The following is a 144,179-nucleotide window of genomic DNA, read 5'->3' as shown; positions in this document are numbered from 1 at the left end:
TAAACATCATGGGAAGTGTAATTATCCCATAGAAGTCATATTTATTTAATTGTTCCCCTACTCATAATTCCTGGGGTCTTCAGTATGTGTAAGCTAGTAGTGAGGTTAAGGGCTAGATTTACTAAGCTGCGGGTTTGAAAAAGTGGGGATGTTGCCTATAGCAACCAATCAGATTCTAGCTGTCATTTTGTAGAAGGTACCAAATAAATGAAAGCTAGAATCTGATTGGTTGCTATAGGCAACATCCCCACTTTTTCAAACCCGCAGCTTAGTAAATCTAGCCCCAAGTGTAAAATAGATTACATTGAGAAATCTATTTCACATAGGTGGACATTGGCGGCGAAATATGACCCCTAGTGGTCTGATGTGTTCACTACATCTCTTGGATGTCTTTATTGTTAGCATGTTGGGCATTTATAATATGGTTAAGTCTGCATGTGTGCAGAGGGCTGCAGTCACAAGCTACAGGTCACACAATGTGAAGTTGGTTCAGTGAACAGTTGCAGAATGACATCTCCAGGCTACATAATTGAAGCTGCCTAAAATAGTATATAAAGTAATGTACATAAAAACATGTGAATACTATAAGCACAAACAGTAGCTCTGTATATACAGTCATGGATAAAAAAAGTTTTAAAAATGACACAAATATTATGTTTCACAAAGTCTGCAAGGAAATAAATCAGTTTAGGTGCTGCATTTAAAATAGAGTGTAGAGGTAAAAGTCTGGATAGAGGGAGAGCTCTGTTGATGAATACGGGTCTAGGTCAGCTCTGCTCTAACAGACAATACACTGCAAGATACGTCCAATACATATGTGGAACATAAAGTCACGCACAGAAAACAAAAAAATCAATTAATGTCACATGTTATAGTTATTAATGACAAAACATTAAAACAAATACATTTTCCATTCAATAAAATACATTTAATAGAATGTTATTAAATGTCTACTGGACATAAAATACGTTGTTAAAGTTGCTCCTGATTGCAAATACATGTTCTAGCTGTACACACAGCCGTCATCACCAGTAATCAGCACTTACACCTGACCTGTAGCTGGTGCAAGTGATAAGACAGAAAAACATGTACCTTTGAGATGCCCAAAGCTGATTGCACTCAAGCTTGGCACGCCCTTACTGTACATTGACTATGTTCATACGCCCATATTACTCCCCGATCCGTCCCTGTTATTGCAGTCTGTAGTGGAAGTTGAATTGGATGTTACTGCGCTCTCTGGCGTATGGTTTGTTTCTGGGAATGTGCAGAACGATTTTACGCAAAATACAGAACGTATTGGCATTTATGTTCCTTAATGAATCAGGCTCTTTGTGTCTGTCTCATAAAGTAATATCTGACATTCATCACACAGTAAGGTATTTTCAGGTTTGTATCTAACTTGGTTATAAATTCATTCATAACTAAATTAAATATTTGTCTATCTCACTAATTGCCCCAAGTGTGAGGAGGCCCCAAAGGTCTCTCTTTAACCACTACCACAAACTGCCCCCGTTGGAGAGGTGAGCCACACCAAAATCATCATCATCACTCCACATATCACTGGTCACCTTCCCCGTCCTATAGTCCTTGATATGTACAAACCCCACCACAGAGCAGAATGATTTGACACCATTGTTTCAAAGCTCTAAAGGTACCTATGTAGCAATATATGATAATCAGATAATACAGTGCTCCAGATGTGACTGGACTCTCTCCACTGATGGTCAAACAGAGGTTTATTGAGTTTGCTGGGACTTGCAGTTCAAAAACATGGACCATTCCTGATACAAAGTAACTAATTGAAGACAGTGAGAACAGTCTTGCACCTTCCTTAAATACTGACATACCTCAGCAGGCTAGTAACCAGGTTCTTTACTTTCAGTGACACAGGAGGCTCTGGTTTGAATCCTCTGTCTGGATTCATTTTAGGAAATTGAATGTTGCAACAGGCTGATTGGAGGCATTGAGACCGCTATCATCTCTATGAGCAGAGAACCAGGAGATTAGCCCTCTGAGCCAGCTTAAGCTTATATAAGTGACTGACCTCAGTGTCATAATTCATCCTGGTGCACCAGGCAAGGTAGTTAAAAGAAGTCTGTCTTGGGGTTCAAACCAGAGGCTCCTCCATTAACTGTGAACAGAGAACCTGGACACGAATCTACAGAGCCAGATGGTTTGCTAGATATGGTGGGGGATTATACTCAATGCCATCCAGCCTGGAGCAACATCCAAGATACTAACAGAATGCTGTCTGGGTGAACATAAACCAGGACTTCAACATCTCTGTTAGTAGAGCACATGGGTACTAGTCCAGTGACCCAGCACAGTATCTTTAGGAGGTAAGACTTTTCTAAATGTCACTAAGCATGTGCAATGTCCTAAGTACTAAAATAATACCTGTCTGCAGATTCAAACCTAGGACTCTACCATCACTGGCAGTGGCTTGCTGGACCAGCTCATGTACATTTCTAAATTTCACAAACCAGCCTGGAGCAACATTTATGGTAGTAAGAGAGAACACAACTGGGGATTCAAGTAACAAGCTCCACTATCACAGCCAAATTGATACCTGGCTTCTAGACATCTCCATCATAGCCAGGTGAGTACTGGGCTTCTAGACATCTCCATCATAGCCAGGTGAGTACTGGGCTTCCAGACAGCTAAGCTAGTTTTTGCAATCAGTGTTTCTGGATATTTTTCTCAATGTTATCAACCAGCCTGGTGCAACATTCAAAAATGAAACCTGCCTTAGGACTCAAACAAAAAACTCTTTCATTGCTGTTAGTAGAGCACCAACCTACTAATCCACTAAACCTGCTTGTTTGTTATGTTAGTACAGAATCTTTTCTCAATGCCATCAATGAGCCGAGTTTCTCAATGTCATCACAGACTAGTGCAACATCCAAGATACTAAAAGGAAGTTTACCTGCAAAATCAAACCAGAGCCTCTACTACTGCCTGTGTATTCAAACCTGGACAGAGTTATCTTACTCCTTTCTGCTACTGAGCCAGTAGCTCTCCAATCCCCAGCAGAGATATGGCTGTCTCAGGCACGGTTCACTGAGTTGAATTATGGAGAACAAGGGTGCCCCAATTATACAGGACCAGCCGGTACAATGAGAGACAAATTCAACACCTTGAACTCTTCATTATGTTCTTTAAACAATTAATGAACAATTTTTGCAGTGTTGCAGGGCACATAATCCTGCTGAAAGAGGCCACTGCCGTCAGGGAATACCGTTTCCATGAAGGTCTGTACTTGGTCTGCAACAATGTTTAGGTAGGTGGTACATGTCAAAGTAACATCCACATGAATGTCATGACCCAAGGTTTCCCAGTAGAAGCCCAGAGTACCATTTTGCCTCCACTGGTTTGCCTTCTTCCCATAGTGCATCCTGGTGCCATCTCTTCCCCAGGTAAACAACGCAAACACACATGGCGTTCACATTATGTAAAAGTTTGCATTCCAAATGCCGATATTCCTGCGTTCCACTGCAGAAGTAAAAGCCTGTAAATACAGAGCCAGGTAGCGGGCGGCTGCTGCGCCCCCATGGGCTTGCGCCCTGGGCGATGGCACCGCCCGCACATGCCTAGTTCTGGCTCTGGTCCTGATTATCCAGGATCTTGTCCCGGCATGAAGGACAGCTGGGACGTATTTCCACTCCTCACATTACATACATGATGTGTGAACCAGTAAGTGGTGCACTCTGTATATAAGGGAGGATGGGAAGGAGATGTAGGTGGTTGGAGGGAAGTGCAAGCTATGCCATCCATGGTGCTGGCCACTCCCACACACAGTGGCCATACCCACACATCACTGGCCACACCCACACATCACTGGCCCCACCGCCGGTGGGTCGGCACTTCTCACAATAGGCCCTTTAGAATTTTCAGCCCCAGGCCCCATGTGGTCCTTAATCTGGCCTTGCCCGGGACATTTAAGACATGAGGACCATATGATGTAATATGACTATAATTTTAGACAAATGCAGAGGCAATATTGTCTGCACCACTGTTAGATGCACAAGCTCCGCCTGCATGAGTAGTACAGTGTGAAGCAGGACATACCTCCATACTGTCCTTGCAGTCAGGCCAAATCCTATCTAAGCGAGACAGACACCCAAATTCGGGACTGCTCCACCCCTAATAGCTTTAGGGGTCCCTGTGGGGAGCCCTAATAGCCCTATTAGCAAATAGCCCTCCTTATCCCCAAACTTAGCTCCACATTCAATTAATAGCCTCCAAACCACCTCAGCATTAAATTAATGTTCCCATAACAACCACCTTAAAATAATAGGTCCCACTATTAAATTTAAAACCCCATCATCAGACCATAAATAAATTAATAACACCTATTATTAGATTATTAGCTCCCACCCACATTACAGTAAGACAACCGCACCCCAGCAATAAATTAATAGCATTTACATTTAACAAATATACTTATTTCCCACAATCATCCCTCACATAAAAAATTTCATATTTACATTTAATAAATCACCCTCCTTAGGCTAGGTACACACTGAAGAATTTTCTGACCAACGTGTTATCTCCAACGATTGTACCTACGACTGAAGGTCCGATCAGTCTGGTGATTCATACGTACACACTGACACGATTTACCTTCAGATCTGTGCTCTTCATCTGGTCCTCTAGTCTTCAGAGAATGACAGCACAATATTCATTCATTCATTATTGTTACATTGTCACACTGATTAAAACCTCCTTGTTATAACTATCCACATGTTCTAAAGAATTTCGTTGTCTTCTGTGACTCTAAAACGAAATATTCTGTCTCAGAATGAACAAATGAATTATTCGTTCTACAGCACTCTCTACATTTATTCACCAGTACATTAATTGCTATCATCGGCTGAAAAGAACGCGACTCTGTAAACTCTATGGATATCGTGAGCATGACTGCATACACACTACATGATCGTTAGGTGATTGGTCGGAAAATATTAAACAGTACGACCAACCAAATGAGCCGACAATCGACACTTTGGAACGCCTTTCGACTATCGTGTCGGAGGATGGCGAATTTTAGCCCAGGGGATATGACTCGACTCAGCAGCCTCCATTGGATGGCACTTCTCACAATAGGCCCTTTATAATTGTCAGCCCCAGGTCCATGTGGCCCTTAATCTGGCCATCGGGAAGACAAGCAAAGTGAAAGTTGCAGTAGCCAATTAAGACGGTTATGAGCGCATGAATTACATTTTTTTGCAGTGTATTGTGTGATTATATATATATATATATATATATATATATATATATATATATATATATATGTGTGAATTCTGAGGAAGTCTATTAGATTTGTGTAAAAGATTGAGTTGGAGGTGACATGAGAACTTCCAAGAGGAAATGTCAGAAAGATAGTCCATAACATGGACCAACACAGAAGGTGAGAGATCCTGAGAGGATAGATAAATACAGGCATCATCCACATACGTGTGATACTGATATCCAGAGGAGCGTGTTAGTTTTCCAAGATAATTGGCGTAGATGGAGAAGAGCAGATGACCTAGGACTTAGCCGGAGAAGAGGCAGATAAATGAAGACTGAACCATTTGATAAGAATCAGGATAGGACAGTGTCCTAAAGACCTAGAGGATGTAGAGTGTTTTATGAGAAGTGAATGGTCAATAGTGTCAAATGGGGCAGAAAGGTCCTTTAGATGGAGCAGTGATCAAACCATTGACCACGGCAGTGTAGTCTCTGTGGAGTGTTGGGAATAACAACATGACTGAAGAAGATCCAATAGGGTAACAGGGTGTGGGAGGAAAAGAAGCATGAGAATCGAGTGTAGACAAACCTCTCAAGAAGTTGGAAGGGGCAGTTGAGGGATCATATTTTAATCTTAGAGAAAGTTTGGTTCAGGATTATTTTTTTTTCGGAATAGGAATCATAACCACAGTGTAGAGGGAGAGATTACAGATATTAGGTGAAGCTGGGACAAACACAGAAGACAGCAATCTACTGATGTGTGGTTTGGGGGCTATAAGGTTGAGTGGACAGGAGGGGGCAAAAAAGAAAAGTTAGAGACGTCATCCTCACTTTTGGAATCAAATGAAGAGAAGGTACCAGGGGGTACATAACAGGAATTGAGCAGGCTGTTGATTAGGGAAGGAGGTAGCGGATCTCATCAGTCTTCTCCTTGAAGTAGGAAGCCAGATCTTGGACAATGATTGTATGTGTACTGGAGGTTTTGTGTTTGGAGGATATATGGGCAAACGTTTTATGTTTAGCCTGAATTTATTATTTTATGGTTACCTCTATATTTAAAACTCAGGGCGGTTTTATCACTCGGCACAGTAGGGGGCGCCAGAGGCTTAGAGGTGGCTCTTTTTCTCTATGGTGCACTTGTGTGTTTAACTAATGTATTGTTACACTCTATTCTGTTCTGCAACACTACGTAATAATTACATCCTGTACATTGGCCTCTAGGTGCATTATTTTTGGCACATTTTCAAGAGCTAAATTAAAATATAATAACGTATATAGTAACTTTTAAAATTGACATTTAAAGATATATACCAGCAACTCTTCCTATGTATTTATCTTTGTGTCATTTTAATGGTCCTACACTCATTGGTCACAAAGGTTCCTGCTGATCCCTACACTGCGGCACTGGTGAGCTCCCACCTGCAATTATCCGATACTATATATATGGGCAGCACAGTGGCCTAGTGGTTAGCACTTCTTCCCTACAGCACTGGGGTCATGAGTTCAATTCCCAACCATGCCCTTATCTGTGTGGAGTTTGTATGTTCTCCCTGTGTTTGCATGGGTTTCCTCCAGGTGCTCTGGTTTCCTCCCACACTCCAAAAACATACTGCTAGGTTAATTGGCTGCTATCAAAAATTGACCCTAGTCTCTGTCTATCTCCCTCTTTGTCTTTCTGTGTGTGTGTCTATATTAGGGAATTAGACTGTAAGCTCCAATGGGGCAGGAACAGATGTGAATGAGTTCTCTGTACAGCGCTGCAGAATTAGTGGCGCTATATAAATAAATGATGATGATGATATAGTGAGGCTGTTGCGTACACTGATACAACAATACAAGTACCGCCCCCCCCCCCCCCCAAAATAAAATCTAGCTTGTGCCTCGCTATCTATTACTTTTAAAAGGTGGTAAAAACCATCCCAAAGACTATAATTAAATGAAAAATTAAACAAAATGAATATATACATATCTCTATAATGCCCCCTGAATTGTGCTGAGAATATTGACTCATTCACATCAGTCCCTGCCCCACTGGAGTTAGTGGTACAGATTTCCTGCACACCAGGGTCCAAATTTTCATAAGCCAATTAACCTACCAGTATGTTTTTGTACCGTTGGATTAAGTTTGGAGCACATGGAGGAATTCTACGCAGACACGAGGAGAACATACAAACTGCACACAGATAGTAGAACATACAAACTGCACACAGATAGTGTCCTGGTTGGAATGGAACCCCTGACCCCAGCACAATGAGACAGCAATGCTAACCACTGTGCAAACATGAAATCTACTGTGCTTATGTGGTGAACACAGCACTTATGTAGAGTTGACCAACAGCAATTGATGCATTTTAATTCAATTTCTTACCATCTATCCTGATTCTCTGGGCTACTGATGTCTATATTCATTAAACGGGCACATTTGCCATACAAGTGTACATCGTAAGTAAAGATGACATGATGGGAGTTGTAGTGCTTCCATGGTCCGCAGACACTGTATCACGTGTGATATGTGTAGATACACAGGAAGCAGAAGGTCTCTGTAAATTATATTACACTTCAGCCCTACTATAACTAATCTGCATGTACTGTAGGACGTGAGCTTACACTGTACTCAGCGCTGTACAGACACCAGCAGTTTACCTGCTCCTGCACCGTACATTGTATGACCACCAGACACAGACAAAGTTGCAGTGAGGCGCCCTCCTAGCTCTTCCCATCAGACAACAACTGACTGTCACTTACTAGAATGTCCCAATCTCTGACGTTATCTCTCCAGTAACTGTAAAAAAAAAATGTAAAGTGTGATAATGTCTCCAAAACATTACAGAATGTGGAAATCTGCATTGCCAGTAACGAAAGAAACAAAACACACAGAAGGCGCCAGAGATTATCAGAGAAGTGACCTTCTGTGTGACCCCGTGGCTGGGATCTGCCCATAAATACAGCTCTGTCCCAGCAGGTGGAACATCCTCCGAGTCTGATCTCACCTGGTGACCACAGACACACAGACAATGAAAGGCTCCGCTCTCTGCGCGCTCCTCATCCTCTCCGCACTCTGCCAGAGGAGCCTCAGCGCTTCCATCAGGGGGGTAAGTCACTGTCTGTACCCTGCGGATACCTCTCAGTGTTTATGTTGTATTAGAGCTCTTTGTTATACCTCCTAACCTGCTTTGGACAGACAGATCCCTGTTTAGACCCAAATTTACCCATCTCTCTGTCCAAATCATTTTCCTTTTGGGACTCATGTATAGATCTGAATGGACAAAATCCTCTTTTGACTCCCAAAAGTGTTAATTTGACTCTTACATTTATAATATCACCCACCCTGTATATTATGTCATGTTTTAGCAACTTGTGTCTGTAGGAGTCTTTGGAAATTACAATATGTCTCTAAATGTCTTTGGTGGTTCAGAACTGTGTCTGTTACTGCGGGAGGAAAGTGCATTGTTTTATAACTGTCTTACGTGTCCCTAGTTCATGTTTATATATGTCACATAGTATGTTATTTACTATAGGGGTGTTTATATACACAGTGCAGTGTCAGCAATGTATCTATGTATGGAGTAAATATTATAACCGTTTCCTTTTCTTCCCTTGCAGAATGAAATGATGAATTATGCAGATTATCTCCCCCAGACTCAGATGGAGGAATATAATGTACAGGTGAGGAGCAGTTATTGCACATTATAAACTAAACCAATAATCTGTGAATGTTCGTATTATTATGTTATCTACAGCGATGGAGGAATCTGATCTTCGTTGTAATATGGAGAGTAAATCTCACTGTGTTACTTCTGTTTCGTGTGACTTTGTGTTTGTTCAAGTACAAATGTTTGTTCGTATTTGCAGATGAAGACATAAATAAATATAGATAATGTCATATGTATAAATACATTACATGGGAAAGTCATATGTCAAATGGGACGATAGTAATGTCAATTATACTGTAAATTGTTTGGACTTTTCAACCCAGTTTGTGCTGTGTGCAATCACTTTCATGCACTGATCTATGTGTGGAGAGGAGACACGAGCTGGGTTACATACACAACATCTGGGAAGCCGAATACTTCTGATCTAAAATATATACACATAAGAGTGCCAAGGCTGTTGCCAGGGGCTGTCTAGGCTGGGGGGGTGGGGGGGGGGCAGGGGGCTTTCCTTTAAAATGTTCCTAATAGGCTCCTGTGCTGAGTCTCGCCCCTTGGGCTAAAATTTGCCAGACGGTCCCTGGTTGTTGCCCTTTGTGCTACAGAGATTTCAGCTTTGTTGACATTCTGCAAGGAAGAATGTTCTTTGCTGGGGCATATGTAAGAGAAACATTTTTTTTTTATGTCATCATTAGATCTCTGTGGAGGTAACTAGCTAACACACGCCCAACCCCTGTTCCTCCCAAACTCCCCCCACAAACGTGCAGAATCGGACAAAGCTCCGTCTACATTTGGTGAACCCCCACCCATCTCGCAGCCTGCGAATAGGAATGTCCCGCCAAAATCGGGATCGTTGGGAGGCGTGTGTCATCTCAAATGATGAGCAAACTCAAGGGTTCTAGCAGCTAAAGCTTTGCCTCCAGACCTAGACACGCCCCCCCCGCAATGACATCATGTCTCGTCCACAATGACATCACATGTACTGAATCCTGGATAAATGAATTAACCTGCGATTCTAGCACATTGCCGATGTTCTGTGACTTGCCGGGCAAATTGAAAACGGCAATGTGTTTAAGGGCAAGCGTATTAGCCTAAGTCGTCCTGATCCCCGAACCAGGCGTTGCATATGTTTTACAGTAAGACCCTAATCTTCCACCATGAGGGTACCATTATCTAGGATAGAGATACCCCCAATTGCCCTCATTGTGTAGGAGATTTCCTACGAGACACAGCTGAGACACAGAACGGGGGGGTACCCCCCACCCACCTGCAAAGATAACTCTGGGTGAAATTCTTACGTTTGTTATCTCTACATTATTTAAACACTTGTTGTCCTATCCCAGATATCTGCAATGTCACAAAGTATTAAAACAAATTATGTTTTCTTTGGGGCTTTTTTGGATGTTTTCCATGGAAAAGAAGATCCTAGCTATGTTTCACCATAGAGTAGAGATGGAGAAAGTTTATTGTCCACAGGAATCCACTTTTACCTTATCTTCATTGAGGGAACATTTATTAACGTTGTGATATCCTCTTTTTCTAGGAGTCTCCTGCCCGGATCAAGCGACATTCAGTCCTCTCCGTCTGCACTTACTGCTGTAATTGTTGTGGCAACAAGGGATGCGGATACTGCTGCCGGACCTAGGTTCTCCGCAGAACGCTAAATTCACAATGTTATTATTATCCATATCCTCTTTTATGGATAAATGAGGACAACCTTGGATTCTACACGAACAGGGAACGTGTCACTTGTACCTCACATAACCTGAACACTTTAGACAAAACTCCGGTTGTCTAAAGATTGCCTGAACCTTCTGGCACAAAAGGGGTTAATAATGTATATTATTTTCCGTAAGAACCCCCCTCCCGTCGGCTCTGTGCTCTTCCACTATTCACCCAGCTCAGTATTAATAAATATTGCTGCTCTGCTTTTAACCTTTAGTCACCTCTATAACTGGCTCTTTCTTTGTAATTACAGACTATTAAAGGTCGTAGGAAAAAAAATGATGGTCCCATTAGTTCTTTGAGGAGCTAACTAGCTAATCCATGCCCGCCAAGTTAATGTGGGTTGGATATCTGACATAGCTGATGGATATTCCTATGTCATTATCATGCAATGTGTAATATAGTTGTTATACCCTGATTTAAAATGTGTTAAATATATGAAGTTATTTATTATGTATTTTTGAACAATTTAAACGTGTAACTTAAATTTGTCACATTTAATAAACTGGTGTCAATTTTTACTCTGTCTTGTTGTCAAGTGTATGGTATGTGCTTTAGAGGAAGACCAAAACGTAAGGTCCAACGTCCAAGGTTTGCTATTCCTCAGTGTAGGATCTGAGTGGTGTTGCCCCAACATTGTGCTCCTAAACCGTGTATGGTCATGAGTCCAGTGTTGGCATTGTATGGTCAGGATAAGCTTCTGTTTGGACTACCAGCCAACTTGAAGGTCGGGGTGTCTTGATCTGTAGATCAGAGACTATGGGGTTACTGAGCTTCCCAACACACTAAAGAGCATAATTCAACATGCTGGAATAAAAGTCTTTCTATCACAGTGCCCCATTGGTGCAACACCCAGCAGGTTCCAAGAAGTGGGGTTTTAGGAGGTGGTGCCACATCATTGTGTCCCTCAGTGGGAACCAATGTGTGATGCCCCAAAATGAGATTCAGGGTGTGGGGCTCCTTAGTGGAGTCGAAAGTGTGGAGCCCCATCACTGTTCTGTACATTGGGGTCCAAGGTGTGGTGTTCCTCAGTATACAACCGAGTGGGATCCAAGGTGTGGTGCCTCATCATTGTGACCGTCAGTTGGATCCAATATGTGAATGCCCAATTTGTGTGCCCTTCAGTGGAGTCTAGGGCATAGGGCCCCATCATTGTGCCTCTCAATGAGAGCCAAAGTATTAGGGCTTATTATTGTGCCCTTCAGTGAAATTCAAGGTACGGGGTCTCGTCAGTGTGCCCTTTAGTGGGATCCAATGTATGATGCCCCATCATTGTACCCTTATGTGGGGTCCAAAAGTGAGGTACCTCATCACTGTGCCCCTCATTGAGCTTAAAGGTGTGATGCTCCTTGGTGAGGTCCAATGTATGGTGCCCATCATTGTTCTTCACATTGGGGTACAAGGTGTAGTGTTCCTCAGTAGACAACCGAGTGGACCCAAGGTGTGGTGCCCATCATTGTTCCATACAGTGCGGTCCCACATGTGCTAATCCTCCTAAGCAGAATCCAAGTGGTGGGTCCTCATTACTGAGCCCTTCTGTGTGATCCAAGGAGTGGGGCCCCATGACTGTGCCTCTCAATGAAATCCAAGGTCTAATGACATATTATCATATATTTTTATAATGTCACCAATTACGCACGGCTGTACAGAGAATATTTGTCATTCACATCTGTCCCTGCCTCATTGTCTCAGCCACTTTGGCATGTTGATTACCATCTTCTTCTGTACATCCTTCACTCCATTTGTCTTCATGGCACAGTTCTTTCATGGTTCAATTCCTACCTATCCAACTGTTCCTTCAATGTCTCTGCCTCTGCCACGTTCTCCCATTCCCACTATCTTATGGACTCTATAAGACTCTGTTCGCAACCTTCTGCTTTCTTACTATGCAGGCCTTTGCTTGGTGACCTACGTGGCTCAGATGGCCTCTAAGAAAACCTCTACACTGATGATACCCAAACCTACCTCTCCTACCCTGAATTCTGCGTCAAGACTGATCTTCCACCCTCAACACTACGCATCCACCACAAATCATTACACTGGCTCCCATATCCTGGAGAATCCAATTCAAATTACTTACCTACAAAGGACTCAACACCAGCTCTTCATACATCTAAAACTTCATCTTGAAACACTCTCCCTTATACCCTCATAGTACCTCGTCTCCTCATTGATAGCCACCTCTCACTCCTGGCTACATGCAATCTCCTGGGCTGCTGCCCACATATATAAATCTCTACCACACCTGATTGGACTCGCCCCAAGACTTATATTTGAATGTTATACATACATGTACTTTACAAAGAGTTGTACATTGTACATGGCCCCATAGTTACATTACCCCCTTAAGAGCAACATGATCAGCGTCGGCGAGGTCAGTGACGTCGGCGTCTTCTGTCTTCGGGATTGATTAAAGTCGCTTCAGTCAAGAGTCGTTATGGATCCTCATCATGGAAGCAGCCAGCCGGACTCCAGCTTTCGTGGCAAGTGTTGTCGGTGTACTCAGCACTGTTCTTCCGTACCCCACCTACCCTACTCGCACAGGTACACCCTGACACCTACCCTGCTCCCACCTATACTACTCACACTGGTACACCCTCACACCTATCCTACTCCACGTATACTACTCGCACTGGTACACACTCACACCTATCCTACTCCACGTATACTACTCGCACTGGTACACACTCACACCTACCCTACTCCACGTATACTACTCGCACTGGTACACACTCACACCTATCCTACTTCCACCTATACTACTCACACTGGTGCACTCTCACACCTACCATACTTCCACCTACCCTACTCCCACTGGTACACCCTCACACCTACCCTACTCCCACCTATACTACTCACACTGGTACACCCTGGCTGCTGTTCCCAGAGTCAAAATCACTGCTCTTGTCTTGGAACCTGCTCTGCCTGTTTCCTACAAAATTGTAAATGCTTTCACAATCAGGTTTGTCCTATGCTTTGATTTATTTTGTTTGCTTTACATGCTTACACTTTCTGTGCTGCTATAATAATAATAATAATAATAATAATAATAATTATAATAACAATCATAACAATATGGGGAAGACTTATATAAAATTGAATTAGAGTATCTTTAAAAGTCATCACCATCCAAATTCGTTTTTCATAAAGCAAAATTTATATTTTTTATTTTTAAAATTGGTCTTTACTGGAATCATTTTGTAGAGACAAGTTATGAAGACCTGTACTGTCATTAGTCTGCCGTGCACTAGACTGAGGAAAACTAATTTCTGATTGCTTCTTACATTGTGTTAGTAAATTACTACATATACAGTATGTGTAAACCTGCCAGTATACAATCACCCCCAGCATTCCCAGCCTGGATCTTACATCTGTTCCATTCCTGCACCTTCTTTGTCAACTTTATCTGTCTTGTTTTATGTATGACTTGATATACCCACTTACAAATAAACAATGATGATGATAAATTCTGCCCCTAGGCAGCCTTATCTGTGGGCATTATTATCTATTCATTATCTGTCATGGAGCGCTGTCCCGGTCACCAAGCCACATTGTCCACTTCTCTGCCGGTGGGACAGGGACCAAGTCCAATGTCTTCCTGCTTTTGGCAGGTACACAAAGCAACAAGGTTCACGGAAACATAAGTTCCAAGCACTGCACAATCCCAGAGGAGTTTAAGAATATCTATAAACTACTCTTTGAAACATATACATTGTATTCATAATACAGAGTATAAAAACAGGAGAGAGGGGGGATGCCAGGAAGGATAAACCAACCTTTATTAACAACATACTAATAAAGGTCTTCATCCCTCTGTGTATGGTTGTAAAACATTATTTTACATTATCATGAGATTCTGTTACTGCAGTGAGCTTGTTACTGGAGAGCTGTGTGCAAAACACATTGACAATATGTTGGGAGTATTGTTAATAGGGATCCTGAGCCATAGGATGGTTATATTAATGTTGTGGGCTTTATAAAGGAATTACCTTTATCTTGTACCAGTGAAGCACAGGGAAAGAGCTTAAGTTGCAGATATTGTAGATATTCATGGTGTCAATTGGCTGTGTGGTTACCTAATTGCTGTGTACATGTCCTTTAGAAGTGATTACAGTGTGCTAATACTTGGATAAGTTACGTTTGTCTAGAGCAAACGGAATAAAAAAAAAATACTCTATCTTTGCCAAGCTTACTTGTGAAGCAATATAAGTAAAGCTTTCACCTATTTATTAGGATAGCTAGTTTGTAGCTATATAAGTATATCAATTATATTGCTATATTTGGATGTGCTCCGATTATTTGTATGTATTGTTTTTAGCTGCCCCCCATGCCGTACGCATTAGCTGGTCTATACGTTTGTGTGTTAAAAAACATCCAAGCAGTCAGTAGAAATACTTGGATTTTTTGTAAAAAAAAGAAAATGTATTTTATTGGCCATGTAGGATAATGATACAAGCACCTCTGCAGACCTCCAATTACAAATTACATTATAGTGTATTAGAGAGCCAGGAGAACTGCATGGAAACAGGAGTCTGCAGACCCATTAAATCCGTAGGCTGGGAGCAGTGAAATGAGCAGTATAGGGGAGTTGTGGCTAACAGGGCATCCCGTGGGCCACCGTCTATCCGCTGAGCCTTCACCTGCGGATTTTTTTAAACTTGAGTATTGTACAGAAAAAAAAATGTTCTCCAAGCATTTGTCTATGAGAGGGTCTAGTAACTAACCTGCCTGATATTTTAGTGTGTGAATTGGACAGAGCACCGTCTGATCAACTTTCTCCCTAGCAGAGAGACAGATGTCTCCCCAATATAATTCTGGTGATGGCTGGAGATTAACCTCTTCCTCTATGTTGATAACATCCTGTTAGATCATTTCTTAGCCACGGATTAAGCTCAAGTGTATCCTTTGAGTGGAGCATACCATAAAATAAGACACGGATAGTGTTACTATCCAAAAATAAGGTTACAAAATGGTGCAGCGTCTCAAGCAGTGCTGGCTCTCACCAATAACGTTTCCATGATGTTCACATGTACAGTTTAGAGGAGAGAGGAGAAAGTGGGGACATTGTAGCATAGCTGCCGATTGTCCCAACAATACCAAGTTTTAGATATACATTTGCCTCTAGATTGTTTTATCCCTGCTAATGCTTTTAATAATGACGAGATACATTTCTGTTTTTATACGTGTAGTTCCCAGTATCCACTCTTATTCTGTAGATACAGTATGGACAGCTGCTCAGTACCACTTCTCTTCTTGTGGGTGTAACACTCTATCAGTCCTCATTCCTCATCTATAGACTTATGCACAGTGCCACCTAACTTGATCTGTATGCTGCTAATTCCCAGTATCTGTATGAGCCTGGTTATCATACTTGCCTACTCTCCCGTGATGTCCAGGAGACTTCCGAATTTTGGTGAATCCTCCTAGTCTCCCGGCAGCTTTGGCCACCCTCCGGGATCCCGCTTCACTTTAGTCTGAAGTGGGTGCGGACGCCTTGATGCTGCTATTTGATGCCCCGCCCCCCATTGTGGGGTGGTGCAAAGCACGTCAGTGCGCCGCAGGTGGAGCCGCGATTGGGCAAATCGTGTCATCACACCCCCTCACCTGCCCCTTGCGGTCTACTAAAGGGGAGGTCCAAAATTGATACTGGTCATGTGACTGACCAGAGTGGGAGGGGTTTGGAATCCACCCCTCTCCTAAACAAAAAGTCTAGACCTGCCCTTGCTAGACTAATTAGTCTTTATGAACTATCTGACTGGTTGCTATGGGTTACAGTACATCACCGCTCTCTGAACAGTTATATTGAATAAGCTTCTCTATGTTCTTCAAACTACTATCCCCAGTTACAGTAAAAGGAATTAAATGATTTATGTGCACAAAGAATATTTATTATTTCTAAACCTCTGGATGAAGAACACGCAGAGGACTAAGGATTTCATTTTGTCTTGAGATGATCCTTCCATAATGCAACTGGAGTTCAAGCTGACGCTACATCACCTGCTGGTTCAGAGACGTTTTACCTGGCAGTTCCCAGCCCAGAGGTCACACACTGTTACCGTAATCCCTGGCGCCACAGGACTATCCATCCTTATCTCTCCCCATCAGCTGTTCTGTTTATTTATCTTCTTTAACCAGCAAAATCATTCCCAAAATGTTCAAATGTTTTGCAACCATAGTACATGATAGATAAAGAGAATAGATGTAATAGACCCTGTAAGCGGAGAAAAGGAAAAGACAGCTTAAAATGCGCCACAACTAGATACAACTGGAAATATCTAAACTAAAAATGTGTCCGTCCTTTCAATGAACATTAATAAAGTGTGCACCAGAAATAAGAATTCTGAAAATAATTACTTTGAAAACCTGTTTCATTGGTTAGAACAAAAAGTACAATAAAAAAATTAAAAATAAACAGTCAGAAATATTGTTTTGGAGTTAAATATCAATATTCATCTAGGAGGAAACTTTCCAGCCTTTTCCTATAAACCGAACCCTTTGACCACCACTTTCTCCTAATATTATGTCAGACATTTGTTTTATCTTTTTAGTTATTGTGTGCTTTATACACATAAAAAGCAATTGTATTCCTCTGCTGAATCCCTCTGTATGTCTACACTGGTTGCCTGTTTTCTACTGAATCCAATATAAAATACTTTTACTAACCTACAAGGCCATCAACAAAGCTGCACCAACATAGATCTCCTCTCTTGTCTCAAAATATCTCCCAAATCGGCAACTCTGTTCTGCGTCTCTCATCCACACTCATTACATCCTCCCATTCCCGGTTACAGGACTTTTTTTTCGGGCTGCACCCACTCTATGGAATTCTCTCCCTCGCACAATAAGACTCTCCTCTGGTCTGCAAGCTTTCAAGCGTTCTCTGAAAACCTACCTCTTCAGACAAGCTTATACTATTCCTCAACAACCCTCTTAACCTCACCCTATTACCACCCGTTACACAAGACAAATACCCCCTGACCAACACAGGATCATTTAGCTTATGAGTCACTTTTACCTTCGCAGCCTGGCTGGGCCGAAATGCAAAATGTAGACTTAGCCTCATGTGTCAAACTCCCATTGTCCCATAGATTATCCCCAATTGTAAAGCGTCACAGAATATGTTGGCGCTATATAAATAAATGATGATGATGGTGATTGTTTGAGCACATGTTCCTTAAAACAACAATGGTGCTCATTACACATAATCTTTCGGACAGTAGGGAGGAAGGGAAAAATGACAGGGGAAGCTTCCGTATCAGTTTAATAGATGATTCCAATAACCCATAATTTAAATGACCACCGAACCCCAACATTTAAATGTTTAGATATGAACCAGAAAGGTAAAATATACTGTTTAGTGATGACCTGAATTTCAGCTGCAGGTCTGTTAAAAAGTAAAGTATCACATCCCCCTAATCCATTACATGCAATTATAAACCCTCCTACACCTTTAGGGCAGTTGGTTGCAGATAAAAAATTTGATACTGCAGTCATTTGAGCTGCTGTGACGTCACTGTCCCCGCCCCTGCGTATAAATTCACCAATCCACACAGTCGGCAAAACTGTCAGTCCCTCTGCGTTTGTTCTGTTACAAAGAAAGCAGAAGTGTAACAGTGATTACATATTTTGTAATATTAAATGTATATTATTAGTTCAGTAGAACATAGACCATGATGTATAATTGCTTTTTAAGCAGATTTGTTTATAAACCATGAAACCTATGACAAATGTGCACAATAAATATTTCACCAAGGCCTCCATATTTAAACAAACTTTATTTAATTCACCAAGCAAGTACCTGTCTTCCATTAATAATATATGCAAATGCCTTCTTTACATGTTTTAGCAATAACTTTCTTTAAGCAGACTTTCTTTAAATACAAAACCCAAATAAAAGGTTTTAGTGGTACCATTCAGGTGGTGCAAAAAGCTGAAAAGTGCATTTCTGCAAAGCAAGTCTGCCAGGTTGTGAGTCATTATCTGCCTGTTCTCTGTTGAAGCAGTACTACCTCCTATCATGACAACCTGTTCCGGAATAAAAGAGTGTATTGTGTACTTAGTTAAGCATTAACACCCCAGTTATTAAATACACAACTAAAATTGGTTGGAACCTTAATTTGGGCAACGCCATTTTGCTTGAAACATTTGAATAAATATTGTCCGTGATTTCTAAAAACATAAAAATACTTCAAGGCCATTTATGAAGCGGTTTTCCATATTTCCTATGGTCTAAGATAATTTCCTCCAAGCGTAAAAAAACAAACAACCTGTGTTTAGAAACAGTCAGAAGTTGTCTGTAGAGTATATAAATATTGTTGCAAGTTTTCTATAGGGCAGTGTCAATGAGTATCAATTAGGAATGTAAAATGTGGTGCTGATCTAAAACTAAACATTATGAAATACAACAAAATGACATAATGTAGTACTAACAAATATTTGTGATGTTTCATAAAACTGTGCAAGTCAAACTTTGTAGTCATAATAATCTGTACAACTATCAGAACATATGTTGCAAACAGGCTCGGATGTCTGGTGATGTCACAGAAGGGGGTGGGGCCGAGTGACAAACAGGTGAACCTCACTTAAATGCACATCGGGTTTAAATGTTATAGTTCATTCATATATATATATAAATGCTCTATTAAAGCTTGATGAATACAAAGTAACAAGTAACAATCTATTAACCATGGCCAGTCTCAGTCTGCCAATTGCTACTTCTAGTGTTCTGTGTGTACCTCTCCATAAAAATCAATTAACTCTCCTTGATATGGTGAGATGTCTGTTACGTTTAGCAAGTGCCAGAACGCAACCCAATCTTAGCGTACCACGGACGCCATTAGTACTCAACCTAATCTATATCAAAGCCTTTGTATTGCCGAACTTCATAATACCTTGAAATGACTAAAGCTGGGTAGACACAAAAGGTTTGTCAGACGATTATTGTGACAATCACACGCTAAACGACTGTTAGGTCCGATATCGCGTTAGTGTGTACGCTCCCACGATCATTTTTTAACGCGCCAAAGCACATCGTATCGTTCCAGTTGATTTTATAACCAGACTAAAAATCTCTATAGACGATGGAACAATGTCGGGCAAATCCTGCAGTGTGTACGCACTCAGGACCAGCATTGTAGGCAGATCTCCATAGAGTTTACAGAGTCACAATCTTTTCAGCTGATGGTTATGACAGATGAAGAGTACAGATCTGAAGATAAGCCATATAACATTGTGTGAGAGTGTACACAGGAATCGGCTGCTGATCGGGACTTTCAGTCGTTGCTAAAATCATTAAAGAAATTGCATTTTCTTTAGTGTGTACCCAGCTTAAGGGTTACATGTATCAAACCGTCTAAAAAGATTATAGCTATCATCTAATTAGTATATTCTAGGAAACGATAGCTAGAATCTGATTGGTTGCTATGGGCAACGCCTCCACTTTTCCTCTTTATAACGTGTGTTACGTTTATACCTATTTAAACTTGGCAAAATGAGTACCTGTGAGCTGTGCTGAAAGAAGCAGTTTAGGAGCAAGTATTTTTTATATGTTCCTTCACTACGTGATTATCTTACACTCTGCTTGCTGCCTCTCTGAAATGTTCTGACCCCCTTGGTAGTTTGGGACACCGAAAATGTATCTCAGTATCTTCTCTGTGCTTGACTTCAGGCTGTGGGAAGGAATTATGCGGATTGCCAGGGCCGTAACTAGGTTGTGTGAGACAGGGGCGACCGCCCAGGGCGCAACGCTGAAGGAGGGCGCAGTTTAGGAATATTTTAGGTCCATTTGATTAAAATTGAGGGCTAGGGGGGGCGGCGTTTGTCTTTCTAATATAATCCTTTTATTGCCACAAAAAGAGAAACTGCAGGGTTAAGACCGAACAGAATTTCTACCAGTGAAAACCCCAAATAAGAAGTAAAATGTCCCTTATACCACTAATTATCAATGATGACACTGCAGCACTCAAACAATAGCTGAATTACTTAATAACCAGCCTCAGACATCAATGGATTGTAATACTGCTCCCCACTTCAGGTAAAGGATGGGGGTCCTGTTTTATCTACATGGGTTGGGCAGGTTATATGGAGGGGAACTTGTTTTGTGGTCCTTTAAGAGATATGAGGAGAGCTGTTTACAGTCCAATACCCCGTTGATTAACCTCAACAACATAACATCATCATCATCATCATTTATTTATATAGCGCCACTAATTCCGCAGCGCTGTACAGAGAACTCACTCATATCAGTCCCTGCCCCATAGGAGCTTACAGTCTAAAGTCCCTAACACACACACAGACACAGACACACACACACACACACACACACACAGTCTAGGGTCAATTTTGATAGCAGTCAATTAACCTACCAGTATGTTTTTGGAGTGTGGGAGGAAACCGGAGCACCCGGAGGTAACCCACGCAAACACGGAGAGAACATACAAACTACTCACAGATAAGGCCATGGTTGGGAATTGAACTCATGACCCCAGTGCTGTAAGGCAGAAGTGCTAACCACTGAGCCACCGTGCTGCCCAGAGGTTTCCTGGGTGCAGAGAATCCCCCCCTCCTCTTACTCAATGAGTTGGGCTGAAGTCCAGAAGGACCAGGCTCCCGCGAGCCGGCCACACTCAGACCCAGGGGCGCCAGAGACGCCCAGGGCAGTCACTGACCTCACTCGTTAGTAACAAGGGGTGGAGGTTAGAGAGAGGAAGCATACAAGCTTCTAGTGGGTCTGTGACAACACATTAGCTATCACTAGATTGCTATCAGCACAGGGCAGCGATAACAGGGAGTTCACCCTGTACAATGTTGTTTCACTGTCATGAAAGTAAATACTTCCAGCGTCTTAGCTACTGCCACCAGCACTACATAAAATCTGTACAGAATATTCAGCGTAAGACACTTATATAACATTACTCATACAGATATTATTTTAGCCAGTCGAGCTGGTTAGATTGTTAGCTGTTAAAACATTTTTTTTTTCCCCAGGACATGTTATCATTTATAACATTGTAGACACCGGACAATAAATTATTGCCGTTTTGCTACTTAAAGGATTACTCTTTAAAAGGTCTTCTAAATCCCTTATGTCCCCTTTGTGTTTGTCTAATGTAAATAGAGATGAATGTATAAAAAGACTTTACCTACTTTGCATGATGATGTTATTAGATGCGCTTGCACAGCTCACACTTCAGTAGAGTTGCCATTGTTTAATTTCTCTTACCAATAATCCTTTTATCTTTGCACACAGCTCTCTCTTATTGAGTGATAATCATCTCACACTACAATAGTTTGGGGATTTTGGGAGAAGGGACTGAAAATATGACTAGGAACAAGCATAGGAGTAGCAGACATAACTCTCTGAGTTTACTTAGAGGTGTAATATAAAACGATGACTAAGACATATATTCCTCTATGCTGTGTACCATAAAGCCATTTTCAGGCTTAAGACCCATTACATACAAGTAACAGTCACAATAATATGTAAAAGGTATCAGAACTAAAGCCATTCAATGTTGACCACTGGTAATCATCACTGTGTTACATTGTCTTTCTGCTTTGTATACATAAATGGGCACTTATATTGGCATGCAGCTGGTCCCATCTATAATATGGGATATACTGAGCGCTGGCTTATTCCTTCTCTAGTTCTGTTTCAAAATATTGCAAAATGTTGTCTTAGCACCTGTCCATCAAGCCTATTTAAGGCTCGTTTGGGTGTGACTCACAATCCAGACATTGCTAGATCATCATCTATCATCCACTTATTTATATAGCGCCACTAATTCCGCAACGTTGTACAGAGAACTCACTCACATCAGTCTCTGCCCCATTGGAGCTTACAATCTAAATCGCCTTACAAACATACACACACACACAGACCAAGAGAGACTAGGGTCAATTTAATAGCAGCCAATTAACCTACCAGTATGTTTTTTTGAGTGTGGGAGGAAACCCACGCAAACACGGGGAGAACATACAAACTCCACACAAATAAGGTCATGGTCGGGAATCGAACTCATGACCCCAGTACTGTGAGGCAGAAGTGCTAACCAATTAAACTCCTATACCTGGGAGGTGAGTTCATCTGATTTTAACTGCCTTTTAATGGTGTTTGAAGCATATAGATCACTGTAGGACCTGCATAGAATGAGGAACCCTTGATGCTGGGATGCAGGCTTAAATGTTTTGATCAAAATATGAAACAATACTTCCCGTTTTCATTTTGCTAGATACACACAGATATGCAGTGTTAAGTAGAAGCACTGACAACAACTGTCTTTTTGTTTTATATCACTGTTACATAACTAATATCTCAGTGACGGCAGCGAGCACCTTTCCCACATATTCCTGTCAGCAGCGTTCATCCTCACTTCTCCGTTGGCGGTAATCTCACACAGGTCCCTGCATTAAAAGGCCCAGCACCCTTGTTACTATATACCACACCCCTGCTTCTCTTTCTCAATGCAGAGCTGCTGAAAATTCTTTGGGTGCCCCAGCCAGTACCTCTCCTCCTCTGCCACGGCCAGCACGGTGGCGTAGTGGTTAGCACTTCTGCCTCACAGCCACTGGGGTCATGAGTTCGATTCCCGACCATGGCCTTATCTGTGTGGAGTTTGTATGTTCTCCCCGTTTTTGCGTGGGTTTCGTCCGGGTGCTCCTGTTTCCTCCCACACTCCAAAAACATACTGGTAGGTTAATTGGCTGCTTTCAAAATTGACCCTAGTGTCTCCCTCTCTGTCTGTGTGTCTATAGTAGGGAATGTTACCCAAAGGGAATGCCCCAATGTGGCAGGGACTGATGTGAATGAGTGCTCTGTACAGCGCTGCGGAATTATTGGCGCTATATAAATTGATGATGATGATGCCATTGCAGCCACACCAGCGGTTTTTTTCGTATACTAATATTTACCACATAATCTTGATACACGAGAGACAAAAATAAATTCAAATGCAGGCGTGTCACACTATAAGCTTGGGAAACGCTGTTGTAGTATATTTGTATATGTTATAGAACATATCAATCTCTATTTATTAATAACCACTTGATTGCTCTGTATCTCACCACAGTTAAAATTATTATGTAAAATGCAGGACCCATTTTTAGGCCAAGCAGGTTATATGGGCACGTACTACAGAGATTTTAAAGTTCCCTTTAAAACACTGACATTTATACAAGGAAACATATCAACCAAACTTTTAAATATGTCGCCCAACGTGTAAAGGTTGGAGGAATGTATAAAGCATTTTTGATCATACAAAAAATTGTAACAAATAAAAAGATACAACCCTCAATGTGTCTTTAAAGAATATTAAAAAAAACATGTTATTAAATAATAGACTTGTGTACGTGAAAGTAATTTAACAAATACATTTCTCTATTACATAAACGTTTACAAAGTATGACTATTTTAAAGAAAAGATTACAAGACAGACGTCACGATTGTTCATGAAGAGGATTTTTGAACATGGCTGAGGATGAAAATATTTTTTACTCTGATTGTTTTAGTAGACGTAAAGACATTTTAGGTGTATTTTTGTAGATTGGGGATTATTTAGACGTCCTCATTTTGTGAGCGAATTAGTCTGTGTGATATAAACATATTATTTCCATCTTTCCAACTTCAATTTGGTTTTCCTGAAAACCTTACCTCTTCCCACTCCAGAATCCAAGACTTCTCCCGGGCAGCCCCCCTGCACTGGAATGACCTCCCTCGCTCCGTCCGTCTCTCTCCCACTCTAAGCTCCTTCAAACGGGCACTAAAAACCCACCTGTTCCTCAAAGCCTACCAACCTACCACCTAACCCGCTCTTCCCTCCCGTCCCCTCTTCTCTCCTTTACATCAACTGGCCCCTTTTGTACCTGAGTTTTGTTCACCCTTCCTTAGGATGTAAGCTCATTTGAGCAGGGCCCTTTTCCCTCCTGTGTCCTTACCTACTCTTCTGCTCCGTCCTTTCTGCATTAGTCTGCTTGGAGCTTCTGAACTGTTGGTATTTTTGTTTACTGCTCAGTAATGTTTTACCCTGTACTGTCTATTGTCTGTGCATTGTACGGCGCTGCGGAACTCTTGTGGCGCCTAACAAATAAAGGATAATAATAATAATATTAAAAACCTTAAAGCAGTGTTTCTCCACTCCAGTGCTCAGGACCCACTAACAGTGCAGGATTGCCAGGTGACCAGTGAAATAATTATACCACCTGTTACAATGTGTCAATCAGTAATGAATACACCTGTGCTCCAGCAAGGAGATATGGAAAACATGTACTGCTAGGGGGTCCTGAGGACTGGGGTTGAGAAAACTGCCTTAAAATGTATAAACATCAAAAACCTCTAATTATTCAAGTCCAGCAAAGTAAACTCTTATATTGCAAATGAATCAATAGGTGTAAACATTTAAAGATATATTTATGGTTGCAAATTAATGACGGGAAAATAATGCGGGCTAATTGTGGAAATGTGCTTTATATGTAATCCAAATAAACAAAATAATATTTAGAAATCAGTGTAAAATGCCCTTAGTTATGAATGGGGTAAGAAATAAAATAAACATGCAAATATGAAATGTATCCAGAGTCCGATTGGTAGTAATTAGGTGGTCAGGCCTTTAGGATAAGAGAGCCAGTAATGTAAACTTTACAGCGGAGGGTGACTAACAAACACAAACAACACATTCTTGCCCTTTAAATAAAATAAATAAATGTAATAATTAATGGTGCTTATATTCATTAATTATAAATTAGAGCAACATAGTTGGAGAAAATCAAACACTGCAATTCTGATATATTGCTGAGGATCAATAAGATTGAATGCATGAGCCGTAAAACCGTTTCTTTTACTCACCAGAACTTCTTTTATTAATATTTGGAGTATAAATTTTATAGATCATTGCATGGGTGTTAATCTATTTTTTTTTCCGTGTTTGTTTAAGCAAAGACTTAGGGCTAGATTTACTAAACTGCGGGTTTGAAAAAGTGGAGATGTTGCCTATAGCAACCAATCAGATTCTGTTTGTTTAGTACATTCTACAAAGCGACAGCTAGAATCTGATTGGTTGCTATAGGCAACATCTCCACTTTAAAACCCACAGTTTTAGCAAATATACCCTCCAATGTATTTCTGACACAAAAGTCAGTTTAGAAATGTATTTCGTATAAGCCGGTTTGGTTAAACTGCTGACTTAGTTAACAAGTGCGTTTTGTGAATAGCTTTAGATATAATTTAATTTTGCTCAATTAAAAGGCTTGGTTCAAGATAATGTTTACAAGCCTTTAAAATAAATATTTTACTTTTTTTTTTTTTTTTTTGCTAAATGCATTCATTAATAAGGATACAGTATCTATATGTTTAATAGCATCTAATTCATAAAGTAGCTGGAACCATTCTGCAAACATGTTAATAGAATTGTCAGATGGTTTTACGAAGCAATGTTGCCCAGAAGAGTGTAAGCTTTTGGAACTAGGGAAACGACAATTAAACATAAATGTGTGATCTTAAGACATTGATGTATCCCCAGCTTAGGACCAATAGCAGTGAATGTGTTACACTTCAGAGTGCCCAGAAAGATTTAAAAGCCTTGAGAGTCCATTGGCGCTGATGGGAACATAATCGAGGTGTCCCGTCGCTCAGATTGCTGGAAGTTTCAACATGTTTGTAACACTGAGCGAGGCCAGAGAGGTAAAAGTTCACACACTGCAAATACTATAGTGGCGCCGGGAGCGAGCTGGGCGTCAGGCAGACTGGCCGGAGGACAGGACACAGGACAGAGGCCCAAAAGGTGGGAGACTGGTGACCATTAACCCATTGTGCTGTCTGTGGTGTATGGCACAGTTCACTCATTTACCTCAATCTTCTTCCCTATTACTATATATAAAACAGAAGAATAAAGAAAATGGAATAAAGTTTGAACATCTCATCTTTAAACGAGAGGAAAACACAATTCCTCAACTAAAATACATAACACCTGTAAGTTACATCCTTCTAAACAGCCCTTGGCATCCCAGAATGCATTTGTTCACTTTATATTCCTATTGTCAGGTCTCTAATGTACCAACGTGAATGGTTTAATAGGTAGTTTTTCCACTTTAAATTAATCTTACTTAGTAGAAGGACCACCATACCATCTACTGTAAATTATACAGATATTAAAAGTAATCTTGCAGTTTCCTGATCTGTATAAAACCAAACGACCTATAAGTTCTTGTCTTTATATGATCATTCTCTGTAAAATAGTTTATGGCATTTTTTATTTTTTTTTATACTTTAAACTGAGCTATTTTTGCCCGATATGAAGTTTACAGCTCGGTTTAAATTGAGAGTAGTGACTGTAGGCATTGAAATAAAGGGGACAGGGAGGGTTTTGTGCAAAAGTGGAGAACCCCTCTAGGGGTTAACTATGCCATACAACTTTTTGGAGTTTGAATGGTTTTTAGGAGCTAGTCCTCATTGACTGCTCCTAGGGGGGCCTAATGGCCAAGGTCAATGGTACTCGCTGGTACCTGTAACAGTTCACTTTTCTTGGGTAATATGTGATTCTGCCACAAAATCTTTGATGGCTGTTCTGGTAGATCCCTTCTTGACAACATACTGAGGATTATCGACTAAGCAACTGGAATGCTAGAAACAAGCACAGGCTGGGAGGTGGGTGGATAATAGCGTTCGCTTTACACTGTTGGTCACGGCAACACATGGGCGTAATAAAAGGAAAAAGCATGTTCGAATGTGGATTCATCATCATGACCATTTATTTATATAGCGCCACTGATTCCGCAGCGCTGTACAGAGAACTCATTCACATCAGTCCCCGTCCCATTGGGGCTTACAGTTCCCTAATAAAAAAAATTCCCTAACACACACACACACACACACACACACACACACACACACACACACACACACAGACGAGGGTCAATTTTGTTAGCAGCCAATTAACCTACCAGTATGTTTTTGGAGAGCGGGAGGAAACCGGAGCACCCGGAGGAAACCCACGCAAACAAGGGGAGAACATACAAACTCCACACAGATAAGGCCATGGTCGGGAATTGAACTAATGACCCCAGTGCTGTGAGGCAGAAGTGCTAACCACTGAGCCACCGTGCTGCCCAAAGTTTGGATTGTGGTTATAGGCTAAATAAGGTCTATTCATTTAATGCATACACATTTACCACAATAATACACACACATATACACCAATCAGCCAGAACATTAAAACCACCTTCCTAATATTGTGCAGATCCACCTCTTGCCTCCAAAACAGCTGACTTGTCGAGACATGGACTCCAGAAGGCCTATGAAGGTGTCCTGTGGTATCTAGTACCTAGACGTTAGCAGCAGATCTTTTAAGTCCTGTAAGGTGGGACCTCCATGGCTCGGACTTGTATTTCCAGCACATCCCACAGATACTTGATCAGATTGAGATCTGGGGAATTTGGAGGCCGACTCAACACCTTGAACTCTTCCATGTTCTTCAAACCATTCCTGAACCATTTCTGTAGTGTGGCAGGAAGCATTATCCTGCTGAAAGAGGGCACTGCCATCAGGGAATACCGTTGGCATGAAGCTGTACACTTAGGGCTAGATTTACTAAGCTGCGGGTTTCAAAAAGTGGGGATGTTGCCTATAGCAACCAATAAGATTCTAGCTGTCATTTTGTAGACGGTACTAAATAAATGAAAGCTAGAATCTGATTGGTTGCTATAGGCAACATCCCCACTTTTTCAAACCCGCAGCTTAGTAAATCTAGCCCTTAGTCTGCAACAATGTTTAGATAGGTGGCATGTGTCAAAATAGCATCCACATGAATGCCAGGACCCAAGGTTTCCCAGAGCCCGCTTGTCTTCTTACCATAGTGCATCCTAATGCCATCTCTTTTTACAGGTAAACGAAGCACATGCACTCAGCCTTCCACATGAAGTAAAAGAAAATGTGACTCATCAGACCTAGCCACCTTCTTCCATTGTGCCACAGTCCAGCTCTGGTGCTCATAGGCCCATTGTTGACACGTTTGGCGGGGGTCAGGGGTAAGCATGGGAACTCTGAACCCTGTCGACAGTTCACCAGTTGTCCTTCCTTGGACCATATTTGGTAGGTAATTACCACTGCATACAGGGAACACCCTACAAGATCTGCCGTTTTGGAGATGCTCTGACCCAGTCGTCTAGCCAGCAGTTGCTCAGATTCTTACATTTGCCCATTTTTATTGCTTGCAAAGGATCAGCTTGAAGAACTGACTGTTCACTTGCTCCCTAATATACCCCACCCTTGACAGGTAACATTGTAACAAGATAATAAACATTATTGACTTCACTTTCCAGTGGTTTTAATGTTGTTGCTGATCAGTTTATATACTATATATCCTTTTATTTAATACAAATCAGTGGGTGGGTAGATCAGCACCCAGCCCCTTTAATCAAACCATCATTTTGATTAAACAATCTCCATTTTGTTATACATCTCCTTGGGCATAGGTGCTGCTAGCTCCTTCCTTCAGGAGCTCCTCCATTGCTGCCAGCTGATCTGCCGCTCACTAGCATCCTCCTCATTCATTGTTGTACGGAGGAGCTTGATGCCTTTCTGTCTGGCACTGAACCATGAGAGCTCCATCTTGCCATAGTTGGGACATCCTATGCGTCCTACTGTTCTGCAGTTATTCCTCCCCATAGTAACTCCTTCAGCTGAATGTGTCAACCAGCCACCGTGTTTGTCCTACAACTAATAGTAGAACAGTTCTGGCATCGCTTGGCCAAGCCAACCATTCAATAGCTGGGTGACAACCACACACCACCATGGTGGCCCCAGTTATATGAGAAGAATCGTTACATCCCTCACCAGCTTTCTCCATGGGCACATGGAACCACTCCTGCCTTAGAACAATATGTAGCTGCTGGAGCACCTCGTTGCTGGTTGTTCTGTCCAAACACTTCCCAACAGCTTAGTGTGGATTAGGACTATTGAATAGCTGGCGGAACACGGACTCCAATACACGGAGCTCAAAGCAGGACTGGTAGTGGCTGGAGTAATATGGTCATATGTGCAGGCAGAGGCCAAGGGGCTCAACCCTCTTTCAAACCGAGCAATACTTAGCCTGGGCTGGGCAATCCAACCTTTAGATCTTCACAAACTAACTTGCAGGTCTTTGTCACTGTAGCCAAGCTCAGATCAGCTTCAATAAGCTGGTAGCCAGATGCCATGTACTCGGAACAGAAGCCGGCGCTTGGCCTCCTGAGATGCCAAGGAGGCAACACTCTTTCTGGGATCAATTAGAACCCATCCTGAGCCACTTAGATGACCTCTGCTGGTCTTGTGCACAGACCCAGGACTGGAGCTATGACATTACACCACTCAAACTTCCCACTTCTGTAAACCATTTTTATTCTTTTGCTACTATGCTTTCATCCTATCACACCTTGATCAATGCAATCTGCATTTTACTTCTTCCTATCCGTATAAATTCAATAGTTAATGTCTTCTCTCTCTCTCAACAGGATTCTCCGTCATTCAACAAATGTACCTACAAACTCACCCTCATTATTTATGAAACAATTATCGACTTCTTCCTACAAATCATCTAACTCATTATATATCCCAAGCTGTCTCACCTTCTCTCAACCTTTCCGAAGTGCCTTATGGCTGCACCAACTATCACTGCTGATATTTATACATTTGTCAGCTCCTTACCTGTGGAATAATCAGCTGTCTACAAAGCTAAATTAAAATTCTATTGTCTAAAGGTCAGGTCCCAGAAAATAATTATGTCATATATGCTAAATTTTCTATTATGAATCACTTTTGTACACCGAGAACAATGGTACACTGATAGTCAGTACACTTTCATTGTTAACACTTCCCACTGTCCCTACATATGGCAGTGGTGGCTAATTAGTTAACCCTACTTTGCCATTTGTATTGATAGCCAATTAACTAAGTAAGATCTTCCCTCTGCTCCTCATCAAACTCTCCCCTGACCCTTCAATCAACGACTCAGTCTCTTTACTCCTCCAGCATACGGACTTCTAACCATCAAGTAATATGCCTCCTTGTGGACACGCCCTGAGGTTTTAGCCAAATGTTAGCAGTTATTCGCTCAGTGGGTGGAACAAGTTGTTGTAACAGATGCAAAGAACTTCTGCTTCAATACTGTTCTTGATTAGCACTCAATGACTGGATAATAAGACACTGCACAAAAACACAGCCTCTTACAGCCGACTATAAATAATGTAACGGCAATAAGACCTTCGACATGCTGTAAGAAACCTTTTTTGCGTGCTAGGACACTTTAGATTTTTTTTTTTTTAGATCATTCTTACGACATTGGTGGACAAAATGTCCTAAGTTTAAGGACCATGAAGGCTCCGGGAAACAAAGTTATGAAAGTCCAGTTTTGCCAAATCGAGGATTTCTCTGGCCGTATTTAAAACGACAATTTAACTGAAGGCATTAAATATGGCCAGGAAAATCATTGAAAGAAGAACTTTAGCATACAATTGTTGTGGTTAAGTCCTTAAGGATTTATTTGGAAAGAACTTAGACACTCAGGATACCAGACATTCTCCTAATTGGAAGAGAAAAAAAACCCAAAACCTTTTTATCTACAATGGTGGGTTGTGTGTGTGATATTATATTGTGTATACACACACACACACACACATATTCTAATGAATGTTTGGCCATTTCAGCCACACTTGTTGCCAACAGGTGCGTAAAATCAAGCAGACAGCCATGCAATATCCGTATTCAAACATTAATAGTAGAATGGGTCGTACTGAAGAGATCAGTGACTCAACATGGCACAGTCATAGGATGCCACTTTTCAACAACAGCTCAGCTGCAAAGCAGTCGCTACACAAGCTCACAGAACGGGACAGCTTACTTGCGAAGAGCGTTCAAATGGTCTGTCCTTGGCTGCAACACTATCAAAATGCCTTTGAAAGTAACGTCAGTACACAAACAGTTCATCAGGAGCTTAACGAGCCTCAGATCACAATTATAAATGCTAAACATCGACTGGAGCGGTGAAAAGCACACCGTCATCTGACTCTGGAGCAGTGGAAAGGCATTCTCTGTAGTGACAAGGCAGGATTCACAATCTGTCAGTCTGATGAATGAATCTGAGTTTGGCGGATGCCCGGAGAACGCTTCCTACTCTAATGTATACTGCCAAGTTTAGTGAAGGGGGAAAAAATGGTCTGGGGCTGTCCATGGTTTGGCCTGGACCCCTCAACTCCAGTGAAGGGAAATCTTAAAGTTACAACACAACATTTTAGATAATTGTGTGCTTCAACTTTATGGCAACAGTTTGGGTAAGGCCCATTCCTGTTTGAGCATAGCAATAGCCCCCCACCAGCCCCTTCACAAAAACAAGGTTCATCAAAAAATACGGTTTCTTTAGTTTGGTGGGTAAGAATTTTAGTGGCCTCAACTACAACACACCCCTTTGGAATTAACTGGAAAGCCGACTGCCACCCAGTACTAATCCGCTAACATCAGTGCCCAACTTCACTAATGTTCTTGTGGCTGATTGGATGAGAATCCCAGAAGCCATGTTTCAAAATCGAGTGGAAATCCTTCGCCGTAGAGTGGAGGCTGTTATAGCAGCCAAGGGGTGGACCAACTCCATATTAATACCCAAAGTTTTGTATATCCTCATTCCAACGAGCACAGATAGATGCGATGTCCGGGTATTCTGAACAAACCATTATATAGGACATTCTTTAAAATGCTAAAACAAACGTCCAAACCTTTCTGTATAAATGAACACACTTTTACCCAGATGCACACATTAAAATATAATAATAAACACACAGGAAACACAACAAATACATAAAGTTTTTTTTTTTTTCCTCCTTAAATGTGGTATTTACATCTTCATACATCTGTCAAACCCAAAAATTCACTTATACCGTGGCAAGAGTGCTAAGCAGAGTGAGGAAAAGGCAGCAGCTACATTTGAATCCTATGGTTAACACTGTGCAGTATTAGAACCCAAAGCTGAAAACGGCTGTAAAAGTACAGTGCAGGGCGGTGTGTATTGGTCTTGTCGCATGGAAATTTGCAAATTCAGTGTCATGGCGCCCCCATCTGGCCGAAATGAATACAACATGCATAAAAGTCAGTGGGCCAGACGGTCGTTCAGTTGTCGCAGGCGTCGGATCACTAGGTGAGCGCCAAAGCATTTCATAGAAAAAGTATTACAAAGAGACCATGCATATAAAGAAACTATGTATCGCTAAATTATGAATAAAATTTGTGAATGAGAGCAGGTTAATTTAGGGATGACAGATCCACTTTTAAAATCTTTATGGAACAGTAGGGTAATGAAAAAAAGTTGAAACAGTTAAGCTGGAAACACACTGGCTTATTCCACTTCTGACAGACTTGAGCGATCTAGTAGGTTTGGTGTCCAGCCCACTCGGCTTTATAACACAGCTGCTGTGTGGCCGATCAAACACAGACAGGCAAGTCCGCTGGGTTGTCAAGCATACCTGAAAATCATTCAATCAATGTTAGCTGCATCAATACAAACCTTACAGATTCATTGCAGTCCAAATTTTATATATATATATATTATGTAATGGAAACCATGTTAGAAAGCACACAATAAAAAATAAAAAAAAAGTCCCAAAAAAAGTTACTATCCAGTGTAATGTGTCCATACTGTAAATAGTATTACTAAAACAGAAAGGGAAAACATTTTAACTAAATACAACATGCCACTTAACCCTATCTTGTTGAGTTATATAACTTCCTATACAAGCAAATACAGGTTTGTTTTCCTACTTGTAGAAACACCAGTGGCTAAAAATTGTGAATAGTGGATGCCAGTGTGTTCACTCTGTGATCTACGACAATAACTACCCTTAACAATAGAGGAGTATAGTTGTCTTTGTTCGACCAGCGTGCCAAGGTTTTGAATCCTTTTGATAGAGTTGCCTCTGTAATGTACAATTGTTCAATGCATATGGAAGTTTGACAAAGCATTTATAGACAGAGTTGGGCTCTGAAACATGGTAGTTCATTATTCTGCAAGCACAGTAACTGTCCCCCTAATGGTCCGTCAGTCCTGGATGCACAACATGATCTGCTGGTTAAATTATTATATAAGTCTGGGATTTTTACATTTGAAACCTTGTCCTGAACATTCCAAAATTCATAAAAGGAAAAAAAAGTAAAGAATTGTCACTGCTGGGTGGTAATCTCATGGCATGATCACCAAGCTACAATCGTGGTAACATTGCTATACAAGGTTATTTGGAGGGGATGGCATGGGAAAGATTTTAGGCATGTTACTCCAAATAAAAGTTTCTAAAGCCGCAATCCCCACCTAAAAGATTTATTTATTTTTCTTATGTAAACAGGAAGTTAAGTACCTTTTTATAATGCAGTTTTCTAACCCCCTACAAATAATTAAATCCATTTTAAAAGCTGTGTTTGGCAAACAGAAATGGCTGCCAGACACACACACAGTAAGTATGCTACACAGACACGGGTGCCCAGCGCTGAGCATGTCATGTGATGGCAGAGGGGGCAGGCGAAGATACCACAGTAGAGACAAAGCTCAGAGGGAGTTCCAAAGTCTGTCTGCTTGCTGTGCCATGTGACTGTGGTTTCCATGGTAGTCCAGAATCCTAAATCACTAATAGCAGCCTGAAGAAACAAGCCAAGGGAAATTGAAGGCTGCAACAGTGATTTGTGTACAAAAGCAAAACAAAACCCTCACCCAATTTGTTCCATTTGATTGCTGCTTTAAAAACCCCTATCCCAAGCATTCTAAATAAAAGATTCCATAACTTCAAAGAAGTTGTCAGGTAAAGCTAGCAGCATGTAGCAATTTAAAACAAAACCATTAACCCTAAAACACAGTTGGCTTATGAACAGCAGTTTTCATCAGCTCTAAAAATGTAAAGACTGTCATTTCAAATATCTTAAGCTGTGTCAAAGTATGGAAACATTGGAAGCAGACACTTGCTGGACTCATTCAGCCTAATAAACAAAATAAAAGTCCAGCTTGGTTCACGAAAGGTACACGTGTTTATAAAGTGTTCTCAACGACTCCATTCAACTGAATGTAATTCTTCTGTATACATGAAATGTGTGCTTCTGGTGCGTTTTCATGCACGGAGCAGGACTTTAGTCATTGAAATGAATGGTGTATTCAATACATGGGATTTATGTGCTCCCTTCAATAGTACAGCTGAAAATTGGAGACACATGGACAACAGTGACCTAAAAACGAGTGCAATAGGCACTTGCCACCCAAGAGCACGTTGTGATTTTACAGGTGTCATTGCCAAAATGGCTGCCCCCACGGTGTGTAGACAACACATACAAATTAAAAACAAAATTACCGTGAAAGAAGCAAATATAGCGATTAGGAATTATAACAAGAGGCCTTGATAACAAGAGCAGGATTTTTTTTGTCTTCTTTTCTAAGCTACCATCCTTTTAAATAGATTCAACAGTCACAGATCTAGGACATGAAACAAATTTAACAAAGGAAAGAAAAAAATCCCAGTGTGCCAGTTTTGTATTTACGTGTGAAAAAGTGACATTAATCTACAACTATGCAATAAGCGGATCTCTAGGAGGGCAAATGCAGCTGTAAAAACGCGCACTCAAACAGCAGCAATGTGTTCACACAAAAAGAATTCATATACAGCTCAAAATAGCATAATGACACAATAACGCTGTAGAAGGATGTGTAAAGTGCATAGATACACCTGTCACCTGATCAAATATTGCTTTGTGTATGTTCTGCCCATGCAACTTGAGTGTAACGCGCTACCTAGGACACGGATGTACAGAATCAAGGCTTTAACACGCCATCAAGACCTGCTTGATACACAGCTCTACCTCGCCATCTAGTGGCAATTTTTTTTGCTTGCTTTACAGTCAGGTGTATGAACAGTTTGTAAAGGATGGCAAATAAAAAAAAAACCCCTCCAAATGTTGAATGAATTAAGCAAATTCGTAAAAGTCAAAAGAATTCATTGTACCTCTGGCAGTTTCGGTGCAGCAGAACCCCTGTTGGCATTTAATAATACAGAACTCTTCTGGATGCAGAAAGGTTAGTCTAATAATACAGCCTGTCGATTCATCAACTCACGCACTCCAGAGAATTACAACTGATATTTAAAAAAAAAAAGAAAAACAAAAAAGGGTTGTTTATCTTACCTAATTTTCATTGCTAAAAGTCTAAAGGTATGTTCATATTTATATATTTATAATAGAAAAAAAAAAAAGCAATGCAACGAATTAACCCTCTGCTTCTCGGAAAGCACTTCACACCCCTCCCCCCCAAACAGGTCCCGCTGGCAGTGAAGAGGCCCGACAGTTTTCCATGGCGTATATGTCCCTAGTAGAGGGGGGAGGGGAGCGAAGGAAGACCCCACGGTGGGCCATCACCTCCGTTCTGTGCCGCAGTCCACAATGTTCTTCACGAGGATCAAGAAAGATCTTTGACACAGTAAAATTATGGTGAGTTGAAGGCTGGGTAGATGCAGGGTGGTGGCAGGTGAGCAGGGCAAAGGTAAAGGGTAAAAACGAGGGGTGCCGATATACAAGTTTGTTTTTTTTTCGTGGCAATTTTACTCTCTACAAGAAAAAAATCCACACTTGGGAAGAAGCGCGACGATGGATCTACTGCCTCTGGCTCTCTTCCACGATCTCGATGCCGTGCTGCTGTAGCTGTGCTCTCAGAACGGTGTTCTCGTTTTTCTGGTCTTCTATCTGGAAGAGGAACAAGACTGCATCATGTAATAACCACAACATGCACCGCCACTGCCACTGTGGGCGGATTGAACAATGTTTTGTTTCTTATATAGATACATAAAAAGGAAGATCATTCCTGCTGCTTTATAGGAGAGGGGTTAACTTATTTGAAATCAAACTTAATGACCTACGAGTGTGTGTTCATAGCTCTGGCCAGCCGATAGCTGGGCAGGATATGTTAGGACTTGTAGTTTCACAACACCTGGGTGTATATTTACTAAACTGCGGGGTTTACAAAAGTGGTTATGTTGCCTATAAAAAACAGATTCTAGCTGTCATTTATTTAGTACATTCTACAAAATGACAGCTAGAATCTTATTGGTTGCTATAGGCAACATCATCACTTTTTCAAACCTGCAGTTTAGTAAATATACCCCCTGGAGAGCCAGAGAACACCGGTATGAGGATAGGGATGATCCCATTTCTTAGCCAAGTGACTGATCTACTAATATAAATGACAATTGTTGCTTGTTTGCAGAAACAATAAACTGCCCATAGACTCCATCGCAGCCCATGTTAAGAAGGTAACAGACCTGCTGACGTAGCAGCTCATTGTCCATCTGCAGCCTCTCTGCCTCCTTGAAGGTCTCCTGCATGCGCTGACTGGTCTGGCGCAGCTCGCGGATGTAGTCGCAGGCTTTGGAGAGGATTCCGCCTTTACTTTGCTGTAAGCGGGAAAATATTATTCTTTAGCCACTTTCAAACCGGCCAAAAGAGATTTAAAATAAATAACAGAGCAAAGTATGTCTAAAAATATGTAATAAGCGAACATCGCAGCTACAAATACAGATAGAAGCGTCTCGGACTTGTCAGAACTGGATATCTGAAATAAGTGTAGAAGAGGATTCCTGCCTTTATCTAAGGAAGGTCATTATTGCACAGAGGGCTCAACCAGATTATACAAACATCCTCAAAATATAGGAAATTACACAAAATATTGTGGATGTTGAATATTAGATTTAGGAAGACCTTCACTCAAATACGTTGTAGTTCCACCTGAAAGCTGAGCCACACTTGTTCCTCTTGTTTCAGCTGTGCCCTTTTCCACTTAGAATGTAAGCTCTCTAATGAGCAGGGTCCTTCATACCCTTTGTTTTCATGTCTGCATTTGTTTTGTCTTCCTTGCATGTCAATGTTTTATGTATGTCCTGTTTTCCCTACTGTATGGCGATGGGGAGCACTGTGGCACCTTACAAATCTATAACGACAATAGTAAAAGCCGTCATTAGGAACCACAACCACAGGACCAGAGTCCCCTTGTCAAAGGTTCTGCATTCTTGTGAATGTTGGCTAAGCCCACAGAACGGCTCCCCCTGCACTACGTGATGCAATATTACAGCACTAAACTGTACCGGTCATGCAGTTTTTAATAACCTAATATTGACAGTTCCTCCACAATAAAAGCCCAATTGCAGTTATTGAGAAAATCAGATTTAATATTGTGCCTCTCCCCCAATATTATACTTATTGCAAGAATACATTATGTACATTGGCAAGGTGTGCGCTGAAGATCATGTGACCCACATCTCATGTGATCATTCAGAGCCACACAGAAGTCAAGTTTCGTGCCATTTAATGACTCAGGAGTGCAGGGAGTAGGTTCACACACTCGCCAGTACACCAGAAGATGGTTAGCGTCACATCGACACGTAAATAGGTAAAATAAGAAGAAGATATGCAGCAGGAAATGTAACCGCTTATGTCTGTGTTGATGTGTGTAAGGGTCAGTCTCGCTTTAAGGTTAGACAACCACACAGCAATGGGACACAATGATAACTGGCTCCGCTCACCGCTCCAGTTTTACTGCTCTCCGTGTTGCAGTCTGGAATGATTTTGGACAGCTGGACAATCCAATTATTAATCTTATCTCTTCGTCTTCTCTCCACTACAAGAAAGAAAGTCACATTTTATAGCTTTACAAGAAATAAATCAGTGCACATCTGTAATCAGGAGCATCGGCATAATTAGTTGGCAAATCTTTTGTGGGGAACAAGAAAGTGATGTACTCTGTAAAGACAGAAGATATGAACTTACTGTGGCAGGAGAGAGAACATATGAAACGTTTACAAACAACGCAACAATGGACTAGAACCACTAGGTTGACACAGCATTAACCTAGCAATAGAAATTTGGTGAACTACCGGTGACTTATAAGTAGGAGATAATCTAATCACACGTTATCTTGCTTCAAACGGCCTCAATGTGATGCAAGATAGAGACGCACCATTCTCCTAATAGCTATTTAAGCAGCTGCTAAAAGCATTGGGGTGTGACAAAGGGGAATATGTTGTGTGCGCCTGGGGGCAATCCGCAGGTCTAGTGGGAGGAGCCTGCGTACAAGAGTAGGTGGAGTTAGACAACCAGTTACCTTCATTGTGCTGCGCTCTACGTCTCTCGTCGCGTGGGGTTTTGTTTCCGTCCATTTTACTGGAAAAGAAAGACACAAAGAAACCTAAAACACTGTGCCAACAACTCTTTAAAGGCAGGACAAGCTAAATAGACGTAGTATGTTCTGTAGAACCATACGTTGCTTAAGTGGGAGAGGGTAGAGGGAGTGAGGGCAATGACTGATGATATCAGATGGGTGGGGGCAAGAAGAGTAACCCCCCCCCCCACCAAACCCCATGTAAGAACAGAATGCTCACTTTTCAAAGTTAAGTTTTCCCATTAACCTGCATGTTATATCTGAGAAGTCTATTACTCCCATGTTCACCATTCATTACAGAGATCTACTTTAGAAGCAGGTTTTGCACTATGTGGAGGACCGGTACATACGGAGAGTAAGGATGAGTCCGCGGAGCGATAGTCCTTTGCGTTCCAGCAGGAAGTACGTCTTGTGGGGTCATCATGACATAGAATTGCCCTAATAATATAAACACATAATAAAAATATATAAATATAAAACACATAATCAAAATAAATATGGTGAATATATAATATTGACAACTATAAACTATAATGATATTATAAGTCAGCGAGGAGCATCGCTTTTATACAGGTCAGCAATCTCAGAAGTGACTTTTAATATCTGAAATAATCTACATGAAGACTTGCGGTGTTCCTTATAATACACCGGCTTTCCTAACAAACACTGAAGTGATATCAAAAATCACCGTTTACACAGATATAATTTACAGTTTATAAAGATATTGGCATCACATACGTATTGTGCATTGGATAAGGGATCCCTTACTGTACATTTATAAGGATATTAGAAGCGAATGAGGAGTTCCTGAGGTCTCAGCAATCCATGGTGACTGATCTTTGTAACTAGGATCCTGATTGTATAGTAAGAAGATCCAGATTACGGGCGGATTAAACTCAGTGCGAGGCGCCGTAGGAGCCGGACGTACATCTGCGTACAGGGTATTACAGTACTGGGAACAACGCTGTAATCGCTTGAAGCTCTGACACTTACCCCCTGCTTGTGTCAGGGCGGGGTCCGTGGTCTGTACGGACACGGCCGTTGTATCGCCCACCGTGGAGGCTGGGAAGTACGCAAAGCGCGCCTCCCCGCTGACCGCGTCTGTTGAAGGACTTCCGCCATTGCTGAAAGGGTTCTGGATAACTGCCTAGAAAACCCGGCACAGAACAAAGCAGCGACAGTCAGTTTGTTATCCCATCTAAAAGTAAGGGATGCTGAAATACATATATTTGTGGCACAAATAATTATAGTAGAAAATTATATTCAAGAACCATTACACTATAAAAAATGAGGCCACCCCACCCAGCACAATTTACAGACCCCCTGGACTTCTCTCACATGGTCGTGGTTATTATATATCTGCGGGATACCAAGTACACATGGCAGGACAAAGGGGGTGAGGGGGGTTATTTGATGCTTAGTGGTCCTTCAAAAAAATGTTACATAATAGTTTAAAGGACTAACCAGGCTTCTAGGCTGTAACATACAGTCAGTGGGATTCCAGCCTAACATTACTGTTTTATATTATATTCCAACTGACCTCATAAACGCCCATATACTTAAGTCATAACCACAGGGGGGAAACTGTGGACTGCCTACTTCCACATTGGTGGTGAGGTCAGTACAGGAACATCCCTAGAGCACATTGTGGCTACGGTTTGACTGCACAATACTCAGGTCAAACGGTCACAATGGTAAAATTATCCATTTATTCTCAGCTTATTGTCAACAGAAGCCCAGAGACCTCACAATGGCTCGGTATAGTTCTGGAAATATGAATGAATACCCCAATACAAGTCTTTACTCATTACTAGAAACATCTCTGGTGTTACATTGTTGCAGGGTTTATGTTTTGTAATACACAAGTAAAGATCCCGTTTGCGCCTCACCTGCGCCACAGCTTGCGGTGTGCCGGTAAAGGCGGCTGTGGACACCACGCTCACTGCTCCAGTCGCATCTCCCTGTCCGTCCAGCTGACCGTCTGTCACCTGGACAACCCGGTATGTCACCTGCAGGGGACAAACCCAACACACATTGAAGAAACCAGGCAGTGCTAGGAAGTGGAGCCACCGTTCCTCATCCTCAGAGCTAATGTTTTTTGAGGGATAGTTTTGGACATGGAAACTCCATCTCCCTCCCTAGCTGCTCTAGACATTCTCTCTAACACAGGCCTGGCCAACTTGTGGCTCTCCAGTTGTTGTGAAACTACAAGTCCCAGCATACCCTGCCAGCTATCAGCTGACTATCTATTGGCAGTGTATGCTGGGGTATGTAGTTTCACAGCACCTGACCAGCCACATGGTCTAATAGAATACAACTTCTGCTCTGTTGACACATATAATGTGCGCACCCTGGGTACACCCTGACCTAACGCAGCGTTATTGGCCAGATGTCCGAGATCAAAACCCGGGAGAGAATAGACCCGGGAGAGAATAGACTTCCAGATTATAAGAAAAGTGTTATAGCCACATATAAGACACATATTACATTTAATCACTGTCTACTACGCAGAGAAACTTTTTTTAAGTAACTATTCATCTCGGAGGCGGTAGGGGCTACTTTTGCCCCTGATGGTTTTGCTAGATGGCTTAACGCAGCACTACCAAATACTGAAATATGAAATATATTTACCCATATTCTGTTTAAATGGCATACATCTAGCAACCAATATATTAAGCACATCCTTACTTTATAGTGAATGTTTTAATCTGTCTTTAATGCCTAATGCCAGTGGCACCACCGTATCCAGAGGATTAAAAATAATTCTAACAATTCCTCAACACAAATCCTCACAATGTTATATAAACCACTAATGTGGAATTATGTAGATATGACTTGACCACTTTAAATTAATCTAGATCCCCCCGAACTTTAATTACAACTGGAATAAATCAACTTAATTATGCAAAAGGTGAAACAATGCAATCTACAGATTCTTCAACAACATCAGGGCTCAGTTTGGTCTGTCAACCAGGACAATTTATATCCCGACGACCAGCTTGGTGGAGGGGTGGAGAGTAGCCACGGGTTACCTGCTACTACTGCAGAGGTTTCAACTCCCTATGATTCCCCAAAATCAGTTCTGGTGACATCATAAAATAAAATGTTTCATGCACAAGACCATGAAATAAAAGGCTATTTAAGTATATTTTCATAGCGGTTACTGGCTGGTTCCCTAGCTGGAATCAGAAATGTAACATTAAATGGATCAATTCCTACCCTAACAAACTGGGCACTGCCATGATCTAGAGATCTACCGCCCGCTGCTGTTTACACTCTCTCTGATGCTAAAAATAATTTTAAAAAAACAAACAAACAAAAAAAAACACAAAATATCTATGATGTATGATGATTTAACAAATTAATTGTGGCAAAAAAAAAAACAAAACAGCCTTATGAGTCAAAACCTTTACAATGTCAGGATTGTACTCTACATTTCAGTCTACTATATTGTGTTTCACAGTTGATTTACAGACACGTGCGGCTTGCATACATTGTATCTCTAGTTTAGTTTCAAAATAAAAAACAATGGGAAAAAATGGGGGTGTCCACTGTGCTTTCATCTTCCTTATACAGCGGTTCCCATGGTCCATTTGTGTGGACATTTACTACAATTGCTGCATTGTGACTGGTTGAAGAGGCTGCCAATTACAACATTAATGGAGGCTGTGCCGAGAACAGAAGTCTGCAGCAGAGTGGACATCCCATCTAAAAGTAATATCAATCATTCCCCTTCCTGTGAGGGTCAGGCTGGACTGTATTCAGATGAATGAATCTCGCCGTGTACCTGTCCTCCATTGTTCTCTGTGCGGAACTGATACTGAATATTGTGGTCTGCAAAGGCTGCTTGCTGGACAGTGGCAATGGCCACCGCTGTGTGCTCATCAGTGCTCGTTTCATCCCCTGCAAAGATGGGTAAACGGGAAGATTATGGCAAGGCATACGTTATATGAAGAGTACACTAATAGGGACACAAAGGGGCTACACCAAGTATCTGATTCATGGACAGCAGTGCTTAAAAAGTGGAAAAACAGTTAAAAAAAAAAAGGAATCATTGATTTCTGATATGCGCCATTGAGAGCATTTTGACAAATACAACCCAGCGGTACTTACCGTCATGTAACTCTACCACTTCATCCGTGTCCTGTCCTTTATCGTGACTGCAAAAACAAACAAAAGTGTACAATTAAATCTAGCACACGCATAAAGCGAGGCACAGGTAGTGATGTCTTGTTGGAGTCAAAGCTCCATTCATGTTTGCAGTGGAAATATGAACATAATATCATGATATGTGAAGACAGTTCTATGTAAACGGGCTGCCCACATTGGACATTGTGGGGAGGTGGCTCGGAGAAGCCCCTTAAAAGCTCACAAATGGGAATGAGCCTCTTACTGTGTAACCAGAGTGCACAGGAGGAGGGAAGAGACCATTAGTCCTTAAAACGTCACATGGGTGTTACATAAATTCAAGATCTCCATTTAGAAAAACATATTTTCCCTAATGATCAACCAATGACAAGGACCATTCCAGCACAAACCTTATAGAGAATTGCACAAGAATAAAATGTATTTTACTACGGGCATACCAGCTATTTGTATAACATAAGTTATGTATCAGAATGCACAATTGGAAGTTACCGTGGCTACTAGAACTTGTGAATGGCCAATCATGAGACAGTCGATTTACATATTCAAACGGATATTCACACTTCTCAAAACACACCACCACCTATCATCACTGACAAAGTCTTCATTGACGTAACGCGTAGGGTCATATTCACACTGCTGATTACATTCCCCCAAACCATAGAATTCCCCAGCGCCGACACCTCCAGCGCTGTGAGACAAACGTCATTGAGCGGGGACCACTGGGGGATCCCCAAGCCAAAGTCATCCGCAAACAGCAGGTCTAGTGGCCGAAACCACGGTAGGACGAGTCGCCTATCCGGCCACAGAAAGCTGTGTGGAGAGAATCTCTCTACAAGTGGCACATACTCTGGAGGAGAGGCACTGACTGATCTCACTTTTTGGGCACGCACCATAAGGACAAGTACGTATCGGCTATGATCTGGTAAGACCCCGTTTTTCTTATGCAAGACTGAGCCCAGTATATGAATTACAAAATAGATCCAGACACAACATTCTTTACTACTAAACTCAGCAGGAGCGTTATCTTCATTGACAATTTTGTGATTTTATTCACATATATGAAACGACAGCTGGGCCCATCAGATGAAAGGCACTAGATCACCTTGTGATTACAAGTTGAATGATCACAGAACTTTATGGACTTTACAAAGGAATTATGAAACTTTTCAATGTGTTACCAATTGATTCAACTATTGATTGCAAGTTATTTATACTGATTTTTAATACTTTACATAAAAGTTTGTTTTTAATCATCTTCTTGTTGTATCCTGAATCAGCATACATATTGTTTACTTGAAACATTTCCTCTACATCTTCAATGCACCGAGACTATTTATTTTTGTGCAATCAACTTCATTAGAGGAAATGATAGCGTCCTCTTCGTCTGAGCAGCACACACAAGCCTGTATGTGTGTAATATATAATATATGATAGATATATATATATATCCCTATCATAGATATGATATATATATATATATATATACACACACACACACAAGTTAACCCGTGCATGATACTCATGCATTCTAGTCAAATCAAGCTACTTAAGGTGTTAAAAAGGTTCTTGTCATCTTCATCGCCACACGCCGCTAGACTTTTATATATTAGATAATGCTAAGAATTTAGTAGGTCAGTGTAGTATATAACTCCGCCCAGCAAGTGGCGCTGCAGCTTGAGCACTCTGTCACCCAATAGTTTTTTTTTTCCACACACACTAACACACGCCGCTAGGTTTTTATATATTAGATATTTTTTTTTTAATTTAACAGGGTCGTACAGGCCTTACAGAGAACGAATGAAAATCAGAGATGATAAACCAAAAGGGCAACTGAACTTACTAGCGATCAAACGTGCAATAATACAAGTATATAATATAAAACACTGTTACGATAACAGTTGATCATCTTTATAAAAGGTCAGCAAATACCAGTAAGACCAGCACTATAGTGTACAACCAGCTGTAGACACCCTGCAGTGGTCTGTGTATCTCACTCCCCCCTTCTACCAGTTTGGGAATAAGCGCGTCACTTGCCGAGGGAGTGAAGAGAGGGCCACGTGCCTTAGTGGCCACAGTCTCATTTTATGTGATGGGACCTTGTGATTCCATCTGATGCTTATTTAGTCTTCGCATCAGATACTGTTCTCCGAGTATCAATGTTTGGAAACAGTACTAATAATTGTTTTAGTAACCCAAAAATTATACCATAGTAAACTAGGCCTAAAACGTTACAGCAACTCCATACACAGTTTAAGGATTGGACTGCCTGGATTCTGGTCTGCGCAGTAGTAGCGGAGATGTTGTAGCACAGTGGTGAGCATTGCTGTCTCACAGCACTGGGGTCATGGGTCCTCCTCTGAACACTGGAGTTTGCATGTTGTCCCCCCAGAGTCTATGCTTAACTCCTGCAGTCCAAACACAAACCGGTAGTTTAACTGGCTTTAGACATATTTTTCCCCTAGTGTGTGGTGGAGAATTTATACTGCAATCCTACAAGGGCCGAGGACTGATGTGAATGATTCCATTCATGTAAAGCACTGCACACTAAAAGGTTAATAAGTAACAGAACAATGAACGCATTAAATGTAACTTTTTATTTGGCGGTGGAATTCTGGGAAATGTGCTAAAACACAGCCAGGAAAGTTATGGCTAAAACCATTAACCTAAGATTTCATTTGAGTGATTACAGAACAACACTAGAGGAAGCCTGGTTGACAGTAAAACAGCGTAAACCAAAAACAAACTTTGCTTCACCTGTAGATCCTTTGCCCCATTTAATAATTCAAAATGTCAATCTCACGCAAGACAATGACAGTAATAAACTGGTCATTAAGTGAATATGTTTATGTGCAGGACAATCTTAGTATGCAAAAAAATGTTATTTTTTTTAAACAGCGAAGCAACAAAACAGTAGATCAGATACAATGAAACGTTCCTCTCTGTGCTTTGCATATATTTCTATGTCCCCAATACTAAAAACAGCTTATTATATAGAAAGGCTCATTACAACCCCAATAACATTATTTGTAACCCTCATGACTACCACAACAGTCTTATAATATCTGTAACGACCAACGGCCACAAGACTAGAAGAGGTGGAAACTCCTAAGTCTTAACTAGTGAGAAAGACAGATCAGCAGCCAGACTTCAGACGAGCATTGTATGATCATCCGTCACTAACAGAGGGTACGATAACCCATCATAAGCGAAACGAAAAGATAAATGGATGTTTTGACACAAAACTGACACGTGGCTGCAGGAACAACTTATTCTGGATGTCATTTCTCCGAGGCCCAATCTCCCCCTCCGTATCAGCCTTGTGACTGATCCACCCGCCATGACCTCGCTGTGTGTGAGCATTAAGTGTTCTCTGATGCCTCAGGCAGCTCATTCTGTCATTAAATGTGTTGGCTTTCTCCAGCTGCGGAGATGGCTGAGCGGCCTCAGAGGTGATTGGGAGAGTTCCCAGCTATAGGCAAGTTGTGGTTGTATAAGCGCCCAAGAGCTGGGACCCGGGTGACTGCAGTTATCATTGGGAGTCCAAGGAAAGCTCTATCATTGATAAGGGACGTTATTTTGTAAAATTGCTAATGTTAAAAGACTTTCCACTTTACAAATCAGGGTCTCATGTGCCCAAACATTATTGTAAGACAGGTGTCCAAATCTGTTAGCTCTGCCATTTACACTTTTGCAGTGCCTCTCTCTGCACATTAATACACACTCTAGTTTGTGTAAGACATTGGGTAGACCACGGAGGGGCACTGGTACAATTCAGCAGTGTTACAGTGTGCACCGGATGTGCATTGTAAAGACCACATTTGCGCTGTTGTGCAGGGGGGGGGGGGGCATGGGTGGTCTTCCCTCATAATGCTAAATTATGTTTTGTAAAATTATGTTTTTTAAAAATAAAATAATAATAAAAAAAGCACCGTACGATTTAAAAAAAAAAAAATAAAAAATGTAACATGGTGTCTTGTAAGAGTGGCATGTAGTACTAAAGGCTAATGATTCCTATCCTACACGACCACTAGGTGACGCACTTGTGCAAGGCTGATCACATTGAAAATGTAGCCAGTAATGTTACTTTAAGCAGCAATATCCAATGATTCTGGCGTTTGCACTACAGACACCAATGAAACGTTTCCTTTACATAACAGATCATTTCCCGTACTGCAGCTCCCTAACAATTGCAGCATAAGAATGCATATACTTAATGAGCAACAGCTGTTCTACTGCTGTTGCTCATTTTAACATTTAAAAAGAAAATATAGCGACAGATATGGAGTATTCTGCACAGAGATCTGATCTCTGTCAGTGAGAACTCCAAGGCTGCTAAAGGCCAATTTGAACTAAATTAGTTAAACATAAAAGCAAATTAGAATTACCCAGGTTCCCGAGAGTCACACAATCAAGTTTGTTTGTGATTGTCACGGCAAGACCGTCAATCAGGGCGTTATTGATGGACAAAGCCATGCTTGCGAGATAAATGCCCGCCTCGGCAGACATTATTACCCGATAATATACATTCTGAGGCCACATCTGCTGAATGACTGGCTGACATCTCCTCCAATAAGGAGTGGAGGCTGCTGTATCGTCTCCTAGTCCCCTTTTATGAATAGATTGCAGTCTCAGTGGCCAAGCTATGTTGATAAATAGGTACTACTAGGTAAAAATGTACATGCAAACTTGAACTTGCTGGATCAGTGAACTATTTGGGATATTGTGGGCACACCTTTGGTAGATAAGTATACCCTCCGCTGGAATTCCCCCAGATTGCCGTGTTCCTGCACTGATATCATGGTTTGTACAATTACTGGCGGCAGAAAGAGATAATCCACCCACAGAGCTACAGGTGACGGCTTTCAGTAATTACATTTATATAAAGTCTTTGAAGTCATTTCTCTGCTAGTATTAGCTGCCAGCTTCCCGTTAATGAAGGGAGCTCTTGGATACACATTAATGGACAATATAAATGTATAATTTCATCTAGCAGACACTCCCGGATGGAAGAACTATAGCCATTTCACACTACGTTACAAGATTTTTTACAAAAGTTCAATGGATTTCTCTTTTCTGTGAAAAGCCCCCCAGACTGCCAGCCAGGGACCAGCTGAGACACAAAGCTGCGCAACGCTAATTTATCATGTCACTAGACAGGACACTAGATTAATTTAGTGCTCATTTGAAATAATGAGGTTGGCTGAATTGTCGTCATGTTAAAAGTAGCAAAAGAAAGAGGCATAGCCTGCCCAAATCTTGTCTGCTCACATAGTGTAACATTTACAACAAATACAGAATATCGAACATTGAAAATGTAACAGTCATTGGTCCCAATTATGAGGAAGCACCACTTATTGGGAAAGGGAGAGGGGGGGTCTCTTATTATTATGCCTTTTTCGTCATTAAGCCTCCCCTTCTGACTGTATATGACCCTACATTTCAATTATCTATATTTCTTTTTAACTACAAATTCATCAGCTTGGCTCCAGTGTGGAGAGAAAAGTTGGTGTGTTCGACAGACTGAAAAGGAGCATTGCCCCAGACGGTCAAGTCCCCACTAACATTACATTATACTTCTGTGCCATAAAAGATTACTTTGTTTTTTTAAAAAATAAAACACAATCAGTTGTTATGGATAACACAAACTTTTTCCTTTGCCCCTTTTTGATAAAGGCCCTTAACAAGGTGACTGAGCTCTTACAATGGTGATACAGAGAACAATATATTTCATCATCATCATCATCATTTATTTATATAGCGCCACTAACTCCGCAGCGCTGTACAGAGAACTCGCTCACATCAGTCCCTGCCCCATTGGGGGGGACAGTCTAAATTTCCTAATATAGACACACAGACAGAGAGACAGAGACTAGGGTCAATTTTGATAGCAGCCAATTATCCTATCAGTATGTTTTTGGAGTGTGGGAGGAAACCGGAGCACCCGGAGGAAACCCACGCAAACAAGGGGAGAACATACAAACTCCCCACAGATAAGGCCATGGTCGGGAATTGAGCTCATGACCCCAGTGCTTTGAGGCAGAAGTGCTAACCACTAGGCCACTGTGCTGCCTATTTTGGATTTCTAACAGGCCTGGCCACTACCTTCTAATCAAACCAGTAACCAAGGACAGAAATCTGTGCTGGTTTCTGTGTTTATAAAATTGGGATCAATACGAATTGCAAATTGCAAACTATCCGCTGTTTTGTTCATTTGAAAGACTGACAGCAACAGAGATGACATTGTTTTAACCTGGGAGAAAAGGGAAAAACCCCACAACAACTTATAGTATTTAGCTTATTCTAATGTAGTTAGTACCTCGTACGAGTACCGGTCCTGTCCAGAGTGTGTGTGTGTGTATAATATATAATAAAAATATATATATATACACACACAAAAACAGACATAGGTCCTCTGCACTCACCATGTACAGACTGGGGTGCAAGAGGGGGTTGCCCACATTGTATAGACAAGAGAACAGGGATACTCTGCACTCTCCAAACACATAATCAATGCTAGATCCAAGTACTGTTCTATATTAAAAACAGGGAATGTTAGTTCCACATATTGCAATATATGTTAAGCTGACCAACTCACGCCAAAGTCTTCCCATTCTGGTCAGTCCTAACATGATCAAATGCTATGCTATTTTATCTGGGCTTAAGGCTTACCTGCACACAGCTTTTAAAGGCAAGTCTTTCCCTAGCACTAGCAGCCATGGGAGACCTGGGACTCACCTGACACAAGTTGGAATTAATGTAAAGAATGGGGTGCAAGAGTCATGGGACTTACATTGTATAAACAAAAACAGACATAGGTCCTCTGCACTCACCATGTACAGACTGGGGTGCAAGAGGGGGTTGCCCACATTGTACTTTGGCGTGAGTTGGTCAGCTTAAACATATATTGCAATATGTGGAACTAACATTCCCTGTTTTTAATATAGAATAGTACTTGATATAGCATTGATTATGTGTTTGGAGAGTGCAGAGTATCCCTGTTTTAATATATATATATATATATATATATACACACACGATCCACCCAAAGACAAATGCAGATCTTTGCTTACTGAATACTGTAATGTACTATTTCCATGAAAGCACCGCCCATAACGACTCATTAAACCAGTGGTCAGGGAACAGGGGTAAATTACCCCAAATGGGGTAAAAATGAAATCCCTGGGGGTAATGCTGCCGATTCACATGCTGTCAGTTGGATTGTAGACCCCTTTAAATGTGAAATTGCTGTTGTACCAGAAGAGCCTCAAGGGTTGGCAGAGGCACTTCTTGAGCTTCGATGCAATAATAAAGCACGTATTGCATTTGAAAACAAAGCAGATCTGTCATATTTTTGGATGTCAACAGCTGCAAAGGCATCAAAATTGCACACGGGGAGGCAGTCAAAAAGTTGCTGCCTTTTGCCACAACCTACCTTTGCGAACAAGGATTTTCCACTCTAACGATAATAAAAACAAATGCAGAGAAATCGATTGAATGCTGAAGACTGTATCCAAATTGCTCTGACATCAAAATGCCCCAATATTGATGCTCTCGTATCAAAAAAATGAAGCAACATCATTTCTCCAAAACCTGAAGTTTTGAATTTAAAGCTTTCAAAGAAATTTTGAATAGATTCAATAAAATTTTGAATTCCAATAATATATAAATTTCCTTCCTTTCAAATCATGGGGGCAACATCGGCGTATTTAAATATATTTGGGGTAAAAAAGTTCCCTGACCCCTGCATTAAATGAACTGCCGTGTTAGAAGTAATGTAGTTATGCATATTTACCTGTTTGTTTAACAAAATAGAAAATCACAGCCAAATGTTTCTGTTACCAAAGTCCTTTCCACGCTCTCGATGCGTACCGCACACTACCATACAACAAGCCAGCTCACAGGCAGTAAAAGCTGAACTGTACAACTAATTCAAGTGAGAATATTATGCACTTTAACACTTAAATCAAGAGTTAAAATTGTAATTCCACGTTTGAAAGTGTTAAGCTAATACCCACTTTAATCTGCAAATAGTGTTGTATGGTGCAGTTCACAGGGGCAACTTGCACAGTAAACAGTGGGATAAAGATTTAATCAGATGTAGCTTTCCAGCAACACAATATAATTCTCTAAAAACTCGATGTATACTGTACTCCAGTGGTTCCCAAACTGTGCCGCGTCTCCCTGGGGTGCCACAGTGATCTCACAGGGGTGCCTCGGCCAAGGCCAGTTGTTTGCAAGTCAGGGGACTACTTGGTGCCTTGAAAAAATTATGGAGACCCTAAGGGTGCCTCGAACTGAGAAAGTTTGGGATCCACTGCTCTACTCAATAAAAAGACAATCATTTACATGGGTGATTTTGTAGCTCTCCATCATGTCCCGTGGAACAGAACAAGCTTTGCAGTACGACGACATTACAGTGTGGATATATTTGCTTTATTAAAGCAAAGGATTTATAGATGGGATTCCTTCATTAATCTACCAGACAAAACAACATAACAAAACATAACTTGTAGCACAAGCTTCAGGACAGAGAGGAACTTTTGCAAGCCAAATATTTACAAATGCAGTGGACGCATACTTCTACACCAGCCTAGATGTATTAGAGTCAGGGAGACACAATGCAATCCCCCCAGCATAAGTGCTTGGTTAGATAGGCATTTTGTGATTTTCTGACCAGTGGCAGAGTATTAAAGCTCAGTCAGTCTAACATTAAATACTATAGGACACAATGCCCCCGTCACAGCAACGCATACAGCATTTTTCCAGCAGAATGACTCTGGTGCGACAGGGAAACAGCACCCCCCACTCACATTACTATGACGCTCACTAAGCATCTCGTGGCTTTTTAACACCATGATTTCCCGGATAGAAAAACGCAGCGTTGTACAATGCACGTCTGACTATACCCTAAACCCTTTTCCAATTCCTTGTTGATAAAAGTTATAACCATGCAGACACATTTATATTAGAACTTCTGCAGGCTGGAAACCTAAAGACACAAGGGAGCTTTCAGCCAAGACTGTCCCAAACCAAAAGTTCAGGGAATCATGTATTTTTTATTACTTCAGGTAAAGGGCTTTTTCATTAAACCTACTAACCAGTTGATTCGTAGCTGTAAACCACAGAGCTGACATTTTATACAGCAGTGTTATTACAGGGTTGTCCAGTCTTCTGTTGTAGCGGTCAATAGCTTGACTTTGAGGGGGCCTGCGAGTACTCACTAAAACGAGGTCACCCTTAGGGTCTCCAAAAAATTTTCAAGGCACCCCTAAGTCAAAATAATTACCAAGTAGTCCTCCGCCTTGCTTACCACTGGCCCTGGCTGAGGCACCCCGGTGAGATCTCCAAGGCACCACAGGGAGCCTAGGCACACAGTTTGGAAACCACTGGCCTAAGGAATTATATTACACATGAACCCCTAAGAGAGAACATTGAATGAAACTGGAGTTGTCCGTTTTCTCTGTCTAAAGCAAACCAGTCATGTACGTATAGTAGGGGCTGCTAGATTGTGGGCTAAACCCACAACTGTACATTCACAGACCTCCATAGCCTAATAACCCCACTAGTTCACAGTGAATTGACAGACTGAGCATTGCGTTCAACACACAGAATGACAACCTCTAACGTGTGTAAGTGACAGGTTCACATTTAATAACTGCAGAAAGAACTCATACTAGATGCAACGAAAACACAAACAAACATTGTGGCATTAGCATCGCCAGTTATTACTGGGCATAATAAACACACTAAGATGATCTAACTACCAAAACACATCTCACATCACGCCCATCTGTTGGTAGGCTGATAACACACCCATTTGTCATATTCTATAATCATATACTTCATATTACACAGGAAAAAAAGACAAGCCGCCACTCTGTTTTCTATACGAGTGACCCACTGATCACCCAAGACCCTGACGCTGTTAAACTCTTCATTTGAGTCAACACCACTTTCACCATCATCATCATTTATTTATATAGCTCCACTGATTCCGCAGCGCTGTACTTACATCAGTCCCTGCCCCATTGCGGCTTACAGTCTAAATTCCCCAACACAAACACACACAGAGAGAGAGACTAAGGTCAATTTGATAGCAGCCAATTAACCTACCAGTATGTTTTTGGTGTGTGGGAGGAAACCGGAGCACCTGGAGGAATCCCACGCAAACACGGGGGAGAACATACAAACTCCTCATAGATAAGGCCATGATCGGGAATTGAACTCACGACTCCAGTGCTGTGAGGCAGAAGTGCTAACCACTGAGCCACCATGCTGCCCACATTACCCAGACGTTGAAAGAAGGAACGTACAGAAACAAACCTGCTTGCAGCTTTTGACTGCAACAAACAGATGGGGCACATAGCTGTAGCTTTTACAAAATGTATTGTTTCTCAAACGGTTACAAAGTCTAATTCCTAGAAGGAATTTTCCCTTACTGCTGGTCTAATATTGTCCCTTAGGAGCTTTGCACTCCCACATTATTCCAGCTAATGAAACGGTGTTGAAAGGCTGCTTTTTTTTTTTTTTTTTGGCTGGAAATCCCTGGGTGTACAAAGAAGGATTTGCATGAAGTTACTAAAGCGTTCTTACATATCTACAGTAACTGAAAGGACTGTGTAAAACAAGTAGTGTGACTATTCTCAGACAAGGTGAGGATGCAGGAATCCACCCACCGATAACCCATGCAAAAAGAATATTTTTACATCATTTTGTATGGATTACTGTTGTGCCAGTGTACTCCTGCTAGTAAAGCACAAGCCTTGGACTCTAGCATTCACTTAAACAGATCTGGTGCTTCTCTCCGTGGGACACACTGAAGAGTCAAGTAGACTCCAATAAGTTTCCTCTACTTACAACGGCAATAAATTCAGTGTACATAGGAGCTAACTAGGATTAGATCCTGGCTGAAAAGACCAGATTCATGTCTTCAGCCCCAGCGACACCAAATGTGATGTCAGCTCTTGAGCCTATAACGCTCATTGTCAGAGGAGGTTCAGCGAAAGTACATCACCATTTATTTATATAGCGCCACTGATTCCGCAGCGCTGTACAGAGAACTCATTCACATCAGTCCCTGCCCCATTGGAGCTTACAGTCTAAATTCCCTAACACACACACACAGACACACACACAGACACACACACAGACACACACACTAGGGTCAATTTGATAGCAGCCAATTAACCTACCAGTATGTTTTTTTAGAGTGTGGGGGGAAACCGGAGCACCCGGAGGAAATCCACGTAAACACAGAAAGAACATACAAACTCCACACAGATAAGGCCATGGTCGGGAATTGAACTCATGACCCCAGCTGTGAGGCAGAAGTGCTAACCACTACACCACGGTGCTGCCCACATCTGTAAACACGCACTCCAAAATCTAGCACCTCCAGCGTGAACATTTGTAAATGTCCCAATGGTAAGAACAAAGGAGTAAGGTGTGAAACGGATTGTTAATGCAAATTTTATACCTAGAGATATAACTGTGATATAATAAATGCCCAATTACTAGCATATAGGTAAAATAAACTGGAGACAACAGTTAAGCATTAAGCCTCCGTGAACCTCAATAGCTTGGGCAGTAACATAACGTGGTCTAGAAGCATGTATTTGCCAAAAAGTCTTAAAAGTTCTGGTCAGCAGTACCCAGACAAATTATTATATTATTGTAATAATATCTTTCAACCTCAAAAAGTACAAATAATTCTGTATGAACTCAGGAGTTCAAATGAAATGGTCGGTTTCCTGCCAAACACAGAAGCACTCTGCAGTAAGGCCTCATATGTCTATCTGAATGACCCACTTATCTCAGAATTATAGCTTCAAACAAACACATAGTTGGAAAGGATTACAAGAGGGGGGAATACAACCAGGAAAGAGAAAGTACCAGTAAACAAAGCAGGCATGCACGGCTAACAAACAGCACTCAAAGAATTTAAAGACTGAAGTTAAACGGCTACATACGTGAGGAATGAGTAATATTAGCAACACCCGAGAGAAAATACACACGGAGAGGAAATGGAAACCCTTAAATAAGGCTCTAAGGAAAGTTAGTGCTCCTCAGCCTTATAGAAGTGTTCAATATTAGTTTTAAAACGTGTAAACAAAATATTGCAGCATGCACAACAAACTGGCCCAAAGCAAACCATCTGACAGTTCTTGTATTAGTACTGATTATTGCCTGGAAACGCTACATTAAAATTACAAACTAAGCTGGTTACTTTGTTTAGTGTATCCTATAAAAAACAAAAACAAATAAAGGATCTCAAATCTAACAGTGAGCTAGAGTTAAGCTGGGTACACACTACAGAATTTTCCACCAACTTTTAATGCCGATCGATTTTACATGCGATCGATGTTCCGATCGCTCGGTACATGGACTGCATACACACTAGCCTTGTTTAGGACGATAAAGGGAAGAGCAGACATCCCTTTAGCGACTTTTTACAGCCATGTTGTCGTGAGCAATGACTAATTTCGTACTCACTGTTGTGGATCAGTCGGAAGTTTATACACACTACACAGCGGAAAAGAGATTAGAACGAAAATATTAAACGGTACGACCAACCAAATGAGGCGACAATCGTCCATTTGAGCAGACTTTCGACCATCGTGTCACTGCACACACTGACCAGACTTTTGAATGAGCGGTCGTATGTCGGCTGATTTAGCCGATTATTGGACGAAAACCGTGTAGTGTGTACCCAGCTTTAGACTTGACTTGGAACAAAGCGGACAAGTGTTTGCCTCTGGTCTTATTGCTAGGTAACTATACCATCCTAAAGACATTATCCGGATTTCAGAAACAAAAAAAAAAACCCCAAAACAAACAAAAACTGAACCTCAATTATTCTCTACTGTCTGTAACCAGAGATGTTTTCTGGCACCCAGTCATCAAAATATTTTATCTATCACTATGCCGTTAGCACATTGAGACAGCAAACGTGGCCCCACACACAATCAACGGCAATGTCATTAATTATTTACCAATTACTATCCTGCATCCCTGTCTAAGACACATAGGAACAAATATATTAATTCCGAGCTCCAACTAGCATTGTAAAATGATCTACTTCCTTGCGCTACTCAATATAAACCAATAAAAACAATTGCTTTGCCGGTATGTACAATGGATCGTAGTGGAAAAACAAAGTCATGCAAATATATACTATGAGTTCAAGGCCTCTCTGAATACACACAAATGTAATGTCCAGGATCAGACTCCATTAGTACAGAGAGACACACCACAGGAACCAGCTCTGTTTGAGAGAACACGTAAATAATTACCGAAATGTACTGTTGGAATTGAGTATATAGAAAAGTAAAAGGGATCCTTAATATATATGTATATAAGCAATACCTACCCCAGCCTTATTTTATGGAACCGCAAGGGTATCCAATCCTGTGCCTGCAAACGGTCTGTTTGTAGACAGTAGTCATGTAGTTAAGACACGTCATGGTCTTATCAGTTTGGCAAACGGCTGTCAGAATGTGGATATAATACACAAGTGTTAATATATATGACGGATGTCTGTATAAACAGTGAGTTCTGATGTCATCGTGTATAATCGGAGAGCTCTGATGTCATCACTTCCGCGTTCATTAGTAAAACTTGTGTATTATAAAGGGGCAAAGCAAACCCAACTATACATTACATATATGCCAGGTGCCAATATCTATGGTCTGTACAACAATCACTCTGCCTATGGCCTTGTGCTTTTATATGATCACACAAGTCATCTGCGGCAATATTCACAGTGTGGAGTACATTATCTCATTCAATATAAGTGAATATACAATGCTAGCTGTAATAGATGTTCATATGGTATGCTTAATATATGTGTTAATATAGTGAATAACGTGTAACTTAATATATGCTTGGTTATATATAATAAATGTTCGAACAGTGTGTGGATTTAACAATATATACAATGACAGGGGGAGGTATACAGATTATATAGTGTATATACAGTGACAGGTGTGATGTGCTCTGTATTATAAATATTATAAAGTGCACATCCAGTGACTATAGACAGTGATAGAAGGGGACATATGTCCAGTGACTTAAAGCATAGAATATATATATATATATATATATATATATATATATATAAAATGTGACTACACACAATGATAGAAGGGAATATATGTACAGTACTGTGTGATGTACATAGTGACAGGAAGATGTGTACATAACATTATATAGTGACAGGTGGGATGTGTGATATATAATATAGTGTATATACAGTGACAGGTGGGATGTGTGCTATATAGTATAGTGTATATACAGTGACAGGTGGGATGTGTGATATATAATATAGTGTATATACAGTGACAGGTGGGATGTGTGATATATAATATAGTGTATATACAGTGACAGGTGGGATGTGTGCTATATAGTATAGTGTATATACAGTGACAGGTAGGATGTGTGCTATATAATATAGTGTATATACAGTGACAGGTGGGATGTGTGCTATATAATATAGTGTATATACAGTGACAGGTGGGATGTGTGCTATATAATATAGTGTATATACAGTGACAGGTGGGATGTGTGCTATATAATATAGTGTATATACAGTGACAGGTGGGATGTGTGCTATATAATATAGTGTATATACAGTGACAGGTGGGATGTGTGATATATAGTATAGTGTATATACAGTGACAGGTGGGATGTGTGCTATATAATATAATAGTGCAGAGTAAATACAGTGACAGGTGAAATGTGTGCAGTAGAATGTAGTAAATACACTGATCAGCCACAATATTAAAGCCACCTGTCTAATATTGGGTGGGTCAACTTCGTGCCACCAAAACAGCTCTGACCCATCGAGACATGGACTCCACAAGACCTATGAAGGTGTTCTGTGGTATCCAGCACTAAGACGTTACCCAGCAGATCCTTTAAGTTGTGAGGTGGGGCCTCCGTGGCTCGGACTTGTTTTTACAGCACATCCCACAGATGCTCGATCAGACTGAGATCTGGGGAATTTGGAGGCCAAGTCAACACCTTGATCTCTTTGTCATGTTCCTCAAACCATTCCTGAATAATTTTTGCAGTGCGCATTATCCTGCTGACACAGGGCACTGCCATACCGTTGCCATGAAAGGATGTACTTGGTCTACAACAATGTTTAGGTAGGTGGTATGTGTCAAAGTAAGATCCACATGAATGCCAGGACCCAAGGAATGCCAGCTGAACATTGCCCAGAGCTGCCTTCTTACTATAGTGCATCATGGTGCCATCACTGCCCCAGGTAAACGACGCACACGCACCCAGCCATCTACATAATGTAAAGGAAAACATGGTTCATCAGACCAGGCCACCTTCTTCCATTGCTCCATGATCCAGTTCTGGCGCTCACGTGCCCATTGTAGGCGCTTTCAATGGTGTACAGGAGACAGCATGGGCACTGTGCACGGTCTGCAGCTACACGGCAAGCTGCGATGCACGGTGTGTTTTCAATTTGTACTACAGTAGCTCTTCATTGGGATTAGACCAGACGGGCTAACCTCTGCTCATCAATGAGCTTTGAGCGCCCATGACCCTGTCGCTGGTTCACCGGTTGTCCTTCCTTGGACCACTTTTTGTAGGTACTAACCACTGCATACCAGGACCACCCCACAAGACCTGCCGTTTTGGAGATGCTCTTACCCAGTTGTCTAGACATCACAATTTGGCCCTTGTCAAAGTCGCTCAGATCCTTACACTTGACCATTTTTCCTGCTTCAACACATCAACTTCAAGAACTGACTGTTCACTTGCTGCCTAATATAGCCTCTTGACCGGTAACATGGTAACGAGATAATCAATGTTATTCACTTCACTTGTCAGTGGTGTCAATGTTGTGGCTTATCGGTGTATATTATAATGTGTATACAGTGACAGGTGAGATTTGAGATATGTGATCATATAGTGTCTGATATATAATATAGTGAATTTAATGTATATACAGTAGCAGGTAATATGTGTACATTATATAATATATATATATATATATATATATATATATATATATATATATATATATATATTATATACACACACACACACACACACAGTGACAGAGGGATGTTACACACAGCAGGGAAGGTATGCAATATATAATACATATAATAATGCATATACAGTGACTGGCAGATGTGTGCACACACACATATATATATATATATATATATATATATATTATACACACACACACACACACACACACACACAGTGACAGGTGAGGTGTGTGATATATGGTCCCATAGATTGTAAGCTTGCGAGCAGGGCCTTCTCACCTCTTTGTCTGTTTTACCCAGTTTGTTTATTAGTTTATTATGTTTGTCCCCAATTGTAAAGCGCTACGGAATATGTTGGCGCTATATAAATAAATGATGATATGGTACGGTATACATACACACATGTAGAGTAAGGTGTGAATAATATATATTTTGATGTGTGCAGTATATAATATATATACACGACAGGTGGGGTGTGTGATGTATAGTATATCTACACAATGTAAGGAACGGTGTGTGATATAGATAGATATATATATATACATACACACACAAGCACATACACAGTGATGTGTGCAGTATATAATGTACATACAGTAACAGGATGCATGATATACAGTACATACAATGTAGAATAAGGGAAGTGTGTGATATATAATATAGTAAATATACAGTGATGTGTGCAGTATAATTTATAAGACATATACAGTGAAAGGTGATGTAATATACAGTTCAAACACACACAATGCAGAGTAAAAGAAAGGTGTGTGATATATAATATAGTATATATAATGTATATAGGGAGATATAATGTATATATTAGTGCCATACACGGTAGTGAAGGTGTGATACAATATATATAATGTATATATTAATACCATACACAGTAGTGAAGGTGTGATATAATATAATATATATATAGGACCATACACACAGCAGGGAAGGCGATATATATTATATATAATGTATATATTAATACCATATACAGTAGTGAAGGTGTTATACAATATAACACATATATAATGTATATATTAGGACCATACACACAGGAGGGAAGGTGTGTGATATATAACATATTACATATAATAGAACCATACACACAGCAGGAAGGTATGTGATATATAATATATATATATATAATGTATATATTAGAACCATACACACAGCAGGAAGGTGTGTGATATATATAATATATATATATATATATATATATATATAATATATATATATATATATATTATACAGACAGCAGGAAGGTGTCAGCCATGGTTCCCCCCCTCTGACTCTCTCACACACAGACACCACTACAGGCCGCAGCCTGGGACTATATTTCTCACCTGGCGGAGGAGTCGAGGCTCTGATCCAGCATGTCCATGTGTCGGGGCTCGGGCAGGGAGAGCCCCCCGGGTCAGGCTGTGCGGGGCCGAGGCCCGGGGCGGCCCGGGCAGGAGGCGGCGGATCTGATCACGGGGACAAACAGACGGGTCATGTGAGGAGATCCCTTCCCTGCCTCTCCTGCACCGCCGCCGGGACACGTGAGGAGGGAGGCGGGGAGAAGCACCTCACAGTCACTACACACCACACCGCACGGACGGACACACCGACCACCGGGCACCGGGCGGGAGCGCGCCTGAGACTCGGAGCGGGCGGGCGCGACACACACAGCGCCGAGAGTGAGGCGGATCCCTCAGCCAGCGCAGACAAGAGCGGGAGGGCCCGACACACAGAGCGATCAAACCAGGAGCGGGCGGGCCCGACACACACACACACAGCGATCAAACCAGGAGCGGGCGGGCCCGACACACACACACAACAGTTATCACAAACTTCTATTCAGCTCAGTGGCATTGGGGAGTTTCTCTATATGGGAATCCATGCGGCCGGGCCCGAAACACACTGCCAATAGCACCGTTCTATCCCGCTCGTTGACATTAACTATTCTGCCGGTGACCACAATGATTTTACAGTACACGCCAAGCCTCACAATATGGAGTTATTTAAGGGTATAATGCAATGTTTAATGTGTTTAACTAACCATTAAATGGGTTTAATGTGTTTTAGAAAGTCGGTGCGGGCGGGCTCGAGACACATGTCCCTAACTGAAAGAACTATTGTTGTGGTAAAAGTGCTGCGGGCGGGCATAAATCTCTTTTTTTTTTTTTTTTTTTTTTGCTGTTGTGTCATGAGAGGATTTATTAATACACCTTATACATTATTTATACACATCATTCGTCCCGCTCGCGCCTTTTTTTTTTATTCTTTATTCACATAGAACTTTCCAGAGAACGTTGGGCGCGTTCACGAGGAGAGCGGCAAAAAAAAAAAAAAAAAAAAAGAACCGCGAGCCGACTTCGAACAAAGGGATAGTAGAGCGCTCATTGGCTCCGCCCTCTACTGGCTGGGCGGGGCCGGGAGCTGTCAGGTTATAACGTCATGTGACAGCCATGGGTCACGTGACTGGCTGCAAGGCTTAGTGCACAGAGCTTCCATGGAGCTCAGTATTGTGTCTCTCTTGTACATGGGCATGCTGGGACTTGTAGCTCTACAACAGATACAGGTCGCCTAGAGAGGGTATAAATAAATATTATTGGCTGCAGGAGGTGTCAGTTTCCCATGCACCCTGCATATTATGGTACATACAATGGAAGTATTTTTATTTCCCTGTTGGTTAAAGCCATGCATGTTTACAGGCATGCATACAAATGATCAGACCAAAATTTAGGTAATTAGCACAGTATGGGGGTGGGGGACAGCATGGACAGGTATGTAGGCACTGTACAAGATGTGCAATAATGCAAATATTAGATTTAATCAGGACCTGGTTATCCAAAAGGCTGCAGCCTGGGTTGAAAGATGTTTGGAGAGGGAGGGCTGGGGGGTTGCAAAATGGTGACAGGGAGAGGTATAAACTGAATACTAAAATATATGAGAATACTTGTTCTCTAGAGTAAAAAGAAAACAAAATAATAAAGTAAAGATTTAATCTTGATGTATTGCCATGATAAAAGATGAAGACAAGGGGGGGATTTCATTCGGGACGCGTTAAGCTGGGTACACACTACAGGGTTTTATGTAATATGCAAGGACTACGCGTAAATAGGTACAACTGGAAGATATGTCTCAGTCCGCATACATATCGCGCCATACTCTTTCTTACTGTCTATGCACAACATGGAAAAACACATTTTGCGCGTCCGTTTCAGAAATTTGCCTGACTCTGCACAGGGCCCAAAGTGAGCAAGGTTAAAACACCCAGATGCAAATCAGATCATCTGACTGATAACAGTAAAGCTGGATACACACTACAGGTTTTTCATGCAATAATTGTCTCAACCAGCCGACATACGGCCGCTCGTTCAAAAGTCGGGTCAGTGTGTGCAGTGACACGATGGACAAAAGTCTGCCCAAATGGACGATTGTCGCCTCATTTGGTTGTTCGTACCGTTCAATATTTTCGTTCCAATCTCGTTTCCGTTGTGTAGTGTGTATAAACGTCCGACCGATGTTGCTTCAGTGTGTACGAAATTAAAATCATTGGTCACGACAACATGGCTGTAAAAAGTCGCTAAAGGGACGTCCGCTCTTCCCTTTATCGTCCTAAACAAGGCTAGTGTGTATGCAGTTCATGGACCGAGTCATCGGACCATCGATCGCATGTAAAATCGATCGGCTTAAAAAGTTGGTGGAAAATTCTTTAGTATGTACCCAGCTTAACTCTAGGAATAAAATTACCGTATTAACGGTAGATAATACTGCACATTTGTACCATAGTAACGGTAATGTTGCACAGGGGAATAACGCAGCCAATTGAATAGGGCACAATAAATCATTCTTTGCTAAGTGGAGCGCAGTTTCTAAAACACGCAAACATTGGTGGGTGGGGAATGAATAAAGCCAGATTTTAAAGTAAGTACGAGTTCATTTTTACCTTCCACGTATTAGCCTGGTGTGGAAGGGCAGGGGGCCTGTACCTGCCTATTAGTCTGGGACGGCCTAAACTACTATGGGTAATTTCAAGAGAGTAGGAGCATACAATAGGAAACTATAGGGTGCCATGGAGTCTGGTCAACCAATTGACCAACAGACTCTTAGCGGTCACGTGATTTTTCTTTCCGGTCTTCCAATTCCATACCGGTTTGCTCCCCATTAAAAGTCTCTGGCTGTCATATAATTAAAGCAATTATTAAGTACAGGTTTTGCTGTGAAGTTTTCTTTTTTTGGTTATGTACATGTGTGAAACAAGGATACGTCCATACTTGAGAAATGCTTCAATACAAAGTTATTTCTCGGTATATCCGATCTAACATTCTGGCATTTTTCATAATTATTTGCCCGCCGGATGGGTTGCTCTTTAGCTATATCACTGATAAGTCTTCATGTTAAATATAAGGGGATTTATAGAAACTTTAAAGAAAGTACATTGAAAATCGTAAAAAACATTTATTTTTTGCTTTGTAGCAATATTCACGAGAATGCAACCTATCCGTTTTCTTGGAACTAGTGACATCACTAAGACGCTGGATTCTGCTTCAGTGATGTCATCAACGTTTATTGAATTATTATGGCTATTGGTTCAGCCAACCAAACGTCTGCACTTTAACCACTTAAAAGTTCTCTAACCAAGGGCAAGTCAAGAAGTCCAATAATGCCATGATTTCTCCTGAAAGCAAAATTGTAAATACGAGTCAATTGCTTATACAAAGGTGATTAGTTGGTTATGTTGTAACTCAAGTTGGACTGTTGTTGGGTAAATTAAAGGTGTAACCACTTTTTTTAAGTGGTTCTACATTACATTCTTCTGGGGCAGTGGGTTGGTGGGACGGAACCCAATGGAACTGTAATTGTGAATACAAGATTCTGTTGAGACCAGGGGGTAAAAGTATCAAGCCGAGAGTTTTCCGGCAGGTTTGAAAAACCAGTCAGATTCCAGCTATTATTTATTTAGTACATTCTACAAAATGATAGCTAGAATCTGATCGGTTGCTATAGGCAACATCTCCACGTTTCAAACCTACCGGAAAACTCTCAGCTTGATACGTTTGCCCCTAGGATGGGTGAAATCCAGAGGAAGATGATGCCAACCCATTGTCACATCCAACACCTGTCCTGGTTTTTCCATTTTATGGTAGTCCTGTACTATGGTAAGTAGATGGCCGAGTGCAGGTTTTTCTGGGTATAGAATGAAGTCCCAAGGGTCTTCCTTTGGCCAACAGAGTTGACTGTTGGCCAACTCTTACTTCCTTGTCCCATACATCAAGACTGGCAAAGTGAGGTCCTCGGTCAACAGACCAATAACAAACTCTGCATCCTCTCCAAAGTGCCAGGAAAGCCTTCCAGACTCTGCTAAAATGACTCTTCTCCCTATTGTCACAATGGTTAGAAGACTGGGACAGGTCCTCCCAAGTTCTGGAAAAGTAGAGCTGAACTCACAGGAATGTGATAGACGTACAACTGGGCTATAAAGAGCTTGTAGGATGCTCATAGGTTAGATGTAGGAATAAGAGTATTGTCTGATCTAGATTGGTGTTGGACAACATTTCCAAAGACTTGGTCAGGTAGTGGAGAAACCGATATGTTCCTCATGTTTGAAATGTCACCTAAAATTATAAGAAAGACAAGCATTCCGTCGACCTGTATTTTTATTTAATGTTTTCAATAAACAGTTCAAATTCACAAACATAAAGTAAAAGTTTCCACCTTATTTTGGAGTTGACATTTGGGATGTTCGGATTCCTCATCCTTTTGGATGCTGTGTCATATGACCACATGTTTTTAGGTGCTAAATAAAAAAGACATTAAATAAATAAATGAAATGTAGGAAACCTGAATGACACACATACGTTTGGAATGCCTGACAGTATTACAGGGATACAAAGCTGTGACTCTAGTTAAATGACAAGCCCTCATTGGACGACCGAGTCATCGGAGAGCCCCATTGCCAAAACGATAAACGTTCCTGATTCGCCTGGCATCTGCCAAACCCAGATTCATCCATCGTACTGCTAGACGGGGAATTTGTTTATTTAATGTTTCGCACTCAAGTCGTTGGCAATGTTCTGCTTGACATTTTTTTGTAATGATCTTACATAAATATGTGTGCTTCCCGTAGTAAGCTTGTCGGATGAGACAGTCCACTTTATAAAATGTGAAACAGTCCCTAATGATACATAGGCTCCTGGACTTTATAGAACCAGGGATAAAATATTGCAGATGGTCTATGGAATCACATCACCACTGACCTTGGCTGAGCCGTATGTGTGGTAATAGAAGAAGACATAGTAACTGTCTGCATTTTTAAGTGGTTGCTATTTTTATTATAGTGATGTAGTGCGGACTCTGCAACCATGTCATAATTCACCTCTGAGTGCAGCTAGGTACTGTCTGTGCCTCTTCTATCCACTGGTTCATTTCAGCCTAGTGCGAACTATTAAATTGGTTTCCGCACCTTCAGATAACTTTGACTTTTGTCTGTGTTCATGCCACTTTTGCTAAATATTTTCCTTTATGCTTCCGTCTCTGCTTCTGTATTGATACCGTGTAGTAAAGTTGTTCATTTATTTTTTTTAGCCGACACAAAGCTGCCCGAATACAGTTGTAACCAGTGCAGAGATCATAGCAGAACGGTCACATTCCAGAGCAACAAAATACCTGATTGTATAAATACATGGCTGAAAGATAAAGCAGTGTGTTTCTATCATTATCATTTTATCATACCCGGGATAATAAGGCTGGGGTAGGGGCAAGAACGTCTTCGCCAAAGGCTAGGTTGATATTTTCATTTCATCCTGGTGTCCACCAACCTTCAGCATACCCTACACACATACCCGTTATAAGGCATTGGTTTTGGACTGCGATTTGCACATAAAATCGTAATTAATGTGTACCCATCGAGTGGGGAAGTGAACGCGATAGCCTATCAATTCACTAGGAAGTAGTGACATCACTGAGGCACATGACCCAGTACCTCCATGATGTCACTAAGCCATTTCTCAGCATAATATCTCAAGTTGTGTGTCGGATAAGGAGGGCGGGGAATTTTAGTGGTCAGCAGGCAAATGAGCGTGGGATTGAAGTAAATGGGAGAATAGTCACGTGACCTGCAAGAGTGGGCTGTTTGATTGGCTGTCCAGATTCCATGTTGCCCTTACATTTCTCATTGTACCCCCCCCAGCTCAGCCATCCATAGACTCTACTGAGTTACAATAGGGGCCCTACCCATGAGTACTTATAACGGACCTGGCCAACCTGTGGCTCTCCAGGTGTGAAACTACAAGTCCCAGCATGCTTTGCCAATAGCCATGTTGCCTATTGCCATCCACAGGGGCCTTGGTTGGTTTAAAGGTATGGAACGCACCTGAATGTCATGAAGATAGTCCACAAAAGGCTGCGTGGGGTACATTTATCCTACAGCTTCAGGGAGGAGATCCAGAAAACATGCACTGTTGGTGAATCCTGAAGACAGGCTTGATAATAGCAGTAAAGGAGTGTTGCTACCAAGTGGCTTTTCCTTCTCTATCAGAATGTTTCCATTTACTTGCTCATAGGCCACTGCCATATTTCACTGAAAGTCTGTCCCATATCGCAATGCGGTCCCCAGTTGTTATGTTTAGATCACTATATTTCTAACACCTTTCTGTGATTATTTCCCTGTGAACTTATGTATACATCTCTAGAAGGGAGATAATGTATACTTAGCATAGACACGACCGCTGAAAATGAAATTCTCGTGCAGTCAGCAACTTCTTACCCTCTTCTCAGAACAAATATTATTGCGTGCGCCCACAGGAACTGCTTCTCGGAGATATGTTATAATCCTCTCACATCTATGGCAGTATCTCTACATCTACCGCACCACAAACGCATTTTTTTGGCACATCTCAGTGTGTTATATTTATGCTATTATTCTATTTTAAAGGTATATATAAATTGTTCTCCAACTCTTGTGGAACTACAAGTCCCAGTTCACTTTTCCTTGACTACCCTGTATTGCTTTAGGGACAGTCAATGGCGGGTTAGAGCTGAAAAGATCCATGATACATGCCTATATTTGATAATATGTCTAATTGTTGTGAAGCCATGCAACGTGTGTATCTCAAATGTGTTTATACAGATTAACTCCACCCATGGCTAAAAATATAGTTTTACGATGAATTATGTGAGGTCGGTACAGTGGCAGAGTGGTTCGAATTGCAGCCTCAAAGAGCTGGGATTATGGGTTCCAGTCTAATCAGGGCACCATCTGTGTGGAGTTCTATGTTCTCCCTGTGTTCATGTGGGTTTCCTCCCGCATTCCAAAAACCATACCTCCCACTTGTCCCGATTTCAGTGGGACAGTCCCGATTTTAGGACTCTGTCCCACTTTCCCGTCGGTGACATATTTGTCCTGCGGGTGGGAATATTGGGAGAAGGGAGGTATGTAATGGGCAACCTAACGCTTTAAAGGATTAGGCAGTCCCCTGAGGGCGTGGCAACACCCCTGTTGCATCATGGCCACGCCCATGTTGCGGTGTGGTCACGCCCCAGGTCCCGCTGCCGGGGGCAGACATGTTGGGAGGTATGAACAACATGCTAGTAGGCTAACTGGCTTCTGATGAACTTCACCAATGTGTGAGTTTGTGTTGTAGAGAATTTAGAGAGTAAGCTCCTTTGCGACAAGGGCTGATGAAAACAGCCCCCTCCCCCAAGGAGCAGAGAAGATCTCCTGATTGTACCATTGCCTGACTTGGGTTTTTGGGTGGAGTTATCCTTTGACTGCTAACCTGACATCCCCGCTCTCAAGCATGATCCCTCGAAAATATTTATAGGCAGTGTAATAGTTGAAAATAACAATTGGGTCAAAAGAAGCTCTAAACTGCAAGCCAATACCTTGCTCCGGCCAATCAGTGCAGCCACACCCATACTCAGTAAGCCGTGGCTTGTGTTTAAATCAGGAGGGTAGTGTCAAAATCGGGACTACTGGGGAACATGGCAGGGACAAGTGCGGATGTTCACAAGACGGGAGAAGGTCCTTCACCATCATCTCCATACGTGTATTTCTCTATACTGCAAACTGAACTGGTGGAAATTACATATATTTATTAGGGATGTTCACTGACTTCTGTGATTTGGTTTTGGATCTGTATTTAAAAAAAAAATAAAAAATGCTAAAATCACATAACTTGGCTCTTTTTTTGTTCCTACATTATTATTAACCTCAATAACATTAATTTCCAGTCAATTTTTGTGGAGTGACAAGAACACTGCTACCCCTCCTGTTTCTGTGTGAGCAATGGCACTGAGCTATGGCACTGGAGAGTGACAAGAACACTGCTACCCATGTTTCTGTATGAGCAATGGCACTGAGCAATTTCACTGGAGAGTGACAAGAACACTGCTACCCCTCCTGTTTCTGTATGAGCAATAGCACTGAGCAATGTCAATGGAGAATAGAGAGTGACAAGAACACTGCTACCCTTGTTTCTGTGTGAGCAATGGCACTGAGCAATGTCACTTGAGACTGGAGAGTGACAAGAACAGTGCTACCACTTTTTCTGTGTGAGCAATGTAGCTGGAGAGTGACAGGAGCACTGCTACCCCTGTTTCTGTGTGAGCAATGGCACTGAGCAATGTCACTGGAGACTGGAGAGTGACAAGAACACTGCTTCCCCTGTTTCTGTGTGAGCAATGGCACTGAGCAATGTCACTGGAGACTGGAGAGTGACAAGAACACTGCTACCCCTGTGTCTGTGGAGCAATGGCGCTGGATCTCCTTGGGAGAGAGGTACTTATGGAATTCAAAACCCGCGAGATCCAGGCTCGGTTTTTGGAAAACCGAGCCTGAGCATCTCTAATATTTATCTTGTCCTATACAAGTCTACAAATCACACTGCTCCTGGCTGATAGTGCATTGTCCATTTACATATCTTGTATTCTTTGACCGCATTGTTAATAATTACTTTTTTTTCATTAGAAATGTCAGCGTTTTAAAAATAATCAACTGAACCAGCCTCATATAAATGTTTAAATACCAAATATCTATGCAGTAAAACCAATTTAGATTATGAGGGATTTCCTTTTGGAGATATGAGGGATTGTGTACACACAGACTGATATCTAATGTCATTCATTGTATGATCCAAAAACCTAATAATAAAAAAATAAATCTTCTGCTCCAAAGGGACATTTTTTTAGGCAATTATTGAATAGAAGTAAGTCATTTTAATGTTTATAAAGTCTTCTAGTTTTTTTTTGTCGCTATAGTAATCCTTTAAGATAATAATTGAGCAACAGCATGCCACAAGGTATGTAGAATTGTTATAGACTAATGTGGTGTCCTTGAAATTGGGTCTCGGTCTGATAATATCAGCGTCAGCTGAAATCGCTATTTAACCTGGAAACCACAGTCAGGCGATTCTCTGCAGAATGTAGACCACCCATCTCCAGTTGTACCTCCCCAAACTTGGGGTCTAAAGTTTGCTGGGTGATTCAGAGAACAATTAATATCAGCTTGATCTAAGTTGTGGTCATGGATCAGATACACAATCTCATCATGATTCTGTACGTGGCATGTTTACTTTCAGCAGGTAAGTGATCCGTAGAGGGACTGGGCATGATTAAGTGCAACATTTGCATAGTTTATTAGGATTATTAGGAAATATCATTGAGAGGAGAAACAAGTGAGACCGAATAAGCCCCTCAATTTTATTTGTACATCTTCATAATCGGTCCTTCTGATGTCCTTGGTAGACATCAAAAGGAGTCAGGAGGGTATATTTACTAAACTGCGGATTTGAAAAAGTGGAAATGTTGCCTATAGCAACCAATCAGATTCTAACTATCATTTATTTAGTACATTCTACAAAATGACAGTTAGAATCTGATTGGTTGCTATAGGCAACATCTCAACTTTTTTTCAAACCCGCAGTTTAGTAAATATATCCCTGGATCTCTGTGAAATAGCCAAATACTTCTAGTACCTACTCATTTGTTACTGTGCCGACATAATCAATTTCCCAAACACCGTTCCGTCCATGTGCATGTCTGACATTGTTAAATTGATTTCATCGCTTTGTGATTCTTAATTTAGAGTAAAAATGGCACAAATTACTGTAAGAAAGCTTTGTTGAAAACAATGTTAGTTTTAAACTTAAAAAAAAATTCACATGACTGCAATAAAATAATAAAACGTAAGCACCCCCCCTCCTCCTATACCCCCTCCCCAATTATTTTTTTTAAAAAAACCTAAAACTGTTGGTATTAATGTATGAACAAATTTGTAGTTTGTTTTTTTTTAAGAATGTTTATACACTTCTGTTTTTAGTACTATGTTGATATTACAGTTATGTCGCTATGATATTCTATATTTTGTTCTTTGTTTGTGTTTGTATCCAAAAAGTTAAAAATAAAAGTTAAAAAAGTTAACAGAAAACAAAGAATAGAACATAATATTTGTTGTTTCTATATACAAGTATTTTAAATAATTTACTGTAGTTGACAGTCTAATTTATAGTTTTGAGCTGAAACTTTTTTAGACTTTTCACGTTTGTTCAGCCTGAAATTTTTGGTTTACTACAGTACAGTAACCAGGATCATATAAGATATTTTATATCTACATGTCTGAAATAGGCAACTTGCCACAATGGTACAGAATTTAGTTAGGACCGCTAACAGAGGTGTGATGTGATTAATGTTCCCACAGAACTGGTTTTATGGACGTTCACAAATGATCCCTACTGATGATCCCTACTAGCATTAAATAACGGTTATTATTGGAAATATACAATATGGACATTAGTGGAGATTTTTTTTTTAAGACCATCTTTTTATCATCAGTCTTCATACGCGTTTCTCCAGTTTTAAATTGAAAATCGATGGAACAAACCTGTAGCCAATTAGATTATTGGAATCTTTACAGCAGCACATAGTATTTCAGAATGCAAGAGTGTTAATCTTTTGGGAGGCAATGACCTGTCCACTTGTGTGATTATGTTATGCTAGTAATATATTTGGAGTGCCCCATTTGGTTCTTCTATGACCGGTATATAGATGATTTGATATTTACGTGGGATGGAGACACTAGTTCTATAACTGATTTATTTTAATCACCTCCACAATAACTAATTGAAAACTGACTTTGCAACATCTCAATTCTCACATTGACTTTGGAGATAACCCTTTCAGTCGTGGGAGGCAATATAATTTGTTCCAAAATCTTTCAAAAACTGTCCAACACCAACAATTATCTGTGGATTAAACAACAGATCTAAAGGCAAATTAAGGAAGAGAAGAAGGAATTGATATAATTTGTTTCAACAGAGAGGTTATCCTAATGAATAGCTTATTAAGTAGTGCACCTAAGCAGGTTGGTAAATTGGATAGCACCCATGGCATCTGATTTGAAATGAACAATATTGTTCTGTATGTAATAACAGGCAATGCACATTTAAAGCAGTTAACCGGTTTGGGTAGTAGCCAATTTAATTTACTTTGTAGTGCAAAGTCACTAATATATTTCTTGCCATTCTTAATACTACTCAATTTGAAAAAAGCCGGGAGCCAAAGCGCTTTGCAAGTTTTTCTGGTTTTCCTAGTTTTAGCAAGGATCTGGTTTCAAATTAAAATCTAATTAACAATCTAACTTTGTGCAAACTCTCTAACTGTGCAAAGCACAAGTAAAGTTGTGATTTCATATAATCCTTAAATTTAGGATTCAGGTGCACTTCTTAGTAAGTCATTCAGTAGGATAAGCTCTCTGGTTAAACAGTTGAATTATATCTATTGACTGCGTCGTTGATAACATTTGCTGGAATCAAAATTTCACTTTTAAACTAACACCACAGATGGTAGCATGTAACTCAGATCCATATCTGATGCCATGTGCAATACACAGCATTATCTCATACTAGGTATAATATGGAGAGACTTATCTGGTGCCAGGTGTAATATTTAGTCATATTGGTGCCATGTGCAATACACAGGGCCATATCTCATACCAAGTATAATATAGAGAGCCTTTTTCGGTGTCAAGTCTTACTTGTAGAGACATATCCGGTGTGAAGTGTAGTATCATCATCATCATCACCATTTATTTATATAGCGCCACTGATTCTGCAGCGCTGTACAGAGAACTCACTCACATCAGTCCCTGCCCCATTGGGTTTTACAGTCTAAATTCCCTAACATACACACAGACTAGGGTCAATTTGTTAGCAGCCAAATAACCTACCAGTATGTTTTTGTAGTGTGGGAGGAAAGCAGAGCACCTGGAGGAAACCCATGCAAACACGGGGAGAACATTCAAACTCCTCACAGATAAGGCAATGGTCAGGAATTGAACTCATGACCCCAGTGCTGAAAGGCAGAAGTGCTAACCACCTAGCCACTGTGCTGCCCCTAGTATAGTATACAGTCATATCCGGTGCCAAGTCTAATATGCAGAGCCATATCTGGTGGGCAGTGTAATATACAGTGACAATCATTCACCCTTTGATCTACTGACACCCGGCCATGGTTAATTGATCATCTGTTGTCTTAAACCCCCAGGTCTGGCAGGTCTGGACGTCTCACAATCGCCGACATCACTGACCGTCCTTCAGGGGAACCAAGCTAAGCTGAGTTGCTTTTTCTCGGCCGCAGACCCGACTGTGAAAGGTTCTGTATCATGGCACAAGGCCGGCCTTCAGGGGAATATAAGCTCCAGTCACGTCCTCTCCCTGAGAGGTCGCTTCTCACTGACCTTTCCAAGGACTTTCCTTAGCGAGGGAGACGGGTCCTTAGTTATCAGTAACGTCACCTGGGTAGATGCTGGGACTTACTTCTGCAAGGTCTTCACATGGGACCAGGAAGAAGAACAGGGGAACGGCACCCGGCTCCTTGTGTATGGTACGGAAATAACGCCTGGCAGATGCTTTGTACCAAAGTTACTGCTGGATACAACTCAAACGGCTTTTACTTTACTGATAATGCTGCCAGTAGGTGATTTGCTCCATTGATATCTACAGCTGATCTTTCACGTTATATTGGTTGGTACAAATAATATGTCGACTCATGTTTAAAGAAATCAAAATGCAGAGGAGAAATAAGGACGTACAGAAATAGAACGTGAAAGGAAAACCGAATTGTAAATGTCCTGTATTCTTTCCTTACAAATTTAGCAGACAATTATAATTTACGTTATACCTTTATTGGTAAACTGCCAGAGATAAGAATTATTAAGGAGACCCCGGTCCTCAACGTAAAACTGTTTCCTATTCTGTGGTGTGATTGACGGGGAGATTCTAAGACACCCCCAGCTTTTCCTGATATGGTTTTAGGGAGGTATCTTCCTTTGTTGGTTAGATACACCCTCTAGTGGACATCGGACAGATGATGAAGTAGCGGGGGCATGCGTATGAAGGAATGCATACTAATGCCCCCCAGTGAAGAAAGAAGGCTCTTCAAATTCTGCAGATCAAAAATGCTGTTAGATACACTCTGCTAGAGAGCAAAGTGTATCTAATCAATGATGCAAGTTAGGAAGGGAATTGCATTGGCATAGTTGCCAACTATCCCTAATTTCTACAATCCTACAATCTTAGATTTTAAAAATGTGTGTTTGGAAATTTGTGTCCTTGAGAATGTCCTTATTTTTCAAAGCTGATGAACTGCACACTACAATTACTTTTATTCTTTATACAGGATGCAGCTTTCACTATCCCTTTTATTTGGACTTTGTAGCTTGATAAGGATTGGAAGTCGTGCTATTTAAATACAGACCTTTAAAGAGGGAAATTGCGGAGCTGATGCAGATTCTTAGTAACCTTTCATATTTAATTACTGTTAGCAATTGTCTGAATAATGAAAGCACGGATCTCGGGCAAACGCAGGATTTGTAGAGGGGGGTTTCCACACCACGCCACCAGTGGGCGTGACCAGCATGCATTGGGGCGTGGCTATAATATTAGACAGTGCTTGGCTGCTCTCCAACTCTTCCTATCCCCATAATATACATGGGCAATGCTGTGTGCACTAATTTTAGGTGCACGCAGCTCTCCCTTTTCAAGCAGAGCCGTGTGAAGTGGGGTCAGGGTCCAGCCACCTCAATTATACAGTGCCCCAGGCTTGGAGGGGGGTTTCCAGGCACTAGGAACCCCGACCCCCTCCCTCGGTTTCCCTATGGATCTGATTGGCTCCTCATGATTTTATTTTCTCTCTCCAACTATGTTGCCATGAGAATGTTGCTGTGCACATCACCAGGATTGTGGTCCTAGGGAGTGGACAAGCCCCTCTGGCTCTAAATAAAGACAAGATACTTGTCACACTGTGTATTGCCAGCTGCTGTAACTACAAGTCCCAGCATTCCCGTGGTGTCTGAAGGGAACATATTATCTTTTCTTTTCTTTTCTGTTTTCAGCTCATCCATCACAACCAGAGATTTACCTCCAGGTAACCACAAAGTCTACAGAAGAGGTGGGTTTCATATGCAGGACATCCGGCTTCTACCCACCAGACATTGGTCTGACGTGGCATACAACCGATGTTGTACTGCCTGACAGTGGACCATTGGAGATAACCAAGTCAGAAGCGGGCGTCTACCAGGCCACTCTCCATCTTATTCTACCCTCAAGTTTCAGATACAAGCTCCTGACAGTAACCTGCATTATACAACATGTGTCTCTTACAAAACCGCTGTACAGCAACTTCACTTACAGTGAGTTCAGCTTCAGTACCAGATTCTTACATGATGTAATTTTATGGGTTTGCCTCTAGATGGCAGTAAACCCATTAGCTGAAATGTAACTAGTCATTTGATTTCGTGTACGTCCCAGGCAGATGTTTTAAGAAGGCCAAGGGGTATATTTACTAAACTGCGTGTTTGAAAAAGTGGAGATGTTGCCTATAGCAACCAATCAGATTCTAGCTATCATTTATTTAGTACATTCTCCAAATTGACAGCTAGAATCTGATTGGTTGCTATAGACAACATCTCTACTTTTTCAAACCCGCAGTTTAGTCAATTTAGCACTATTTTGCTCCTCTTACCTCACGTCCAAGAGTTTCAAAAAATGAGGCAGTCCGTCTGGATGTATCGCTTTAATGACACAGCCAGGATTCATTTAAGCTGATAAGTATTTGCTTCAGCCTATGTACATAAGCATACTGGTATTTTAAAATAACCTGTATGCGCTAAAGCATTAAAAATAACAACCCCCCCCCCCTCTCGGGTGGCGGTCATAATTCTGGCACTGGATGATAGTGTGATTGGAGACCTTCATAATGACGCCAATCACAATGCCGACATTAAAACACCAATACCGCCGAGTTTGGCGTTTATATCCCGGACCCAATATCATTGCTCTTTTAATGTTGGCATTGTGATTGGCGACATTGGGAATTTTGCCAATCACACTGTCGACATTGTCAACCTGTCAGCACAATGGAAGTGTTGGCATTTAGCCTGCGGATATGTTCATGTTGTCATGTTAAGTGTCGACATTTCCAGTTTCAGAACTAGGTACCCAACCCGCTCCCCCCTCTATAGTTGACTTGTTTTTAAGACCTGAGGGTACTACTGTGTAGCTTAAGCTATGAGAGTTATACACAAACCTTTTATCCATATAGTTCTAAAAAAGAGAATGAAAAAACGAAATAAAGTAAAGGTAAAAGTGTGTCTGCAAAAAGCATCATAACACAGACAAGGTCACAGTGTCTCATTCTAGAGTCACTGTTAGGAACACTGCTAAACAATTTAATAAGGATGGCAATGCCCAGTGCATTCTTGGTACGTGGAAGGTTAATATATTTAAATGTAAGTTAATGTATTTTAGACATGACGCGCCAAACTGCGGAAAATTCCCAAACTATCCAGATAATAGATCGTATGATTACTGCCAATGTGCCTGAACACATGTACAGATGTTTGGATGTAAAGTGTTATTCTTGCCCAGTCTTGATTAGTTCTTCAAGAGGGGCGAGTAAATAAGGCTTACGAAATATGTGACCTTTCCTGACGCTGTGGAACCACAAGTTCCAGCATGCCTTGACAGCCAGTGACCGCCTCTACTTGCCACCATAAATTGCATGTGTGCAGTTAAGACTAATATTGCACGTCTGCTCCTGTCAATGATTTGTACATTTTTAATTATACACTCTTTTATTGACAGGTCTTTCTGAGAATGGATTGTCTGAGTATCAGCTGGTGGGATATCTAAATATCCTTAAAATAAGCTTCATCCTTGGCCTAACAGTCTGCATGCTTCTCACAGGTAGTCCACCCGTATCTTGCATTAAACAAAAATACGCGTGTGAGAGATGGGGATGGTATTTTGAAGCTGTGATGTCACTTCCTGTTCAGGTCAATAGAAACAGGAATTAAGGAATAAAATATTTCACTTATTTTAAATGTCCTTTCACAAGTATCAGTGCAGATTGGGGCATCCATCTCACACGCCCAAACCATACTTGTGTGGACTCCAGACCAATATATGAAGAGGACAACAGATATTTCAGATAAGCTTTATGATTAATTTCCTCTGGGACGCGGCTATTGATTAGAGCACATCACTGTTCATTTCAATTTGTTTGATCGTATTGCATTATGTTATTCTTTTTCTTGTGTGTTTATTTTGTTTTTTAAAGGAAGCTACAACATCTGTAGAGCAGAATTCTAATAACACAGGTTTTTTTCTTCTTCCTTCATAGTAAGAAAGCGATGCAATCACAAATAATACTACTAAATATTCTGATGATTAAATCCAGCATTACATGTGAGTACAATCCTCTATATTAGTCCGTGTAACAGAGTTTAATATTGGTAGATTATGTGGGAAGTTATAGGAAGTGAAAGGTTTAAAGTAGCTGAAATCATCATTTGAACCCACTATTTTCACTCACTTTTTTTCTTAAAGGGGAAGTACACTTTTGGAGAACTCGTATCCTCACCTGCATCCTTCTTGTCATCCAACAAACAATCAGGAAGTTGCCCAAAGTGTAATTCAACCTTACACAAACAGCATGTGAAAAAGTAACAGAAAGATAACAATTACATTTCACAGCACTGAATAATTATATATAGTATATATTAAGGTTATGTGTGTATGTAAATATTATATATAAGACAGGATAGAGTGTATATCTGATAATACTAGGAAGAAATAAAATTCATTATTATTATCCGTAGCTCCTCTATCTGATTTGTCCCTTTCGGTTTTGTGTGTCCTCTCTCCATCAGGACCTAAGCAGCACCCGGAATAATAAAGCTTATTTTTTGTTGACCAATGCAATGTCAAAGCCAAATGTAAACGGAGTTTTGGTTGAACCACATCTGACCTCTGGCATTGGACATCTGCTCGGAAGACTTTCCTGGGACCGGCTACATTTCTACTGTTATCCTTCACTGGGTCTCGGATTGACTTTGCAAATAAGCCGATTTTTGTCCTTCCAGCTGTGTTTGCTTATTATTCTGCTTACAGATATATTTTCGAAGTACAAAGTTTATTGTTTTGTTTTGTGAAATATTCAAGTTTGCGGGAATTTTCGACCCAGAGAGATTTTACGGTAACGCTACAGAAAAGCACCTATTATAAATCAGCCAGTGGCCCCTACCTCCGGGCAGCTGTTCAGCGTGAGAGCCAATAGGTAGGAGAGTAACGGCAGCTGGACCTTGCACATAAACCCTTTATGTAACTAAACATGGGCTGAGAAATCTAATTTGGACGCTCTGCTCTGGACGTTACAAATTCAAGACATTAGTTTTATTTCCAAAATAGATCAACACTGGGAGCAAACAGCCTGTTTGTGCCATATTAAAACATCGTAAGAGACTTGGAACCAGAAAAAAATGCCTGTAATAGAACAATAATTACATTATTTTGTGTTTCACCTGTTGTTCAGTACAAATAGAAATGAAGATAGATGAAGGACCCTTAGAGTTAAAATGAGCGTACTATTAGGAAGAAGACACAAGTCTGTCCTAATTTAATAATCACTCAAATAAGCTTAAAAGTTTATTGACTACTGACTAGTACATGAACCCAATAGTGGGCCTGATTCATTAAGGATCTTAACTTGAGAAACTTCTTATTTCAGTCTCCTGGACAAAACCATGTTACAATGCAAGGGGTGCAAATTAGCATTCTGTTTTGCACATAAGTTAAATACTGACTGTTTTTTCATGTAGCACACAAATACTTGGTAGCTTATTTGCACACTGAAATTTAAATGTGATATTTGTGTGCTACATGAAAAAACAGTCAGTATTTAACTGATGTGCAAAACAGAATACTAATTTGCACCCCTTGCATTGTAACATGGTTTTGTCCAGGAGACTGAAATAAGAAGTTTCTCAAGTTAAGATCCTTAATGAATCAGGCCCAGTGTCTTTCACCCTTTGTCATTTTTCTTTAGTAGCTCAGCAAATCTAATCCCTTCCAGTCATTTAATATTACAGTTTGGGACCATTTTGCAACGTTTGCAATTTGTTAATCATTATAGTTGCAAATCCTATTTCTAGCACCCTAATAAATTTCAGCACTGTTTGCAATTCATCCAAAACAGAAAAAAAAGACCCTTTGTGAACGGACTGCCCTATACACGACTAAACCAAATAAGATAATTTAATTCATATTGAAAGGACATGACATGACCATGTTTAGTGCAAATCCGGCCAACACAATTGGCAACTCCAATCGTTACTTTTTATTGTTATTGAAAAAGATATAAGCCAATGGTTTGTAAAATGTTAATTGTAATTGACTGTTAAAAAATTCCCTATGTACATTCAATCATTTAACGGTGAAGCAATGCACTGCAGCGCCACCTTAATTCAGAAGACGGTAATGCACTCTATGTCATTTATTTCAGTTTTCACCTTATTATATCCAAGGGGTTTTGACTTTAAGGACATATTTAATTTAATGATTTCCTCATGTCCTGTAGCTTTGAGATTACTCTCTACGGCCCTGATCATAAAGATGTCAATCACGTTTACTTTATTCTCCAATATAAAACAATTGCATTATACTGTATTTTGCAATCATCTACAAGATATATCCCTGTTTATCCTTTTTGTCTGAGTACTGCATGAAAAGAAAATCTTCTGCAATACTTTGCCCTTTTACAACATATAAGAGACAAAGATGTGTCATTAGCACAACGTTTTACAATTCGTCTTTGCATGGGGAATTTGCAGTAGTCTCTTGTTTAGACAGGCAATCAAGAGTAAGATAATTACATTACAAAGTTTTCTGAAATTATATATTTTATTGAAAACTCTGATGACACCGTTAGTAGTTTACATTGCATTCTGATTGGATATTCTGCAAAAATAAGTTAGGGATGTACGGAATAGACCCAAATAACTGCATCCTGTGAGTACTAAGTCTGTAGCTGTAGTACTTATGTATATCACCATCATTTTCACTATCCTTCACGAAAAAGACATAAATGCCATGTAGAGTATTTTTATATATTTTTAATTTATTTTTTTCTTTCGCCTATGGGGGATCACTGATTCTTTTACTGTCTGTGAAGTTGTGTATTCGATGACTGTAACATAAAAAGATGAGGAAAACTTTTAGCTGTCAAGATCGTGCTTTTTTTTGTAGCAAAATCTGATTTTGTATCTTTTATATCTCTTTTTCATAAATTTGTTCTAGGTATTATTATTAAAACACATGAATCATTCTGCAAAGAAAAGTTAAGCTTTCGCCAAATTTGCATTTATTGATATTAAAAATAATATCCTAAATTACTGAAACTTGAACAATGGGCAAATGCTAAATGACTTAAAGCATATTTGTGCTTTCAAACAAGTGGCTTCCATTATTTATTTTATGTCTAAACATACATGTTTTTTTTAATGAGATATGGTACCTCTGAGCTTTAGTTTAGAAGATACAGAAATGCCTAACTTCCTGTGGAGTAATGAGTATCAGCCACCTACATGCAGCCTTAAGCTGTCTGACCTGCCCTCTCCAACTTCAAACTGCATTTTGTGTTACCTTCTCTGCAGATGTTTGCAGGATTTAAACTTCAGCTGATGCAACCTGGCAACAGAAATCCTAGTAGGGTTGTCACGGGGGGAGTCGGGTCAAATATTCCTTAGTGCTAGATGCATGCATGTAATGGTTGATGGGAGTTGTAGTTTATAGCCCCAATCATTTCACACAGTGCTGTGATGTCACTGCAGGTTACATGTACCCCCTTGGAACAATGATAGTCATAAGACATACTGGGGTACTGGGATATCCTTTAATATTTGAACTGAACTCTCAGGTTGACAGCCTTTGCTCTCCCCTCTAGTAAGTTGCTTGTCTGAGTTGATTGGGGGCATCAACTAACCATTTGAGAGTGAATGAACCATATATGGGATAAAGTATCCTGATTCTTAACTGCAGAATGTTGGAATGTGTGAAATAACTTTTTATTAAGTAAGATAAGGCCAACACAATAAGTAAATCTTAGCTATAATATCCCATTAAGAGTGGTCTGTGTTTAACATCACCCTGGAGGAATTCACCACTGTGTTCAGTAGATTATGGATTTGCCACTTTCAATGGCTACACCCATTGTAAACATAACATTGGTACAATTTTACTCTCTGACAGGTAGGTCAACACGTTTCCAACACAACAATGGTTGTTTGCTCGAGGAAAATAAATAAAAACAAGTGTCAGTATTTTGAGGTGTATATCTGGCTATCGGAAACCTCTTTTTGGCCCAGTTTTCCGTTCTGCATTTCCATGATCATATGCAATGTTGGATTGGGGTGGCAAATGTTCAGCCTCATCAAGCAGCACTTGCAGGAGTGCTGCACAGCCGTGGAGGAGAAGTAGAAGATAATAGGGTCCAGGCTAGCGTTGAACGTACTGAGAAGCAATGCTTTCTCCCTCCAACTTAAGTTCTTTTTCTGCACAAATCCCACCAAATGAGAGACGTTGTATGGGGCGAAACATATGGCAAACACACCCAGTGTCGTGAGGACCAGTCCAATTGCTCTTTGTTTCTTGACCCGGTGGATGTGGGGTGAAGATACAAGGATCCTGATAAAGCTACCGTAGCAGAAACAGGTGATGAGGAAAGGAAAGCAGAACAAGACAAGACCCAGCTCTAGACGAAATGGCAGAAGAACTTCCATCTGCTTCTCCGTGAAGTTATCATAGCAGACGATTCTACTGCTGGCGTTGGAAGCTTGGTGGTACTCCGTAACGTAGACAATACTGCAGTGAGCAAACGAGCAGACCCATAGAAAGCCACTGACAGCTGCGGCATAGCTGGGCTTGCGGTAAAGTTTGTATTTGAGGGGGAAGGCCACTCCGAGATACCTCTCAACGCTGACAGCAGTGAGGAACAAGGTGCTGGAGTAGATGGTGCTGAAGTAGAAGAGCCCACTGAGCGGACAGAGGAATGAGGGCATTGACCACTGGCCTTGCAAGACCTCTGTTACCTTAAAAGGAAGAAAGGTCAGGAATGAAAGATCGGATATAGTCAAGTTGAAGAGAAGGATGGCATTGGGTGTGGCCTTGATACGTAGCTTCCGAATCAATGCATGGAGTGCAAGAAGGTTAGCTGGAAATCCTGTAACAATAGTTACAATGTATATAGTCAGGTACATATATTTCTCTTCCGGTGCTGGTGCCATGGTGCCTTCATATCCTCTAAGAAGCAAAATAAGAGACATTAGCAAAATTCTCAAACAACCAAACTGCACTATAAGAGTCAGTAAAAATAATTTAAGTCTGGCTTGCAAGAAAAACACACCTCTCATTTTAAAGTATGATCTGGATACATCATGTACAGATGGGACCTAATTACAGACAGAAGGCATTAGACATCACAATTGCAAATATGTTTGTAGAAGTAAATCACATAGGTTTTAAAAGATCTAGGACAAGTGGTTTATTTAGGTGATCTCAGTAGGATGTTCTTAAATTGAGGAGCCAGGTACCAGAACTCAGGGTGACCGGATTCCTTCCTTCCGGAGGTAGATCTTAGGTGATAAGTGTAATTGAGTAATTTGTCCAGAAAGTATTTGTAGGACAACATGCAAACTGCTTGATCTGATAACCTCACAATAGTGTGATTTGTAGTTACACAGTAAAGCAAGACGGCAGAATGTGATGTTAAGCCTATTCTTTATTCTTTGAATAAAGCATTTTTTTAACGTGTGAATGTTTTAAAATATATATATTTTTAATAATTTTATCTATTTTTTATTTCATATTGATAAAATAATCCTTACGTCACATCCAATTTTCATTTTATTCCGCATATCGTTCTTGCCCAATCAAGCTTACAATCTATCATTTTTCTCTAGGACACATGGAGAGAAAGAGATCTGTTTAATGTCACGTAATTGGGGGTTGAAATGGGCAATCAGCGCATTTAATCACTGAGTCACATATTGGGCTCATTCATTATTTCCAAATTAGATATGTTGGAAATTTAAATGAATTATGTGTGTTTCTGCCATCACCGCAGTTTAGGTATAATTTTAAGCCCATTTATTCTTGTTGTAGAGTAAAAGAACATAATGTACGATTCCTTTTGGGAGCGATAGGTTTCTTTTAACTAAAACACATTTTAAGCATGGAGTATAGAATTTTTAATGAAATCTATTCCAGGTTTATATGGCTTCCTTCCTTTGATTAAATAGGATCATGTTCACAGGGAAATCACTTAAGTGAGAAAGGAAGTTAAGATCACGCATGTGACCACCGAGCCAATAACTTCTGATGTCAGTAATTATGAATCCTTGTAGAATTCATACTTTTAATATTTCCTAATTTACCCACTGATCCCCCCAGTCACACAATGGTAGTGCCAAAGTTAGGCTCAGACTAAATACAGTTTGCTTATATGAGGTGATCCTTATAGGGAGCTGTGTTTTCCTTACTGTGAAAGCTTTACATTACATTGCTGAACACTTTTACAATACATTATATCACACAAATGTTCACTGACCAAAGTAATCAGCTCGGCAATGAATCTGGCAAAACACTTGAAGATTTAACCAGATCTTTAGGGTAAACTCACAACACAGAGGAATAAGAGAATCAGAGAGTAACCTGTACATAAATATATATTTCATAGCAGATAATAAATGAAAAGTTGGTATTTATGGACCATTAATAAATGCAAATTTAATGTCACACAAGTGAATAAAACTACAGTGGACGAACTAACGCATTTTGAAGTGTATTGGCTCTTGACCATCGGTGCATGCAGTAAATGATTAAAAACTGCAATGGTACATAGATTCATGGCACGTGGGTGAATAGGAATCTATGTGGAGGGGCTTTGACAACACCCTAGCAGTTTAAAAACAATCCTGCCCCAAACACCTGAGTAAGCGACAATACGAGATATTGGGGGAGCTTTGGTCGGTGAAACTAATGATTAGAGATATCTTTATTGTCTTTGAGAGAACACACCCCTTTAATGGATATTTTACAGAGGTTACTCACTTTGGTACAATTCTAAGACCACGACATTAAACAGCTGGAATTGTACCTAGCTGTCAGTGTAGTGGAGAAGACTGATAAGTACTTTCAAATCAGCTGGTAATGGAATGTGCAAGTGGATATCACAAGAAAGTACGGTGACATCATGGTGGCTTAGTGGTTAGCACTTCTGCCTCACAGCACTGGGCTCATGAGTTCAATTCCTGACCATGGTCTTATCTGTGAAGAGTTTGTATATCCTCCCTGTGTTTGCGTGGGTTTCCTCCGGGTGTTCCGGTTTCCTCCCACACTCCAAAAAACATACTGGTAGGTTAATTGACTGCTAACAAATTGACCCTAGTCTGTGTGTGTATGTGTTTTTTTTAGACTGTAAGCCCCAATGGGGCAGGGACTGATGTGAGCGAGCTCTCTGTACAGCGCTGCGGAATTAGTGGCGCTATATAAATAAATGGTAACAATAATAAAATAAATAATAAAGTAGATATTAATTAAGAATACACCTAGGAGCTCCAATAGTATCTCTATAAATAAATTTTTATCAGTTTGCCAATAGCAGCAGAATGATTAGTTCTATCGCTGCCTATAACCCATGCCAACCAATCAGACATTAGCAACGATAACTTAAATGCAAACTATTGAAAGCAAAGCTGTGATTGGTTGCTGAGTTCCATCACATAATGTACGGCTCATGTGATTCTATATCTTGATTTTTACATGACAAATCCAGATATACAGTCTATTTTTTTTTATATATAAAGATGTTGTTCTATTGAAAGTAATGGGTTTTGCCTATAGGGCGTCATACAAAGCAGATTTCCTTCTCTGGCAACTGTTGAATAACTATAAGCAGTGAAACACCTAATGCAAAAAAGTCCATACTATAAATATTATTTCTCGTATACCTGTAATGCAAGTCATTAAACAGCTGCTTAAAAACTACTTAGATACCACGTAGAACATTTCAAGCAGCATGAAAAACTCTCTGTAATATTCCGCTGCTTTTTACTCTCGGTTGTCCTGTTGCACAAAAATCTACACTGGGTCTTCTTAAAGGAAGTGTTCACATTTCCAGGATAAGGTCGGCATTGTTTAGTGGTCCCTAAATGCAGAGTGTTGTGATTATCATTATCTTTTATTTATAAGGCGCCAGAAAAGGTCCGCAACGCCGTACACGAGTAGCGTACAATAAACAGACAACGATTCATAACACATTATAAAAAAAGCAAAATACTACAAAGACCAGACCTGCAGATTAAACAAATTACACACAGATAATTTGATAATGTTGATCAAGTTATTGAAGGGACAGCGAGTGGGAGTGATGGTAATTTCCATAATGAAATAGGCCTGGGCTCAAAACTACAGGGCTAGGGAAGTAGGACTAGAGGAACAGAGGGTGATGGAATAGTTGCAGGAGAACAGAAGGCCCTGCTCATGAGAGGTTATATCCTCAAGGGAGGGGAAGACACAAATAGGGTGGTATTGAGCGTGGGAATGAAGGTGATAGCCAAGGCAAAGGAATTAGGAGGAGGGTTTGAATAAAGAAGTGAGTTTTAAGGCCATGCATGAAGCCTTGGAGAGTAGAGTCTAACCTGATGGGGGGAGGCATGGGAGATTGTATCACAGGTGGGGGGCAGCCTGACCGAAATCCTGATGGCAGGAGTGGAAAGTATGGTCTTGAATCGACGGTCATTGGCAGAGCGTAGGGGGAGGCAAGGATTATGGGTAGAGCAGGCGCGGGCTGGGACGCTGCAGGCAGGGGGGCACACAGGCGGCCGCATCTCATTACACGGGATGCGGCCGCAGAAAAAAATGTGAAGAAATTGCATCGGGGGCGGCCGGCCGGCCTACCCCGCGGCCCTAAAAGCAGAAAATCTGACCGGCCCGGGGGGCCGATGCCCCCCTGCCCCCCGGCCCAGCCCGCCTCTGGGGTAGAGATAAGGTTATAGATGTTGAGGGGTGTGATGATTGGTTGAGAGCTTTGTAGGTGAGAGTGAGGCATTTAAATTCAATTCTGTGGCCCCTGGGAGCCAATGTAGAGACTGGCAGAGAGGGAAAGCAGAGATAGAGCAGTGGGTGAGACAAATAAAGTGGGCAGAAGCATTGAGGATACACTTGAGAGGAGGAAGTCTGGATTGATTATTTTGTATAAATGTCATTAAACTGCAGTATGTATTGTATTTCAATCACTAAGATGCTCTCTGTAGCACATCTTGATCACTAGAATGCATTGTATATTAGTCGCTAGAATTGGCCATGCACTGAGAACTGGTCAGTTTGATCTGTGTTGTATATATGATCATATCTCTTTTAGAAGCGATACAACTAATCAAAATGTAAAACAAAGCCTATATTTTCATTGGCCGTGTAAAACCACGCCCACACCAGAAAAATCACATCAGCATTTTTTGGCCACACCCATTTTTAGGTTGACTTCTTTTTACAGTTAGATAACACATACCACACATGTATTATTGCAAACATATTACTTAATTTGCAAAGTTCCCATCCCAAACTCCCATCCCAAGCTCTTACCGCTCACAAATGAAGAAACCAAAAAATACTCAAACTAATATAAACAGTTGCTTTTATAATTTAGCGGAAACTGCACAATGAGTTTGACTGTATAAACATGAGTTAGTCTCAGGAGGTTTATTGGACTATATTATAACTGCTGTCAAAGGAAAGTCTCTTCCCTGTAGACTGTTCCGCTCTTTGTGTAGTTGCATGTCCTTAAATGATGGGAGAGAGCCTGAAAATGTGTTGTTGGACTCAATAATTGGCAACGGCATGCTGGAATACAATTTATTGTAGCTGTAATTATTCTGGATAATATATATGTATATATATATGTGTGTGTGCAACTACTATAAGATGCATTTTCACATAGACTAACTTTGACCTTAAGATTATGTAGCTCTTTAGATGGCATGTTTTAGTATGCATTTAAATGTTTTTATTAAGAGTAATTAGATAACAGCACAAGAGGGGAGTGAATGATCTGCAATGGGCAATCTTTGTGAGAAAATCCTATTAAAGAGAGGAAATGGGTTCATTGAGCTTCCCTAGCAGTGATGGAAGATGATATATTGACGACATATTTCGGTGAACATGGAAGAGACACTTGAGATCTAAAAATCCACTTTTCTAGTGTCCTAAGCTCATATCCTTAATGATTAATGTACACGGAGAGGGTAAACTGCTCTGAACTATACAATACGGCTTCAAATCCTCCTTCGTTATGAGCCACAGTTAAAGTTGCTAGACGTTTATGGAGATAGACCAGGATTCTGGCTAACTCCACCATTTAATCTCTTGCTCTGTTTGTTAAGACCCAGTGTTGTTTTATTACTGTATTTTTCTCCCACCTGTAAGGCACCATGGAATATGCCAGCATTATTTAAATACATAATAATAATAATAATATATTAAAAAATTCTTCAAACTTCTTATTGGTTTAGATGTAAAAGTAAAATAAAGGTAAGAAATTATGAGCAGATGTAGTAGAACAATTAGTAGTTAGGTTAATGGGAATAGAATATTAAAAGTTAGAATAAAGTAGAGATTTTTTACACATTTAGATGCGGCTTCATCTGAAGATCTTTCAGCTTTGATCACACACGTGATCCAGGTTCTTGGCGGATGGGGACGTTGGACGGGATTGGCCTTTGTATTTTATTGTCTATAAAACCTCAAAAGATGCCCAACTGTATGTGCCATAAATAGAAAGATCCTTATTCTGAGCTGTGGTATATTTTAATATAGCAACCATCGAATATATAGACGTCATGTTGTAGGTATCATCATTTTTTGACAAAGGATTTCGCCTTTGGTCCCCAAAACATGGCAGCATCCAGACACCATTAAAGAGGGAGCGCAGATAAGAATATCTTCTAAATCATCCTGTTTTGTGATAAAATATTCCAAATTTTTCTCAAGGGCTTTTTATAGGGATTCTTCACCCACTTGAACAACATCACCATGGGTCCAAAATTGTCATGAACTCTAAGAATCTGATGGACCATTGTGGTCTGCTTAGCTTAACACTATCCAACTGGGAAGCACAGAGTTTAACAAAGCTGAAGGTGTTCGCCAGGGGCCCCCGCAAGCAGGTATGGACTTTTCGGCTTCTGCCCCGCAGGTGTTAGGAACTCCAGCAGCCGATACCACAAAACCCGGAGTCTGCTCCGAAAGTCTGGTGTTCACTGTTGCCCCTAGTGGTGGGGACAGACTTGGCTGCAGACAAACGGAGGTTCGTGTGATGGGACCCGGCTGCGGAGAACCCAGGAATGAGGAGTAATGGCAGACAGCGAATCCAATAAACTATCCGAGGTCAGGAGTCACTTGCAAAGAAGAATAGTCAGAACACGCCAAAGGGTCAGGGTCACGAGCAGGTCAGCAGAATCCGAAGTACAGTCCAAAAGATCAGGGACACAGGCAAGAAGGCAAAATCCAGTAAACAGGCAATGGTCACAACAGCAATCCAGCAGAAACAGAGCAGGTCAGCAAGTGCACTACACAGACGCTATAACCTGCAGGGAGGCTAAGCCCTCTCTGCCTTATATAGTGACCTGGGCCAATCAGGGCTTAGCTCTGATGATTGACAGAATGGGGGCCAAATAGACACAGCTTTATTAATTAGCCCGCAGGCTAGACAATTAGCGCATGCGCCCGGCTTTAGCACTTGCCGGGGCGCAGCGCTTCATACACTCGGCATCCGGCCGTTGCCTTGACAACGGCTGGGCCCGAGTAGCAGGAAATGACGTCCCGGCCGTCTCCTTGATGACCGGGACGCTCGTCGGAAGTGATTCGCGGCGGTGACCGCGGCCTCTGCGGCTCCTGACAGCAGGTCGCAGTTCTCCAAAAGTGTTCCAAGCAAGGTCAGTCGTAAAATACAGGAGGCATGCAAGTGTGGTGGAGAAGGAGATGGTCGTCAAGCTTGAGTTGAGTCGAAGCCCAGGTTAGATGTGAAGCCCACAAGCTGGATGTCAGACGGTTGAGGTGATCTGCAGGAAGAGACATCCAGATTTCCAGGTTAAGCTAAGAGGCCTATGAGCTGGAGATTAGGTGGATTAATAGTCTGCAGGCACAAAACCAAAGAGAGGTCCAGGTAAGCCGAGAAGCTTTGTGGCTAGATCACAGGTGGTGCGATGGTCTGCAGGCACAGGATGAAAGGAGCCACAGGCAACCACGTCTGTACTGGCAGAGAGACTCTTCAACCAATGACTGAGGAGAGAAAGAGATAAAAGGACATGTCTGCGCATGCGCAGACCTGAATCAAAGATGGCGGCTGTCATGAGTGAGCCATGGCACTTAGCGCCAAAGAGGAGACAGGCGGTGTCACCAAGGTAATCGAACCGGACCCCGGCCGGGCGGTCTGCGGATCTTGTGCCTAACAAACATTTATTGAATCTTGGGCAGAGAATCCAATAAAATGCTGATTCATTTTACATTGGTCATGTTATTGTCTGATTTTTTCTTCAACCATTTTTCATTATTTCATATTTCTGACATTTTGTTTTCAGTGGTTCACTATAATTCTAAAGTGTGGATTATGATTATTTGGGGGAGGTGCCACAGACCTGGTTGTTGAGGAGTGCTCGCTGTCCCACCCGGCTCTTCTGTATACTAGTCTCATCTCCTGTATACGCCTCACCTGTTCCTGTCTTGCTAGACTTTGCTCCAGCCAGTAATCTAGTTCCTGCTGCTGTTGCTGCATCCTGGCTCTAGTTATCCATTATTTGTGTACTGACCTCGGATTATCCTTGACTATGACTCTATCTGAACCCTTTTTAGCTTCACTATGTACCGAGCCCGGCTGCCGTTGACAATTATTGTTATAACAAACTTAGTGCCCTCCTTCTTGACAGCGAAATCCAAGCCAGTCTCCAGACCATCACACTCTGACAAGCAGAGTGTTCTCCTTCTATTATTCCATCACCCTCTGTACCTGTTGACCTGCTTCCCTAGCCCTGTTTTTTGAGCCCAGGCCTACTTCACATTGGGAATCATCATCCCTCCTACTCTTTGTCCTGTAACTAACTTCATCCTCATTAGTTATCTGTGTGCACTCTGTTAATTAGTAGATGTCTGGTCTTATTATTATGGATCGATGCTGATGGTCTATACAGATTGGTGCCTCACCATATAATGGCATGGCCAGTGGTGTTACAGCACATTTCAGGGGACATAACTGACATACTGTGCTTGGCTACTTGAGCTTATTTTATCCTACATCAACACTTTATAACCGTTGGCTCCGAGCTGTAGAATGTGCATGTCAAACATGCTTTGTACATCAATTAATTAATTGAGCTCATGTTTAAGTTTCAAAATGAAAGTTGGAAATCCTAAACAGATAAATGTCTCCTAAGTGGGTCTTGTTGGAATGTCTGAATGTGCATGTTACTCTTTATGATGGAGAGGGGAGAAAATACTCCACCACACTTTGCTTTTCAACAGAGGTACTATGGTAAGTCATGGTTAGATCTAAATAGCTGCAGAAGTTATGATAATAGAGTGAAGGTTTTCAGGAATATATCAATATATACCAAGCAAGTAAATATATTGAATACTCATGATAATCCTGACAATTATTTTATTTCTTTGGAACCAAACTGGTTAAAAATCCAGTCTTTGTGAGAAAACAATTTTGGATGTTCCTCTGTAAAATTGTTTTGTTTCATCATCATTTAATGAAAGTTTTAGATGGCTGTTACATGAGATAATTCTATTTGACTAAACATTTTGCTTTTAAAGGATATTTGATACATGTTGTGATTGTAACAATAAACGTTAATACATATTATGTGCTTTTTCTATTTGTTTTTATTATTTGCTTATTTCAAGAATGATGACCATCATTTACCTTGGAACGAGTCTCTAACATCACCAAGTATGACTAGAGATGAATAATACAAGACTCTCACACAGAGACATTTTTAAGTAATCCAATCAGAATCAATTGGACCTTTATAGGGCATATTAGAAAATGCAGTCTGATGGCTGTTATTTGGCTGTGTGTACTGCTGTCCTCCAATCACATTAACAGGCTACCAGTGAAATCAGAGGTCACCTGTAGCAGTCGTCCAATCAGAGCTTTCTTCACATGAGGTGTCAGCAGTGAAGAAATTCAAAATTCTTGTGCATCTGCCATGTTTAGTCTGGGTAATTGAACGATTAAGGGTTTGAGTCTCTTGAGTGTAGTAATCAGCCAGTTGAGCTTTTCATGCGTATCCAGCTAATGCTTCACTCTCTTTTTCCCTTTAATTCGTTGACTGAGGAATATCCGAGAGTACAATGTAATTACCCACCTCCAAGAAGTTCCCTGATTGGCTGCAACTCATCTGCAAGCATTTCAGGATGGGAGAAAATTCTAAATTTAATATCAGTTTCCCTTTAATGTATTTGTCAAATACCTGCACTATATGGTCTGTGTGCTGAATGCATAGTTTTAATACTGCTGAGTCATACATTTACATGAATGTAGTTATGTCCAGGGCTTTTTCTGTCATAGAACGCTCAGAACGGAGTTCCGGCACCTTTTTTTCATGGGTTTTCAAAGTTTAATTAACTTTTTTAATTTTTTTTTTTACTCTGCGGTGCTGCTACAGTGCAGCATCGCATCTTAGTGTGTCCCCTGCTTCCGGCTCCGGCAGCGTCGTGACGTCACAACTCTGCCAGTGAGAGGAGCCGCGATCACGCAGAGAAGCGAGAAAAGAAGCATAGAAGGTAAGTACAGACTACAGAAAGCGGGAGAGGGGGCGCAGAAAGAGATGGCTACAGAAAAATGAGGGGGCAGAAAGAGTGCTACAGAAAAATGAGGAAGCAAAAAGAGAGGGCTACAGAAAAATGAGGGGGGCAGAAAGATGGCTACAGAAAAATGAGGATGCAGAAAGAGAGGGCTACAGAAAAATGAGGGGGGCAGAAAGAGAGTGCTACAGAAAAATGAGGGGGGCAGAAAGAGGGCTACAGAAAAATGAGGGGGCAGAAAGAGAGGGCTACAGAAAAATGAGGAGGCAGAAAGAGGGCTACAGAAAAATGAGGGGGCAGAAAGAGAGGGCTACAGAAAAATGAGGGGGGCAGAAAGAGGTGAGTTCCGGCACCTTTTTTCTTACAAAAAAAGCACTGGTTATGTCTAAACAACTGCTATATTTAATGCTCTGCAAAACATGAGACCATAGCAGGACTCCTATATTGCTGGAACAGAGCACTGGGATACACAGGTAGCACAAGGATACTCAGCAAATATAAGCAATTCTACATTGCTCCTTGTCAGTATCTAGTCCGTAAATGTTAGAGTTGAAACTTCGGCGCCCTGGTAAGAGCGACTCCCTCTTGCCACGCTTACCGTGTTCCACCAGACCTGAGCGCACCTCCAATCGTTTTTAAAAGTCGGCCCCTATGTCTCTGGAGATATTACTGGACACAGCCGTAGAAACATTATGGCCTCTCATTCATTATCAGCGCCTTAGGGAATGAACGGGTACAATCTGTACTGGACACATCTGCAGACACAACTTCCTTCTCTGAACACCAGTTTTCTTAACAATGACAAATGGTTTGTTCCCGTTTACCGGTTTATCTTATACAGAATCTCCAGTACGTCCGCAGATATTGTAGATAAACCGAGATAAACCAACACACCGATGTCTACAAAGCAATTGGCAAATCAGTATATAATAAAACAGGAAGAGGAGCGGTTTGTGCTGTCCTCAAAGTACATAGGTTTATAACCAAATATGAATGGACATTTTTCCCTGGCAGCCGTGGGTAGGCTTGTAGTACTACAAACGCCAGCATGTCCAAACAAACGGCAACCTGGGCATGCTGAGACCTGTAGTCCACGGGGACAAAGTTAATTTCTACATTTAAACAATTATTATTACCCCACACCCATTCATCACATACTTCGTGAAAAACAAACCGCTTTGTATTAGTGAACAGCCCTCGAGATGCATTCTGGCCACTTATCAGTACAGACCCTGCCTTCCATGGTCCTGAGAATTTAAACATTGGGATGGATTAAAAAACGATCTTTATGAAACTGGGAAACGTGCCCAAATCCAGCATTCCAGGAAATTGTTGTCCCAATCTAAAATGTTCTGCTTTTAAGAGTTTAAATACTATTCATCATAACTCGGTCAAAGTCTGGAGATAACACAGGTCCCAATCAGCCGTAATATTATGCCGGCCATACTCTTGCAGTCAGTATGGTTGATGATGACCATATTTGGCTTAAATTGCATTATTTGTGACATTACTTAACATTACAATTCTAATGTCTACGGAATTTGCTGGCGCTATATAAATAAATGTTGTTGATGATGATGATGATGATGATGATTCCTTGAGGAATAGGCAAAGCTCCAGAAACATAGGCTGCATGTAGCTGACCCTTGGTACTTCAACTAGGGGAAGAAGAATATGGGAGGACAGCTCTAAAGAACATGTCAAGAAATAAGAAGGCTGTTCCTGCAGACTTGCTTATCTACGGGACTTCTTGTGCTCTGGTATTCGTGAATATACCCCAGCAGGTGGATTGTAACAACTATACAACAACATTTACAAAACAAGTCTGGCTAATGATATGGCGTGTGTTCTGCAAATTATCTTATGGCGGAATTAAGCATTACACATAAAACCTAGTTGAACAGTAAACAAAATATTGAACTAAATAACAAAAATACTAGACAACAATTAAACATAATACAGAAAATACATAAAGCAAACATTAGGGTTTATATTTACTAAACTGCGGCTTTGAAAAAGTGGAGATGTAGCACCAATCAGATTCTAGCTGTCATTTTGCAGAATACACTAAATAAATGACAGCTAGAATCTGATTGGTTGCTATAGGCAACATCTCCACCTTTTCAAACCCACTTTAGTGAATATACCCCAAGGACTGATGAAAAGGCAGGAACAAGGGGAAATAATTAAACAGCAAAAATGTTTGTTATATTTAAATTAAGGATATATAATATGCTGGAGAGTGTACTCTAAGGTCTGCTGAGACAGTATCACTTGTGATGTGATTAGATCAACTGGCTCAGCAGCAATTTGCCCCTAGAAACTTTTTGAAATTGTTGGCAACTATATTAATGTCAATAAAGTTGTTACAGGTCCTTTCTCCATTAGACAGTACTAAAGCAGCACCTAATAACAGATCCGAACGAGTCTAGACAAATTATTGACTGCATTGTTTTGTCTTAATAAACCTCAACGGTGCAATGAGGCAATCGTCTGCAATAGATTAATTTCAATGTCCCCGAAGCTAAGGCCCATAAAAAAAGGAAAAACTTTCATTACGGTCTGGTTTGAATGGATAAATATTTAATAATCAGCTTTCAAACTGTTGTGTGTTTACATCTGCAGATCACAGCGGTCATAAAATAAATCAGTATCAATGTCTCTATACGGGCAATAAATATTGAAGCAACTGCGCTACACAGTGAGAAATGACTTGTTTTGAAATCCATAATTCCCGTCAAAGACAGTTACAGGTTTACCGATATCTTTGTTATTAAAGCAGGTGCTAATGAAAAGATACAACATCTTATCTGTTTAAATAGACACTGTTATCCCATAACACCTAAATGGAAAACCTCGTTACCTGACAACAAGGAGACGGAGGATTAAAGTGGTACATTTGTGCCCAAACATATCTAATATATGATGAAATTATCCCTCCTATCATGGCTGTCCACACCAGCGGGACAGGGGGCGTGTCCATGAAACATGTGGGGCGTGGCCACAACGATACGGGAGCGTGACCCCGCTAGGCTGCCCATTATATGCCTCCCTTCCCCCCAAATTTTTTCCCGCAGGACAAACATGCCCCCGGGTGGGACAGAGCCCTAAAATCGGAACTGTCCTACTAAAATTGGGAGAGTTGGGAGGTATGTAAAATTCCCATAGGATACTATTTCTGGCATTATAGAAATGACCCCAGTCCCTGCTGTCCCCTCCAGATGTCCTCTCGTTCCACAATAAAGGCACCGTAACGGTTCATCTGCTTCCAACTGTAGAGAATTGATAGAAATGGAAATAATTGTTTGGGGAAATTTTTTTTTGAATATAGTCGGATTATGATTGGGTCATTAAAAGTGAAATACCGTAGTGAACAATAGGACCTCTTCTTACAATCCATCAATGATAGCAGATTCCAAATTGATAGCAATGGATAATGTATGGTCAGAGCAGGCCAATTTTTTGGGTGAAACAGTGGTCAAAAAAGTGGCGTTAAATACTTATTAATGCTTTATAAGTAGGTAGAAATAAGGGAAGTATTATCTGAGTAATACACTGCAATGCCGTATTTCAGCCAAAACTAAAAGCCACAGTTCCACATAATGAACGACCTCTTTCACTGGTTCTCCTGATTCTGACCTGGACTGTCCACTTTAAATTGCTGTCTGTCTTGGCCCTGGCGAATGGACTTAATGACGTAATACAGTAAGATCCAGGGAACAGTCTGATTGCCGGTACTGAATCAGGGACATTGTTTTAACCCTCTTAAGCAAATTAGAGTATGGGATATAGATATTTTTTGCCTTTCTTTGGATCACCTATGCCTTTATGAAGATGAAAGGTTGAACGTGGTGAACATATATTCAAGCTAAACAACTATGTAATTGTGAACTATACAATATAACACATACTTGCCTGCTTTTCAAACTTCTGCGGGAGAACCTGGAGGAGAAGTCATGTGACAGGGGCTGTCACATGACTTCCATCGTGTCAACGTAGCTCCACCCTGATAGGAAATTAGGAACTGCCGGAATTCATGGCATTTCATAGCAGGGGCGGGGCTTAGTGAGGCGAAATTGCATCATTAAGCACCACTTCCATCACGTCCGGGAGGATGACTACTCTTCTGGGTGTCCGTGAGGACTCCCCGAAATTCGGGGGCCTCCCGGAAGTTCCAGGAGAGTGGGCAAGTGTGATACATGGCTACTCAGTTTGAATATGTTCTATTTAAATGATGAAAATAATACAGTATTCATAAATGCCAGTTTATTTCTCTTTGTGTAAGTCAGCTTAATAAACAGGGCTTGATAGATCATCTAAAAGAATAATAAAAAATACAAGTTAAACTTCTAAGCAGTGTTGTATATAGGCAAATGCATATAATATACATTGTTTCATATTATCTCTCCCAGGGGCAAACGCAGGATTTGTAGAGAGGGGTTTCCACCCCACCCCACCAGTGGGCGTGACCAGCATGCATGGGGGTGTGGCTATATTAGACAGTGCTTGGCTGCTCTCCAACTCTCCCTATCCCCATAATATACATGGGCAATTCTGCGTGCCCTACTGTTAGGTGCACGCAGTTCTCCATTTTCAAGCAGAGCTGTGTGAAGCGGGGGCAGGGTCCAGCCACCTCAATTATACAGTGCTCCAGGCTTGGAGGAGGGTCTCCAGGCACTAGGGAACCCCCCTTGGTTTTCCTATGTCTCCATACAGGCTATCAACCACATTAAGGAGTTGTACCTGTCTCCACTGTCTGCTCTGTCATTTAACGATACTACTGTCTTAGCCAATTTATGTCAAACCTGGCTCATTGATGCCAAATCCTGCTCTTTCGTTAGGTCATCTGTTAATATGTTTTAGTATTATCACACATGAAACAGACTAACAGGGTGACAACACGAACATGTGAAGGGATCTATAGACAAAGACAAAAAACAATGGCATTCTAATACATAGGCTATGCAAGGAAACTGTGAAACACTTTTATAAAAGCTAGGTAAAGTCTTTCGATAAGAATGTTATTATGCGGTAATCTCATATAGACTCATACAAAGTAAAAGTAATATAATAGGTTTAGTGTTTCTTTAATATGTCGCGAATACCACATTCTATGGATATGAAATAAAAAAAGTGATGTTTCTGTTTTGAGAAGCTCAGTTCAGCATCCTCGCTGGAGAGATCGTCCATAACGTGAGACCGGCCTGATGCATTTACAGTTCGTTTGGAGGGAGATAAATAAGACAGAGTTCCGGTCGGCATATAAGGAGTAAAACGATTCTGTTTTCGCTGTGAGTGCAAACAAAGGGCGAACAAACAGCTTTAAAAGGCAATCACAACCTTTTATGGCAAACAATGTTTTCATTCCACTTCATGGGGCCTTTATTCCTGCAATCTGCTCATTCATTATCTGCCACACATTAGGTAATCGGTGTAACGAGAATGGGATTGTTAGGTTGGAGCATAATTGTGCAGAAATTTGCACGCTTAATGTGCTGCCTGCCATGGTAAAACGCATAGATTTGTGTGTGTATATATAAATATATATATAACTATAAATATATATATATATATATATATATATATATATATATAAAATTGATAGTTTCCTTTTAAATGATCACATAAAGTGCCCATTTCTATGAACCTGGTATAGGGCAGAATATAATCAGCATAGATGTCACGCTTGGGAGAATTTTAAAGCCTTGTGTGTGCATATAAGGTAGGAAAATATTATTGGTAAACATGAGAATCTGGCCTGCACAGAGTTGAGGTGTGGCTAAGTGGGTGTGGCCTTCGGTCAGAGAACCAATGAGAGGGCTGTACGACATGAGTGGCACACTGTTGGCACTCACTCAAGCAGCCACGGCTAGCATTTTTTTTATTGGTGTTTTAAGATAAGGGACTAATGGGATGAAGGCTGTGTTTTCAGTCCAATAGTCGCCTGAATTGATAGCAGAAGGTGTTTTTCAGCTTCCACTCATTAGCTAAACACGTTTAAGACTCACTTAATGTGCCAATTATAGAGCAGGATCCAGGCCGACCCAGGCAGCACAGAGGGGACTAAGGAAGTCTGTCATTGACATCCTACCACCAGCATAATCATTACCAGCTTACTGTACTCCGACACTGCTGTACTCCGACACTGCTGCACTCTGACACTGATGCACAGTGACACTGCGGCACACCGACAATGGCATTGAGTGACAGCAGGTGGACAGGACAGTATCCTACAAGTGACACAAAAACACCACAATAAGTAACTCAAAACTATAAACAGCTTTTCCTTATTTTGCTAAAGTTACATAATTATTAATAAACATCAGAGTGAGGGGCCGTGGCCTAACAAAAGTCTTTCTGAATGGGAATATTTTTATTTTTGTTTACTCAAAAACGTATTTTGTAATTGCTAACTAATTAAATCACGCTGAGAGCTTTGTATTTGCATCAGAGGTCTGTGAATTACCCTGAGGCGCTACACTAACCTAATCTCTTAATGTTGGGGGGGATAATTTAATATTAAGTTTAATTTAATCAGAGTTATATAACATGAAAGCGATTGATAACGTTCCATCCAGTAGCCCGGTGTCAGCCAATAAAACACATATAACACGTCAATGAATCATACAAGAGAAAAACAACTTGTAAAACTGCGGGTGTAAAAAATAGAATATAGTAATTTGAACCATACTGAATGCATATCGGGTTGGAGGTCAAATGTCAAAGCAGGGGTGGCATGGTTCCGCAAATGGCGTAATTTTAGCCCTGGCGAAATGCTGCACTCATATCCCACCGGCGGACATGTCTTTCCTGCAGTGTGTAAGTTAGGAGGTATCTCCTGTGAACGGCGCAGCTCACCTGCTACTGGTGTGCGTTCGCAGTGGCGGAACTACCATTGGTGGCCATGGAGATAATGGGGCCCGCTACACAGGGAACTAGCGTGCGTTGGGCCCCGGTTCCCTCCTCCCTGCTTCCCTGCATCGGGGCCCACAGCTCGCTAGTTCCGTGTATCAATCCCACCGACGGCACCAACATTCTTTCTAAGTACATAATGAACATTGTGAAGAAAAAACACAACCTAGCAGTAAAGTGTACCAAATACATTTATTTATAGATCTAGTTAGATAGTCGGTGTTTCTCCATATTACCAATTTCTTTTTAGCTGGGATTATTGTCAATAATTATTGTCCTTAGGATAGTCCTAATTGGACGGTTGCCAGGATACCTACAACATTAGTCAGAGTGTCCAAGTTATTGCACATTATTTACCTGTAAGATTGTCAATTATCTGTGAACTTTCCGTGCTAACAACATCTTATTATGCGCTGTTGTTACAGTGGGGATTGTATTTACTTACATATTTCTCATATTACTTTGTTACTCGCTGCACATTCATGATTACATTACTAGACCACTCTGCCACTAAGTTACTATGACAGCATTATAATTATAGCTGTAAGTGGCAAATTGATTCATGGTACAGTACAAAAATCTTATACAATGACTTTCAGCAGTCTGGCTGCAATTATCGGCCAACTATACTAAGGTCACCATTATTGAACATATTAGGTAGCTTGTGTAGCTTTATTGGGCTGCAAGAGGTTTTTCTGTTTGCTTTGTTTTTTCAGAAATGTACATTAGGAACCACTTTTATATGGGATAGAATCATCATCGTCATCATCCCCTTAATTTATGTATATTACGCCAGTGAATCCGCAGCACTGCACAATCAACAAAAAAAATCAACAGTATGTAAGTACAGCTAAGTGAGGGACAAGAGAAACAAACAATAGAATCTGCAAAAACCATTACAAGAGACTGTAGGTAATGCGACTACATAAGAGGACACAACTGGAACAAAAGACACATTACAAAGAGGATGAGGAGATAGGAGGTAGAGAAGCCAAACTTGTGAGAGTAACAGTAAGAGGATTAGGGTAGTAAACAGAGACGATAGAGGTGGAACGTGAGGAGGGAACTGTCTTAGGATGGGACCCGGTAGACAAAAAGGTGACTTTTGAGAGAATGTTGAGTTAATCAACCAAGAGTCAATCATCATCAGTTCCCAAGAGTCAATAAAAGCATCCTAAAATTTAAAGGTGTACATCAATTTGAAGACATTACAAATTTTGCACCGATAAGAGATGCATTTCAAGCAGATTATCATAAAAGTCCTGCTGGATTAAGAAGTCCTATTAGAGGGTGCCCTGGCGAAGACTATGCAAATGTGATCTTCTTGAGCTCATCGCAGCATCGAAAGTCTTAACTTCCCTGTCCTCTTCCTGCAATGTCCAATGTGTACCCTAAGTCTATGATATGTGACCAATACATCCTGGACTGAAGGGAGAGGAGGAGCTAACAGGGGAGAGATTATTATTATTATCGTAGATTTGTAAGGCGCCACAGTGCCGTACTGTAGGGAAAACAGTACATACATAAAACATGGACATACAAGGCAGACAAAATAAATGCAGACATGAAAACAAAGGCTATGGAGGACCCTGCTCATTAGAGAGCTTACATTCTAAAGGGAAGAGGGTACAGCTGAAAAAAGAGGAGCGAGTGTGGTTCAGAGTGGAGATTGGGATAGTTGTGAGGGTGCATTAGTGTGAATAGTGTTATAGGGGATAAGGTCACCTCTAAAAAAAGAGATGGGTTTTCAAAAAGCATTTAAAGATTTGAAGGCTGTGGGAAAGTCTGATTGAGCGTGGTAGGGAATTCCATAAGTGGGGAGCAGCACGGGAGAAGTCTTGTAGGCGGGAGTGAGAGGTGGTTACCAGAGACGAGACAAGGTGCAGGTCAGGTAGATCTAATAGGTTGGGGGTATTTTGATATGAGATTTAAGATGTATGCAGGGGGAGTGTTGTTGAGGGCTTATCTGATAAATGATCTGAGAACTTCCCTCTACCCAATGCCATATCCTCTCCTGTGATACTATTAACCCAATCCTCATCATAGAATGCCAGTATGTTTTTGGACTGTGGGAGAAAATGAAATCACGGGGGGAACGCATGTGAAAAATGGGGAGAACATACAAAATTCACACAAATAGGGCCATAGTTGTAATCAGTGTCATGTCCACAAAAGCCGTGAGCCGGCAATGTTAACCACTGTAACCAATCAGAGCATTAGAGAGGGATAGACTCACCTGTCACCAGCTATAGAATTAGAATGTACACAGAGATAAACCAAACTCTAAACAGAGCATTAGAATGTTCACGGAGCTCGATCAACCTGCAGCCAATCACAATATTGGTTTTGTCTCAACTGAAACATTAACAGTGACAGCTAGAAGAGATGTGTAAAACTCTCCACTATGCTAAACAGCTAATTCTGTACATCAGTCCTGCTAATTATAGCCACACATCTCTATTCACATCCCTGGAGGCAGTAGACAAAGCACATATATTACATAAGCAGGGACCACACAGCAGCTATACATTTTTTTTTACTTGAACTCATGTTCTGCAGATAATTTTACCCATCAGAAAATGTTTTTTATTTAATAATTATAATTCATGCGTATGTAAGACGTATACAGAGTTGAGTCCAGGGGGTATATTTACCAAACTGCGGGTTTGAAAAAAGGGGAGGTGTTGCCTATAGCAACCAATCAGATTCTAGCTGTCATTTTGTAGAATGTACTAAATAAATGACAGTTAGAATCTGATTGGTTGCTATAGGCAACGTCTCCACATTTTCAAACCCGCACTTTAGTAAATATACCCCCAGGTATCTGAGTATCAGATGCACCCACTCAACAACAGAAACACCCTTAGACACTTCAACTTGCGAACATGTACAGAAAGCTCTTATTTTATATGTTGCAAACGCTGCGATGCAGCGTTTAGGCTTAATTTACCTAGCTAATACAGCAGGAACAACTTCCCTACATAAATAAATACATTTTCTTTTCTTTTTGCTTCAACATGCTCCACTAATTTATGGTCAAATGACTACTACAATCCCTTAGATTGTACGCTCCTTTGAGCAGGGTCATCTCTCCTCCTGTCTTCACCACTTTTAACTCTGCTCTCCAGCTACCTAGCCCTTCTCCTCGAGGACCCTCTCCCCCCCCCGTCCCCTCTTGCTCCCTCCTCTCCCCTCTGGGGGTCTCCCTGTCATCCGTGCCCTCCCTCTTGGACTCCGTCGTAGGCGGACCTTCCCCTCTCCCCTCCCCCGCCCCTCTAGCTGTGCTTTGAGCTCACTGAGTTACTGTGCTTATTGTATACTGTACTGTGCTGTCTCACCTCGTATTGTAATTTTGTTTGTCCCTGTACGGCGCTACGGACACCTAGTGGTGCCCTATAAATAAAAATTAATAATAATAATAATAATAATAATAATACTATAGTCCCAATAAGCCTCTGCAAATAATTCGTAATACTCTAATTACAAGCGGTTGGCTAGTTTGTGTGTTCGTCGTCATCATCATCATCCGCTACTCACAGCTGCTCCTGGCCCCCCTGGAAATAAAAAATGCTTTTTCAGCTGTATTTATGACTACATCCTAGTCTGAATCTGTACGCAACTGCTCAAACTCCCTCTTACTATATATTGCCTACTTTCAAACACTCCTTCCCTTCCCCCCCGTCACGCCTTTTCAGGAGTAAGGAATCGTAAGTGCCAAAAATGTCGTAGGTCTGAACAGCCGCAGCCGTGTCTGGTCACTTTCTGAGCAGTGCAAAAAAAATGGCAAAGATGCGCTAGGCAAACAGATATACGATTTGCTCTGAGTCAGGCACAGAGTGACTGACAGCTTGGCAGACCTTGTTAAAGGTTTCTATAGCTAAAGAAGTTCCGATAAAGGGAAGCTGTACATCTGCAAGCCAAGTGATCGGCCCAACTTCCTCCCACTTTAAACTGTCATTGATGTGTTCCTGGCAGTACATCCGGGATCAACAGTAGGAGCGTACAAGGTGATAAAACTACAGCTGACTGTGACACTGGAATTCATAAAAACACTTTCCTACTCCAGCTACATACAGATGTCTTTCCTCATCTTTAGGAGATATTTGTGGAATCAGGATGCAGACTGATCTCGGAAAGGTAAAGTCGGATTATATAAGTGCTCAATGCTCATATAACTTAACTTTCATTTTGGTAGTTTTTTTTTTTGCGTTTGTATTTATTAATCTTTTGATACAATGTTACACTATTTGCTCAGTAAAAATACATTTTTAGAACTAAAGTCAATTATAGTATGTGCGCTGTTTCAATTCTTATACTAATTATTGCTTACATTTATTTTTCATTTTAAAGGGACTGTGACGACAAACTCATCGCAGATATCCCTTGCCAACAGCCCACACCCCAAAGCTATTGTATTGTTAGAAAGGTATTGTATCCATAGGCAAACCGAGGGGGAGGGGGGTTTCTAGTGCCTGGAAACCCCCCAAGCCTGGGGCACTGTATAATTGAGTTGGCTGGACCCTGCCCCCGCTTCACACTGCTCTGCTCCAAAAGAGAGAGCTGCGTGCACCTAACAGTAGTCCACGCAGCATTGCCCGTGTATTTTATGGGGATAGGAAGAGTTGGAGAGCAGTCAAGTACTCTCTAAAATTATAACCACGCCCCCATGCATGCTGGTCACGCCCACTGGTGGCGTGGTGTGGAAACCCCCTCTGCAAATCCTGCGTTTGCCCCTGGTATCATCAAGAAGATCAACCGAAGAGATATGAAGGAAAAAGGGAATATGGGGAAGAGGAGAGAAACAATGGCAACTGTACAGAATAATAGCTCTGAACTAGATCATCATCCCTTCATATTTCCATTATACAACTTGAATAGACGTTTTTAAAAGGAAAAAAACGAAGATAGCACCATGTTCAGCACTGAGTGTCAAACGGCCACTCACGCTACAGACATGTAGGGCTGAGATTCACACATTTCGGGACCCAAACTTACGTGTAAAAATTCTACAGCCAAACAATTGCATTGTCGCATGAATCTCAAGATCAATCCAACTGAAGACATAGCAGAATATCTGCGTCAGACATACAAATGCGTATACGCCCCAGGAGAGATGTGGCTGATAGTGTTAGTGGCACAAATGCGAACGTTGCATTACATTACTATATTCATATATAATATAGTGAAATGTTATATACACAAGAGAGAATATTGATCTGGTTATTAATAAGTGCAAAAGTCACTTTTTCCCCCATATAATATGTAATTAAATACAAACACCCCCACATCTGCCGTTTACCGATTTATAAATCCAGCGGGAATCTTTTTTTTTTGCAGTAGTAGAAAAGGCCACTGACGAATAAGCAATCGGAATGGAAATATAGTTGCATGTACTGTACTCAACTCACGCTTGCCCACCCCATTCCACCTCTCCAGGTTTAAGGGGTCACAAATCTGAGATCATACTTGCCTACTCTCCCGGAAAATCTGGGAGACTCACGAATTTCGGGTAGTTCTGTTGAACTCCCGGGAGAGCAGTCCTCCCTCCCGCAACTGGCACACTAATGAAGTGGTAGGAACAGGGGGGCCTCAATGATGCGGTTCACTGCAAAACACATAATTTTGGCACAAAGCCGCAATCGTCCCGTCGCGCCACAAAGGGCGGGGGCCACAATTATGTGAATTGCCGCATCACACCGCCATCGCAGTTGCCGCTTGTCCTCCGTTCCAGGAGATCCCGAACCAGTGACTACAGTTGACAATTATGTCTCAGATACACTCAAATCTATGTATGGATTTATTTTGGAAGTGAGTATATTTGCTCCACAAAAATGGACATAAATACTCCCTACCGACCACACCAGCTAATGCACGTAATAGCAAACCAATGTGAAATAATACAACTAACTTCTGCCCCACATACAGCTCTGAGCTTTATTAAATCTTTCAGTAGAAAGTCACTTTGCTCTGATACGCTCACATTGTATAGAACTGCACAATGCAAAAAGGATATAGGAGGCTCTTTAACTGTATATCACGCAGGGGCGGATCCAGACTTTTGCTATACCCCGGGCGACTTTAGGGGGGGGGGGGGGGGCAATTTAGGCCCCGCCCCCTTTCTAATTTCTAAGGCTGCCGGTGGCTGCACAGTATGTGCAGGTCCGCTCGGCAGTGACAGTGTGCTGCCCCGCTGCTCTGATTGTGTTTAAAACACAATCAGAGCAGCCGGGCAGCACACTGTCACTGCTGAACGGACCTGCACAGTGTGCAGCCGCCGGCAGCAAGCCCCTGGTGGGGGGGGCGATCGCCCCGATCGCCCCCCCCCCCCCCAGATCCGCCACTGATATCACGTGACCTACAGCTGTTTTGCACTTAGACGAGCAATTTGTCACAGAACTTTTACCACGGAGAAGTTCTAAGAAAGCTTATTTTAGGCAGTGATTTGTTTTCTCACTATAGGAAGAACTCACTGGGCCGGATTTATCAAGGGACGCCTGCTGAGCGCAAGGTGCCTTTGTTTTAAAACGCACGTAAATCGGTCTCTGCGCCCTCCCAACTTCAACAAGGGACAGATCTCCAGATACGTGCGCTGATGAATTCGGGCGTAGGTCTGCTGTGCTCTACGGCACAAGACACTGCAGGATGCTGCGGCAATATACATTCGCAGAAGAACGCACACATAACAAAACATTTTACATTAATGCCACCTGTTAATAATATAGGTATTAATGACAAAACAGTTTAAAAAAAAATGTTTTTTTATATTTCTTTTTTTCCCCATGATTTAATTTACAGCTGCTCCTGACGGAGCGGACAGGACTTAATCTATAATAAAAGCCACATGAATGGTGCAGAACTGAGGCAGGATTTCAGCGCCCAGGATATAAACCCTAATTAGTCTCTTGTCAGAACCTCTGTGTGAGGTGTATGTACTACCCTGCAGTGGAGCTGGGGAACAGTGTCTTAAGCATGGAAACGTAACTAACGTAGTGACAAATATGTGCTCCCATATTACATAGCCCTTGTTACTAGAGATGTTCACTGACCCCCGTGTTCTGGTTTTGGTGTTTTGGATCTGGATTAACTTAGTGTTTAGGTTTTGGATCCCGATTTTTTTTCTAAAATCTCATATTTTTGCTTTTTCCTCCCTACATTATTATTAACCTCAATGACACTAATTTCAAGTCATTTGCAGTCATTTTTGACCACCTCACAGGTCACAAAATTATTTTCATACACTTTCAAACAAAGACTGCAGATTTAGAAGACCAAGCCTGCCAGACCTATTATTTGTATTTCAGCAATGACAATTAGCAATGGAGCAATGGAGCTCTCCTCTCTGTATGTTACTTATGTAACACAGTACAATGTGACTGCAGATTTAGAAGACCAAGCCTGCCAGACCTATTATTTGTATTTCAGCAATGACAATTAGCAATGGAGCAATGGAGCTCTCCTCTCTGTATGTTACCTATGTAACACAGTACAATGTGACTGCAGATTTAGAAGACCAAGCCTGCCAGACCTATTATTTGTATTTCAGCAATGACAATTAGCAATGGAGCAATGGAGCTCTCCTGAATGTCACTGGAAACTTTGAAGAACACTGCTACCCCTCCTCTTTCTATTCTACCTATGACGCTGCCCAACTGCACTAGAGACTGCCAAGAACTGTGCTACCCCTTCTGTGTCCCTCTGTGAAATGGCGCTGGATCGCCATGGAGGGCGGTACTTATAGAATCCAAATCTCGCGAGATCCGACGACGCAATGATGATGTTTTGCCTCGTCAATTCCGAGGGCGCGCGAAAGTATCGTGCTCGGTACTCGGATCTGCTAGGTTCAAGTGTATTCGGTTCTCGGGGAACCGAGCCTGAGCATCTCTACTGGTTGCCCATTTGTACATACCTGCCTACATATTTTTCCACCCTTCCGGTCATTATATCTCTGCCCCGTGACACAATGAATTAATCCTGGACCAAAATGGCGCCTTTTGCTGCAAAACGCGTCACGGATGGCCCATCTCACCCACTTCACTAGTGGCCAGGATGCGGGAGACCTGTTACGGAATTCAGGAGTCTCCCGAACATTCCGGGAGCGTAGTGCAGTATGCATTTGTAATCACTTTAAAACGAATGAAATCTAAAATTTTTGCATAAAGGATTCAGTGTTCCTTACTACCTCTATTGTGTGTAAATAACAGATACACATTAACTCAATAATATTATACCATACTTACTTCCTGGGATGTAAGTTTAATGACAACCTGTCACGAGTCACCGTTATGCCCAGCTCAGAGCCACGGTACATTATGAGCACCTCTGCCCTGTTGTGCCAACGTTTCACTGAAAGGCAGGAGAATGATTGAAACATTCTAACAGGAAGTAAGCAGAATGATCCCGTACTGTCACAAGCTGATAATAATCGCAGTGTTCTAATCAGACATTGTGACTTAATGACATCAGTGCCGAAAAATTGATTACATTTATTAAATTAGACACCGGGAGCCATATATATTAATCCTCGCCTAGACGTAATATGACACAGGGCACTTTGGCAGGAAAACAAGTAATCCATTCAGACAGCTGCCCTATAATAAAACAATTAAGTAAAACAAAGCTTATTGCATCTTCCCTTGATCCCTAACATCTCTCATTTCTGTTAGATAAAATATTGTCATTGACAATTTTCTTCATATATTTGCAAAAAGTTGAGCTTAGATGAATTGTTCTAATCGGAAGACAAGCTGCCATTTTTAATTATAGCACTTATAAAGTAAGGGTCATATAAGAAACGTAATTGAAATATTATTAAAATGTGGCTTATCAAATAAAATGTATAAATAATGCAGAAATAAGCAATCAAATTCTAGATGTAATTTATTTCTGGCACAATTTATAAAATGAGAGCAAACATCTGATTGTTTTATATCTCTAACAGCACATCTGTACACATTGCATCATGGGATTAAATAGTAATGAATATGTATTTTTGTATCGTGCAGTGTAGTACCTACTCACAGCCAGCAGGGGTCACTGTTGTCTGCAGAGAGCATTTAAACATTGGTTCAGACATGGGCATTAGGCAGTGATGGGCGACAAGCATACCGAGGGCCGTATGCGCCCAACCCAACTTCACCTGAATGCCAGTTTTTATTATATAAGTGAGTAGGGAAGTTGAGAGGTGTTTTAGGGAGAGTGGAAGGTCTGAGAGGCGATTTGCCGAGAGTGTGGCGTTTGGGTGATATGTGGTATTTATTTTAAGGGCATTATTATTATTAATTATTATTAATTTTTATTTATAGGGCACCACTAGGTGTCTGTAGCGCCGTACATCGACAAACAAAATTACAATACGAGGTGAGACAGCACAGTACAGTAAACAATAAGCACAGTAACTTACATCCCTTAGGATGTAAGCTCGTATGAGCAGGGACCCCTCCCCTCCTGTCTCCATACCTGTTCTTCCGCTCCGTCTTTACTGCATATGGCCGGAGTTTCTGAAGTATTGGTACTTTTTGTTCATTGTACTGTATGGTTTCACCCTGTATAGTCTACTGTTAGTACTGTGTGCGGCGCTGCGGATACCTTGTGGCGCCTAACAAATAAATGATAATAATAATGATAATAATAAAAGTAACTCAGTGATCTCAAAGCACATCTAGAGAGGCGGGGGAGGGGAGAGGGGAAGGTCCGCAAAACAACGGAGCCCAAGAGGGAGGGCACGGATGACAGGGAGACCCCCAGGAGAAGAGGAGGGAGCGAGAGGGTGAAGGGGGGGGGGGGGGGGAGATGGTCCTCGAGGAGGAGGGCTAGGTAGCTGGAGAGCAGAGTTAAAAGTGGTGAAGACAGGAGGAGAGATGACCCTGCTCAAAGGAGCGTACAATCTAAGGGGTGGGGTAGACAGACAGAGAGACACTTGGGAGAGAGGGAGAGAAGGAGGAACGGAGGAGAAGGATAAGGGAAGGGGAAGGAAGGGGAAGAGGCAGAAGAGGCATGTGATCTCTCTTTGATTAAATGTGTTGCTTTAACTTACATTTGTAAAGTTAGAGGACGGCTCTTGTTGTGTACCCAGTTGGCCATCACATAAGTTCAAATGATAAAATTATGAACGTTGACCGTGTGTCACCCTACAACAATAAGTCCGATATTAGTTGTCATTATTCCGACTACAATACAGCTGATATCTGATTAGATGTAATAGCTTACAGCACACCAATGATCTTTTCATCATGTTATTAAATAATCTTCTGCGTCTTTTAAAATATTTATTAGTCACAGGATTTCATTTTAGTCCCCAAAGTCCAATTACTGTGCTATAGCTGCAAACCAGGTTCCTCCAGGACTAGTTGCAGATGGACTGTACATAATGATGTATTCATCCTGTTGACTGGATTATCTCTTTATTGCGGTTTCTCCTGGCTCTCTATGTGTGTAGGGAAAGAAATAAAACAGGCAGACGGCTGAATAATAAAATAGTGAAAATGTTATCTCCCTTCAATTTTACAAGGAGCACTGATCGTAAAACACTTCAACGGGTTGTCTTGCAGAGAGATTATGGAGTAGGCTTTTGTGCATTCATACATTTTTAACCAGTGGTCTGGTCTTTACAAAAAATATATTTTGTTGATTTTTTTTTCCTACATTATATCAGTGATTCACCTGCCTCTAAGGATTCTATAAGTGGTTTATCTGAAAAGAATAAAGTGTTTAAATGCAACAAACTTCTAAAAAGGAAAAGGGGAAGTGTTACCCATAGCAACCAATCAGATTCTAGCTCTTCCAGATTCTAGCTCACTCTATATAATTTTCTAGAAGGTCCAGATACCGAGTGATCGGTGGTCAGTTCCAGATACAGAGTGATAGGTGGTTAGGTCCCAGATACAGAGTGATAGGTAGTCAGGTCCAGATACTGAGTGATAGGTAGTCAGGTCCAGATACCGAGTGACAGGTGGTCAGGTCCAGATACCGAGTGATAGGTGGTAAGGTCCAGATACCGAGTGATAGGTGGTAAGGTCCAGATACCGAGTGATAGGTGGTAAGGTCCAGATACCGAGTGATAGGTAGTCAGGTCCAGATACAGAGTGATCGGTGGTCAGGTCCAGATATCGAGTAATAGGTGTTCAGGTCCAGATACCTAGTGACAGGTTGTCAAGTCCAGATACCGAGTGATAGGTGGTAAGGTCCAGATATGGAGTGATAGGTGGTCAGGTCCAGATACGGAGTGATAGGTGGTCAGGTCCAGATACCGAGTGATAGGTGGTAAGGTCCAGATACCGAGTGATAGGTGGTCAGGTTCAGATACCGAGTGATAGGTGGTCAGGTTCAGATACCGAGTGATAGGTTGTAAGGTCCAGATACCGAGTGATAGGTAGTCAGGTCCAGATACAGAGTGATCGGTGGTCAGGTCCAGATATCGAGTAATAGGTGTTCAGGTCCAGATACCGAGTGACAGGTTGTCAGGTCCAGATACCGAGTGATAGGTGGTAAGGTCCAGATATGGAGTGATAGGTGGTCAGGTCCAGATACGGAGTGATAGGTGGTCAGGTCCAGATACCGAGTGATAGGTGTTAAGGTCCAGATACCGAGTGATAGGTGGTCAGGTTCAGATACAGAGTGATAGGTGGTCAGGTTCAGATACCGAGTGATAGGTTGTAAGGTCCAGATACCGAGTGATAGGTGGTCAGGTCCAGATACCGAGTGATCGATGGTCAGGTCCAGATACTGAGTGATCGGTGGTCAGGACCAGATACTGAGTGATAGGTAGTCAGGTCCAGATACCGAGCGATAGGTGGTCAGGTCCAGGTACCGAGTGATCGGTGGTCAGGTCCAGATACCAAGTTATCATTGGTCAGGTCCAGATACCGAGTGATCGGTGGTCAGGTCTAGATACCGAGCGATAGGTGTTCAGGTCCAGGTACCGAGTGATCGGTGGTCAGGTCCAGATACTGTGGTGACCAGGTGCAGACCCTGGAAGCTAGGTTGTCATGTCTAGACATTAAAAGCTGTGTGGTTAGATACTGAACCTATGGACTATATAGCAAAGTAATATGGTAAGATAGTACAATGTAGAATAAGAAAATAGAATAAAACATAGTAACGTTATAGAGTAATAACTTTAACAAAGAGTTAAGCTGGGGACTTTGTAGAGCAAGAACTACGTCACTATGTGATATGTCCTAGAACAACCTAAAGATTACTATCATCCTCTTTTAGCTTGCTTTAAAACAAGTCCTTCCCATTAACCACGTCAGGACGCAAATATCAGAGCTCACTTCAATTATGATTACTATACAAGAAAAAAAGTATATTTGCATTTTACTGTGAAAAACTACAGGAAAGGGAGCTACTTGTCAAAATGTCACAGTTGGAGGATAAGCAAACAGCACTTATTGATTTCTAATCATCCTTTATCTTTCTTGCCTCTGGATATTTGCTTTATAACCTTTAAAAACCACAGAATGACATAATACTTATAACATAACCATCACTGTCAACTGTCTCAGATTAAATTGATTTCTTATTATCGCTTCACAGTGAATGGACATAAAATTTCTTTCCTGCGTCCTTCGTACCCTATTATCTGTTATTCCTCTGAGGTCGCATATGACAGTAAAGCAGTTTGGAAATGCAAGCAATGGAAGTTGCCAATTCACGTTCAGACATAGGATTAGTCAAATAGTTTTAAAACGAAACAGACGATTCACCTACAGTACAAACCCCGGCGATTATATGAAGATTCTTAAATCGTGCAACACATTCTATCGCCATGGAAACAGATAAACAAAGAGAAATACCTGTGACTATGCACCGACTGCATGTCAAACTACTTCACATAAATCACTATTATGGTTTCACTGCAGCTGGGAAATGACATTGCGCAAAATGTACATCACATGGAACTGGAATCACTTGTGTGTAATTCGCACATGTGAACTTGGTTTCATATACTTAGCTCATATGAAACCTGGTGCATTGGGAAAAGATGCTGTAACTCATAGCAACCCATTAGACAAGTTATTTTTCTTGTACAATTTAGAAAATGTGTATTAGTTTTTTTATAAATGTCTCCAAAGAATATTTTGTTGCTGTCTCTATAGCAGGTTATAGTATTGTGTTCTAACGATTAATTGGCTACTCATTGGCTTCAATTGGCAACAGAACGGTCTACCCTGATATATACATCATAGTTGCCCTAGTTACTTTCGTGTAGGCAATGACACCTAAGGTATTTCGGCTCATCCAATCAGCTTCCTGGCAAAACTGATTGTAGTTTTGCCTGGGATCAAAATTCTCCAGGCTTTGCAGCAGTGAAAGAGTGGCCTGGGGTGGGGTGAGGTGATTAAATCAGTGAGCAACGGGGCTTTAATAACACGATTAGCGCCCTCAGGTTTCACCTCGTCATCTTGGCACCGCCTCCCGCTGCTCAATAAGGCGATAGCGTCGTTGGGCATTGAGGGTGGGACCGTAAAGGCTCGAATCCCATTGCTATGCCCAACGCACTTAACCCTTGCTCTAATAAGTAGGCAAGCATGGCTTTAAAGCTAATTAAATAAACCCGTATGGTAAATCTGACGCTGTCGAGTCCAAGACAAACTCTTAGCAGTTGTCTTTTTTGTTGAAGTGATTTGTGCACACAAGCCTGTTAGTTATCATTTTAACTCCTTCAAATAATTAGTGCAGGTTATATTCACACTATTTGTTTTTATTCTATCTTCTGTAACCACAAATATATATATATATTGTTAATATAAGTGATAAACATGTTCACATAAAGCCTATATCAGCCTACAATTCTCTCAAGGTCATTTCGTGATACGTTTCAAAGCTGCTCCCAAGGTTGAAATCTCTCTAAAGTGGTTTTAAAGAAAAGTGGCATTAAATATTTATTTGACAAAAATGGTCTATTGTTTATTTTTCAAATATTAATATGTTAAAACAAAAAGTAAACTAAGTGAGGCTACATCTGGATGCACATGAGGGGTTACCCTCACAGATATCGAGGTACAGCACAATTGTTGTGGAACCCCACCTCTCCTGGTGCACTCCCTGTCTATATAGTATTTGAAAAATGGAGTGCTGTCTAGCATTAGGTGTTAGTGCAATATGGCAGAGGAACAGCATAAACCCTTGCCGAAGACACGAGCTTTGATTTGGTAAGTGCGCCTAAGTTTAGAAAGTGTATAGGTTTTCGGAGCAAGGTGCCGGCATTTGCGGAGGAGCGGAAGTTTGCACTAGTTGATGGGAGGAGTTGAACGGAGTGACGGCGTTCCTTGGAAAATTGGACGTTGCTGCGTCCTTTGGCGTATGGTTCATTTTTGGGCATGCGCAGAGCGATTTTATACAAAATATATCATGTATCGGCATTTATGTGCCTTAATGAATCAGGCCCTTGGTGTAGCTTCACTCCTTTTACAGGTAAAACGTTTCCCTCATTCAGTGCAGATTCTCTTATGCAGCCCTGACACTGTCAAGTGCTGTTTATCCCTCCTCTGTGGGGATGATATCATACACTTGGCTTACATGGCCTAGGCTCTACACTCTATCTTCAGTGTACTCTCAGCCTTTTAACTCACTCCTCCTCTGCAGGGGTAATAACCCTTGGGCTCTGAGCACTCTAGGCAGCATTCGACCCCTCCTGGGTCACGCTCACAGATGCCTCTCTGCAGCAATAGGGTCTCTTCTCTCTGAGTTTTGTCTGGTCCATGTAGCAATCAGCCACTCCCCAGAATGCTGGGGAATCCTGGGACCTCCTCTTCTAAGTCACGGGTCTCTGGCTGTCATACCCCAGTCTCCTGAATGGGACGCTGGAGTCTTTATAGATTCTAGTCCCCATGTGACTCGCCAAGGTCAGCACTAATTGCTATAGTGCCAATACCGCTTGGCAACTCCTCAAATAATGATGCTGTGGCCCACATCACCACCCCACACTCTTCTCAGCTCTAACTTACCCTCCGGGAGACTCCCAGCTGGAAGAAAGCTGAACAATTGAAGGGACTCTGTGGCGGTATCATCCAGCTGCCACAACGACGGAATTATGGTAAATTTTATAATTTGCAATTTTTCGTGAATAAATTACCTGTCTTCAAACAATAATCTGATGTTTGACTAAAAAATGTAAACCAAACCCTATATATTGTAATGTCCTTTTCAAATATGCGCCCTTTTAAAAACAATCTGTTTTTTTCACGGAATTCACAGACTGCCACAATATTCCTGCCACTGTTTTGCCAAATAACAAATTTTACGTGCTATATATGCAGAGCGAAGCATTTAATAGAATTGTGCAACAAATTCCCAATGTCAACACTTGGCAAAAATCGATATTCGCGGCTAACTGAATTGCCGAACTATGAGTTTGTTAAAAAAAATCTATACATCCGACCCGATAAAGAGGAAAATTGTAAGGTAATTGGGACTGGAACATTTGACTTCAGTAGAAGGAAAATTGGGAGGTGTTGGTTGATGGAACCTGGCCCACGAACAATTAATTTATACCCTCTTAAAATACTTATTTACAATATGTTGCCCTTTTCAAATATCATTTACAGATTTTACTACAGTGATTTAGTGCCTGATTTTCTCTCCTGCACTTCTGTCTACATATGAGCTGGCTTATGTCTGCTAGTGCATATGAAGCTATAGTAGTTATTAAACCAAACAGAGACAACCTGTAGAATTCAGGTGCACCCGATGGTCAGAATGTTGGAAGGTATGTCCAGTTCACCGATGCTCTGAAGCGCTAGGCACAACTGGAATTGTATTCGCAGTCTAAAGCGAGGGGTTACCATGAGGTCCAATAGGAAGAAACTGCTCCATGCTGTCAATTTCTCCTACCAGCACACCCTTATCCTCGTGACCCCTCTATTTAATAAAAAAGCAGAACTTATTCTAGTGACCCCACTACACTCGGTACAATGCAAAGCTTACAAATCAAAGCAGACAGTATTCTACCCCATACCCTAACCCTTTCTTGGTTCCCATTACAAAGGGACTATCCATCACAGATACACTGTAAGGGAGCCTCGACATTAATGCTGAAAAAGTACACACTTTCTGAACCCTATACCAACTAATGAGATATAGTCTTTGCTAATCCAATTTAGACTAATTAAAGCCAAAGCCTGATTGGTTGTTAATAGATTACAGCACATTAGTGTTCTTTAACATGTTTTCTCTTTCCCTGAGTGATCTGGACAACATATGTACTATATTAAAAGTATTACTGGGTAGAGAGAGGATTAAGTGCTAGGAATTAAAACTGGATGATCTCCATCTTGTCGCTGGCAGGACCGTCTGTGAGTACCTCTGCTGCGTCCAGCTCGTTCACCTAACAGCCAGTCGGTAACATTTCTGGTGACCCGTTTTTTGGCGTGCACAGTTTACACACAAACCTCTTGCAGAGAAGCACTTAGTGGCACTGTGTAAACTTTCCGCTTGGCACGCTATCTACAAAGAATGAGCGACACAACAAACATCCTAGTTCTCTTATCAACTGACTGCATCCTCATCTCAAGTAGGAAATGCCAGCATCTAATAAACACTTAAAACACCACATATCACTGAGACTCTAAGGGGCATATTCAATTGTCGGCGGGACCGCCGAAAATCCCGCCGCGGGAAAACTAATACATGTAATACGGTAATTTCTAGCTGGATTTCAGCTCACGGCTCAGGGAGCTGCGAACTGAAATCCAGCGAGTAAATTACCGTATTACATGTTTTTCCGCGCACGATTACCGTAATATCGGTAATCGTGCGCAGATCGCGGGATATTTGGCAATCCCGCCGACAATTGTATACCCCCCTAAGGATATATAGAAATATAGATAACAGTTTTATATGCAGTACCATAGAATGCCATCATGTCCAAAATTAAGGGGTAATTGTATCAAGCTGAGAGTTTCCTGCGGGTTTAAAAAAAGTGGAGATGTTGCCTATAGCATCAGATTCCAGTTATCATTTATTTGGTACATTCTACAAAATGATAGCTAGAAACTAGTTGCTATAGGCAACATCTCCACTTTTCAAACCTGCCGGAAACTTGCAGCTTAAAACATTTACCCCTAAGAGTGAGGTTACAAGATGCGTCAGTCCCATAGGGGCAAATGATTATTATTTTTCTTACAGAAACTGAGTGTATAGATTTCTGAATTAAATCCATCAAAAATTCATAGTTCCCCGGAAAAGATTCGTATTTGCCTATCGTCCCAGAATGACTGGGAGACTCCTGAATTTATGGTAGACTTCCAGAGGAGTAGGTCATCCTGCTGGTTCCCGCCTGATCTTTTTGCAAAGTGGGCGGGGCTGAAGTGTTTTGCTGTGAATCGTGCCATCATCACCTTGTACCCCGTTGCGCGATGATGCAAATTGCAGTAATGCGCAGCAGGGGGTGGGGCCGTGATGACGTGAATCATGACGTCATGCCGATAATGGAAACCAGGTGTGTAATGAGTGAATACAGTTGTCTCTTTTTGTGAATGGCGAACCTCAAACGGCGAACTTGGAAACTGGTTGTAGTTTGCAGTTCAATTTTAAAAAAAAGTGCTAATAATTTCTCTTAATAAAAAAATCTGTTCCAATGTTTGTTGTTTTTGTTTTTTTTTTTTTATTTTTAAAAAAAAATGAACACTAATTATAACGTGAACTGCAAATCATCGAATGCGAGTTGCAAATTTCGAACTCACAGTTCAAATCCGGATTTATAGAAGATTTTAACACAAACTGACTCACGAATATCAATCAGCTCAATTTACTAATACATGGCCTTAGGGCTTGTTTTCTACAAAACTACCTATAGCCACGATTTATCTTTTCAACTCTTGCCGAGGCAGCTCTGCGATACACAGATACCACAGCGATACTGGTCAGTTGAAGTAAGGCTTAATATACTGTCTTGTTGTTTGGGCACTTAGCAAAGCATTGTATTTGCACGATGCAGTGAGGCTTGTCAAACCGTTGCAGCCACCCAGAGATCAATTGTTTATGAATCTCTCCAGAGTTAATGCCTAAAGGACATTGTATTGATCATATATTGATCCCTACAATGTTTATAACAAAATGTCTAACACTTGACTATAGGGTTCGGGGGAAACACATTCTATGCAGATATAAAGCACCACTAATGTAACGTGACCCCTGGGCAAAGTGATAATGCAGAAATAGGTGATATATATGTCTCTATTTGTCTTACTCCAGCTGCATCAGGAGTCTTTAAATTGGGAAAACCAAGATTCTGAGTTACAGATTTCCTTTGGCAGAAGGACCGTTTCAAGTGAGATCTGTCCTATCTCATTCTATTGTATTGTAAATAATTGCTCACTTGCTACGGATTCTGCAATTTGCAGCCAGCCATGATAATAGGATACATTACATTACACTTGCGCTAATTATAAACACTAAGGACATTGTCAGGGACCAAAACTTTTAGAGGGAAACCTTCATAGCACTCAACTGCCCCTGGGTATGTGTGACTGCATGCGCACACACACACACACACACACATATAGATATATATTAATATTTATATATATATATATATATATATATATATATACATATATATATCTGTCTGTCTATCTATCTATCTATCTATCTATATATATATATATATATATATATATATATATACACACACATACAGATACACACATATGCACATGTACACACAGACACACTCATATGCACATGTACACACACATACATACAAAATACAAACACACAAGCATGCACGCATACACATGTACACACACATACAGAAACACATATATACGCATGTACACCCACAGGTACACATGTACACACATAAATACACATGTACACACATGAAAACACATGTACACACATAAATACAAAATACACACACATACACAAACATTTACACACAAATAAACACACCCACGTTAGTAAAACTATCGCATGAAGATTGCAAGTAGTGGGTCCATAATTCTCAAGTGAACCTAACAGGACTGCTCTGCTAGATTGGTACTTAAATATTAGTAAAAACAGATACAAAACAATCTATAAACATATAAGTAACTTACAGGACTTTCCCAGTGGACAGTTTGGTTTTTCCTGCTGATGACAGAAGAATTCCTCATCTGCACCCTGTGTAGAAGTGACGGTCTCCCTGTGCAGCTGCCTGGTCTCTGGCTGTGGGATACAGTCCTCCTGCTGCTCAGCAGATGGAGCAGTGTAAGTTGTATGTTAGTGCCAGGCTGCTGTCACTGCACTGTGTGGATGGGAGGCTGGGCTATTGGAGGGCTATAGACGTAGCTCAGCTATTAACCTCTTGCAGGATGGATGATGACTGCAGTAACCGTGCACCAGACAACTCACCCACCCACTGATGTTGCTGAACTACAACTCCCATCATCCCATGACATTTTATGGTACATAAATGTTATTTGCAAATAATTGCTTTCACAATATATGTTTATAGAGTTTCCTAGTTGAAAGGCTGTAAACCAATACTGTGCAATCTCATGGGAAGCAGATGTATTTGATCTGATTATAGTAGTGAGGGTGAGAGTTCCCATAATAGTTTATATAACATTAAATCATCTGACTCATCGGGGACACTTGTAATAACACATGAAGCCGGGCTGTCCTCAGTCAGCACCACCGTGCAGGATGCATTTTGTATTGGTGTCCCTGATTATTCTGTTGATCTGGTAAATGAACCTATAGAGCCGCAGATGTCAGGAGATAAAAGGTTTTAAGACTAACGGGTCTATTTATCATAAGTAGAGAAGTCATAAATCTGGTGAAAACTTGTGTTTTCTCCCTATTTACCAAGCCGCAAAGTAGGCAATATCTATCGCTTTGTGTCGCTCGCGATTGCCTTTGCCAACAGCCTCCTGTGAGAGCTTCCCCAGGCAAAGCCTATTTTAGAAGGATTGTTTACATGCACCACACACCGTCCGAATAGGATGCAGCACAAACTATTACAATAGAATGCACCATGCACTGTTAGAATTGAATGCACCACAAACTATCATAATAGAATGCACCACACACTGTCAGAATAGAATGCACCACAAACTATTACAATAGAATGCACCATGCACTGTCAGAATAGAATGCACCACAAACTATCATAATAAAATTCACCACACACTGTCAGAATAGAATGCATCACAAACTATCATAATTGAATGTACCACACACTGTAAGAATATAATGCACCACAAACTATCACAATAGAATGCACCACACACTGTCAGAATAGAATGCACCACACATTGGCAGATTATAATGCACCACACGCTGTCAGATTAGAATGCAGCACGCGTTGTCAGAATAGAATGAACCACACAGCATAAGAATATAATGCAGCACACGCTGTCAGAATAGAATGCACCACACACTGTTAGAATAGAATGCACCAGACACTGACAGAATAGAATTCACCACACACTGTCAGATTAGAATGCAGCACACACTGTCAGATTAGTATACACCACACACTGTCATAATAGAATGAACCACACACTGTCAGATTAGAATGCATCACACACCATCCAAATAGAATGCACCACACACTGTCAGAACAGAATGCACCACAAACTATTACAATATAATGAACCACACACTGTCAGAATAGAATGCACCACACACGGTCAGATTAGAATGCACCACACACCATCCGAATAGAATGCACCACACACTGTCAGAATAAAATGCACCACACATAGTCAGATTAGAATGCACCACACACTGTCAGAATAGAATAAACCACACACTGTCAGAATAGAATGCACCACATGCTGTCAGATTAGAATGAACCACACACTGTCAGAATAGAATAAACCACATACTGTCAGATTAGAATGCACCACACACTGTCAGAATAGAATGAACCACACACTGTCAGATTAGAATGCACCACACACTGTCAGAATAGAATGCACCACACACTGTCAGAATAGAATGCACCACACACTGTCAGAATAGAATGTACCACACACCATCAGAATAGAATGCACCACACACTGCCAGAATAGAATTGTCACAAATCGGGATTTTAGCCGCACTTACCTCATCCGCCGCTGTCATATCACGGCTACCTGGGTCCCTTCTGGTCATCTGCAGCAGTCCCGTTCTCCACTCCTCCGTTTGTAAACAAACACATACTGTTTTTTCTGCTGCATGGGCGCGGCCATCTTGGATGCAGTCAGGTGATCATTCCAAACCAACCAGATTCAGAAGCTGTGATCACATGAACTGATCAGCCAATAGTTGTTTGGGACATCCTATTTAAACCTGCTGCTGTGATCTGTTCATTGCCAGAACAACACACTTCTCTCCAGAGGATAGTTCTTGGCTCCTGGTTCCAGTGTTCCTGTCTGCATAACTAAAGTGCAGTGTTCCTGTCTGCATAACTAAAGTGCAGTGCTCCTGTCTGCATAACTAAAGTGCAGTGCTCCTGTCAGCATTTCCAGAATTGCTCATTCTCCTGCTATATTTTACATTCAGCAAGAACATGAGCAGGAAGATTATCCAGGCTGCTAGTTTCTGTTTCAGTCCTGCTCCAGCTAGGCCCAAGGGTCCCGAATCGGATCAAGAAATTCAGAAGACCGTGACAAGAATGCACCACACACCGTCAGAATAGAATGTACCACACACCATCAGAATAGAATGCCCCACACACTGTCAGAATAGAACGAGCCATGCATGGTCAGAATAGAATACGCCAGAAAACTGTCAATTGGTTCTGTCCACTTTGGCATAGATTGCGTCTGTAACTTTATTGGAGAGATGTGACATCATTCTTCCTCCAGAAACTCTGTCAGTTAGTGATTTGTTAGTGATGTTGGAAAATGCGGCTCCAGAATGTAATTTCCCCATAGGTGACCCTGATTTCGTCGCTCTGCACGATTAAATCCTCTTAGCCAATGTTCTAGATGAAATATTAGTTTGTGCCTGCATGCCTCAACAATCACCACTTTCCTAAAGCCTCTCCCCTAGCCTTGGTAAATAAATATCGTACACCTGGGCTTTCCCAACATATGGAAGCATCTGCTTTCAATATACTTTGTATACCTCATTTACCCATTTCCATTCATTAAGTAGTTATCTGTATCTGTGAAGTGGATGTTGGAGGAGAACAAAGTTGTAGTTCTTTACAGAAGTTCATAAACTAATAATCTGCAGATTACAGATGTGGGATCTATTATCTGATTACAACAAAAATCCCTGTTCTTTCCCCACTGACATAAAATGATCCTTATTTGTAATCCACTGTCAGTAAGTTGACTGACAGGTGACACTCACGGCATAAGCACACTGCACTTGATCTAAGGAAACAATTGTCAAAAATAATTGACATGTCATGTGACTGGTGGTGGTTTAGTGAGATTGCGGTTTCCTGTGGTAATCGGTTTCCATGTACATAATACACCTCGAGGGTTCAGTCGCGGGTCAACAGCTTTATGTAACCAGGTCACGCGTGTTTGTATTCAGCAGGTGCAAGTTACCCATGCAGTGTTTACAATGTAACACTACTTAAAAGCCCCATAAAAAATAAATAAAAGCCTATGCTTGCCCAACATGTGCTCACTATTTTGGGCTAATGTAGAATTAGGTGTGTATTTTGCCTGGGTGTCAACGAGCAAACTGTGGTCAACTGTAAGGGGTGTAAATGCAGCATATTTTGGTAGGCAGAGCAAAGAATCATCATCATCCTCACCATTTATTTATATAGCGCCATTAATTCCGCAGTGTTGTACAGAGAACTCATTCACATCAGTCCCTGAGCCATTAGAGCTTACAGTCTAAATTCCCTAACACACACACAAACAGAGAGAGAGAGAGAGAGAGAGACTAGGGTAAATTTTGATAGCAGCCAATTAACCTACCAGTATGTTTTTGGAGTGTGGGAGGAAACTGGAGCACCTAGAGGAAACCCACACAGATTAGGCTATGGTCGGGAATTGAACTCATGACCCCAGCGCTGTGAGGCAGAAGTGCTAACCACTTAATAAGGCATGCTGCAAACACATGCTGGCGAACATGCAGCTGTTGTAGACCACGCACCCCTCACTAAATCAGATTGTACAACCCCTTCGCCCCCCTAAGCGCAAAATGATCTTTCCAGGTGCAAATTTTACACCCAGTAACTGGATTTGCTCCTAATTCTAAATCAAGCTCTTTATTGTCTGTCCTGGACTAGTCAGCATGGAGCTCTCGTCCCCAGCCCGCAGATACACAGAATTTTCACCAGGTTACTTGAAATTTCCTGCTAAAACAATTGGATCTGCCTTATCACATCTCTGTCTGATTTTATTGGGTAGGTCCAAATGTTTGCTCTCCAGCATGACCCCTTCCACCTCAAAATGCTCAGCTCCTGAACTTCCACTTAATTTACTATTGCAATTAACAGCCCTGAATTATTTGAAGAAATTTTCTTTCAAACATGATTAATGGTGTAAGGTCCATATCGAAGGGTCCAGCAGTTGACTGCTTCAGTGTGCGTATATAATCTTCTGCAGACCTCAATGCATTTGGCTGTTTATTATCAGAGAATCTGGCCACATACAAAATGATCAGATCTGTGCAATCTGATCTGTACAATCTGATCTGAAATGTAGAGAGTGCTGTAGAAGGAATAATTAGTTTGTTTGTTCTGAAGCAAATTTAAATTTCATTCAAATTTACCACAGACAAAAAAGAAAGTGCTGTATTCCTACAGCGTCACTAGCTTTAAAACATGTAGGGGGGAATTCAATTGTCCGCGATGTTCGTAAGAACATGGCAGACATGCTTTTTACCGTCACTACGCTAAAAAGTAACGCGGATGGGGTGCAAGCAGAAATCAGCGTTACTTCTGTAATAAAATATCCGCCAGAGGTGTCTCAGGGTGGATCCCGGAGGCAGCTCACGCAGATATTTTAACAATTGATTTCCCCCCTTAGACTCAACTTTTCTGCAGAGAAAACAAGTAAATGCGATGAGCTATTATATCACTTGCTGTATAGACTGGAGAGAAGGCTAAGGTTAGGTACACACTGAAGAATCTTCCGACCGACGTGTTATCTCAAACGATTGTACCTACGACTGACGGTCCGATCAGTCTGGCGATTCATCCATACACACTGACATGATTTACCTTCAGATCTGTGCTCTTCATCTGGTCCTTCATCTGGTCCTCTAGTCTTCAGAGAGTGACGGCACAATATTCATTCATTCATTATTGTCACATTGTCACACTGATTAAAACCATCTTGTTATAGTTATCCACGAATTTCATTAGGTTCTGTGACTCTGAAACAAACCATTCTGTCCCAAAAAGAACAAATGAATTATTCCTTCTACAGCACTCTCTACATTTAGTCACCGGGACATTCATCGCTAGCATCGGCTAAAAAGACCTGGACTCTGTAAACTCTCTGGAGATCGTGAGCATGAGTGCATACACATTACATGATCGGCCGTTGATTGGTCGGAAAATATTAAACAGTACGACCAACCAAATGAGCCGACAGTCCACACTTTGGAACGACTTTCGACTATCATATTACTATACACACTAACCCGACTTCCGACGGAACGGTTGTATGTCGGCTGATTTGCCCGATTATTGGACGAAAACGCTCCAGTGTCTTCCCAGCCTTAGGTATAGATTTTTCAAACCTCCTAAAAAGGAAATAGAGGTGTTGCCCATAGCAACCAGTCGGATTGTAGCTTTCTTTTATCTAATACATTCTAGAATATGATACAGTAGCTAGAATCGGATTGGTTGCTATTGGCAACAACACTTTTTTCCTTTATAGAAAGTTTGATCATATAGCTCCCAATTTCAACTAAAGGTAATATGTTTTATAGATGCCGATCACTGTGATAAAAAATAGATCTTCGACGGTGTTTTTCAAAGATAGCTCGTCGGGACAGTGACAGCGACAAATGGTCGACTTGCTGAGTAATAAAAATCTAAAATTCCTGTATTTCAGTTATTTCTTAAATCAAATAATATAATCAGTAAAAAACTGCAGATTATAAAAGGAAGGAGGAGTATCATAGCACTAAAATCAATATATTAAAATTGTAATAGTTTTGTTAAAAATGTATTTACAAAGTTCAGTCCTATTCAACTATTAAAAATGGATTCTGATGACAGTTTAACTTTACAATGAAGCACGTACGATTAAAATATACGTAAGTGCAGGTATACAAGTGTGGCAATCCTTGACGTAGCTCTGACATCATTTCCTGCTCCATGAGCAGCTAATTCGGCTCATGACATACTTGGCATATCCGAGAGAAAGCGGCTAATCTCTTCAGATAGTGCAGACGGATGGACGGCAGCCAACTTCCTCCAAAGATATCATCCAATAAGCAAACAAAATTACAAAACGTTTTCTCACAGGAATAATAGAGATGGTGTTGAACTTGGTATAAGCTGCTCTTTGGCAAAATGATATATTCATTGAACACTGAGCTCCTAGTTTTTCTTACCAAGAGTTTAACGGGGTTGTCGGCCTGATGTAGGCAACCAGTTTGTGGGCTGAACCAACATTCGTAGACGAGTTCCGGAACCTTGACACAGGTGATATCATTAGTTGTCAAGTTCCTATTGGTCCATTGTCACTCGACAGTAAGGGCACTGATCGACTATTTGGAGAAAAGTTGCTTCATGCTGTCGGAAAAGGGGACAGATATGGAGATAGTTTCGAGAAAACGGAGACTGACCCCTGTAAACTTACAGTACATATCAAAAGGTTAAAAAGATAAGCTGATAAAGAAAAAAAACATTGAAAACTAAATGAAAAGTAACCATCGCTCCCTTCAACCTCTCACCTTAGGCACATTTCCCCCCAAGTTTGAGGCTTCCTTAATTCTGAAATGAAAAACTAGCCCCGAATTTCGAGCGACAATATCCACCCTTTACTTTCTTTCAGATCCCAAATAAGGTAAAACAGTTATGTGAACCTATTCCTTCTTCGTTTCTTAATTAGGGTCATCAGGAGTTTCAACTGTGGGAAAATAAGTATTATACGTTAAAGATTTTTGGTTGAAAAAGGGGACTGTCCTGGGGAAAATCAGGACACACGGGAGCCATAGGCAAATATGGTACCCGGAAAAATACCAAAATCCGTCCAATAGAACCTTGCCAAATTTATTCAGGGATCTCTAGTCATTGGTTACAATTTTATCACAGTTTAGGGTTTATACTTGCATCCCAGGGGCAAACGCAGGATTTGTAGAGGGGGGTTTCCACACCACACCAACAGTGGGCGTGACCAGCATGCATGTGGGCGTAGCTATAATATTAGACAGTGCTTGGCTGTTCTCCAACTCTTCCTATCCCCATAATATACATGGGCAATGCTGCGTGCTCTACTGTTAGGTGCACGCAGCTCTCCCTTTTCAAGCAGAGCCGTGTGAAGTGGGAGCAGTGTCCAGCCACCTCAATTATACAGTGCCCCAGGCTTTGAGGGGGGTTTCTAGGCACTAGAAAACCCCCTCTCGGTTTGCCTATGCATCTGGAGTATAATTTTCCATAAATCTTAACCCAGGATATTTGTTAAATTTTATGTTTCTTTTATATAACTGACACATTTTGCTCTCCTTATTTTTATACTTATAGATAAGTTTCCTGTAGATTTTCCAGTGCCGAAATCAGAGGACTCTGCTAGGGAAATGAGGGCATTGGAGGTCACATCGGTACCCAATTTCTACCCATATATTGTTTTATTTGGGTTGTATAAATATAGACATAGTACATTGGGCACATACATAGAATTCTGTTGAAAGTCACAAGAAATGTGTTGAACATACTGACAATGTACAGAACATCCGCTTCACTCTGCTGTATCTTGGAGCTGTACAAGATATCAGGACCTCTCTCCTCCGTCCCTGTTATATTATAATCTAAACAAGACAGAGAATGGATAGAGCACGAACGGGCGATAATTGGATGTTCATCACTCACAGTATGACACTCGGGCTGCTGTGCATTAGATCAAACTCAGCTAGGAGCAAGGTATCTACTATATAAATGCCTAGTGGCGTGTGTGAAAAATCAAGCTGCAGCGCCACCTGCTGGGCAGAGTTATACACTGACCTATATATTTCTTGAAGGAGAAGTGACGGTTGGGAGTGGTTGGTGGTTGGCGGGGGTGACAGTGGGGAGTTTTTAACACCTTAAGTAGCTTGATGAAGGATGTGGCGATGAAGATGAAGGTGATGGAGAAAAATGACAAGGTGGTGACATGTGGACAAAACCACGTTACAAAAGGGGGGTTGCGTCGGGAAGTAACGCTCTTCCCCTGAGGAGGCCTGGGCTAGGCCCAAATGCATGACAAGAACCTTTTTAACACCTTAAGTAGCTTGATTTGACTAGAATGCATGAGTATCATGCACGGGTTAACTTGTAGATATATATATAGTGAAGGGTTTATTTTGCAATTAAGAATTATTTCAGTTTTTTGTTTTACTAGGAAATTAGAGCATTATACATCAAATATCCATTAAAAAATCCCATTTATTTTAAAATTGTTTAGATTGTGACATCATTTATAAATTTTTTACCGAAAAAATGTACCTGAATCTTTTTTACTCCCACTTGATTTTCGTTTTCCTGTATCTAGATAATACTTAATGCAGCAATAACACTTGGAACATAAATTAGTTTTTGTTTTTGTTGAAATAGCGAGTTAATTACCTCTTAAGCATGTATTCTAGCTTTCCTCCTTGAAAACATTGGGCCTGATTCATTAAGGATCTTAAATGAAGAGGATCCTTATTTCAGTCTCCTGGACAAAACCATGTTACAATGCAAGGGGTGAAAATGAGTTTTCTGTTTTGCACATAAGTTAAATACTGACTGTTTTTTCATGTAACACACAAATACTTGATAGCTTATTTGTACACTGAAATTTTAAGTTGATATTTGTGTGTTACATGAAAAAACAGTCAGTATTTAACTTATGTGCAAAACAGAATACTAATTTGCACCCCTTGCAGTGTAACATGGTTTTGTCAAGGAGACTAAAATTTAAGATCCTTAATGAATCAGGCCCATTGTCTCCTTTTCACAAACTCTCTGGTTGGCAAAACAGAAATGGCTGCCAGACACACACACAGAGTCAATCTGCCACTCAGACACAGCTGCAGCTCCCAGCCTGTCATGTGATGGCAGAGGAGGGGTTTGTGAATGGAAATAAACAGGAGTCAGCAACCCACAGTTTGCAGCTGGATCCAGAATGGATTGAACACCGGAGACATTAAGACACTTCGGAATGTTCAGGACGAGTTACAATCTAAAAGGAGCAGGAAGACTTGCAACATCTGTCCTTGCTAAAGAATTGTTTCTAAGTCTTACTTAATGTTTTATAATTTAAGTGCAACAGTAACAATTTGTGCCTACATAAATGGTGTGCTAAGATCGGAGTGACACAGTACACAAGCGGTGGTACTCGTTATTTGCGATGCTGGTTATTCCGACACACAATATATAGACAAAAGAATTCCGCATAGTATCAGTGCGACATGAATAAAATGTAGACTTACTATAAATGAGACACAGAAGATCTTCGACCGGTCTGCCGTTAATTTCGAATACAGGATATGCTGGCGCTTCACGTTTACGTCATATAAGCGGCATAGGGATTTCCGTATTTAAAGTGGCAATGCCTGGATCCGGAAAATGGACAATTTAATCTAAGGGTTAGGGTTAGGATTAGGATAGGGTTAGGTGCCAGGACCTGGCATTTGCGCTTTAAATACGGAATTTCCAATGTCACTATATAAAATGACGTCAATGTGAAGCGGCGGCATTTCCTGTGTCTCTTTGTTATCATGCATGTATATATGCACATGTTTGTGTGCTTGTATGCATGTATGTCTGTGTGCGTATGCAGGTAAGCTTGTGTGTGTATGTGTGCATCTATATGTGTCTGTGTATAAATGTGTGTCACTGTGTATGTATGTGTCTATTAGTGAAATATGAGAAGGAGCATTTATGTGCCAGACAGGAAGTAGCACCTTTTCAGAGCAGCTACTTTCCAGCCGGAAAACAGCAAGACTATTCAATTCATCATCATCATCATCATCATTTATTTATATAGCTCCAGCAAATTCCGTAGCGCTTTACAATTGGGAACAAACATTAATAAAACAATACTGGGTAATACATACAGACAGAGAGGTAAGAGAACCCTGCTCGCAAGCTTACAATTGTCACTCACCGGACCGTGAGTGCCTCTGCGCTGGTGCTTGGCTCCCTAGCCTTCCTGCCGGCACCTGTCCTAAACCGCAGCCGTCCGCCATCCTAATGGACTGCGCATGCGCAGCTCCCAAGAACTCTTGTGACTGTTGCTTTTAATCCAGATTGGTTGATCAGGCAACTCCCTATTTAAGGCGCCTGTGTGCATTACTTCATTGCCTGATCTTGGAGTCTCATTCCCTGTGAGTCTCTGAAGGTGTTCCCTGTGTTCTACTAGTGTCTTCAGTTTCCTGCTGATTCCTGATCTACTCATCGCTGGTTTACATACCCGCTACTATCTCCTGTGTACTACTAGTGTCTTCAGTTCCTGTGGATTTCCTGTGCTACTCATCGCTGGTTTCCATACCTGCTATAGTCTCCTGTTTCCTGCTTGTGTCCTCAGCTGTGGTTCCTACACTCATCTCTGCCGTCCAGCGTCTCTGCAGTTCCTGCATCTCCCTGTGGACAGACTGTTCTACTGAATAGCGGTATGCCTATCTGTTATTGACTTTCTACGTTTACTCTGCATATCGACTAGGACAAGTTTCCACGCTCATCAGTGGTATCCATACCTGCTATAGACTGTTATTGTTACGCTGCATACCTGTTTGGAATTAACCGTACTACTCAGTCATTATATGCATAACTGTGATTGACTATCCATTATTGGCCTGCATATCTGTGCTGAGCAAGTCTCTACCAAGCAGCGCCACACATACCGTTATATAGACTTTGTTGGATACGCTGCATACCTATTGGGATCAAGTTCCTCTGTGCTCTCAGTGTCTGCATCCTATTATCTTTGTATGCTTCCACTCATCAACACTTGTACACATCCTCACCTATTAAGCAGTGGTACAACTTGCTATACGCAGACCACTGACTTCCCCGCTACCTACCTGCACCTGGACAAGTCTTCTCACCATAAGCAGTGGTACAACTTGCTGTACGCAGACCACTGACTTCCCCGCTACTTACCTGCACCTGGACAAGTCTCCTCACCATAAGAAGTGGTACAACTTGCTGTACGCAGACCACTGACTTCCCCGCTACTTACCTGCACCTGGACAAGTCTCTTCACCATAAGCAGTGGTACAACTTGCTGTACGCAGACCACTGACTTCCCTGCTACCTCACTGCATCTACTCACGTCCATCCTGATCTCCGTGTTCAAATCTGCCTTTCCACTATATCAGCTAGAGGCTGATTCATTGATCAAAGATTGCTGCAAGTCACTGACTTTCCTATTATTTACTGGCATTTTCTCTCCATCTGCTGTGATATCTGTTCCGCTAGTCACCCTGCTACCAGAGGACCGTTGTGTGAACTTCACGACTCTGGTAAGCCCAGTCATCTGGTGAAATCCTGGGCAAGACTCCTAGTGCCCGTGACAACAATCTATGGGACAATGGGAGTTTGAAACACAAGGGCATGTGCTACATCATATTGCACAATGGAACAGCTAGAATGCAAAGGTAAAAGTATTGAGTGGGCTGTGTGTGTGTACCAATGTTGGTCAGAGGGTTGTTGTCTTGTGTTAGCTGTGTAGAGGGTGGTAATAGGGGAGATTAAGAAGGTGGTTGAGGAATATCATAACCTTGTCTGAAGAGCTGGGTTTTCAGAGAAAGCTTGAAGGTTTGGAGACTAGAGGAAAGTCTTACTGTGCGAGGGAGGGAATTCCACAAAGTGGGTGCAGCTCGAAAAAAGTCCTGTAATCGAGAATGTGATGAGAGTGAAAGAAAAACACAGATCTTGTGCAGAACGGAGGTGTCGAGTTGGGAGATATTTTGAGACAAGTGAGGAGATGTATGTTGGTGCAATTTTGTTGACGGCCTTGTGTGTTAGTAGAAGAATTTTATATTGGATTTGTTGAAATACAGGCAATCAATGTAGAGACTGACAGAGTGGCTCAGCAGAGGAAGAACGGTTTGCAAGGAAAATCAATCTAGCCGCTGTGTGCAATTGTCATACAATGGTATCATTCCTTGCATAGTCTTATCTCTAGACTGGCTCTAGATAGCTTTTGTATTCATTGAGCACTGTAATCCTTGCTGCAGTTAAGTTACAGTAACTACTTCAACTACACGCTGACCGTCCAGCAAACACATATATGTATATTCTAAAATCTATATATTTACATCATGTTAAAAAAATATTTGCAACATGGAAACGGGAAACGTGAGAGGAACAAATTAGTGATTGTAGATGGTGCGGGAGGGATAGACTAATGGTGCTTAGAATCCGCCAAGCCAAAACAATATCATTTATATAATAATCGGTTATATATACATAAAAGCTTGACCACTGGACAGAGATCTTCCATTGAAAACATACTTATATATATATTTACAGAAGCACAGAAATGCATTCAATGCTCCCAGTTTGCTGTTGAGCTTTGTATAGTTCTAATTAAAGATCCACGTTTATACAAACACAATGTGTGGGAATACTGCAAGCTGTGGGCTGGGAAATTGCCAATTTATTTAGAGCTCCTACAAAACACTGGGAAATGCAATATGTTCTACAATATGTGTTTTCATTTTTAATTTATTGCCATTTACCATAATTATCAAACGACTCAAGCTGGCCTTTCAGAATTGTATTGTAGCAATTGATTTAAAATTAATGCATTGTGGTTACTGCTAAATACAACAGCGCACCCTGGTGGTGATGTACAGAATTTAGTCAAATGAACTTGTAATGAAGTATATCAAAAGTCAAAAAGCAAACCTTTAAAGCCTTCATAATCAATACATGAAAAGCGGTGCGTCTAGTACTATCATTTGGGGGCAGGATAGGTCTATAGTAAAGAGGTTGCTTTTTGAAAGAGCGCTTGAAAGATTAAAGGTTGGGGGAGCGTCTGGTCAGGTCAGGTAGGGAGTTCCTAAAGTGGGCAGCAGCATAGGAGAATTCTTGGAGATAGGAGAACGAGGTGGTTCTCAGTGAGGGACAAAGATGTAGGTCAGGAGAAGATTGGACAAAAGAACAATATTTTTATTTTACTTTTATATGCAACCCCACCCCTCCATGTAAATGCATACAAAAATAAATGTCAATATTCTACATAACTGTATTTCAGCCTGCAATATTTGCAGAGAATATTATAACACAGTTTTTTAAAAGGCGAATCGTAGCAATGTGCATTGTCTTGCAAATGCAACTTTTACAAAATTGATTGTTACTAAGGTCAACACTGAATTCTCTACTTGCCGGATTGCCAATAGCCATCTATATAGAAGGGGCTGCTGCAGTTATAAACCTCTGTGGGTAATATTGGGTAAGATATGTTCTTTCTATTAGTCTGTAGCATTAATGAGCTCCAGGGAAATGGGACATAATGAAACTGTTAGAAAGAAATGTAAGGAGTATAGCAGAAAATATCATAACAATTACCAGTGTGGGTATTAGAGGTGGGAGATGGGCAGGTGTGAGGGTGTATCAATGTAAGTAGTATAGGTTGTGTAGGGTAGGTGTGAGAGTGCTTTAGTATGAGTAGTATAAGTGGGAGTAGGGTAGGTGTGAGGGTGTACCAGTGTGAGTAGTATAGGTGGGAGTAGGGTAGGTGTGAGTGTGTACCTGTGTGGGTAGTTTAGGTGGGAGTAGGGTAGGTGTGAGTGTGTACCTGTGTGGGTAGTATAGGTGGGAGTAGGGTAGGTGTGAGTGTGTACCAGTGTGAGTAGTATAGGTGGGAGTAGGGTAGGTGTGAAGGTGTACCAGTGTGAGTAGTATAGGTGGGAGTAGGGTAGGTGTAAAGGTGTACCAGTGTGAGTAGTATATGTGGTAGTAGGGTAGGTGTGAGGGTGTACCAGTGTGAGTAGTATAGGTGGGAGTAGGGTAGGTGTGAGTGTGTACCTGTGTGGGTAGTATAGGTGGGAGTAGGGTAGGTGTGAGTGTGTACCAGTGTGAGTAGTATAGGTGGGAGTAGGGTAGGTGTGAGTGTGTACCTGTGTGGGTAGTATAGGTGGGAGTAGGGTAGGTGTGAAGGTGTACCAGTGTGAGTAGTATAGGTGGGAGTAGGGTAGGTGTGAGTGTGTACCTGTGTGGGTAGTATAGGTGGGAGTAGGGTAGGTGTGAGTGTGTACCTGTGTGGGTAGTATAGGTGGGAGTAGGGTAGGTGTGAGTGTGTACCTGTGTGGGTAGTATAGGTGGGAGTACGGCAGGTGTGAGGGTGAATTAGTGTGAGTAATATAGGTGGGAGAAGGGTAGGTATGAGGGTGTACCAGTGTGAGTAATATAGGTGGGAGTAGGGTAGGTGTGAAGGTGTACCAGTGTGGGTAGTATAGGTGGGAGTAGGGTAGGTATGAGGGTGTACCAGTGTGAGTAGTATAGGTGGGAGTAGGGTAGGTGTGAGTGTGTACCTGTGTGGGTAGTATAGGTGGGAGTAGGGTAGGTGTGAGTGTGTACCTGTGTGAGTAGTATAGGTGGAAGTAGGGTAGGTGTGAGGGTGTACCAGTGTGAGTAGTATATGTGGTAGTACGGTAGGAGTGAGAGTGTACCAGTGTGAGTAGTATAGGTGGTAGTAGGGTTGGTGTGAGGGTGTACCAGTGTGAGTAGTATAGGTGGGAGTACTGCAGGTGTGAGGGTGAATTAGTGTAAGTAATATAGGTGGGAGTAGGGTGGGTATGAGGGTGTACCAGTGTGGGTATTATAGGTGGGAGTAGGGTAGGTGTGAGGGTGTATTAGAGTGAGTAGTATAGGTGGGAGTAGGGTAGGTGTGAGGGTGTACCAGTGTGAGTAGTATAGGTGGGAGTACTGCAGGTGTGAGGGTGAATTAGTGTAAGTAATATAGGTGGGAGTAGGGTGGGTATGAGGGTGTACCAGTGTGGGTATTATAGGTGGGAGTAGGGTAGGTGTGAGGGTGTACCAGTGTGAGTAGTATAGGTGGAAGTAGGGTAGGTGTGAGGGTGTACCAGTGTGAGTAGTATAGGTGGAAGTAGGGTAGGTGTGAGGGTGTACCAGTGTGAGTAGTATATGTGGTAGTACGGTAGGAGTGAGAGTGTACCAGTGTGAGTAGTATAGGTGGTAGTAGGGTTGGTGTGAGGGTGTACCAGTGTGAGTAGTATAGGTGGGAGTACTGCAGGTGTGAGGGTGAATTAGTGTAAGTAATATAGGTGGGAGTAGGGTGGGTATGAGGGTGTACCAGTGTGGGTATTATAGGTGGGAGTAGGGTAGGTGTGAGGGTGTATTAGTGTGAGTAGTATAGGTGGGAGTAGGGTAGGTGTGAGGGTGTACCAGTGTGAGTAGTATAGGTGGGAGTACTGCAGGTGTGAGGGTGAATTAGTGTAAGTAATATAGGTGGGAGTAGGGTGGGTATGAGGGTGTACCAGTGTGGGTATTATAGGTGGGAGTAGGGTAGGTGTGAGGGTGTATTAGTGTGAGTAGTATAGGTGGGAGTAGGGTAGGTGTGAGGGTGTACCTGTGTGAGTAGTATAGGTGGGAGTAGGGTAGGTGTGAGGGTGTATTAGTGTAAGTAGTATAGGTGGGAGTAGGGTAGGTGTGAGGGTCTACCTGTGTGAGTAGTATAGGTTGAAGTAGGGTAGGTGTGAGTGTGCACCAGTGTGGGTAGTGTGGGTGGGAGTAGGGTAGGTATGAGGGTGTACAGTGTGGGCAGTGTGGGTGGGAGTAGGGTAGGTGTGAGGGTGTACCAGTGTGAGTATTATAGGCGCGAGTAGGGTCGGTGTGAAGGTGTACCAGTATGAGTAGGGCAGGTATGGAAGTCTACCACTGTTTGTGTAATAGGTGGGAGTAGGGTAGGTGTGAGGGTGTACAAGTGTGAGTATTATAGGCGGGAGTAGAGTCGGTGTGAGGGTGTACCAGTGTGAGTAGGGCAGGTATGGAAGTCTACCACTGTTTGTGTAATAGGTGGTAGTAGGGTAGATGTGAGGGTGTACCAGTGTGAGTAGTATAGGTGGAAGTAGGGTAGGTGTGAAGATGTACCAGTGTGAGTAGTATAGGTGGAAGTAGGGTAGGTGTGAAGGTGTACCAGTGTGAGTAGTATATGTGGTAGTAGGGTTGGTATGAGGGTGTACCAGTGTGAGTAGTATATGTGGTAGTAGGGTAGGTGTGAGGGTGTACCAGTGTGAGTAGTATATGTGGTAGTAGGGTAGGTGTGAGAGTGTACCAGTGTGAGTAGTATAGGTGGTAGTAGGGTAGGTGTGAGGATGTACCAGTGTGAGTAGTATAGATGGAAGTAGGGTAGGTGTGAAGGTGTACCAGTGTGAGTAGTATAGGTGGTAGTAGGGTAGGTGTGAGGGTGTACCAGTGTGAGTAGTATAGGTGGAAGAAGGGTAAGTGTGAGGGTGTACCAGTGTGAGTAGTATTGGTGGAAGTAGGGTAGGTGTGAGAGTGTACCAGTGTGAGTAGTATAGGTGGGAGTAGGGTAGGTGTGAGGGTGTACCAGTGTGAGAAGTATAGGTGGGAGTAGGGTAGGTGTGAGGGTGTACCAGTGTGAGTTGTATAGGTGGGAGTAGGGTAGGTGTGAAGGTGTACCAGTGTGAGAAGTATAGGTGGAAGTAGGGTAGGTGTGAAGGTGTACCAGTGTGAGTAGTATAGGTGGTAGTAGGGTAGGTGTGAGAGTGTACCAGTGTGAGAAGTATAGGTGGAAGTAGGGTAGGTGTGAAGGTGTACCAGTGTGAGTAGTATAGGTGGAAGTAGGGTAGGTGTGAAGGTGTACCAGTGTGAGAAGTATAGGTGGAAGTAGGGTAGGTGTGAAGGTGTACAAGTGTGAGTAGTATAGGTGGAAGTAGGGTAGATGTGAGGGTGTACCAGTGTGAGTAGTACAAGTGTGAGTAGGGTAGGTGTGAGGGTGTACCAGTGTGAGTAGTATAGGTGGAAGTAGGGTAGGTGTGAGGGTGTACCAGTGTGAGTAGTATAGGTGGGAGTAGGGTAGGTGTGAGGGTGTACCAGTGTGAGTAGTATAGGTGGGAGTAGGGTAGGTGTGAGGGTGTACCAGTGTGAGTAGTATAGGTGGGAGTAGGGTCTGTGTGAGGGTGTACCAGTGTGAGTAGTATAGGTGGAAGTAGGGTAGGTGTGAGGGTGTACCAGTGTGAGTAGTATAGGTGGAAGTAGGGTAGGTGTGAGGGTGTACCAGTGTGAGTAGTATAGGTGGAAGTAGGGTAGGTGTGAGTGTGTACCAGTGTGTGTAGTATAAGAGGGTGTAGGGTAGATGTGAGGGTGTACCAGTGTGAGTAGTATAGGTGGAAGTAGGGTAGGTGTGAGTGTGTACCAGTGTGTGTAGTATAAGAGGGTGTAGGGTAGGTGTGAGGGTGTACCAGTGTGAGTAGTATAGGTGGAAGTAGGGTAGGTGTGAGGGTGTACCAGTGTGAGTAGTATAGGTGGAAGTAGGGTAGGTGTGAGGGTGTACCAGTGTGAGAAGTATAGGTGGAAGTAGGGTAGATGTGCGGTTGTACCAGTGTGAGTAGTATAGGTGGAAGTAGGGTAGGTGTGAGGGTGTACCAGTGTGAGAAGTATAGGTGGAAGTAGGGTAGATGTGCGGTTGTACCAGTGTGAGTAGTATAGGTGGAAGTAGGGTAGGTGTGAGTGTGTACCAGTGTGGGTAGTATAGGTGGGAGTAGGGTAGGTGTGAGTGTGTACCAGTGTGAGTAGTATAGGTGGAAGTAGGGTAGGTGTGAGTGTGTACCAGTGTGTGTAGTATAAGAGGGTGTAGGGTAGATGTGAGGGTGTACCAGTGTGAGTAGTATAGGTGGAAGTAGGGTAGATGTGAGGGTGTACCAGTGTGAGTAGTATAGGTGGAAGTAGGGTAGGTGTGAGTGTGTACCAGTGTGGGTAGTATAGGTGGGAGTAGGGTAGGTGTGAGTGTGTACCAGTGTGGGTAGTATAGGTGGAAGTAGGGTAGGTGTGAGTGTGTACCAGTGTGTGTAGTATAAGAGGGTGTAGGGTAGATGTGAGGGTGTACCAGTGTGAGTAGTATAGGTGGAAGTAGAGTCGTTGAGAGGTGTAATATTGTTATATCATATAATATTTAAAATAATTTACTAGATCATTATTTTGATTACATTTTGATTGCCCATTTACCCCAATGTGACCACATTCCTCTCTCTGTTGCACTTATCTACCTTATATCAGCAACAACACGTCCCTCTTCCTTCACAACTGGCACCTACTTAACATTTTATGAGTATATAATTGTGTACATACCAAGTGCACTATAAAACAATTAGAATAGAAATGCTTCACTGCACTAAAACATGATAAATTATGTGTAGCAAGATTTGTACCAATCTATGTAAAAAACATAATTTACATAATTTTAAAAACAATGTGGACCTGAGTCATTAAGGAGAGCAAAGTAAAAAAAAGGAGTAACTTTGCTCCTGGACAAAACCATGTTGCAATGCAAGAGGTGCAAATTAGTCTATTATTTTACACATAAAGAAAATACTGACTATTTTTTTCCTGTAGGACGCAAATATTTCATAGATTTATTTTTACACTGAAATATAAAGTTAATCTAGGACATGCCCTACCCCAATTATAATTCTGTCCCCACATTTTAAATTTACCTCCCCCTCCAATGCAACATGGTTTTGCCCAGGTGCAAAGTTACTTCTTTTTTTTATGCTTTGCTCTCCTTAATGACTCAGGCCCTGTGTGTATTAATACATAAATGTAACAGGTGTGTTACTATAGTCCTATTACCATTTCCAATAATGCGGAACAGATGATTTAAATGGATCCTATTCTCCTCTGTGTAATATATGTAAATAATGCTTCCAGATCAGAAATGCTGATTGCATTTAAAATAAAGAAATAATATGTGACTCTTTGTGTTTCAAACCAGCAGCTGAATAAATAATATAATACATTAATCACCTCTGGTGTGAGGTAAGAAAACGTTTCAATAAAAGCTGTAATCAGCCCTCTTGTGTTATATCTTTGGCATTTTAACATAGTTAATGATCAGGATTCATATAAATGTTAAACTCACAAATATAAATGAACAAGACAGCCGTTGCTGGTCCTACAGGGATGCAGAGAAGGTTGTGTTCAGTCTCTCTCCGGCCGCTCAGAGCATCTTCCTGAATCGGGTACCAAAAATGCATTGTTTTTGGTGTAAACCATGTTGGCCCTATAAATTGGCGCCTCATTTCATCAAGGGCATAGGGCTCCACAGTCATGGAGTCTTGTCTTATTATAGACACTAAGAGAAGCACTGGGATGTAGATGGTGTATATGTCTGCCCCAAGTTGTCTTTCATACTCAAGGGCAATTGTAGTGTATTTGAAAGACAGCTTTCAAATATGTTCGGCTCAAGTAAAAGCTGGTATAAGGGTCCCTGGAGTGAATGGAGGAGAGGGGTCATCTGTGGGGCCTAAATAAAACAGTGTAAAGTCTGTTCTCTGTGCCTCACTACCTGGGTAGAGAAGCAGGGAAGCTTATGCTGAGAGACACCTAGCTATGAAAGTTGAAAAAAACTTGCTGTGTAGCTCTATTGTGTATGTGGATTATATATTAGGCTTCAACAAATGGAGAGCGGATTTATGTCAATTAGAGCCGGACATTGGAACTACGAGAATACGTCTTGTAAAGAAAATAGTCCAAAATAAAGTACACAGATGAGAACAGATGGTAAGAAAAAATTATTGCATGAAAAAATGACAAGTGAGGCCTTAAGCTGATCGCACGTAAACGCATCTGTTTGTCACGAGTCAGGCACTTACCTTAAAGGGTTAAGTCTGGTGACATTCTGCAGCCTATGGGATGCAGGGGGAGGGACTCGGCTGAGTCTATATATTCTTCCTCCAGTGGGTGTTTTCCCTCTTTACTTCATGAATCCCCTCCCACCCTCCCGGTTCTTGTAATGTTGTTTAACCATGTTTTCTTTTTTCTATAACAGAGGAGTCACAATGGGCAGGGGAGCTCTTGCAATTCCCACGGTGCTGTCGCTGATTGGCCGCACGTCACTACCCGCTTCGAAGTATCCTGGCTCTTGGTACGTTTATGTTAAGGACCCCTCAACTTCGTCTGTGGGGGTACGTCCTTGTGAGCCCAGAGGGGAATAGTCACGGTGATGCCAGATTTAGCAACTGCTAATCATAAAGGACTAAGTCCTGGGACCAGTGGTTCAATTGCCTGTGGCTATGCACTATTTGGTTTGGTTATTAGTCGTTAGCTGATTGCAATTGCCTGGCAGCACTCGGATTGGTTGAGCTGTTTTTGTTGTGGGGAGGGGAGTTTTATTTTTACATTTATTGCATTCTTTTTTGTTTTATTTTCACCATATTGCCTTTTTAAATTAAGTGATTTATGTCGTCATTTGACGGTTGACTTTATAACCCTGTACACATTTTTCATGTTGACATTTAAACTGTGTCGGCAATATGAACATGTAGGCATTATGACTGTTGACCTTATAACGGTGTCGACATTATGGTGTTGAAGTTTCAACTAGATCCTTTTTTTCTTTCACTATTTTCTAGTTTGTTTTTTGGGAGTTGACCACTCCCTACAGGTGCTGCAGGCTTTATAAGGTGGAAGTTCAGGGGAAGGTTTTAAACGGAACACCCTGAATGTAAATTTGTATCACTAGCTTAGGGACTCACCTACGGGAGATGCGTTGACGCCAGCAGGTGAGCTTAACCCCAATAAAGCTATATTGTGCACAAAATTCTCTTTTATGTTTATGCTGACACAGTGATTTTTAAATTCTGTTTGTTTCTGAGCGCCGGACAACATTTTTCTTTTATTTGCACTTCAACTAGATCCTGTTTGAGGGGGTCTGCTACCGTTTTATTTGTTGACAAGGGAGCAAGACTTTATTTACTTTACAAAGAAGTTATTTAAACTTCATGTTTTATGTTGGCACATGTATTCAAGTAACATGTACTAATTGATATACTAGTGTCCATGTCATTGCTTTTTACAGTTTAATTTGTATTTGTATTTAGTATTGGTGTCTGTATTTAATTACCATATTACACTATGCTGTAGAGAGAATATTGAATATTACACATCAGTCTCTGCCCCTTTTTCAGAAGCCAATTCAAGCTATCAGCATGTTTTTGGACTGTGGGAGAAAACCGATGCAAACACAGGAAGAACATGTAAACTCCACTCCTGGTTAGAAAGTGAACCCATTATTATTATTATTTATTTATAAGGCACCACAGATTCCATAGCACTGGATATAGTAAGCAAGTCACAAATAGATGAGGTAATACATGTCATTAGCACAGATGAGTGTGAGTAATGCTATGGGCACTCACACAGAGTGCAGGAAAAAGACGTGACAGGACGTACGAGGGAGTCAGACAGGAGACAGACGTGGGACAATAGGTAGAGAGGACCCTACCTGCGAGAGCTTACATTCTAGAGGGAGGGGTGCTGAGAGACAGTAGTACCAACTGGGAGAAAATGGAGATGGCGGGCGAGGAAGAGGAGGTGATGGATATAATGTTCAGGAGGTGGTAGGATAGGCAAGCTTAAAAAGGTGAGTTTTAAGTGAGCATTTGAAGGACTGAATGATGGGGGAGAGTCGATTGAGACGGGGTAGGGAGCAGGGGGGGTTGGCAAATTTTAGTCCGGGGGGCAAGACTCGACTCAGCAGGCTATTTTAAAGGAAAAAAATGCAGGTGGCCCAATGACCCAGCCCAAGGTATCATCATCATCACCATTTATTTATATAGCGCCACTGATTCTGCAGCGCTGTACAGAGAACTCATTCACATCAGTCCCTTCCCCATTGGAGCTTACAGTCTAAGTTCCCTAACATGCACACAGACACAGACATACAGAGAGACACTAGGGTCAATTTTGTTAGCAGCCAATTAACCTACTAGTATGTTTTTTGGAGTGTGGGAGGAAACCGGAGCACCTGGAGGAAACCCACGCAAACACGGGGAGAACATACAAACTCCACACAGATAAGGCCATGGTCGTGAATCAAACTCATGACCCCAGTGCTGTGAGACAGAAGTGCTAACCACTTAGCCACTGTGCTGCCCAATGGGACCAGTCCGGGGGTGGAAAGTGTCCCCCTGTCCCCCAGTCCAGCCAGCCCCTAGTAGGGAGTTCCAAAGATTAGGGGCAGTATGGCAGAAGTCTTGGAAACGAGCATGGCAGTCGGTATTGAGAGGTGAATTGAGGTGGTGGTCAGACACCAGTGTTGTGAGACAGCAATGCCAATCACTCTGCCTCTATAATACCTCCCCCCTCCAAACATGACATCATCCTGCTCTTGACATTTGGGTCCAACAGCAGGATCAGCCTGTGTGCAGACATTGTTAGTCATACTTCCCTTTTTAAACCATGTAAATGTAGTAGGTTTTCTTTAAATAAATAACATCCTTTATCTGCACTAGCTATAGGCTGAATAAAAAGAAGGACGGAAAAGAAAATACATATTTAAGTTAATAATAGTTATTTTAGGAAACCAGAAACAAAATATGTATGGAAAAATGATGGAAAAAAAATGTACTCCTCTTGCAACAAAATACTACTACTAAATGAGACACCAGCAAGTATAGTTCCACTTTCTTTTTTTTTATTTTAATGATTTGCCAGCAGAGGGAGCCAGAGTACAAGTAACCCTTACTGCATGTCCAAAAAAGTAAGAATTCTGCATTGCTTGTAGTATTATGATAATTATTTGCAGTCTATTTATTAAATAAGAACCATCTATATAATTTGCAACAATTAAGCACAATTCTCCCTTCCTTGGTCTGAAAATGTGCAGTGGAAGTAGTATATTGAAAGCCACTATTCATACATGTCAGAAGCCAGAGCTTCGTTAGTCACCAAGTGCCTCAGTGATGTCACTGGTTCATAGCGAAGTGATAAATAAAAAAATTCTCAAGAATATTGACTAAGCTCACACTACGTCTACAAGATAGGAAGCTTGCACGTGATAAAGCCAAATGCAATTTTCATGTGTGCCCCCCTCCTCACCCAGCTCCTCACCCCCTTCCACCCTCACCCCTCCTTCTACGTGCACACCAGGGCAGCCCTGTGTGTGCACGTAGAAGGAAGTCTTTAAAAAGCTTTTTAAATGGAACTAAGAAATCAATTTGACCACAGGATTTTCAGATCATGAGTAAGAGATTCCTGAGTTGTCTTCCAATGTCCTGATTGCATGTTGTTCTTCTTTCATTTTCTCTTATGATGCTGTCATAGACAGAAACAAGATACTATTAATGATATATTTAAGGGGAAATCCCACAATCAATAAAAATAAGTTATATATTTAAGGGGAAATCCCACAATCAATGAAAATAAGTTGTACTTTTTTTTTTTTTTTTCTAAAGAGATATCCTGCTGTTGAATGCTTTATCCACTTCTAATCTCACTTCTTTCAAAAGTGCCCCTCTCTTATGTAGAGCATTGAGGGTCCCCCAGATACAAACGCCCCACCATATTTTTTTTTGTTATTTCAGCTGCGAATACCAAAAAAAGCAGAAGGTTTTCATTGCGGTGACTCAAATCCAAATGGGCGTCAGCAGTGGGATACATGTTCCTATCTTTCACACTGAAGGACTCACCGAAGGTCACAGTGTTATCATCAGCATCCATGCCATAAAGCCAATGCTAACAATTCCTTGATAATAACATAATTTCTACCATCGCAGTGTGATGCATCATTCATAACTTACCAACACACTTTTTTTTTTTTAATTATACAGCCTGGAGGGATCTAGCCTTTGGCTTAATGCTTTCTATAAGCAACAACTTTAACCCTTTATTTTGCAATGTTGCTCTCACGCAACATGAATTTTGCATTACTTTTATGTAGTAACTTTTACATTTGTACATCTTGGTGTATGATTGCAACGCTTGGAAAATAAAGTGTTAACAGGGGACACACAGCGGAGCAGCAACATAGTTTGTGTAATCACAATTATGCTTTGTTTTCTAATTAAATGTATGGAAAAAAAATCAATTACATGTCACGACAGATTAAAATAACAATATTTAAGGACTGTTACCCGTGCGCCCTTCAGTATTTCCTTGCTTTAACATACACAAGTTATTGTGAGCCAGTAGGTATTCCAATTGTCCTTGGATAATCTGAAATCATGCTGCTGTTTAGGGTTAGATGTAAAGAAACACAGAGACAACTTATTTTGATTAATACGTCATTTAACAATGAAATGGTTTGCAATGTATTATTACTAACTTTAATATTGTCTTTTGGAGGTGAATAAGATAAACAACATGAGTGGTGTGAAGATTTGAATAAACAACTGTGAAATATATATCCAAATATTTGGATGTAGTGGTGTTATCACACATTTTGCAGAGTGCTGAAATATATATTCTTAAATTTGCTGAGCAGTGTTGTCTTTTAAGCAAATGCCACACTGTGTTCTGAAGGGGGCAGATAGCATCTTGTAGCAACAAGAAAAAGTACATTTTTGATAGGAAATGACAAACCAGATATAGATCTAATGTGCTGCATGAATATATCTCAACCTGCAAAAATGCTCCTTTAATTGTGTACAGGAGACAGGTACACTTTAAATAAGCTTCAGACCTGCCAACATTTTTGCTGGCAGCAAGCGGCAAGCAAAGCGCCACCATAAATAGATGTACAGAACTTTGGTGCAAACAAAGTAAATGTATTAAAGATACTCAATTAAGACAAAAGGGTTAATTGACCATACTGTCAAGGTAAAACTGACATGTAGTGCAATGCACAAGGAATTGTGTAAAGCAGTATAGTGTACGCCACAGAAGTCTTACATTAACGTGCTATTACAGCAAACATGTTCAATGTATACCTGACATAGATAGTTCTTCCTGCTCTATAGTAAACATAATTCATGTGCCTGGTAAACACTCTGTATATAAAATGTAACTGTACCTTTAAATGCCTCTATATACCTTCATGTGGCTTATGTGCGGCATAGATCTGACATTTAGTTAAGGAACTAACACCCAAAGGAAGCAATTCTATATTTAGTTCTCACAATTGGGGAAGTATTATGAAATGCGTCTGTGTTAGAGAACGTGGGGTTTAGGCATTACGGCAGCAACTGCGCCAAAACAAAGATCTTAGAACAGCTGATTTTAGTCAAATGAGAAATCATTTATGTGAATATCTCCCAGGGTGAAGATTTATAGGCGGAACACAGGAGCAGTGGAATAAACTAAAAAAAAAAAAAATATTATTAAACGCAGTAGAACTCTCTGCTAGATATGATCGTAACAGCACAAGGAAGTAGAAGCCAATATCACGAGGAAGTGGCAGTTTTTATAACCGCTAAGAAAACTGCAGATAAGAAATATAAACAGACAAACAGAAGAAGAGGAAAAATTGTAAACAACAAAAAACTACAAACATACTTTAAATACATTAGTGAAAAAGATAAAAACAAAGTGAGGAATAGTATGGCTAAAAATAGAAGGGGGTGGATATGTCAAAGGAGACAAAGAAATTGCCAAAATAACTATTTTTGTTCTGTCGAAAAATGAAAAGTAAATAAATTAATAATCTACTTGGTAATAACAGTAGTAAAAGAACTTGAAGTAAGGTTTACATCATCATTAACCAAACTTACTTAACCGATTGTTCTGGATCAAGGGAACAAACTGTAAAATTGGATGGAGGAATACCGAAGACCGAAAGACAACATGAACAAAAACATTTTTAAAACAGAAAGGGTGATAGATACATGGACGTATCCCAGGAGTCCTGATGGGAACTCATGCAGCAAAAACTTTCAGGAATGTAGGGTGAAATCATGGGGTTATTGTTAAGACTAAGATAGAAAATAAAAAGGAAGAAAAAGAAAACAAGCAATTTGCCATCAAATAAAAAGAAAAACAAAAGAAACATAAAAAGAACAGACTAGATGGCCCGTGAGGTTCTAAGCGGCTGCCAATTTCTATGTTTCTATGTAATGGTAAATGTATCTCTCTATACAGTCATGGACAAAAGTTTTGAGAATGACACAAATATTATTTTTAACATAGTCTGCTGCCTCAGTTTTTTTATGATGGCAGTTTGCATATACTCCAGAATGTCATGAAGAGAGATCAGATGAATTGCAATTAGTTTCAAAGTCCCTCTTTGCCATGACAATGAACTTTATCCCAAAAGCAATATTTCCACTGCATTTCAGCCCTGCCACAAAAGGACCAGCTGACATCAGGTCAGTGATTCTCTTGTTAACACAGGTGAGAGTGTTGATGAGGACAAGGCTGGAGATCACTTTGTCATGCTGATTGAGTTAGAATAACAGGCTGGAAGCTTTAAAAGGAGGGTTGTGCTTGAAATAATTTTTCTTTCTCTGTTAACCATGGTTTCCTGCAAGGAAACAAGTGCAGTCATCATTGCTTTGCACAAAAAGAACTTCACAGGCAAGGATTTTGCTGCTAGTGAGATTGCACCTAAATCAACCATTTATTGGATCAATAAGAACTTCAAGGAGAGAGGTTCAATAATTGTGAAGAAGGCTTCAGGGCGCCCTAGAACGTCTAGCAAGCGCCAGGACCATCTCCTAAAGTTGATTCAACTGCAGGATCGGGGCACCTCCAGTGCAGAGCTTGCTCAGGAATGGCAGCAGGTAGATGTAAGTGCATCTGCGCACACAGTGAGGCGAAGACTTTTGCAGGATGGCCTGGTGTCAAGAAGGCCAGCAAAGAAGCCACTTCTCTCCAGGAAAAACATCAAGGAAAGACTGATAATCTGCAAAAGTTACAGGGATTGGACTGCTGAGGACTGGAGTAAAGTCATTTTCTCTGATAAAACCCTTTTCAGAGTGTTTGAGGCATCTGGAAAATCGCTTGTTCGGAGAAGGACAGGTGAGCGCTATCATCATTCCTGTGTCATGTCAACAGTAAAGCATCTTGAGACCATTCATGTGTGGGGTTGCTTTTCAGCCAAGGGAATGGGCTTACTCACAATATTGCCTATGAACACAGCCATGAGTAAAGAATGGTACCAAAACATTCTGCAAGAGCAACTTCTCCCAACC

General features: G+C 41.3%; 3 protein-coding genes and 1 long non-coding RNA gene across 4 annotated transcripts; 2 read left to right on the top strand and 2 right to left on the bottom strand.

Moving 5' to 3' along the window:
* Positions 1 to 8,187: 8,187 nt before the first annotated feature.
* On the top strand, positions 8,188 to 11,128 carry HAMP (hepcidin antimicrobial peptide). Its single transcript, XM_075190125.1, has 3 exons — positions 8,188 to 8,324; positions 8,836 to 8,898; positions 10,426 to 11,128. The coding sequence occupies exons 1-3, from the start codon at positions 8,247 to 8,249 to the stop codon at positions 10,525 to 10,527; spliced, it is 243 nt and encodes an 80-aa protein (XP_075046226.1). The 5' UTR covers positions 8,188 to 8,246; the 3' UTR covers positions 10,528 to 11,128.
* A 23,814-nt stretch (positions 11,129 to 34,942) lies between these two features.
* On the bottom strand, positions 34,943 to 60,693 carry USF2 (upstream transcription factor 2, c-fos interacting). The gene is made up of 10 exons (XM_075190881.1): positions 60,297 to 60,693; positions 42,908 to 42,954; positions 42,582 to 42,697; positions 40,684 to 40,803; positions 39,788 to 39,941; positions 39,145 to 39,232; positions 38,738 to 38,796; positions 38,160 to 38,254; positions 36,903 to 37,034; positions 34,943 to 36,327 (listed from the first exon to the last, which is right to left on the bottom strand). Exons 1-10 carry the CDS (start codon positions 60,332 to 60,334, stop codon positions 36,238 to 36,240), a joined length of 939 nt encoding a protein of 312 aa, XP_075046982.1. The 5' UTR covers positions 60,335 to 60,693; the 3' UTR covers positions 34,943 to 36,237.
* A 13,720-nt stretch (positions 60,694 to 74,413) lies between these two features.
* On the top strand, positions 74,414 to 76,686 carry LOC142106706 (uncharacterized). The gene is made up of 3 exons (XR_012679757.1): positions 74,414 to 74,626; positions 76,080 to 76,181; positions 76,618 to 76,686. It is a non-coding gene; the product is annotated as an uncharacterized LOC142106706 (long non-coding RNA).
* Positions 76,687 to 79,172: 2,486 nt separating this feature from the next.
* LOC142107711 (free fatty acid receptor 2-like) lies at positions 79,173 to 117,264 on the bottom strand. Its single transcript, XM_075191301.1, has 2 exons — positions 117,083 to 117,264; positions 79,173 to 81,572 (listed from the first exon to the last, which is right to left on the bottom strand). The coding sequence occupies exon 2, from the start codon at positions 81,554 to 81,556 to the stop codon at positions 80,588 to 80,590; it is 969 nt and encodes a 322-aa protein (XP_075047402.1). The 5' UTR covers positions 81,557 to 81,572; positions 117,083 to 117,264; the 3' UTR covers positions 79,173 to 80,587.
* Positions 117,265 to 144,179: the final 26,915 nt, after the last annotated feature.

Source organism: Mixophyes fleayi, chromosome 11, assembly GCF_038048845.1.
Source record: "Mixophyes fleayi isolate aMixFle1 chromosome 11, aMixFle1.hap1, whole genome shotgun sequence".
In the NCBI taxonomy this organism is placed as follows: Eukaryota; Metazoa; Chordata; class Amphibia; order Anura; family Limnodynastidae; genus Mixophyes; species Mixophyes fleayi.
The sequence above is the reverse complement of the archived record's forward strand: the minus strand, read 5'-3'. Positions and strand labels throughout refer to the sequence as shown.

Excerpts from the sequence above, each read along its gene's own strand:
- HAMP (XM_075190125.1), top strand. The coding sequence starts at position 8,247 with ATGAAAGGCTCCGCTCTCTGCGCGCTCCTCATCCTCTCCGCACTCTGC. Across the intron at positions 8,325-8,835 it reads TCAGCGCTTCCATCAGGGGG|AATGAAATGATGAATTATGC; the intron begins GTAAGTCACTGT and ends CTTCCCTTGCAG. Across the intron at positions 8,899-10,425 it reads TGGAGGAATATAATGTACAG|GAGTCTCCTGCCCGGATCAA; the intron begins GTGAGGAGCAGT and ends CTCTTTTTCTAG.
- USF2 (XM_075190881.1), bottom strand. The coding sequence starts at position 60,334 with ATGGACATGCTGGATCAGAGCCTCGACTCCTCCGCCAG. Across the intron at positions 42,698-42,907 it reads AGTGGTAGAGTTACATGACG|GGGATGAAACGAGCACTGAT; the intron begins GTAAGTACCGCT and ends CCATCTTTGCAG. Across the intron at positions 39,233-39,787 it reads CGCCCTGACACAAGCAGGGG|GGCAATTCTATGTCATGATG; the intron begins GTAAGTGTCAGA and ends TTATATTATTAG.
- LOC142107711 (XM_075191301.1), bottom strand. The coding sequence starts at position 81,556 with ATGGCACCAGCACCGGAAGAGAAATATATGTACCTGACTATATACATT.